Source organism: Gobio gobio (genome assembly GCF_949357685.1).
Source record: "Gobio gobio genome assembly, chromosome: 16".
Taxonomy (NCBI): Eukaryota; Metazoa; Chordata; class Actinopteri; order Cypriniformes; family Gobionidae; genus Gobio; species Gobio gobio.
In genome coordinates, this window is record NC_137109.1 from 32,750,767 (window position 1) to 32,877,053 (window position 126,287).

The following is a 126,287-nucleotide window of genomic DNA, read 5'->3' on the forward strand; positions in this document are numbered from 1 at the left end:
AGGCAACTATGTGTCTGTACCTGCACTTACGTTCCAGTTCTTTGTGTGCGTATCTGTTCTTTTTGTGTGTGGAAAAGATGCATGTCTACCCTTTCGTCTGATGTGCTTGTGTTTCGTTGGTCAAAGTGTATGTCTACCTTTCTTAGGATGTGCCAGAGCTTGTGTGTATCCGTGTATATATCCTATCCCTTGACATGCTTGAGTGTTGGTTTTTTTGTGTATTCGGGTGTGTGTGTGTGTGTGTGTGTGTGTGTGTCTGACACAGCCCAGCCTTTGATGAGCTGAGTGTGACGCCGGGATGGCTTCTCTGGCCGCAGGCGTGCGCTAGTGTGGGAGCGTGTGAACAATCAGACATGGAGTAAACTTCCATGACTCAGACACTTCCTGCTTTCTCAACTTATATTAAAAAGAAACATTGCAAATGTTTTGACTTGAAAATGAGGAATTCCACAGTGAGTACCATGAAATCACAGATGCATGGATGTGTGTGGAATTAACAAAGATAGTATCAGCGAAGAGGCTGTATACTGCAACTTTTCTCTATTGTTTTGCAGTGGGGAGAGAGTGACTAAGGACTGATGATGTAATGCCACACTTAAATAAAGCCTATAAGCTGTCCAGACTGAAAGAAGCTTTCATTTTGGATGCAGAAAATGCTTCCAAAATAACAGCCGTGATTCTGTTTTAATAATATTGTGATTGTTGATGCATGTTGATATGTAGAATGCACAAGTACTTACAAATATGTAGCATATTAATACTCACTAGAGTCTAAAAATAAATGTAATTCTGTCTCAAGCAATAGTCACAGATAAGACAACACTGAGGGTAGTGTTAAGCTAAATCATAAAAAAGGGAACACAAAAGATATGGAAATATAAGAATGAAAAAAAAAAAGTTTAATAACCAAATACCCATTGGCCGTTCTCTCATAAACAATTCAAAAGGAACTATAATCAGTTAGGAAGAGCACACCCTAAAACAGACCAGAGTTCTAAACAGGCCCAAAATATGCACTCTTCTCTATTGTGCTGTCAATTCTATGTTTGCCATGCATGCAAACTTTTGAAAAGCAGATGCGCACACACACAAAAGTTGACAAGTAATGTATAACAGTTGCAACCGGTGTTGAATTGTGAGTCTGCAGTGCCTAAAGAATTAAGGGAAAGGTAAGAAGAGAATGAATGACAGCATTGTGTAGCTGAGTGTTCACAGTAACAAGAAACTCCAGCTCTTTCAACCTCATCACATTTCACAAATATGACATCAACAATCACTTAAGCCTTAACACATCAAATGTGAAAAGGACAAGAGCATTAAGCCTCGATCAAGGCAATCATATCAGCACTGTTACTACTCACTTACTCACTATAGTGCTAAAATAGTGCACTATAGTGCTTCTATATGTCAACTGCATATTCAAAACATTAATTGTTATAAACAAAACACACTGCAGAACTTAAAGCGGCAGGCTCAGGTGAAGGATGTTCTGCAACCCTGGAAGTTGTATGTTAATGCAGAACCGCAGCCTAGTTTTAATTTTTCATAAGGGGAGGCATGTTTGAACCCGCAGGCGGCCTAATAAACCAGTCAAAGCAATCTGCTGCGATTCTTTTTCAAACATCCTCCTCATTACGTGCCACAGTTTGCGCTCCAAAGTCCTGCTAATCTCATTGGAAAGATGACGTGAGCTGATCCACATTAATGGATCTGCAGAAATGCAAGACGCACACAGGGCAGAGTTTAAGAGTGAGGAATTTTGCATCCGTCTTGATGAGCTCCAGTATAGAACTTATCAACTGACTCTTACTGCAGCAGGTGCGGTTTTCCCTTTTGAGATGACTTGACCTGCTGTGATTTCATTGCGAATTTTGCTGGGAAATCTACATAGATAAGAAATAATATAGCTTTCAGTTCCAGTCTGATGTTATAAAAGAATGTGAATGTAATGGTGTAACTAATTTAACTAGTATATTTAATAAGTTGGCAAAACTCAAAAAAGCTGAGGCAATCAGTTTTTTTAAGTTAGGAAATTTCAATTTTAAAGTAAGCAAAACTTGGGTAATCATACATTTTAATTGCTCTGAACTCAAAATATTTGAGTAAGCTATATGCAAACATTTAGCTTAAAAATATCATGTCATCTAAAATTTTTATTAGTGTGAACTTGACTAGCTTTAACCAAGCGGCAACCTCCCCCAGTTTATCTTGAAGCCAATACTGAAGTGATTTAAGCTGCAATTCATCGACTGGCCGCTAGAGACAGGCTCCAAAAGTGAGCAGAATCTCATTGAGCCCCATGTTAAAATCCCCAATTTAACAGCAGAAAAAAAACAAATTTTTACAGCCTGGTACAAATTGTGGTTTTGGTCTATATATCTAATTTTGCCCTTCATGACAACTGTGATGGGGTGAATTTTTTACATTATATAAAGCCATAAAGTGCATAACTAAGGGCGTGGCCACTTTGAGTGACAGGTGGATTGCTGTTTGTTTGCTGTCTGTTAGTCATCGGGTCACCTCAGCTTCACCCACGTCCCGCCTCTTTGGCCATTTTCTGTTATCCGGGAGTGGCCAGCTCGACCCTATACTTTACGCTTCAAAACTGCTCTTCAGAATCCTATGGGTGACGTCACGAACACTACGTCCATATTTCTTTTACACTTTTCACACTTTAACTAGCTAATTTAATAAATGCCAACTTGCTAATTGGTTACACAATGCTTTGATAGCTTTAGCATAGCATAGCACTTGCTAAATGAGGACAGCAATATAATACATTTAATATATATCTGTTCTCAAACTAAACTCATGCTCCACTCGTCACCATGATGGCAACCCTACAAAAAAAAACATAACAGAAACTCTAGTACAACAAAAAATTAAACACTGGTAAAAATGATGTGTTGGATTACTTTAAAATATATATGCACCATTTTTGCATCACACTTTTTAAGTAAACGCAACTTGGAATACTTTTACTTAAAATTAACAAGAAAACCTTTGTTATACTGTATGTACTTAAATATTTGAGTTCACTCAACATTCTTTACTTAAAAATATACACTCTAAAAAAAAAGGTTCTATATTGCACCAAAAATGGTTCTTGGCTCGTAATCATAGGGGAACCTTTTTTAGTGCTATATAGCACCAATTTTGGTGCTTCAGTGGTTCTTCAGCGGTTCTTCAGAGGTTCTTCAGTGGTTCTTCAGAGGTTCTTCACCGGTTCTTTGACTAAGGTGCTATATAGCACCTCTGAAGAACCGCTGAAGAACCACTGAAGCACCAAAATTGGTGCTATATAGCACTAAAAAAGGTTCCCCTATGATTACGAGCCTTTTTTTTTTAGAGTGTATGTGACATGCAAGTATGTGCAAGTTGTGTTAACATTGCAGATTCTATCGTGTTACATATATTTTTAAGTAAAGAATTTTGAGTGAACTCAAATATTTAAGTACATACAGTATAACAAAGGTTTTCTTGTTAATTTTAAGTAAAAGTATTCCAAGTGCATATATATTTTAAGTAAATCCAACACATCATTTTCACCAGTGTACTAAATCTCCCACTTAACGTTAATCTTGCAACAAAAAACAAAACAAAAACATAATATAACACTTAATTTAGCCATTTACGGCCCCTTTTGAGTGTAATGACAAAGCATGCTGAAATAGAAACCCCAGCCCAGTTTCGGTTAAATTTAAGTTAGTTAAAACTCAAAACAATGAAACAATTCCTTAAAATTAGTTTTGATGACTTATTTATTTAGTTTCTAAATACTCATAAAAGTTTGTTTGACTAATTTGTTTCATTTGAGTTGGCTCTACTCAAACCAGTTAATTATTTAGGGTTTGCTATGATAAAGAGCTTGGTTGCCTCTTCAAAACAATACTAGGCCTGTGTGTCAATAATGTTTTTAGCAGATTGGAAAATAATTGCTGTAATTTGTATATCAAATGTTTTGTAGGCCTACTCACTAAAATAAACTTTTAATGCCCTGCAGTATTCAAAACTTCACCCAACACACCTAACCAAATCCTAAAAGTGCCTGTAGCTCAATTGCAAACGTTTGTGTTATGCACCTTCACGTCCAACAGGGGACAGTACAACAAATCAAATTAAGAGTAGAGACCCATACATTGTCCCACACATACTTATTTATTATACAAGGACATTTTTAACAGATCTAATTCTCATTAACATTATAATACTCTGCATCCTAACTGCTCCCTGCTCCTCAGGATGTGTACACAATTAGTTCAAGCTGTCACAACTTGATGATTAGGAAACAAGAGTTGCTTTTTAAGAGCACTATATCAAAGGAAGATCACATGGTAATCACTGGTAATATGGTTATTATTTGTCAAATTAATTGATGGATCAACAGCAGCAAATAATGCAGATGAATAGTAATAAATAATATTACATTTTTTATTTTATTTTTTTAAAGTGGGTTTCAAAATGAAATGATTAACCTCCTGGGTACCACTGTCCATGTACGAGGACATTATATTTTAGTGAATTTCTCAGACACCATGTCACAGTTTTAATACACAGTCTAGATGTCCTGTAAAGAGCACATTCAGGGCTTTTCAGAGCATTTGTTATATCAAGGAAAATTATTTCTAATCAAAATATGACTTTCTGTTACAAAACAGGGCATTGATTTCATACATGTCCTTAAAGCATGTTTATCAGGCATTTTGGGAGACATACGGAAAGAAACTACAGATCAATATTCCTATGAAATATTAGATATTACTATGAAAATGTTGCCAATTACTCCCATTGTTATGCAAATTAGATTCAGTTTATAGATACATTGTATTGCATGCAAAACATGTATGGCCATTTTACCCACATATTGCATAATGTAAAATGGTATATCAATTAATTCCGTTATATATTTGATAAAATGGTTGAGAATCAACTTTAAACAAAGTTTGGTTAAAAAAAAAATTGTGAAACCTAAAAATTGGTTGGTGAATGAAAAGAAAAATCCCTTTTTTGTTTGCCTATACATGTCATTATGTATTTGTTCTTCTTACGAGGACATAGCATAACATATGAATAAAATATAATTTTTCTCAAAAAAATTAAATAAAATTGTTTCTAATGCTTTAAACAATGTAATGACATGAAAAATACAAACATTTTGGGAAGTTAAATAAAAAAAAAAAAATACAAGCAGATTCACCATAGAACGGTTGTTCGGGTTGTTGTTCTAGTATGTCTCCACTAGATGATGCAGTATTAAGTAGGAGGTAGAAGACCAAAAGTGAGACAAAACTTAAAAAACACGTTTAAGTTTAGCCAAACTAAAATGTAAATAACTATTTCCTAATTAAGTTTCAAATTCGTTGTGCTTCTCTATGATATAACATGACAAACATTTCAAATAAATGTATACAAATAAACATAATTCATTAATTTATGCAAAATGTGCAATGCCGTGAATATAAATCTTTAACTTCATATTACAGAACATGGATAGCTAATTTAAATGTTTCAGGTTCCAGACAGATGTCTTGTTAACCAGAGAATGTGTTTCATTATCTCCAGATTGCACAGTGCATCTCTTAAATGATTATGCTATAATTTAATATCTCAGCCATTACTGTAGTAAATGCATCGGTTAGATGGCAAATAACCATTTATCTTTAAATGACAACTTGATTAACACACAACACAGTAACAGCTTGGCTCATTATCAAACAAGGTCTTAATTTAACAACCTACAGGATCTGGCATGTTTGATCTGAGGATAACAAATGAGGATTGTACGCACACATCTGTAAAACTTTAAAGAAAAAAAGAAAACTATTTAAAAAGGCTACACAGTCATTATGCTATATGATTTGGGTCCATTGGACAGTACTAGAAAATGAACTGGGCAAATTTACATTAAACATATTGGCATGAGCGTTCAACTTTTATAATAGAAACCACTTTTTTTCTTTTTACATTGTTGATAGAACTGCAAAAGATCAAATGCAAGTGTAGTACTTTCACCAGACCAATGTGATGCATCAATTTAGAATAGTTGCTTTAACAATTAGACATCACAAATCATTTGGCCTATACCTTCATCCGCCACGAGAACAAAAACACATGTCAAAAGTAAATAGAGGCACATTTTGACAGACAAGTTGAAATCACAATAAAAATGACATTGGATAATACATCTGATATCTGTAATTGACTAACTTCCTCTCTCCGCTGTGACTCACATCCCTTCACTAGCCACACCCTCTGACATTAATTCACACGTAGTCTCCCTCCAAGTCTGTTTGTTGAACTTGTTAAACTCCTTCACCTGTAAAGAGCACATGATGTTCCTAGTGAACTTTTGAATCAATTGTGATCCCTAGAATCAATACAACGGTCCCCATAGTTGAAATAAGCTAGAAGATATTTGAGGGTGACTAAATAATCACAATTTAAATTTTTGGGTGACATACCCCTTTAAATTTGTAACTAATAACCTTACTAGTTTTGTAAGAGACACACCTGTGCACATTATAGGCCAAGCCCATATATCCAAGAACTCATTTAGTTAATTTCTGCGGATTTCTTCCACACCACAGCAGACAAAGAAATAATTTCTCCTCCATGGGCGTTGGCTATGATCTTTTACCTTTACTATTGCTCCTGTTCCCGTGCTTATCACAGTAACGCCACCAATAAATGAATAATAATTAAAAAACAATTGGCAAAGAAATCAAAGAATGAGCATCCGTCAACATCAAATATTGTTTTGTGATCAGGAACGACACTCAATATGGATTTGGAAATCAAACTGAATAGCAGGGCAGGACATGAAAGCAGAAAGTGGCAGTTCCTTATGCCACCAAAAATACATTACCGTTCAAAAGCTTGGGGTCAAAACTTTTTTTTCTTTTTTTTTTCTAAGAAATAAAACTTTATTCAGCAAGGATGCATTAAACTGACCAAATGTGACAGTAAATGCATTTATAATGTTACATAAAGCATAATATTTTTTTATAAAATATAAACAAAAATATTTAGCAGCATGCCTGTTCATCAGCTGTGGTGCTCAGGTCACATTTCTTGTCAGTATCAAATAGAGAGAAGGATCATACTGAAGACTGGAGTAAATTCAGCGCTACCATCGCCGGAAAAAAGTACATTTCAAAATACAGAAAACAGTAAAAACAGCAATATTGTGAAATATTATTACAAATTGAAATGACTGTGTTTCAGTTCACAAATAAGGCCTTGGAGAGCATAAGAGGCCTCTTTCAAAAACAAAAGTGCACAGTATTGTACATAATATAGTCTGAGAACCCTGCATGGGTTAAATGAAAACTTTGGCTGGCACAACTGAGTAGTTTGTACGCTTCTGAAACTATTCTTGCAATGGGGAAATGAGATATGTATAATTGTCATTGGTTTATGCTTTACACATTCTAAATGCATTGGGGGGAAAAGTAGGAAAACAAATAATGAAATTTTATACACACCTAATCATTCTTTATTATTACTATTTTCAACATGCAAGTCATCAAAACTATAAAACAGCACAATGGAATTATGGGGATTATGAAGTGACCAAAAATGATAAACAAATCAAATTCTTGTATACAAAATATAAATCTCATCAGGTGCCGATGTTTTTAAACTGTAAGAAGTTTCCATGAATGTTGAACACTATCTGGCCCAACCAACTAATTCAAGAAAAACTGCTTAAACATTTAAGAATGGTATTTTATTATGTAAGACAAATTTATATTTGTCAGCTAAGCTAATTCTTAAAAGCTATTTGATCTAAACGATGCGACAAATACATTTTGTCAAGTGTGCCCAAAGACTGGTAGGCTTTTAAAAGCATATTTAATTTCTTATAATCTGGGATAAATGTATCTTAAACTGTGAATAACTAAAGTGAGATGAATAGACATGTCATAGACCTAGATATTTTTTATATTTTTCCATTTTTTATTTTTAATATTTGTAGTACATTATAGTGATCTGTCTATCAGGGTAGCCTAAACATGTTTATTAAACAAAAATGAAAATTACAAAACTGTCAGAGAAAATCCAGGTCACCAGGTTGGATAAGAAATGATAGATTGGTTTTGTTTACATGAGAAATACATGTTAGGCTGACAAGAGTGACAGTTGATCTATTTTCACAAGAAGTGTAAACTACAGTCTGAATATCGATTGAAAAAGATGAAAAATGCCTCGTTTATGAATGTATGCCAAAGGTCACCGCAGTCTGAGATGACGACAGCTCAGGAGGATGCATCGGTTCTGCGGCATTAGGACCTTGCGCTCCTCTTCCTCAGAAGAGAGGAGGGCGTATGCCGGCACGGGCTGAGAGTTAAATAGGCTGACATTCGAGAACAACTCAACGAATGTGCTGGGGGTGGCAAGAGCGATGCGAGGGCAAGGCTGGAGCTGAGCCTGCGAGACATAGATAGGAAATCCGTCAAACTGAACTCAATTTGTCGCCAAAGAAAGGCTAACGTTCTTCAGTAAGCGTTTAAAGGACGAGAAACCATGTCGGTGCTGGCTTTGCAAGAATACGAATTCGAGAGGCAATTCAATGAAGATGAAGCCATTCGATGGATGCAAGAGAACTGGTACAGTAGCTGATGCATGATACATATGCTGGACCATAACAAATCACGCCTTCCCCGTTGTATCATCATTTAGACTGACTAGCATATTAAATATTTGAACCATGCATTAGGCATGATGCTCAAAAACGGGGGACTCTTGAAAGTCACTGGCAGGTAGGGCTACCATCCAGACCACGGGTTATGCACAGTGATATTTCCCCTAGAGACTCATTTTTGTTTCAGATATACAAAAATAATAATAATTCCCCTATAGCCTATTTGAAGCATCACTGCTCTAATCAGATTCAAAGCCTATTCAAGGTGATGCTCCGCATGTCCTTCGTGACAATTGGAACTTTCATCCTAGGATGCCTCGCGTGTTCAGATTCCACGCAAACATTTAGGCTATTCGAAAAACACGCGTAGATCGCCTTTTGTTTTCCCCCCCGTAAATAAAACCTAATGTGTGTTTCAAATCGGTCTGTTTCCTAGGCTACATTAAATAGCTTGCCCACAGTAACGATTCGTTAAAGAATTGTTCTTTAGATTCGGATCTTTCCAATAAATCGGTTCAACCAGTTCACAAAACGGTCTGGAAAATGCTAATGAATAGGACGGAATTGATCTAAAGGTTCTAATGCAACAACAAAACTATTTATTAATCCGCGAGTCGCTTCCTTCGAATAGTAATTGTAATGAGTCGAGAACTGATTTGAGTAAATTATTTGACTAGCCTAATGGAATGATATGGTAGGCTACTTTAAAGGCTTAAAATGTAACAAATAGGCTACAATAAAATGTGTTACCGAGTTGATTTTATGACAGTTACACACAACATATTTGATTTTAATTAACTCCAGCATTACAATAAACGTAATTAAGAAACGTAATACGAATATATATTCATGACTATATCCATATTGTAGGCTAACGTACAGTGAATGTAATGTGTAGCCTACTGTCAGGGACCACGTGGTTACAATCACGCCATGACGTAAGAATAGTTTTGAATCGGTTCTTTTAAATGAACTGTTCAAAAGAACCGATTCGCGGAAACGAGTCTGCCTTCCCATCACTAGCTCAAACTCAAAGGCAAGCTTAGTCCAAGCACACAATCTCTGTAGCAAAATGGGAACGCCATAATACAGGTAGGGCCTAATCATGTGGAATAATAGACATGCAAGTGGAGCGTTATTATTTGATTCCCAGCGCAGTACAATCTTGATTCTGTAGTGAATGGCAGAAATTATCGCTGTTTATTGCCCATTTGGCACGTTTCTCATGTTGGACACTGTGTCGCTTTTTAATAGTAGGCTATCTGACACATGGTAACGTCGACACGATTACTCGCTATGAATCAATGTTAGGCTTTTGTCATTCTGTAGCGCGTTTGGAGACGGAGAAGTGTGAGGCTGGTTAAGAATTCAATAGCAACCAATGGGATGTGGTGGTTGATGTCTGCTGACACAAATCTGACCAATCATGCTTCCGCGTCACTGTGTCGACTTCTCGGGGTTGCTTGCATCACATCTATCATCTTGTATGTATCCCTCCTGTTTTGAGGGCAACAACCAGGGGCGTCGCACCCGTGGGGGATGTGGGTGTTTTAACACCCACACTTTTCCAGGTGAGAGGGTTCAACACCCACACTTTTTCTGCAATTTTCCCGCAGTTTTGCACAAACGCTTTAGGGATGCCACAATTATCATTATAATATTAAACCGTTCGGTACGGCAATCACGGTTCAATAAGCGCTTGTGAATTGCGTGGTTTTCTTTCTTTTTTGCAGTGTGCCTGTGAGTCTACGCGCTGATATGAGCAAATATCCAATCACTAATACTATACACAGTGCTAGACACGCTTGCAGTGCTGGAGTCAGAGAGTTATACTCACGGAACACTAGAGTTATTCACAATCACGAAAGTTAATTATTTGCATGCGTTTTAAAGCCTTGCCGGTTATTCGCGTGCTATGCACCGTTTTAACACGCAGAGCGCGCGCAGACTAAAAGCCTGTCAAACACTTGATTACTGGACTAAGTAGTCTTACTGTGCTATGTGTCATACTGTCAAATACACACAAGGTTAACATAAACACAGTCGGTTATGTGTAAAGTGAAAGTACATTTGCGTGTGTCTGTATATTAGATGCACGTCTTAAATTGACAGGAGCACAGCCTATGGTGAACACGCTGTCCTTAAAGGGGCAGTTCACCTCTAAAATTCTGTCATTATTTACTCACACTAATATTGTTCCAAACCTGTATTAATTTCTTCTGTTGAACACCGACAGCTGATGGTAGCCATTGACTTAAATGTTAATAAAACTACAAAAGACATAGAAAAGCACTCTCTGCTCTTGACTGAAAACATTAATACAGTAGCTTTAATAAGAATCAATTTATTTTATATTGAAGTCTATGTAGTGTTTAATTTTTACATTTATTCATTAAATTTCATACTTAAATGCTGCTGTACAGCTTTGAGCTGCCAGTGTAAATCTTTATATATATTTATTTTATATTATACTATACACTAGGAATGTGTACAAGGTTTTTTTAAGTAAAGTTTTAAGTTTAAGTAAGGTTTTTCAAGTCTTTTAAGTAAAATAAAAAAATTGCATTTTATTTTTCTCAACATCTTTCTGTCCCCGTCGCCTAAGAATAGAATAGCAAAAAACTGATGTGACTAGCCATCAGAACCCAATTGAACACCGTGGTTAAAAAAAACCGAGGTATGCAGAATATATATATTATATATCTTGTATGTTATACCTTTTGTACCCTTCTGTCATTGTATTCATCGTTTTTATTGTTAACAAACAAACCACATCCATCCCCCACACTTTTGAAAAGCTTGCTACGCCTCTGGCAACAACGACTGTCTTTCAAATACGTTTTTAGGTTTACTGTGCTTAATAATTTTGTTTAGTTTATCACTTTCAGCCTGTCGGTTTCCTCTCTGTTCTGAAAAATGGAATGTGAAGGAAATGATGGGGAAGCGTGCTGTTTTAATGACTGCCTACAACCCTGTAATGCAGATTTAAAGGGATAGTTTACCCAAAGATTATAATTATTTAATCTAATACCTTTATCTAACTCTTTCCAACACTTATTTTCATCTATTGAAGACCAAAACTTATTTAGGCAGATTGACAACCTTAGTCACCATTCACTTTAATTGTATGGGGGAAAGATGCAGTGATGGTGAATGGTAAATGTCATTCTGCCTGACATCTCTGTTCCACATAATAAAATCATAAAGGTTAGGAACAACACGAGGGCGAGTAAATGAAGACAAATTTTAGATTTTGGAGTAAACAATGTTTAACAAAAAACAGACACATATACATAATGCGAAAGTCATTAATATCATTTCAACACAGGCTTGTAAAATCATGTTTCTCTCCAGGTATTTAGTTATGTCACAATACTTCCTTGTAGTCACATTAACTTTATGAGTAAGATAATGATAATGGTCCTTGCGGTTATTATCTAGTTTTTTTTGTTTTGTTTTTTTGTTACTGTTCCAACTGCGTTTTATTTGTGACCACAACTGTTTTTAACAATTATTTATCGTTTTTATTTGTGCTTCTTATCGATTTATCAGGGTTACTAAATGACCAGATCCTTGGCTCTAGAGACTAATATAAAATACATTCCTCCCTTTGTAATTCAATTACAAATGCTATATTACTATATTATACTATACTATATAATATACTATAATACTTTCTAGCAGCTCAGGGTTGGTGCCAGGGTGATGGGGTCAGTGGCAGAAATCGTAAATGCCTTGAAGTTTTACATAATTCAAATGGATCAATGATAAATGCTCAATGAAAGCCTATTTTCAGACTACCTCATCAGACAATAATTTATCAGGAAAATGTTACCGGGGCACAGCAAAAAGAAACAAGGTCAGGAGTTTGACTAGAAACTTTCAGTCCACTAGATAAGGGAAGGCAGATGCACTGCAACACAGGTGAATGAAGGCCATGTCCAAAATGAGCCAGATCTGGGCAGATGCAGGCACTGTTAAAGGGATATTTCACCCAACAAAAAAAAATTGTGTCATCATTTCCTCACCCTAATGTTGTTCCAAACCTGTATGAGTTTCTTTCTTCTGTTGAACTCAAAACAAGATATTTTAAAGAATGTTGGTAACCAGACAGTTGACGGCACCCATTGGACTTCCATAGCATTTTTTTCCTACTATAGTACTAGTCAATGGCTAGAGACTCATACAGGTTTAGAACAAATTGAGGGTGCATGGTTCGCATGAAAAATTGCTAATATGAAAGCGGTCATGTGGACCCGGGTACACACCAGGGTACCGGACTCTAGTTTGGTTGTACTCAAACTGTGCGCAACACGGACTCGGGTGCAAACTTATTCAGGAAGAAAAGTAATCTGCGCATGCATTTTAGCCGATGCCGATGTATTTAGTCCCATAAACATATGGAAGGGATGATAGTGTTGAATGATTTACCTTGGGTACAAGCAAAAGCGAACCTGCAGTGTAATTGGGCATAGCCAGTGCAATCAGGGCGGCAAATGAATAGCAATCCTCTGTCTCCTCTAAAGATTACGTTTTCTAGCAGCAGAAAGCCGCCTTCATGTAATTTACTCTGCTGTGCATAATAGCACCAAATTAATAAAAATCACAATATAGTGACCACGTTCTGTTTCCTATTTTGTGGGGTGCACGTTTGTGATGAACGCAAATGCACCAGGGTTCAATAGAATCAAGTTGAGTTTGAAACCAGACCAACAACCACAGCAAATGTGTGAAAGCTCCCTAAGTGATGACAACATTTTCATTTTTGGGTTAACCATCCCTTATTAAATACCATCCCGTTTAGTCCCAGTACCCTTATATAATTTGGCAAAGACAAAAGCAATTAGCTGTACTGATACTCAGCATTTTTAAGACTATAGATCAGCATTTTGTAATTGCCTCCTTTGCATTCGAGGGAAATGCATAGATACAGGGAGTAAACATTTACTTGAAAAGCATTTATCAGAACCCCTCCCGTTCGGATTTCAAAAGAAGCTGTGAGACACGTCTCTCCTTTAATAACCCCACGTTCCGCTCTGTGATGAATGACTGCTACACCACAGGATCCATTCGTACATCTTCCTGATGATCAGGGAAACAGAAATGTCAGCTCTGACAAACAAATCTTGCATTATTTATGTTAGGCGAGCACAGTTGCTTCAGCACAGACTTTCCTGAAGTTCCACAAAGAAAAGATCTTCAAGGATATGAATAGAGTGCTATAATACAGATTTGGGTATAATTATCACTTGAATGTTCAAAACATCCTGTGTTTTTTTAGGTAACAAAAGCTGTTAAACTTAGAGAGATTTTTCCATTAACAATACTAAAGGATACAGAAAACCTTCTTAAAAGAAACACCCAAAAAAAGCTAGATATTTTAAAAATGTTTAACATTTAAAATGAATCTCACTCCAACAGGTAATACTGCATTTCAACGGCCACGTCAGTGCACATAAATGAATTATGTAGCAGTAAAAGTGTGCATGTGTTTTACAGGTCATGTATGCGTTATGTAAAGCATGACTTTTTAGTTCATTAGTTCATTATGATTAGTTCATTATGATATGACAGTGCGGAGTCATACCTGCTAGACAGTCAGCCAAATTGGCATCCGTTCTTATATCATATGTTTTTTTAATATATAATATTATTTGTTTTTGATTGGCAAAACCATTCTCAGCTATAAATAAGACATATAAATAAGATGTGCAATGAGCCATGTTTTGTGTTGGTCTGGGTTGACCAGAGAGAATTAGCCTGAGGTTGTGAACATAGCCACAGGTCATCTCTAATCTGGGTGTATTTTTATCCTCTATCCTCACTACACTGCACTGCCTAAATGTTTCTTTAATGAGCTCGCATTGTAAGAGTCTATCTCTCAAAATAAAGCAGACATGAGGCACAGAAACGGTGTGGATGAATAAAAGTGGACTGAATTCCACACAGCCTGCCAGGCTTACATAATAGTGACAGATACTAGAGTGTTTCCTGGCCTAAACCAATGTCCCCTGCAATTAATGTTACTTAATGCAGTCTTATGAATACAGACAGTCACTTCACCGCACCACATAGTGAGATTCTCTGAACAATACCGTCACCGGCCTTGAGAGATTATCTTTATAAAGTAGATTTGCTTTTCCTGCATCCTTCAGTTGACATCTAAAAAGTCTTAAACCAAACTTAAAAAGCCCTTGCTCAACTCAATCAGAGCACACACATACACACACACACAAAATGCATTTCAATGTGACCTCTGAAAGAGCAGTCACCTTGTTTCTATTTTCTTTGCAAGTAGCCCCGAAGATGGGATTGCATTTGATGTTTAGAAAGGGTGGTGGAGAAAAACAAATACCTCTGGCTAAAGCCCTTTTCACCATGTCACAAATTATAACATCAACCGCTGGTTTGTTTAGATGTTATCGCACTCAGATATTAAATGCAAGCTGCAGTTCAGAGTGTTAGATAGAAAACTGAGTAGCATTTCAATATACATCTATATTTTGTAGCTTAACGTGGAATAAAAAAGGACTGCGTTTGCGTGTCCTCATGTCAAGGTTTTTCTCTGACAGAAAATATTACTCCGCCGTCCGGCACTTTTCCAACGTTGTGCTGCATTCGGTTAAAAATCACTGAATCTAGCAGAATAGATTCTGCTATCGTCATTAGTCTAAAACTGCTATTAGGCTGCAGATTCCGTTTATTTAGCGTCTCTAAAATGACTTGGGAAGCACTTCTAGCACAAGCAGCTTGGGCCAGATGTGATCCCTTGCAGGTAGCTTCACCATCAGTCTTTGTCCACTGCAGGTCTGATGCTCTCAGCTGGAAAAAACGAGAGCATAGACAAAAACACAGATGAAGCTTTTCAAGGAATTGATGGTCTTGCAATAAATAGACCTACTTACTGTGTGTTGATGACGCAGGACCTGAATCTGTTTTGCTGATATAAAATATTTGTTGTTTAGGATACTCACGTATGTCCTTTACAACCTTTTCTATATCATTTTCACTGCATTATACAGAAGCTGCTAGAGCTCTGCTTTTTCTTTTTTGACAGTAACAAGGCCTGATGGGAATAGTCTCTCGAACCTCCATTGGATGGCCAGTTTTACTGCAGCTGTATGGCATATAACACTCACTCATTCCTCTAGCAGGGTATTTGAAGTTCTCCCCAAAACATATCTCCTGATATGGTGCTAATAAAAAGGGAGTGATAAGGTTGTCATTCACTGCAGCACAGCTCAGTAACCCATCCAATCTTAAATGAATAACCTGGAAGTTACTTCATTTCTTTGCTGGCAAATATATTGAATAGGCCCTACTGGAAATATTTTGAGATTGTTTTGCTGGAGATATAGTATTAGCTACATTGTGATCGCAATGATGCAATGCTCCGTTTAAGTGACAAATAAATTCCCTAAAATTGTCATTAGACAAGTTTAACAGCTTTTAACAAACGGACAGATGTCTTAATACCATGCATTTAAGCAAAAAGAAGTCCCCATTTGACATAATAAAAATACATGTGCACTAGATTTCATAATGAATACTTTTATTGATCAAAAGTGTCTATAATATTCCCCCCAAAAAATATCTCAAATACTGAACTTTCTATTTATCAATGGAAATATTAAGCAGCACAACTGTTTTCAACATTGATAATAATAATAAGAAATGTTTCTTAAGCAGAAAATCAGTATATTGGAATGATTTTTGATGGATCATGGGACACTGAAGACTAGAGTAATTGTGCTGAAAATTCAAGTATACCAGCACAGCAATAAAGAACAATATACTAAAAAATAAAATAAAAACGAGTACAGTTATATTAACGGTTTATACATTTTTGATCAAACAAACGCAGCCTTGGTCAGACTTTAAAAAAAGATCCACAAATGTTTATAAGGGTAGTGTAGGTAAATATTGCAGTTATATGGATGTACACAAAATATATAAATATTCTTCCATAGTTCATTATGTCAAGAAGCTTTGCTTCTGCTATAATCGTTTATTGCAAGAAATCAGTTTTCTTAAATACAACATTCTTCTTAGTTGGCACAGAAGAAAATGTGTCTGTTAGAGCATCGGTTCCCAACAGGGGGGTCTCGGCCCACAAAGGGGCCTCAGCGAGCTCTGTGGGGGGTCGTGTCATATTTTGAAAAGTTGAGCAATGAGCATTAAATAAAAGTCCTTAACTTTTTCTGTTCAAAAATTACAAAATGTATATAATGAGCGAGTTCATCATGAATCCATTTTACAGTCCGTGTTTTTGTCTTATCCAGAACCACTATGGTACACCTATAAGTGTTTACATTGGGACTATTTTACACTGGTTCGGATCGCTGCCGCTGCGGAGTAGCCCAGTACCTGCGTGATTTGTCATAGACATACACAGAGAGAAGTAGTTCCGGCTACAATGTTCTTCTGAAAGACGCATTATTCTGATAATAAACGCAAGTTTATTATCGCTCGCAACAGCGCCAAAAGCCTCAAAAATAAAGCCTCACAAATAACATGCAAGTATTGAGGCCACAGACAGAAGTCATTTAGTAATAGCCTATATTTTTTTCTTTTTTTTTACCTACACACCAGTGTGAATACTGATATTTTTGTTATTGCATTTCAAATAGGGCCAATTTATAGGTTACTCCTAGGTTTACGTTTTCTTAATTTCAAAGGGCCTACTAAAGTTTTTGTTATTGTATTTTCAATATTATAGGCTATTATTTGTGCATAAACATATCTGGTTATAGTAAATATACCGTTTGTTTGAAAACCACACCAAAATTTTCATCCTTGCTGCAAGCTTACAAGAGCAATAATATCATTAAATGTGAAGGGGGGCCCCAAGATATTTTCTTGGGAAAAAGGGGGTCTCAGACAAAAAAAGGTTGGGAACCACTGTGTTAGAGTGAGCAATCATTGCACTGCAATAACCAGTGCAATTAACTAAATGGCAACCAGTAACAAGAGTTTAATCTTCCAATATCACTGATAAATTGGTCCTATAATATATGTGCATACTGCAGCCTCTCTTTGTACTCACACAAAGAACAAAGCAATGACAAGTCAAGGTTGGAGGGGGCTGTACATTGAATGGACTCACTGTTATAAGCAGAGTGAGGTCAGTGTTTCTCACATCCACTAGACAGAAAAATGGTGCTCAATGTGCCTTCACAACCTACAGCCAAGCCTACACTCTAAAAAATGCTGGGTTAAAAATAACCCAAGTTGAGTTGAAAATGGACTAACCCAGCAATTGGGTTGTTTTAACCCAGCATTTGAATTGTTTTAACCCAGCGGTTGGGTTAATTGTTTGCTTAAAACAACCCGATTGCTGGGTTAAAACAACCCAATTGCTGGATTTGTCAATTTTCAACTCAACATTTTTTAGAGTGTATAGACGTGTAATGAAAAAAAGAAGAGATTATGCTACTACTATACAAGACGCTTAGAACTACTAATATTGCATCATATTTTGATGTATTTGAATTTTGATGAATAGAGGAATTGTCTAAGGCTGTATCTAGTGAGTAATTAAGAACCTCTGGGGCTCCTTGCTCACCTATTCGACTGCAGTTTCTAGAAAGAGAGTCACACACACACACACACTAGATGATACTGGCTTGAAGAGACGTGCCCCAGTTTTGGCTCATAATGCCAGATGGATGCTGGACTGGCAAAGCTCCCATCTGGTTGACTTCTGCCATTAACTGAAAAAAAAAAATGCAAAATGCTGGCATTATTAAATGAAAGCTTATGTTTCAATGGGGATGTGAAAAGAAACACCAGTTCATTGTAATTAAAGGCCAGTTTTCAGGCCTGAATCTCACTCAGCATCGAATGAGCAGTAATACACGGATCAGACTACTTAGTACTTTACTTTAACAACAAAAAGAAATTAGAAGCAATAGAACAATAGATTTTTTTATTACCATGCAATTGTATCAATTTAATTTGTGAGCATGGTTTCAAAATGAGCACAGAACCGTGAAATTGCTCTCATGTTGGTATTGAAAGTTTGATATTGTGATGTTAGTACCCTTGAACATACTTTTATCATCATTATTTATGTTTTTAATAGTCATTCATTATATACAGGTTTCCTAATGTGTCACAGGAAACCAGAATGTTATTTTCTTTCAATTCCAATTACCTCTGCATTCAAAAGGCATGGATGGGGCGTCATGGAAGCTAATTTATTGCAAATCAGATTTAGGGGGATCAAAATATCCTCAAAAATATTTTAAATTAGACTGCAGCTTCCAGATAATGCAGTAGCACTGCCAGATAATATGAGATCCTAAAAGCAACACAAGCTGTCAAAATAAGCCCAATAAGCTGTCTGTGATAAAAAGCTCCAACAGTTTATTTCATTTTGGCAACAGATAAGTGAAGAATATAGGATTTAAGAAACAATGACATATTTATGTAATGGTTGATGCATTTGGACAAAGTTGCTGAGCCAAATGCATTACATCAGGATGTAATGTGACATTTTTTACAGAGTACACAATATAGACCAGTATGCAAATGTTTTAAGACTGGAATTGCAAGTAAAAAAGGCTCTGGCTGTGCTTTTTTAAAAGCTACATAACTGCATTATATATAGTCAGAATAGTCACAGGACCAGTTTGCAGGTGGCCGTTTAACTATATGCAAAGTCTACATATTTGACAATGCAATATGGGGCTTGTGTGTTACCATACAAAACGTGTCAAAATACAAATTGAAAGAAAATGCAGTGCTCGTGAATGAAATGTTTTTAATATGAGCCATTAAACACACTTTACAGTTCAAAAGTTTCAAACTAATTTGATGCATTAAAATTGATCAAAAGTTCCATTATAAAGGTCTACTTAAAATGCTACTTTATATTTATTGAAGTATTCTGAAAAAAAAGATCTGTTTAAATGGTAGTGTACATGCATATGGATATTTAGTTTGTATAAAAGCATCTGTTAAAATGCCCAGTTGCATAAAGGATTTATAGTTAGTTCTGGTATTATATCTGGTATTTCTAAAAGATTGTGAAAAGCATGTTGGACTATACTAATTTATCATCATCTCCCTCCTTACAGGAAGAAGTCCTTCCTCTTCTCTGCACTTTACGCTGCCTGCATACTTGGTGGGCGGCATGTAATGAAACAAAGGGAGAAGTTTGAGTTGAGGAAACCTTTAGTACTTTGGTCTTTAACACTTGCAGCCTTCAGGTAAATATGTCTAGAGGTAAACGGGTCATACGTTTTACATGCAAATGTTTGAGTGTGTCTATGTGAGGGTGTTATCCATTTGCCTACAACACCTGTTAATGCTAAGACATTTGCTTACCTTAACATATTGCTTTTATTATGATGGAAATATTACCGTAGTATGTAAATTAGAAATATGTAGGTCATTACTAACACAGACAGTTGAGTGATTTTTTTACGCTCACAGGCACTACGAAGATTTCACTGCACATTAAACCAGACGTCATAATGCAATGGCAGTGCCAAGATAAAAGTCAAGTTTGAGAACTCCTTCCCATGACATTTTCTCAGTTTTGCTAGTTGAATTAGATTTAAACCAGTCAAAATGGAAAGACACTTCACATTTATGTGGTGTGTACTTTCTGTTTTTGATTTTTTTAAATGATGTCGCTTTGCACGTTACAATACAGCACTGCAGTGAATACTGTGTATTCATAAATTGTTTCATGTTTTAGCAGATTAATGGTGTGCATTATAGGCAGAAAAACAAGCCACTTCCTCGTTCCAAGTTACTTCATAAAGACCTGCATATATGGTACATAAGAGGCCTGCATATATGATTTTGTATTGACATCTTAATGATATGGTAAATGGTACAATGATATAGTGTGGAGATCAGCACTGTAGTTACTTTAGAAAGGCGGTGACACAGGCTACCTCGCACTTCCAGGTTTTTCACATGATCCAGCCATTGGCAGCTATTATAAGAAACCTAAAACTGGAACCTGAGTGCCAAGTAACTGCTCAGCCATAAAGCATTGAATAAAGCATTGTTATTAGTAATGCTATGCCCTGAGTCCTAACAGTCAAATAAAAAAAAAAGTACTATACACTTGTCTTTGATTTTAAATGTCTCTTTTGTTTTGTTGCACCTCCTTCTTCAGTATATTTGGTGCCATCAGAACCGGAGGCTACATGATGAACATCTTGATGACCAAAGGCCTAAAACAGTCAGTGTGCGATCAGAGTTTCTACAACGGGCCAGTCAGCAAATTCTGGGCCTATGCTTTTGTCCTCAGCAAGGCACCTGAACTAGGTGAGATTATACACAAATAGGTCCCATTTCAGTTTTATGGGTTAAGATTAAAAGGTGCAGTAAGCGATTTTTGAGAAACGCTGTTGAAAATTGGAATCAACACCCAAACAAACAATTTGGTGAATATTTGCTATATGTCTGCTCTGTGTGTGAGGAAATATTGTGTTTGCACATAGTCCTGGCTGTGTAAATAGAAAAACTGTAGAAAGAGAGATGCCTGAAATATTACCACAGAGGAAAAGGTCAGAGGAGTATGATTGGAAGAAGAAGGGTTATGATCAGGCAGCCTACGTTAATATTTTTAAAAGCTTTCCAGTTCTGTTGAGATGTTAGAGAGCAGGAAGGCCTGAAGACGGACACCGAGGTTGCTTAATTTCTGCTCAATAAGTAACATTAGTTATGGTAATGCCAAAATATGCTGTTGTTGAATAACTGCTGATTCATCCATACTGTTATCGGAGTGGGGGTGGGGGGGGGGCAATAAAGGGGGGGGGGGCTTTTTCTTTTGGGTAGGGGTGTATTTGTGTCAAATTCAAATATAAACTGTTTCTCAGAACTCACAAGTGCCATTTGTTATGTTTGTTTGAATGCTAAAAAGTAGGGATGCACAATACATTGGTACCATATTAGTCAATATTAGATTTTTAAAAATATTTAATTGTTTCGATTACTATAGCAGTCATCACTCAACTAAAGTGTACATTTTTGTGTGATTTATTTTTTAGTTCATTAGACAAAATAGTATAAAAGTGTTTATCTGCTACATGACAATAATGATTGGCTTATCATAACGCCAGAATTTTAATATTAGTGCATGTCTTTTAAAAAGGTATAAAACTAGATACCACAAAGACATAAAACTGCTATCAAATTTTTTGGGGGAAATGGGGAAAAACGATAGATAGATAGATAGATAGATAGATAGATAGATAGATAGATAGATAGATAGATAGATAGATAGATAGATAGATAGATAGATAGATAGATAGATAGATAGATAGATAGATAGATAGATAGATAGATAGATAGATAGATAGATAGATAGATAGATAGATAGATAGATAGATAGATAGATAGATAGATAGATAGATAGATAGATAGATAGATAGATAGATAGATAGATAGATAGATAGATAGATAGATAGATAGATAGATAGATAGATAGATAGATAGATAGATAGATAGATAGATAGATAGATAGATAGATAGATAGATAGATAGATAGATAGATAGATAGATAGATAGATAGATAGATAGATAGATAGATAGATAGATAGATAGATAGATAGATAGATAGATAGATAGATAGATAGATAGATAGATAGATAGATAGATAGATAGATAGATAGACAGACAGACAGACAGACAGACAGACAGACAGACAGACAGACAGACAGACAGACAGACAGACAGACAGACAGACAGACAGACAGACAGACAGACAGACAGACAGACAGACAGACAGACAGACAGACAGACAGACAGACAGACAGACAGACAGACAGACAGACAGACAGACAGACAGACAGACAGACAGACAGACAGACAGACAGACAGACAGACAGACAGACAGACAGACAGACAGACAGACAGACAGACAGACAGACAGACAGACAGACAGACAGACAGACAGACAGACAGACAGACAGACAGACAGACAGACAGACAGACAGACAGACAGACAGACAGACAGACAGACAGACAGACAGACAGACAGACAGACAGACAGACAGACAGACAGACAGACAGACAGACAGACAGACAGACAGACAGACAGACAGACAGACAGACAGACAGACAGACAGACAGACAGACAGACAGACAGAGCATTTTTATGAATGCTTCATCTGTATAAAACAAAAAAACTAAAGACTATTTTTCAGGTTTTTCAATCCTCAACACTATTTAAAACAACTGTAATAATTAAAGATATAAAGTTAAATGGTTCTAGTTAAATACATTCTGCTTCGTCTATGTAGTCTGATCCAATGACAAAGCACTACTGAGAAGCCTAGTGTTCATCTGCATGAATATAATTGGTTGTGAAAGCATAACAGAATTTGTTAGCGTGGACCTTGCAGCATAACCCCAAGTCTAGAAATCTGGGATAGTGGTTCTATTTTCCGCCTGCATGGGCCTATTGTATTTGCCATGTCCTGGCGGTTAGTGGGCTACCAGGCCCATTGTAGAGACAAAAAGACAGCACTAAGACAACATGAGGACCTTAACATCCCTTCTAGGGCCAGGCCAACCGTGATGAGTCATGATGCCTTGTTAGTGATGTACAGCAGGAGACACACAAACATACATAGACTTTTGACCAACTGAAACCTGCACTTGCCCTCTGATATATATACCGTTTCCATTCCATATGTTCAAGAGAAGAAGAAAAAAATCTTCAGTTCCTGGGAATCTGCCGTAAAGTTTCAGTAATAAAATACTAAAAAGTTGCTGAAACCAGGAAAGCCTGTGACGCTGTTTTCCCAATTTACTTGGGCCTCAGAGCGAGGAAGTAAAACAAAAAAAAATGCTGTCATATTGTGTTTGGAGGCAAATGCCTAAATGTTTAGAAACCAAATAGTTTTGGTGACAGACTTTGACTCAGACATTTCAGAATGACTAAAACAATGTTTTACTGCTTAGTCTAGTTATCAAGTGGGGATAAATCCGTTTTTTGTTGCGCATCCAGGAATGTATTCAGTAAATGGTTGATAGTTTATGCAAAAAAAAATTTGTCAAATAAAAAAAATAATCTCTCTCAATAGAGCATAAAAGTTTCATATGAGCATTAAGATTTTATGTCCATCTCTGCATTTCCATCCAATGTTTGTTCTCATTAAAAATGTGGATGGAAACATAACCCATGTCACATTATTAGTTGAGCCAATGTCAGTTTGCACACACAGCAACTTTAATGACTTAAGTAGTGGTTCCCAAACTGGGGGGCGTGACCCCTGGGGGGATTGTATGGGTGTGTGTGTGTGTGTGTGTGTGTGTGTGGGGGGGGGGGGGGGGGGCATGGGGGGGGGGTCTAAAAAGGGGGACACGGGAAGGCTAAGGGGGGTCATTCCTTGTCAAATCAACCAAATTTCCGAAACGTCCCCCAGCTCAAATTTTTTATTTTGTTAATACTTTTTCTGAAGAAAGACAAACATAAATAGTGATGAAAGCAAAAATATAAAATGTCACAGATATATATTTACAGAGTAATCCACTAATTTGTAGAGGCGATGACAATTTTCACTTGAGAGCCAATTTTCAGGGGTGTAAAAATGATTTTATTTTTACACAGAGATTGGTATGTCTATTAGTAAAATCTGTTGACTTCACCTAACTTTGTTGTATTATATACCAAAGATGACAGTTCAAAAATGGCAAAAAAAAGCACTTCTGTGTTTTTTTGCCTCAAGTTTGCATGCCTGTAACTCAAGAAGAATTAAAGATAACTTCATATCCTTTTAGTTTAAGGTTCTTAAACGTTCATTTTTGTATCCCAGAGATATGGAGCTCATAATGTGGCTCCATTGTACACATTTTCAGTGGTTAAAACCCAAATGTGGGTCACTTTGCATACAGCTGATACTTTGTTTTGAAGAGGAAATCTGAAGAACAAATAATGTTGAAACTAGAAATGTATCTTGTGTTTTTCTATCAACACAATTGCACAGACTAAACCATAAATATGCCATAAATATTCCTTTTCCAAAGTTTGCATGCCTGTAACTTTAAAAGTATTGAAGATATCTTATTATCCGTCTAGATTCTCGTTCTTTCCTTTTGAAATCTTCATTTTCAAGGTCCTATAATGTTTAGTCCCATAGATATGGGGATCTCAAAGCAGCTCCATGTTCAAATTGTTTAATATTTTGGCTTTCATTGCTATTTATGCTCAAAATCACAAATTTGAGCCTTGGGCCTCTGGTTGAGTTGACACGGAATGACCCTAAGGGATAGTGTACAATCACCAGATAGTTATGCACAAGAAACCTCTTCAGGGTGATACAAGACTCCATTGTGAAATGATTGGCTACTTGCACATATGTAAATTATTAAACACAAAATATGAATTTAAATTTTTTTTACCTCAAGATGACTCGCTTGAGCAGTATGTTATCGATTGTTGTCATGGAATAAGACTTATCAAGCTGTTGCAGTGTAGCATGACAACCATCGTGTCTGATGAAGTCAGTTTTGAAGACAAGAAAACCAGTACAACGGTGGTTATGAAGAAAGACCAGTGTGTTGTGTGCCTCAAAATACGAACTTCTGACAGTTTGAAGCTGAAACAAGTTAAGACTTACTTAGAGACATCACATATTCATAACCAACACAAAAGAAGCCTGTTGAAGTTGATTAGTACTGTATTGATTACAATGTTTCAAATAAATCCTATAGGATTTTCCAAGTAAGGTCTTGTCTTCAAGTGTCTATGTTGGTGTATGCAGGTGAGGTGGGGGCAACTGACCTAATGTGTACGTAACACAAAAACGTGAAAAGTTTTAACGCTTCATTTTAACCAGTCTATAACAGTGGTGTTTTCACTGTTTGAACCGCTACATTAGCCAAAATAAAACTTGTTTTGTCTAATGAATGCATTGGTAAACTTTGCCCAGATTAGATATTCAAGATCTAGAACATGCAAGTTTAATTTAATACCTTAACCTCTACTTACTGTTATCAATACCACAAAAATAACAAGATAGCATATCTGAGACAGCCAATAGTTTCACAGTAACCAGCGTTTTTGTATTAACAAACAATAACTTTTTCTTTCTCCATTCTCCACCTTATCTCTCTCACAATCCATATCTGGCTCTTATACTTTCAGGAGACACACTATTCATTGTGTTACGCAAGCAAAAGCTGATCTTCCTGCACTGGTATCATCACATCACAGTGTTGCTCTACTCATGGTACTCCTACAAGGACATGGTGGCTGGCGGGGGCTGGTTCATGACCATGAACTATCTAGTGCATGCCGTCATGTATTCTTACTACGCTCTTCGGGCCGCCGGCTTCAAAATCTCTCGCAAGTTCGCCATGTTCATCACCCTGACACAGATCACCCAAATGGTGATGGGCTGCGTGGTCAACTACCTGGTGTATTCGTGGATGCAGCAAGGCCAAGAGTGCCCGTCCCATGTGCAGAACATTGTGTGGTCGTCCCTCATGTACCTCAGCTATTTTGTGCTCTTCTGCCAGTTCTTCTTTGAAGCCTACGTCACCAAGACCAAATCCAACGCAGCCAGGAAAAGCCAATAAATCAAGGAAATGATTTTGAAAAGTGAATCAAGGAGAGATGGGGGGGAGGGAGGGAAAGTGGACCAATGAATGGATAGTGGATGGATGAGTCTTTACAGTTGGGGCTTATGGATTTGCAGAAGAAAGAGGACCATGAAAGGCTACTATCAAAGCTTTTGCATACTGTACTACTAACGTATAGAGATAAATCTCCCCGCCAGTAGGGGTGCTCTATTGAGCCACACTGAGAAATCATTATGGTTATATCAGTTGAACAAAAAAACAAAAAAAAGTGTCTTTATGTGATGTTTATGTGCCCAATTCAATTCTCTGCATTTAAAACAAATGTATAGATTAAAAAGGGATGCAAATCAAATGAAAACTGAATTAAGGAGAAGTTGAAATGGACTGGGACATTTTGGGAAAAAAAAGAAAATTATATGGATAGAATCAATATTTGTGTGGTTATGTCTAAACATTAAATGTTATTGTTGCATTTTTATTTTGTATTGATTAGATACTAGAGTGTGTATGATAGTTTTGTATGAAAGCCATGTCAATGGATGACTGGTCAGTGTTGAGCTATAAAAAAAATGCCACAGTGTGTTCAGCATCGCAGCACCAAAATCCTCTCAGGTCTTAGAGTTTTCCATTTGATGTTCATATCATTTTAGAAAAATAAAGAAAATAAAATAAAAAAGACAAAATAGTCAAGGTAGTCAAATAGGCCTGAAATGTCAATGCCAATTGGATCGCACATACACAAGCAACCACAAAAAAGAAAACAAGGCAGAGAGAAGAACAAGACCAATGAAGGCCATTTTGAGAGGACATTTCAGCCAAACAATCATCAGAACACCTGAGGCCATTGTGGAGTGTGAATCATCTGACCTCTCTGAATCCGTGATTGTTCTGACCTCTGAAAGGCCTGGCCTTCCTCCCATGGCTTAAGGTCACAATTTTCATCTATTCCAAAGACCGACGGCATACAGAGTCCAAAAAAGCCCTGTCTAAAGGACCATGAAGTCAAGCATACTTACACAAAATGTCTATATTCACTGTAACAAACCTGAATAACTGAATTGTGTCTATTGTGCTCTTGTGCATTTGCACTGTATACATGTAAAGCATCTATAGACGATTTTAACAAAGAGCCATGAGTGCTGAAATAATAATGTGTCTGTTTTTTCATTCGGTTTCTCCTTGTTTACCTTGGTAGGACTGTGAGATATTCTTTCTGGTACATATTTTGCTGTCTCTGCATGAATGAAATGTCACTTTTGTGGTGAACAGGCTCGACGACATGCCAGATGGGAGCACTATTGCCTTAGCGACAATGACATAAGACACAAGTTCAGACTGTCCTGGTTTCTAAAGCCATACTAAGCAGCGTGTTGTTGTACTGACTGGAGTTGGGCGGTAAATATGTGAGAGAGTGACAGAAATTGTGCAAAAAGACATTTAAACCTTTTGGAAATAGTGTTAAAGGTACTATGAAATGCACAGATTTGACAAATTTACATCATATAATGCCATATTTGACTGGAAATATTTGGTACAATAAAATGCTGTCCAATAAGTGTTAAAATTATTTAAACTTGGTTATTAAAACAATCAAAATATTACCGCAATGCTGAAAACATTATATAAAACAAAGATTGTACTGCACTAAATTGAAATAATTGAAAAGATATCAGCTTAGATAGGAAGTTCTTCGAATATTGGCCCAGACAAGGCCCTGGAGTCATGAATGAACTACACAACATTATTTTGTCACTTTTCAAAAAAACATTTAAAGTGATGCAGGCAAAATTAGGATATTCTGGTAAACTAAGTGTGCAATTAACTTCAGATAACTTAGAATTAACTTCAGTTTTGGTTGTACAAATTGACTGAATCTGGACAAAATGGGTTTCATAAATTATTGTTCTTTTGTACACATGGTGTATGCTGTTTCATTTTTCATCCCTGCATGCTTGTTGCTTCTAAAACAAGAAAAACTGGTGAAAAAGAAAAACAAAATGTGGGTGACATGATGAAAGTTCAGCCCTTCAGGACTGTATCGTTCAGCCAATCACTGGCTACAGGAAACATTACAAAAATTTGTGAACAATTTGAAGTATTCAGCACCAGGAGGGGTGTGTGTGTGGGTGTGTGTGTGTGTGTGTGGGGGGGGTTCATTTCTTACAAATTCCAAATTACATGACACAAATAGTAGTTAGTATTCCATTACATTTAAGGTAATATAATCAGACTACTTTTTGATTACTTTTAGATTACTTTTGACCTAACTTGTTAATCACAATAGGATCATTTTGTACCATATTAATATAAAAATACAAAGAGAAATAAAAATATATTCCATTTATACATTAAATATTACATTATTACATATTTCAGGGTTTCCCATACTAGGGTTCATGATGGAACTACAGGGGGTTTGTAAGTTTAAAAGCTATTAAGTAATTAATTCATATAAAATTAAAATCATTACAAAAAAAAGGTAATAATATAAATATAAAAATATTTTAAAAGGATTTTATTTGTTTACCTTCATGTCAAGTGACCATTAACAGACATCGGAGAACCATGTTCTTAATATTGGACTTAATTTTATTAGTAACCTAACTTATTAACTTAAAATCTCTGGGGGTACTTCAAGTAAATATATTAGGTGAAAGAGGTACAGCTGACAAAAAAAGCTGGGGAATCCCTGCATTGCATGCAAATATTAAATTACATGAATTTGTACAATTGAATGTGTTTGGAAGACAAAAGGCTTCCAAAGATAGTAATACATAGTTAAATGACTCACAGAGTGATAATTAAAACAATAATTAATGTGTTTGTTAGTAGTTGTGCTGAGGACTTGCGGGAGCCGTGCTGAGGATGTGGATCAAGAGAAAGCTGTTGTTATACAGAGAAGAGTGCAAGTTTTTAGTGATATGTATATGAGTGTGCAAGGCGCCAGTTTACATTTATAACGGAGTTGAAAATAAAGTCCCACGAGGAGTTCCAGCATTTCGCCGACCCTGCCTTCTTCCTTTCTTAATAACACACATCTGAACCTCGTTACACTGGTGCCGAAACCCGGGAAAGGAAGAAGAAGCCGCCACCATCATGCAAACCCAGTCAGCCTCGCCGTTTGCGGAGATCATCCAATCGCTCGCGGGACTACACCAAGAACACCATCGGGCACTGGTCGAGATGAGGGAGGATCAGGAGCAACGCTTCCGTGCCCTCGTCAGTGCCCAACAAGAGGACTGCAAGCTGTTCCGGAGCTGTCTGGATCAGGGGGTTCGGACCGAGGGACCATCTGCTGATACAGCGGCGCCCACCCACGTGCCACTGATGAAGATGAGTGCTCATGACAATCCTGAAGCGTTCCTAGATCTTTTTGAGAGGACCGCGGAGACCTGTGGATGGCCATAGGAGCACAGGCCAATACATCTCATTCCTTTGCTGACAGGAGAGGCACAACTGGTGGCGCAACAGCTACCGGTCCAGAACCTCCTGGTCTATCAAGACCTGAAGAGAGCCATCCTCCAGTGGGTCGGCCTGTCTCCCGAGCAACATCGCCAGCGGTTCCGGTCGCTGGGTCTGGGGGAAAGTGGCCGACCCTTCTTGATGGCCCAACAGCTCCGGGACGCGTGCCGCAGATGGCTGGTGGTCAAGGGACGCGAGCAGTGGTACTGGAGCAGTTTGTAGCATGACTGCCCAAGAAGACTGCGCAGTGGGTCCAGTGCCACCACCCCACGTCGCTGGACTCGGCCATCCGACTGGTGGAGGATCAGATGGTGGCGTGCCCCGGGGTCGGCAAACCCCTCCGGCCACGTTCCACCGCGGCAATCTCTTGACCCTCTTCCTGCCACTAGGGCGGCGGGAAAGCCTGGGCCGGCTTGTTGGCGCTGCGGGCGACGAGCCACAAGCTGCCCTCGACGAGCCGGCCAGTACCAGATACCCGTAAGTATTAAGGGGGGGTACATATAAGGCTTTGGTGGATTCAGGTTGTAACCAGACTTCTATTCATCAAAGCCTGATTCAACCCAAGGCATTGGATAACGGCCGCTTGGTTACGGTGAGGTGTGTGCACGGGGATGTGGTGATGTACCCATTGGTACCGGTCGTGATTAAATTTTGGGGGATAAAACATAGTGTGGAGGTAGCAGTTAGTTCCCACCTCAGGCACCCGCTGATTTTAGGGACAAATTGGCCACCGTTCAAGGATTTGTTGGGATTATATTTCTACGGATGTCTCCTGGGAGAAAAGAAAGTATGGAGGGAGCGTGGTTGCGCAGCTAGGGGAAGCCGATCCAGGACCATCTGGGGCTGGGTCAGAGGAACGGAGCGCGGTATAGAGGCTAATCCTTTCCGAGCGTGATGATTTTCCTCTGGAACAGTCCCATGACGAGTCGCTCAAAAATGCCCTTTGAACAGGTCCGCACCATCGACGGATGGCTTCTCCAACCGGCACGACCGCTATCTTATCCTTATTTTGCAGTAATCAAAGACAGGTGTATCGAGTAACCCAGGATGCTCAGACAAAACAGGATACAACCCAGTTATTGATACCAAAGAGCCGTCGGGAAATGCTTTTCCAGGTGGCTCATTGTAAACCCATGGCCGGTCATTTGGGTCAAACCGGCACGTTGAATCATTTAATGGTTTGATTTTTCTGGCCGGGCATTCACGAGAATGTGCGCAGAGGGTGTGCTGCTTGTCGTGAATGTCAGCTGGTAAATCCACCGGCCGATCCAAAAGCGCCATTGCGCCCTGAATTGGTATGGACCTCATCGGGCCATTAGAACGATCCGCACGGGGGCATCGTTTTGCATTAGTCATAGTGGATTATGCAACACGATACCCCGAAGCAGTAGCCCTCCACAACATTTCGGCGAAAAGTGCGGTGGACGCGCTGTTTCGTTTAATCTCCCGGGTGGGAATCCCGAAAGAGATTCTCACCGACCAGGGCACGGCGTTTATGTCTTGCACCATAAGCGAACTTTACGAAATATTGGGAATTAAGTTGGTTCTTACCAGCGTTTACCACCCACAAACAGACGGTCTGGTAGAACGATTTAATCGCACGTTAAAGACAATGATTCGTAAATTGTCGTACACGAAGACACCAAGAATTGAGACAAGTGGCTGGAACCTCTGTTGGTCGCTGTAAGAGACGTCCCCCAAGCCTCCACGGGGTTTTCCCCCTTTGAGCTCCTGTATGGGCGGCAACCACGAGGGGTTCTTGACGTCATGCGGGAAGCTTGGGAGGACAGACCATCTGAAAGCAAAAATGAAATTCAGTAAGTCCTGGACCTGAGAGCAAAACTCCACACTTTGGGGCGGCTATCAATGGATAATTTGCTACAGGCTCAGGACACACAAAGCCGGTTGTACAACAGAGGAACCAGACTGCGAGAATTTACACCGGGAGAGAAAGTACTTGTATTGCTACCCACGTCTAGTTCAAAATTACTTGCCAAGTGGCAAGGACCGTTTGAGGTTACACGGCGAGTGGGGGATCTCAATTATAAGGTAGTTAGAACGGATAGGAACGGGGCACGTAAGATATACCACCTCAATCTCCTTAAAAAATGGAACGAGGCGGAGTCAGTGATGCTGGCCATGGTGCATCATCAGAGGATGATCTCGGGCCAGAACCGAGCATCAAATGCCAACCGATCGCCCTGGCCCCAGGGGGAGATCACCTCTCACCTGCCCAGTTCACTGACATTGCCAAGTTGCAAGCAGATTTTGCGGACGTGTTCTCGCCCCTACCCGGTCGAACGAATCTCATATGACACCACATTGAGACAGAGCCGGGCGTGGTAGTTCGCAGCCGGCCGTATAGATTACCTGAACATAAGAAAAAGGTAGTCCAGATGGAATTAGAGGCTATGCTAGACTTGGGTGTAATAGAGGAATCCCATAGTGACTGGGCGATCCTGATAGTTTTAGTACCTAAAACAGACGGCTCGGTTCGGTTCTGTGTGGATTACCGCAAGGTGAATGCTGTGTCGAAATTCGCCGCTTATCCAATGCCGCGGATTGAAGAGTTGCTTGATCGGCTAGGTGCGGCTCGCTTTTATTAGACTCTGGATTTAACGAAAGGATATTGGCAGATCCCCTTAACTCCATTATCCAAAGAAAAGACAGCTTTCACAACGCCGTTCGGATTGCACCAATTTGTCACGCTTCCTTTCGGATTGTTCGGGGCACCCGCCACCTTTCAGCAACTGATGGACCGTGTCCTTCGACCGCACACTGCATATGCCGCTGCATTCTTGGATGATATAATCATCTATAGTAATGATTGGCAGCGGCATATGCAGCATGTGCGGGCGGTACTGAACTCGCTGAGGGGGGCGGGGCTGACGGCCAAGCCAAAGAAGTGTGCGGTTGGGCGTGTGGAAGTCAAGTATCTGGGGTTCCACTTAGGGCATGGCAGGTACGCAAAGTACCCCAAATTTGTAAGAGAGCAACCATTGCAACCGGTCCGCGCCCAAAGACCAAAAAGGAGGTGAGGCAGTTCCTGGGGCTGGCGGGATATTATAGAAGGTTTCTACCTAAATATTCGGACCTCACCAGCCCGCTGACTGACCTCACTAAGAAGGAAGCCCCAGATACGGTCCAGTGGACGGAGTCATGCCAGCAGGCTTTCACCCGAGTAAAGGCTGCTCTCTGTGGCGGGCCGCTCTTACACTCTCCTGACTTCTCTCTGTCATTTCTTCTGCAGACTGATGCCTCAGACAGGGGGTTGGGTGCAGTCCTGTCCCAGAAGATAGAGGGCGAGGAGCGGCCGGTGCTGTACGTGAGTCGGAAGCTCTCGAAGAGAGAGATCAGGTACAGCACATTGAGAAGGAATGCTTGGCGATCTGGTGGGCCATCCTCACCCTCCGCTATTTTCTCTTGGGACAGTAATTAACCCTCTGTTCAGACCACGCCCCTTTGCAGTGGCTCCACCGCATGAAGGATAACAACACACGGATCACCCGTTGGTATGTCGCGTTACAGCCTTTTAAGTTCAAGGTGGTCCACAGGCTGGGGGCGCAGATGGCTGTGGCCGACTTTCTCTCCAGAAATGGATGGCTCCTCAGCCTGAGACGGGCGGTGGGGGTATGTGGCGAGGGGGGCGTGGTTTCGCAACCACGCCCCCTGTTGTTATACAGAGAAGAGTACAAGTTTTGAGTGATATGTATATGAGTGCGCAAGGCGCAGGTTACGTTTATAATTGAGTTGAAAATAAAGTCCCACGAGTTCCAGCATTTCCCCGACCCTGCCTTCTTCCTTTCCAAACACACATTCCTTTCTGAACCTCGTTACAGTAATTTACTAGATATACTAGACTGCAATGTTGAGAGAACACTTAAAATGATTTCTGAAACTCCAGTGATCAAGTGCTATGTGGCTCTCAGTTTTCAGTAGGTTCATGACTAGTGTGTGCAATTCCACAAACCCTGAAGACCTTGGACGTATATAAGGCTTTTTTTTTTAGAAAGGAAACTTAATAACTAAAAAAGTAGTAGGGAGAATCAATGAATTATGAATAATTTATTACCATTGTGAAAATAGCATGTAATAATGTAATCAATAAAAAAGTAACTATAGTCTGATTATGAGTTTTTTCAAATGTAATATTGTATTGTAGTACATTACAAGTACTTAATTTTAGGAATCCGATCACGTAATCCAGAGTACATGTAATCAGTTACTACCCAGCACTGGAAGTAAACCTGTTCCATCTAGACATAAGTATAAACTTCCTCAGACAATAATATCTTCTTTAAAATCCAGATCTAGTGTCACTTCCAACTGATTTATCTTCCCTTGTGACACCATATATATTTCATTCACGTCTTTGCATTACAGTTACGTGTAAAGCAATAAACTTGATTTGAGTCACTCACTGCCCTATATAGAATGGCACAAAAAGCCTTAGGTCAGATGTGTCATGCTTCGTCTAGCTCACAAAATATCAGTTATCATTTTGAAAGGTCAAAGACACCACAGACTGTGCAACATGTCAGTCAGCAATGGGACAGATTTTAAATACTACTTCAAGAAAAATCTGCATAATTATTAATAAGCAACTATAATGAATGAAAATACTAAGTAGAAAATGTTTGCGTAAATAAATGACTAGCAGGTCTCATATACAGTGTTGGGGAAAGTTACTTTTAAAGGTAATGTGTTATAATATTGCGTTACTCCCTAAAAAGCAACTAATTACGTTACTAAGTAATAGATGTTACTTTTTCTCGTCCTATTGTTGGCAAATCTACAGGCCCTTTCACACCAAAAACTAAATAAATAAGCCTCAGGCTGAAAGACATGCAAATTCACACCTGTACAGTTGAGAGCGCAGATCAAACAATCCTTTTAGTTGTGCTGCCATTCTGGATTGAAGAACAATAGGAGGCAGGGGAAGAAAGTTCACTCTTACTTCACACAACACCTCTGCCTCATACTCCTAAATTCTCTCAACATGGGGAAAGAAGAGGTATCGGTCTATAAGTGGGAAAACAAAGTAACTTGCATTAGTATTTGCAATGCATTACTTAGTTACTTAAAATGTAATCCGATTACGTAACTCAAATTACTTATAATGCATTACCCCCAACACTGCTCATATAAGTCTGAATAAATATATACACTGTGTATGTTCACAACTGAAGAATACTGAATAGTGTTCACTTTATACTGCAAATACAAATATTATACAAATATACGAAATACAAAAAAGATTTCCTTTGATTCCTCTCTCATTTTCTTTCAGTGTTTCCTTCCCTCACATTCTAATGTAAGGAAAGGAAATGGGGATGCACAAATAAGAAATGAGAAGCACCCCAAGAAAATTTTTAAAAGTATGCTAATTGTCACCATCATGATTAATGTAGTGAAATAAATTACAATTTCCAAAGGAAGTTTTTAACTTTCAGGTCAAATTCGTTTTTTTAAAAAAAGTCTTAACATTTGGCAGTCTGGTCAAATAAGGAGTAAAGAAAAAAAATCCCAGTTTTTTTTTTTGTTCAGCAGAAGAAAGAAATTCATTCAGGTTTGGAAGAACTTGAGGGTGAGTAGTAGGTGAGTAGGCTAAATGACGACAGCATTTTTATTTGAGAGTGAACTATCCCTTTAAAGTTAATAACCAATCAATATCTCAAATAAAAAAAAGACAAGTCCAGATGACAATTTTTATTTTTCAAGAAATGCAGTAGGCCTAATGGTTATAAAAAAAAGTCTGAAAAGAAAATGTTCCCCCTTAACGAACTTGTATAGCTACAGCATAAATGTGTTAAAATAACTGTTGAAATAAACATAAGTCTGAGAAGTTTGCCCCATGTTTATACTTCCTTTTTACAGTGCTAAAAGACTAATATGGTTATAGCCTATTAGGTCTATATACTTTGAATACATATTACAAGACTTATCAAAAGTAGGATTAGCAACGTTAAGGCCACTCAAAACACAACAGGCACATGTCCAAATAATGCTGCATCCATGAAGCACTATTTTCCAATTCCCACATTGTAATTTTTAACACAAACATCATCATCACCATAATAACTATTATAATAAACAACAAATTGCACAACGTAAAAACAAGCAACAAACAAAATAATCGTTTCTTGCTAACAGCAGCATAATGTCATAAAAACTTGTGCGTGTCTGTGTCAAAAACTTATTGTAAGTGCAGTGTGAGTCACTTCATTGAAGACAAGGAGAGGAAATAATAAGAGCAACAAAAAAACACCTGTTTCCTATCCTACCCGTTCCACGTGGTCCTCGATACTCCACACAGCACCTGCAAACACTATCACGCCACCTCTTAATGCTGTTTCACATCGCCCTCTACTGGACAGGTACACTAACGCAAGCCTTCTCTAGAGTCATTAGATGTAGGCCTATTTTAAAAGTGCTACCTAAAGGTGTATTTGTGTATTCTCTACATACAAATGATTGTGGATGCAAGCCTATAGCAGCAAGTAGCCTAAATGTTAATGGTGCATAGGTTACAGTTTGTATGAAATTTGAGATTGAAATTTTATATTTATTCATTGATTTAATATTAATATGTTTCCATTGTACACCAAGGTTATTTATTTCCATTTCCAAATCAGCAGCCTATAGGCGACGCTTTATTTTCTCATGTGGCAGACGTTTTGAGATGACGTGACGTCTGTGAACCCATTCGGGACACGTTGTACTAGTCCAGTGTCAATTTGGAACGAAAACGCGACCGAAGTCTAGTTGCAGGCACGCAGCCGACACATTAATTACCTCGAATGTCTTTTGTGAATATTTTATTTATATTGATTGCATTTTATGTTGCAACGGAACGGAGTAAAGGTACTGTTACATTGGCGAAATTTCAGTGAAATTACATGGGCAAAAAGGTCAATTCTCAATTGTCAACAGTGTAGCGACGGGATGGATGAAGCACAGCTCACACAGAAGTCACTTTCTGTCGGTCAATGCTCCGTTTCAACAAAATGCAATCAATATGAAAGGTGCAGCAGCTTCGTTTTCTGTCTGGGGTCTTTTTTCCTTGTTTTCCGTACATGGTCCAGGCACTTAAATAGGCTATTTTCATGTCTAGAAGAGGTCTTTTCATCCCGGTTCAAACTTTATAGGCCTGTTTCAGCATATAGGCTACTCTGCCAGCCGAAGATGCAGATCCCTGCAAACAAAGTAGGCTACAACATGTAGGGGAGAGCGGGGCACAACCTAACGCTTTTTGACTTTCTCAGTTTGTGTAAATCCACTTGGGGTTCAGAGTATGTATTTTTTCCCACATTAATTGCACACATGTCTAGTACAATTATGTGGTTTTGTTTCATTAATAAAGTGTATACTTTTTTCTTGATTTACCCCGAAAGAATGGAAGTGAAATGTGACAACATGCCCCATAGATGGGGTAGGCCTACATTGTAACATGTGGTGGGGCACAATGTAACATGATCAAATAACAGCTTAAAATGTTACCTGATATAATAAAAAAATATATACAAGACAAACTAAAATATTTTGTCAACAAAATACAATTATTAACTTTTTAAAATAAAATAATGGCATTTTTTAATCATTAAAAATATTAGCATTTTTGAGTTTCACTATACAAACACATCGCTAAATAGGCTACAGCTATACAGCATAGCTCAAAACATAATAATAATTCATAATTTCTGAATATTAACTCTGTCATTATTCACCCTTTTCTCATGGTTTCTCAAAAAAATCATAAAAGTATAGAATATAATGGCATATTTCTTATAGGGGCTCATTGTAACACAGTGTTACACATCTGCACAACTGGGATTTAAATCGCGGCTCGTGTCTTCTGCTGGTTAGATCAGCATTAACCCTTGTATGGTGTTTGGGTCTATTGGACCCGTTTTCATTTAATATCAAAATTAAAATTATACGATTATATATTTTTCAAACTGAGACTCATTGGCCTTTGCTCATTTTCTGTGAGGAATATATATCAGAACACATTTTCAATGACCACACACTGTACAACATTTTTCAACATTTATGAAGCCAAAATGTTACCGCATACCAGGAATGACCCAGTTGTGAAAAAAAAAAATAATAATTTTTGACATTCCAAACCTGTTCCAGTCACCATTCACTTTCATTGCATGGAACACAAGCAGGAAAACAAATTTTGCAAAACATGCATGAATCCTTTTTTATAGCTACTCGTCTCATTCAATTCAATGCAAAAATGTATGTAAAATAGTATTCTGTTGAGCTCCAAAAAGGTCTAAAAAAATATTTTTAAAAAATTATCTTATGAGTCCACAATTTATTTGTTATAAGTCTTATAAAGCCATATAATAGCTTTTCTGTATTAAAAAGATATCATTCATTACTAATCTTACCCTCAGACAGAGATCAAATGTCTTGTATTCAAAGTCAAAATGCGAATGATTAAGGCATAAGAAAGAATCTGGCATCACTGACGCCAAACCTGTCATATTATTTATCTGAGTAAAGTGAATGAGATTTGAGAGCATGGGGGAAGATTTTCAGAGAATAACAGATTAAATCTGTTTATCACACATGGCAATTGTACAACATGGCTCTCTCTCAGAGTCCTCAGTCTATCAGGGGACACAAGCAGTGCTGGGTAGAAACTGATTGCAAGTGTAATCTGGATTACGTTATCAGATTCCACAAATTAAGATTATTCGATTATTTTACAATATTCGTAATCAGACTACAGTAATTTTTTTTAATTACATGATTACATGTTATTCTTACAATGGCAGTAGATTACCATATTGGTCCGAATATAAGAGTTTTTTTCTTAGAAATACATCTGAAAAAAACAGGTCTGTCTTATATTCAGGGTCTAGACTTTTACGTCAATAATACACCCATGACAATAGGTGGCGCCAAATACGGGTAAAATAAGATGTTTGAACACAAAAGAGGATATTTTGAAGAATGTTTGTAACCAAGCAGATAGAGCAACCATTTACTAGTAGGGGGGAAAATACTATGGTAGCCAATGGTTGCTCTATCTGCTTTGTAACAAACATTCTTCAAAATATCTTCTTTTGTGTTCAGCAGAACAAAGAAACTCATACAGGTTTGGAACAACGTGAGGGTGAGTAAATGATGACAGAATTTTCATTTTTGGGTGAACTATCCCTTTAAAAACTCAAACAATCAAAGAAAAGCTTACCGTCTCATGACTGTCATGTTTGCGGTTAGGGGTTGTCGTGGGGTGTTGGGTTGGGGTCGTTATAATCAGGGTTGTCTTATATTCGTAACAATATGGGTACTTTATAATTCATTGATTTTTTTTTCTCAACTACTTTCTTATCTTTTAAATTTTCCTTTCTAAAAAAAGCCTACTTGTGGAATCACATCATAGACTGTAAAAAAAAGATGCACAACGCACCTTCACTCTTTTCCATGGAAGTAAGTGAAGCCGCCAGTGTCCAAATATGGCTCTGACGTCTCGAGTCTGCGCAGTAACAACTTGGAGCTTGAGTCTGCGCAGTAGTGAGCGTGAAGTGGAGCCGCGATATCAAACTGGTTTTACATTTTTATGATTTCATTACTTAATTTTAAACTCACAAAGCCCCTGCAGTTCCATCATGAACCCCAGCCTTGAAAACCTTGATGTAATATTTAATACACTTCATGTTGTTGATAACAAAGAATGGAATATATTTTCTTTGTTTTTATAGGCCTATTTCTATATCAATATGGTACAAGACTGTCCTATTCAAATGTGATAATCGAGTTAGGTCAAAAGTAATCAAAGAGTAAGATTATATTACCTTAAATGTGTAGCTAATGTATTGGATTATATTACTAACTGCAATTTTCGTCATGTCATTTGGAATGGATTACAATTTGTAAGTAATCTACCTAGCACCGCTGACGAACATCCTCGTCAATAGATTTGAGCCTTCACCACATGTGCCTGTGCCCAAATTCATGCATTATCCCTTTCGCTAAATCTACTCAAAGCCTAGCAAAGCAGCACAGCTCTGGGCAGGTCACAGGCCACAAGGGCTCTGCGCTGACCTGGAGGATCAACAACAAAGCCTTTGAGTGGGCATCTAATGCCTTATTTAGTCTCCTCATCTGTGCACCTTTTGCACAAACCAACTGCTTCCTGTCTGATGGGAGGGAAAAGGATGGGGGGGAAAAGAACGCTGAAAGCAAGGCACGGATCCGTTGTCACACACCAACACCTTCGTTCACACACTTTTTTTCTTTCCCTCTCTCTCTCTCTCTCTCTCTCTCTCTCTCTCTCTCTCTCTCTTCACTGTCTTTCTCTTTCACTCTCAGGTGGATTAACTCTCTCATCCTTTGATCCCCCCATTTTAATTCCCTACAGCTGAGAGAGGGAGTGTGGCCAGATTGTTTCAGATCTTGATTCCCATTTTGTCATTTGGAAAAAGTGGGAAAACTTGGCTCTTTCCAGCCAGGGCATACTGAAATTGCTAGGAGGCATAATTATAAGGAGGGATAATTCAAACCATATTCCATTGATGATAATTACATTCAAACTTAAAAAAAAAAATAAAAAAAACAGAGAAAGAAATCACATTTGATTAGGGGAAAACATACGATCTCACACATTAAGTTGATTAATTAATTTATAAAACATTTTGTAGTGTCTGTTTTTTAAACAATGAGTGGTTCTCCTGTTCAAGATAATGAACAAACAAAGTCAACTACATATTACATTTATTTATAAAATCCAAATACCAAATTGAGTTTAAATTTAATTTTCTATGATTTGATCTGCAAAAGTTCTGTCAACTATGTCACAAACCGAATAACCCCCAGCAAATAAAAATGCTTTATCACAAAAGCATGGGACCAGCATCATATGATGTCATCATAGCCCCCCAAAATCAATATACTATCAGTTATGGTTTTTGATATTTTAATGATCCCAGTTTAAATATATATTTAAATTTGAGTTTAATCTGGTAAAAAAAAATAATAACGTGGTTGGCCAGACATAGCTTGCCATTGAAATTGTGGGTCAAAATGGTTCAATTGTTACCTGTCGATATAATGATGAAATATACTGTATAAACTGAATCTAGTAATAACAGTTAATTGAGAAAGCATACTTTTACATTTTTTGTTGATGTGAAATGTGCCCCCAATTATAGAATGAACCAAATGCTCTCCTTTGGCTGAAAAACTGACTTTACAAAGTCACAAATATGACCCAAAATGGCCTTTGGTGTGTTGAGACCATTGACAATTTAAGATGGCAAAATGCTGAGAGTTTAAAGAAAACAAGTCCACTCATTTTGGAGTCTCTTGGCTTTTTGGGAGATGTATTATCAGAGAAATTGACGTAGGTTCAATTTCATCTCTATTACAAGCTCCATTCCCCCCAGTTTGGAGTGCAACCTGGGCTCTAGTGTTCATCATATCAGAGAGCAATATATAGATAAGTGGACCCTCTCGGAAAATCAATAGATATGTGGGCAAGTGATGGCAAGAAAAAGAGATTAAAGGAGAGAGCGTGTGTGCTAAGTGTGTGGGTTGATCTTCCCTCCAAACAAAAGGCTAGCTAACAGATAGTTGACCTTAGTCAAGAGGTCAGTTGTTGCTGATAGTCATTTTCTCCTATAGGGAGACACAGCCTAACGCTTTTTGACTTTCAGTTTGTGTAAATCCAATTGGGGTTAGCGTATTTATTTTTTCCCACATTATTTCCCACATGTCTAGTACAATTTTGTGGTTTTGTTTCATTAATACAGTGTATACTTTTTTCTTGATTTACCCCGAAAGAATGGAAGTGAAATGTGACAACATGCCCCACAGGTGGGGTACATTGTAACATGTGAGGGGCACAATGTAACATGACCAAATGACAGCTTCAAATGTTCTGATATAATCAAAAAAAAATCCAAGACAAACTAAAATATTTTGTCAATAAAATACAATTATTAACTTTTTAAAATAAAATAATAGCATTTTTTTAATAATTAAAAATATACATGTTTGAATTTAACAACAAACACATTGCTTAATACAGCTATACAGCATAGTTAAAAACAAAATAATAATGAATAATTTCTGAACATTGACTTTATTCACCTCTTTCTCATGGTTTCTCAAAAGAATTCATAAAAGTATAGAATATAATAGCATAGTTATAATAGGGGCAGAATGTAACACAGTGTTACAACGCACCCCACCTGCACAACTGGGATTTAAACCTAGGCTAATTTAAACCCGGCTCGTGTCTTCTGCTGGCAAAATTCACATCTAACATCTGATGACATCTAAAATATGAAGAGATTCTTCACTGTGAGTTTGTGGTTCTAATAATCTGTATTTATACTATTCTTTCTATTGAAAGAAAGCAAGAAAATAACGTTAATGAAATAATAATGTGTTCAAACTCATCTCATGACCATTTGTTTCTTTCATAGACCTTTATTGCCTGCACACAAAAAAAAACTGCATTGATCCATTACACCATTAAAGAAGCTGCAGCCAATAGAAGAAATCACAAGTAGGCCAACAATAGATGTTAACAAAGATTTTCAACTGAAGATTAAGCACTGCAACAGACCAAACGAAGCACTAACAAATTATCTTTAAATATTTATTTACATTTAAAGCTGATTGTTTTTTTTTTTTTACTGTCATTCAGGAAACACGAGCAGAACGAATTTGTGTGTAAATCGTTCTTAAAGCCATTCTGACGTAAATTTTCGGATTCACGAAAATGTTCGTATTTTCAAAATGTTAGTTGGTATGAAAGAAATGCTCACGTTTAAATTGTGCGTAAAACATTTGAACGTTCTGTGCTCTAATTTAGGCAAACTGATGACATTGCATTTTGATGCAGCTGTGTAGCCTTCCATACTATTTAATGAGCTGATTTGCCTGGTCTTTTTTCTTCTTTTTTCAACTTACCCAGCCGTCCAATCACAGCGGAGGAGGGGCGGGACAAATACTACACCGACCAATCATCCTACTTGTACAACGACTGTATAACAATGAGGACTATTGCTGGTGGTTAGGCTACTACTGCATTTTTATATTCAGTAATAGTCTTCAAAATTAGATACTATTAACACAATACTGCTATGGATATTCTGTATCAGCATCTAAAGTATCTTAGCATCCAAAGTATCTTAGCTGGAAAAACGCTGAGCTTGAAAAGCGATTTCAAGTGTCTCCAGCTGCCCATTTTCAGAAGAGCACCTGACATTTTTTAGCTGGCTAAAAATGCTTTGGTGGACACACAATAATTTTAGATTGCTATGGCCAATTGGTCTCTTTAGCATTTATGCAATATACTGGAGCCAAACCAGAAAGAAGTCCAGAAGATTCCACAGCGTTCCTGGATGGCTAGACGATCAGAGTATCTCCAAAACTGCAGTTCTTGTGGGGTGTTCCCAGTCAGCAGTGGTCAGTATCTATCAAAAGTGGTCCAAGGAAGGAACAGTGGGGAACCGGTGACAGGGTCATGGGTGGCCAAGGCTCATTGATACACGTAGGGAGTGAAGGCTGGCCTGTGGTCCGATCAAACAGACGAGCGACTTTAGCTCAAATTGTTCAAGAAGTTAATGCTGGTTCAGATAGAAAAGTGTCAGAATTCACAGTGCATCGCAGTTTGTTGCGTATAGGGCTGCATAGCTGCGGACCAGACAGGTTGCTCATGCTGACCCCTGTCCACCGCTGAAAGCGCAACAGTGGCACGTGAGCATCAGAACTGGACCACGGAGCAATGGAAGAAGGTGACCTGGTCTGGTGAATCACGTTTTCTTTTACATCACATGCATGGCCGAATGCATCGCTTACCTGGGGAAGACTTGGCTCACAATGCTCTATGGAAAGAAAGCAAGCCGGCGGAGGCAGTGTGATGCTTTGGGCAATGTTCTGCTGGGAAACCTTGGGTCCTGTCATCCTTGTGGATGTTACTTTGACATGTACTACTACCTACCTAAGCATTGTTGCAGACCATGTACACCCATTCATGGAAACGGTATTCCTTGGTGGCTGTGGTCTCTTTCAGCAGTATAATGCGCCCTGCCACAAAGCAAAAATGGTTCAGGAATGGTTTGAAGAGCACAACAATGAGTTTGAGGTGTTGACTTGGCTTCCAAATTCCCCAGATCTCAATCCAATCGAGCATCTGTGGGATGTGCTGGACAAACAAGTACAATCCATTGAGGCCCCACCTCGCAATTTACAGAACTTAAAGGATCTGCTGCTAACATATTGGTGCCAGATACCACAGCTTACCTTCAGGGGTGTAGTGGAGTCCATGCCTCGACAGGTCAGGGCAGGTCTGTTTTGGCAGCAAACGGGGGAACAACACAATATTAGGAAGGTAGTCATAATGCTATGCCTGATCTGTGTATATCCAATATAACATCAATAACAATAAAAATGAAGATGAAAAAAATGGAGTGAGCACAAAAGGCATCAGGTCGGATGTTGTACTGTCTAATTTATTACATTGTCCTTCAATGTCTTTGTTCTAGCCTTTCGGGTAGGTTAAAACCTTATAATCCCAGCATATACAACTTGCTGCCAGAATATTGCTTCATGACTTGTGAGACATTTGACTGAGGCAGAGAGGTTTCTGTCACTTTCCTGTTCTTGAATAATTTATGCATGATTCATTCACTAATCTGAGACTTTAATTCGCTTAAATATCATGTTTTGAAATCTGTTTTTGATACCAAACATTATCTGTTTAATAATGTTTTGACACCCGAATCTTTTTTACCTGATACTTTCTTTTTTATTTATTTATTGTGGGTTCATCATAAATGAGTTGTATATAGTCTCTCTGTGAAACCAATACTGATGTTAGCAGGCCCAGATATGCCCCTGAAATATTATTCTATAACACCTGAAGCAAAGCAGGCCAAGTACATGTTATTTTCTGCTCACAAAGCAGGATGTGTATCTTGTTTCCCTCTTCAGCAGCTCAAACCAACTGTGCTCCATTATTAAAACAATGACAGTTTTAATATACAGTTTTAACTATAATATAAAGAAAGTTCAATCTAAGATGCTACTCAATATGCTCTGCATCGCATCGCTACATTAATATTTACAGAGCTAGTATGCATTACAACATATCACTTGAAAAAAGGGTTTTGGATTCTATGTCTAATTAGGCTTACAACAACCAGCAACCTTCAAAATCACACAGACTCTATTTAGTTGACCTCTTTAGTCTATCAACACATCCTATAGCTCTTATATATTGCATAAAACCATTTGAGGGATGTGCACTGTTTTTACAGAACCCTGCATCTTCTTACTTAAAAAAAGTTACCAGTGACCTTTTCTGTCAGGACCACTATCGTGAAAGATGATTAACAAATATCGTACAGTTTGGATTAGTGGTATGGTTCTGTTCTGGGCAAGAACTCCCTGCCCATCCATACAACCTATTGAAACAGAACCAACATAAATGTATTGCAGATTTCATTAATGTTCTTAATGACAATAATTTAATGTGACAACATAAATCAAGATAAACGACAATGTGATTTGAAGAGGAGTATCAGAAGTTCTGATTGTGGAGACTGGAGATTGTAGTGTAATTAGCTCTTGAGCAACGCGATAAATCTGCTGAAAGTACTGAATGGATGTGAATCAGCTGAGAGTCCGCTGATGTAAGCATGACTGGAGTATTTTTATCTGACCAGGAGTGATTTGTATGAAACCTGTTGGGAAACCTGTTCAAACAGCTTCATTTTGAGTGCACTCCCACATTTGGCTGTACTGTAACACTGAATGATAGTGACTTTGAACATTGAACATATTGACATTAGCGGTTAATGGGTCAGCCTCCAATGATGAATTTGTGTGGTGAATCACTGAGGTGCCGCCTGAGGGTCTTCTAAGGAGATGAGATTATCGGTGGTCTTCTCTGTAACCAGCAATTTGTGCACATCGCATGATACAGAACAGTTGGCAATATCCAGACCACAGTTGTCTCTCTGTAGCTTTTCAGTCTCTTTTGAAGCAAAAACGTCTCCTAGAAGAAAAAAAAAAAGAACACAATATACAAGAAATCAAAGAAAGCAGAATTTATATATATATAATTCTCATTATGAAAAATATTTTTCTCCAATGCATGCTGGCCTTGGCACCCCTAGAAATTCTTATGAGTAAACTATCTCTATAGTATATTCCCATTCATATTAAAGTTTTTTTCTATCACACCAGGGTAACTAGGAGCCATGAATTCATTTTCCACAGGAGTATAAATATTCCCTTAATCCTTCCCTTAGGCCAAATTCCCTTAATCATTCATCACAATGAGTAAAACCAAAGAATATAGTTCCGATGTGCAGCAAAAGATTGTTGAGCTTCACAAAATAGAAAGTTGCTTTAAGAAAATAGCCAAAGCTTTGAAAATCCCAATTTCCACCATCAGGGCAATACATAAGCAGTTCCAATCAACTAAAGGGACCCAATTTTACCGATTTAAGTGCATGGACTGAAGCACATGACACAGGTGCACTTAGGGCGTGTCCGAATCCACTTTTGCTAGTTGAACGAAGAAAAAAAAAAGGGTCTGCGACCCCAGTGCATGGTCTAAAAGGGTTGTCCCTAATCTCTTAAAGGGTTAGTTCACCCAAAAATGAAAATAATGTCATTTATTACTCACCCTCATGCCGTTCCTCATACACTGATGACATCCGTTCATCTTCGGAACACAAATGAAGATATTTTTGTTGAAATCCGAAGGCTCAGTGAGGCCTGCATAGGCTTCAATGCAATTTATACTCTCAAGATCAATTAATGTACTAAAAACATATTTAAATCAGTCCATGTGAATACAGTGGTTCAATATTAATATTATAAAGCGACGAGAATATTTTTCGCTTCGGAGCAGAAACGAATCAGCGAGTCGATTCAGCGGTTCGGAGCACCAAAGTCATGTGATTTCAGCAGTTTGACACGCGATCCAAATCATGATTCGACTCGCTGATTCGTTTCCGTCCGAAGCCTCATGAAGCAGTGTTTTGAAATCAGTTATCACTATATAAGTCGTTATTTAGTTTTTTTGGCGCACAAAAAATGATTCTCGTCGCTTTATACAACCCCAAATCAGAAAAAGTTGGGACAGTGTGGAAAACGCAAAAAAAAAATACTAATCTAATTTTAAATCTAAATTTACTTTGACTTGTATTTCATTGCAGACAATATGAACACAAAATATTTCATGTTTTGTCTGGTCAACTTCATGTCATTTGTAAATATGCATCCTTTCCTGTCATTCAGACCTGCAACACATTTAAAAAAAAGTTGGGACAGTAAAGCATTTACCACTTTGTAATGTTGCCATTCCTTTTCACAACACTTAAAAGACGTTTAGGGCATGCAGACACCAAGTGATGAAGTGTTTCAGGTGTAATTTTGTCCCATTCTTCCTGCAAACAAGTCTTAAGGTAGGCAACAGTACGGGGTCTTCGTTGTTGCATTTTGCGCTTCAAAATGCCCCACACATTCTCTATTGGAGACAGGTCGGGACTGCAGGCAGGTCAGTCAAGTACCCGTACCCTCTTCCTCCGCAGTCAGGACTTTGTAATGTGTGCAGAATGTGGTTTTGCATTGTCTTGTTGAAATATGCATGGACGTCCCTGGAAAAGATGTCTTCTTGAAGGCAGCATATTATGCTCCAAAATCTCTATGTACTTTTCAGCATTAATGGTGCCTTCACAGAAGTGCAAGTTACCTTTGCCAAGGGCACTGACACAACCCCATACCATGACAGACCCTGGCTTTTGGACTTGTTGCTGGTAACAGTCTGGATGATCCTTTTCTTCTTTGGTCCGGAGCACACGGCGTCCATTCCTCCCAAAAAATACCTCAAATACTGATTCATCTGACCACAGTACACGTTTCCACTGTATGATGGTCCATCCCAGATGCCCCCGAGCCCAGAGAAGTCGACAGCGCTTCTGGACACTGTTAACATAGGGCTTCCTTTTGGCACAGTACAGTTTTAACTGCCATTTGTGGATGTAACTACATATTGTGGTACTTGACAAAGGTTTGCCAAAGTAGTCCTGAGCCCATGTGGTGATATCGCTTATAGATGAATGACGATTCTTGATGCAGTGCCGCCTGAGGGATCGGAGATCACGGTTGTTCAGCTTAGGCTTGCGCCCTTGTCCTTTACGCACTGAAATTCCTCCAGATTCCTTGAATCTTTTAATTATGTTATGCACTGTTGAATGTGAAATATCCAAATCTCTTCGAATCTTTTAATTATGTTTATGCACTGTTGAATGTGAAAAAGCCAAATCTCTTCCTATCTTTCTTTGAGGAACATTGTTTTTAAACATTTCAATAATTTTCTCACGTATTTGTTGGCAAACTGGCGATCCTCGGCCCATCTTTGCTCCTAAAGGATTAGACCTTTCTTGGATGCTGCTTTTGTACCAAATCATAATTACAGTCACCTGTTGACATCACCTGTTTTAAATCACATCATTATTTAACCATTTTACCTCATTACTAGCCCTAAATTGCTCCTGTACCAACTTTTTTTTAAATGTGTTGCAGGTCTGAATGACAGGAAAGGATGCATATTTACAAATGACATGAAGTTGACCAGACAAAACATGAAATATTTTGTGTTCATATTGTCTGCAATGAAATACAAGTCAAAGTAAATTTAGAAATCACTTCTTTTTCTTTTTTTTTGCGTTTTCCATACTGTCCCAACTTTTTCTGATTTGGGGTTGTAATATTAATATTGAACCACTGTACTCACATGGACTGCTTTAAATATGTTTTTAGTACATTAATGGATCCTGAGAGCGTAAATTACATTGATCCCTATGCAGGCCTCACTGAGCCTTCGGATTTCAACAAAAATATCTTCATTTGTGTTCCGAAGATGAATGGAGATCTTACGGGTGTGGAACGGCATGAGGGTGAGTAATACCTGACATTATTTTCATTTTTGGGTGAACTAACCCTTTAATGAGTCATTGGTGTGTTTTGGGCATAACGTGCAATAAACCAATAAAAGTCTCATCTCCCATTCCCTCTAAAAGCCAGTTGCGCTTACACCATGGCGCATTCGCCATTTACATGGCGGAATATAGACACCCTCAACCTGACAAGTCAGTTTAAATACATGTGTGTATTGCCACATTTGGTTAAATAAGTAGCCAATTTCATTCGTCATAGGTAATTCTGATACATGCAATGACTATTCATTATGACATGTAGGCATTTTTATCTTTATACATTGTAATCCTTTTATTTGTAATTTTTGGCATGTTTGTGTGCTGCTGCGCTTCCCTGTGTGAGTAATAAGCGGAGTGTACGCGTGTTGTGCACCCGCCTAGAGGCGCATATTACTATTGCGCCCTTTAAACAACACAAAAAATACTGCATTATTGACTTTAGACCAGGTTTTTGTTGGTCAATGGCGCAGTCTATTTCAGTTGCCTCAAAATAGCAACGCGCCAACAATGCGCCTGAACACACCTCGTTTTCAGACCAGCCCGCCCATGGGTGCAAAATTAGGCGTAAATGCATTTGCAATTTAAACAACATAGCGCAGGATGTGAAAATGATAACTGCAATGGGTTGAAACTAACAACAAAAAAAAAAGTGTTGCGCCCAAGATGTTACAAATCTGCCTTGGGTAAAGAGAACATGTGTTTGTATTGTCCTAATGCACGGTAAGGAGGAGAGTTTGAGAGGCCAAAGACTCTCCAAGGATCACAGCTGGAGAATTACAGAGATTAGTTGAGTCTTGGGGTCAGAAAGACTAAAAACATAATCAAACAGCACCTACATCACCACAAGTTTCTTGGTATCATGGATTCAAGCAAATACCAACAGAACAAAAAAAACCTGACGCTTCTGCTAGAAATCTTATAATGGGCCGTGGTTGGATCTACCATCAGGACAATAATCTGAAACAAACATCAAAATCAACACAAAAATGTGTCACTGAGCAAAAAATGAAGCTTCCGCCATGGCCATCCCAGTTCCCTGACCTGAACCCTATAGAAAATGAGTGGGATGAACTGAAGAGAAGAAGAACCAACATGGAGCTGGGAATCTGAAGGATCTGGAGAGATTGTGTATGAAGGAATGGTCTCAGATCTCATGTCAGGTGTTCTCATCAGGCATTATAGAAGAAGACAGAGAGCTGTTATCATGGGAAAGGGACGTTGCAATAATTGGGTGTCAATAATTGTGGCCAATGTGAACAAGAGAAAAACATTTATTTCATAATGAGATTTTTCCCCCACTTGTTTTATTGAAAGGTTAGAATTTTGTGAATTTTTCTGAATGAAAGATCATTGATAAACAATGCAGATTTATTTTCACAGCCGCCTTTGCTAGTGGCCAATGGAGGGCATAAATAAATTATTTATTTTTGTCATTCACCCCCATCACTATCCGGACTTCTAAAGATTGTTTTAATACAACTGAAACAAAAATTGGCTGTAATTTATGGGAGAAGATAAGAAAGGAGATTCTTACTTGCGTCTGAAGAGCAAGAGGGGCATATTGTTGTTCTGGGACAACCTACAACATGAAGGACCTTTTCATCACTGCAGGGAGAGGTGTCCAAAACCACATAGACCTATAAACACACAATGTGTAAATCTACAATATTTGTCCAATAAAAGCAATTAAGTCAATCAGAGAAAAATCAAAAACTGATATTAGGAACAAATAACTTACCTGTGGAGTGTCTGTTGTCATCTCAGTGAAACTGTCCTCACTCATGCTTATGTCACCCACATCATCCTCTGAGGGACATGTTCCAAAATGTCTTTTAGACCTGATAAACAGCAAATCATTGACATTGAATCTACAGGACTTCATATCTAAAGCAGACAATGACATTTGAATACATTTCTTTTGTTTGCTTGTTTCTGAGAGGCTAAATGTCAAATTCATTGAACTGGCATTGGAATGTATTATAGTCAACACATAACCCTCATATCCATGTAAATAGTAATCTGAGGTGTTTTGATTTTTCCGTTCATGGATTGGCACCCTGCTTACTGACACAGAGGGCAAAACCAATCTCTGGATCCTGTTGAGTGAGAATGAAATATGGAGACCTGCAGTGAGATGTGAAGGTATAATAAGTAGCATTATTACAAACATGTGTATTTGATATGTGTGTCTCACCCCTGCACCTGGGGCAATAATGGGCTTTGGGATAAACCAAACCAGTGTCGTGTCTGTTTGTATGTATGCGAGAGAGAGGGTGTGTAAAGTTGATATAGAAAAAAAAAATGGAATGAAAACACGAGTAACCAAGTGAAAAACGCAATTTTAGACAGAAAAATTGCCACCCATGTAGTTTTAAATAAGGTTATAGATCACTGGGTCCATTTTGGGGCATAGGAATGACCCATTTTGATGTGTAATTGCTGTAGTACAAGCTAAACCAAGCATGTAATTGAAAGCGTGCAACTGCTGCATTGAGGAGCAGGGGCCAGAGGAACCCAACATAAGTATGCTGCTTTAGAAAACACCACACCACGGCTCAATGTCACTAAACCCCCTAAACACAGGCATAGAGAATTAGATACTTATCCAGGGTGAGGAAAATATCACCCAGCTGTTTTGTGTGTGTGTGTGTTTAAAGTCTCCTGACACATGCTCAAGGGGATGAAAACATCCTTAAACGTTTCATTGGTTTTAGCTCCAGCCTCCTCTCCTAATAAACAATTTAATGCCACTTTTACACGCTGTTCACCCGGTAAAGCAGGGAAATTAACCCATACCAGCAGCAATCGAACCATTACAGGTTTATGATGAAATGGTAAAAGGCTGTTTTTGAGCTCTTTTTTATCACAGTCTTGTCCCTTGAATCCACTACAAATCAGAGGCATTACAATTTGAAATGTGGCAAATGCTTTGGTTTTGTTCCTTTTTCAATTTTATACTTTTTGTTTTTCTTGACTTTTATTGACTAGCACAATATGGCAGGGTTGTGCAAATTCAGAATTGAAGAACTAGCCCCTTTAATTTTAACTGGATTGGCAACAACCATTTAAATTTGAATTCATTTGAATTGATATGACATGATGAAGAATTTAATAAATTGTGATTCAAATAAATATAACACAGATGATGTATTCTGGGAAAGATTATTGTTCTTCTTAAATAATATATATATATATATATATATATATATATATATATATATATATATATATATATATATATATATATATATATATATATATATATATATATATATATATATATATATATATATATATATATATATATATATATATATATATATATATATTTGCCTGTCTATCTATCCATCTATCCATATTAAAAAACACCAACATTGAAATTATTTCTTGACAATCTTTCCTTTTTTTAAAAATGATTCTACTTCAAAAGTTGTATTAATTACATTTATATGAATTAATTTGTTATAATTCAAGTTGCAATTCTGCATTCTTTGTGCAACCTCAAATCAAGTTCCATTGAAATTCAGGAATTAGAAACAAGTTAGAAAGTTAGAATTTAACATTTTAATTAAATTCTTGAGGTGTCCACCACACAACTTTAGTCATGTAGTGAACACACACACACACACACACACACACACACACACACACAATTTATTTAATATATTATAATACACTCTAAAAAAAAAAAGGTTCTATATGGCACCAAAAATGGTTCTTGGCTCATAATCATAGGGGAACCTTTTTTAGTGCTATATAGCACCAATTTTGGTGCTTTAGTGGTTCTTCATCAGTTCTTCAGAGGTTCTTCACCGGTTCTTTGACTAAGGTGCAATATAGCACCTCTGAAGAACCGCTGAAGAACCACTGAAGCACCAAAATTGGTGCTATATAGCACTAAAAAAGGTTCCCCTATGATTACGAGCCAAGAACCATTTTTGGTGCCATATAGAACCTTTTTTTTTAGAGTGTATATAAGTATAATAATTTATATTATTTATTCTTTCAAAATTCATTGCCTCCATTAATTGAGAATAAGTGTGCTATTAACATGCATCTCTGAACGCCTGCTAGCCCTGCCTATCATTCTCACCCGTAGCAGTAAGTGATGCAGGCAACGATGGACAGAAGGGTGATGAAGAGCACAATACACATTGCTATAGCCATATTCCTCCTCTTCTCTTCTTCAGCCTGCTGCAGCTCCCACCATTCAAGATCACTGAACTGACAGCGCTCCCCCATGTATCCTAACACACAGCTGCAGCACAAACACACACAGAGAGAGAGAGAGAGAGAGAGAGAGAGAGAGAGAGAGAGAGAGAGAGAGAGAGAGAGAGAGAGAGAGCGCATCAGTAAAATTAATCAAAATAAATTTTTTCAGTCAGTGGACATAGAGAATAGACAATAAGAATAAATTGGTCAATGGAATACACTTAACCGGTGTCCTTTTTGTCAAGGACAAACATGCAATAAAAAAGCCAAATCATTTTTAGCACAAGACTGCCATCTACTGCTTATTAACTAAAGCCACATTTTAAAAATCATCTTAGCTTTTAATCTTAAAGGAAACTGTGGAATATTCAAAAACAGATAATGAGAATCTAAATAAAGCGGGTTAAGGTTTCTGCATGACAAGAGCTACAGTATATAAGCAAACACTTGCTTGCAGGCATAAGACTCCATCTCAGGGAAATAGAAGCACACTCCGTCATACAGACAGTACGAATCATGAGTGGAAGGGCAGCTCTGCACAACGTTATTGTGTTGCCATGGTGATGTGACATCAAGTGGACTACCCGTACTCGGCCAAGAGGAGGCGCCCTTAAACTCCTCTGCAATGAAACAGAGCATGAAAATGAGGTCACTATTATGTTGCATCATAGTCAATGAATTACTCATTTGTACAAACTCAGATTAGCAGGTCCTATCAAATAACTGCTCATGGTATCAAGCCATAGCGGCACATAATACATAAACCATGTAGACAACTCAAACAAAAGCTACAATACATGAAGTTGAGAAGGTGATGTTTCAGTTTAAACATTCAAAAGATGAATCTCACCCTGACAGCTGAATCCAGTGCCTGCGAACCCAGATCGGCATCTACACTGATATTTTCCGACTGCATTCGAACACTCTGCGTTTACATCACAGTCGTGCATATCTAATCTGCACTCATCTATATCTGTAAAATACACATGCACACACATAAAGAACACTGTATTTGGGAAAAATATGTAATGCACACACACACACAAACACACACACACACACACACACATACACTGAACAAAATTATAAACAAAGCACTTTTTGTTTTACCCCCATTTTTCATGAGCTGAACTCAAAGATCTAAGACTTTTTCTATGTACACAAAAGGCCTATTTCTCTCAAATATTGTTCACAAATCTGTCTAAATCTGTGTTAGTGAGCACTTCTCCTTTGCCGAGATAACCCATCCACCTCACAGGTGTGGCATATCAAGATGCTGATTAGACAGCATGATTATTGCACAGGTGTGCCTTAGGCTGGCCACAATGCAGTTTTACTGTATTGGGGCGGGGTCCGGGTCAGGGGGGTCCAATAAAAAAAGTCAATATCTGGTGCGACCACCATTTGCCTCACGCAGTGCAACACATCTCCTTCACATAGAGTTGATCAGATTGTTGATTGTGGCCTGTGGAATGTTGCGCCACTCCTCTTCAGTGGCTGTGCGAAGTTGCTGGATATTGGCAGGAACTGGAACACGCTGTCGTATATGCCGATCCAGAGCCTCTCAAACGTGCTCAATGGGTGACATGTCCGGTGACGGTGAGTATGCTGGCCATGCAAGAACTGGGATGTTTTCAGCTTCCAGGAATTGTGTACAGATCCTTGCAACATGGGGCCGTGCATTATCATGCTGCAACATGAAGTGATGGTCGTGGATGAATGGCACAACAATGGGCCTCAGGATCTCGTCACAATATCTCTGTGCATTCAAACTGCCATCAATAAAATGCACCTGTGTATATGTGTACTATGTGTGTAATGCTTAAAGGTGCACTATGTAACTTATTGTCAGGCAGAAATCATGTTCATGGATGTGATTATTAACGTTACTGTAGTATGAAGCAGAGCAGGACTGAGTGTTGTGGAGCTGAGCAAGGCCGCTGGAGCGATTTGTTAATGAGAAGAGCGGCGGGACTTTTATTATGACACAGTATCCGGCGGGACTTTTATAATGACACAGTTGCACTTCCGGTCATTAGAATGAGGTAACGCAGCTCTGTTTATCATATTAGATACATCTGAGTGTGTTGAAAATGGTATTATGACGTTACTCTGTGCGTACGCTCGGCAGCTGCTATGACACTTGTTGCACACTGCAGTGAGAGTAAAGCGCTTCTGCAGAATAAAACTGGAAACCGAGGGTAACGCAGATATGATGCCATCGACAGGCGACTCCCTCACACGTCCCGGTTCCTTGGTTAAAATGGCAATTTCTCACGATTTACAAATAGTTGGAAACATTTGGGATATTGTAAGTACTAAACTGAACAAAATGTATAACACTGGCCAAGTAGTTTTTTGGATATTTTACTAAAAAAATTGTACATAGTGCACCTTTAAGGAGGTGGCACATGTCACAATAACATCCACATGGATGGCAGGACCCAAGGTTTCCCAGCAGAACAGCCAAAATCATCACACTGCCTCTGCCGGCTTGCATTCTTCCCATAGAGTTTACACATCCATTATACTTCTTTATATATTTATATATATATATTTTATGTTAACCACTTATTTTTAAGTCTACAGTTTATCTCACTTATCATATCCACTTATTTTATATTTTTATATTTTTATTTTTATATTTTTATTTTTATCTTATTTCCTATTTTTATCCTTTACTTGATTTATTTATAATTCTACTTATGTTAATACTTTTTATTCTAATTTTATTCTATTTCTATTTCAATTTCCCCTTGTGTTTCTTGTAACTGTTATTTGCACTGTCCATGGAGCGGACCTGTTTACATTTCACTGCCAGTTGTATATTGTGTATATAACTGTGTATGTGACAAATAAAACTCTTGAATCTTGAATCTAGAGCATCCTGGTGCCAAGTGTTCCCCAGGTAAGCGACGTACATGCACCCGGCCATCCACGTGATGTAAAAGAAAATGTGATTCATCACAGACCAGGCCACCTTCTTCCATTGCTCCGTGGTCCAGTTCTGATGCTCACATGCCCACTGTTGGCGCTTTCGGAGGTGGACAGGAGTCAGCATGGCACCCTGGCTGGTCTGCGGCTATGCAGCCCCATACGCAACAAAATGGATGCACTGTGTATTCTGACACCTTTCTATCAGAACCAGCATTAACTTCTTGAACAATTTGAGCTACAGTAGCTCGTCTCTTTGGTCGGACCACACAGGCCAGCCTTCGCTCCCCATGTGCATCAATGAGCCTTGGCCCTGTCACCGGTTCACCACTGTTTCTTCCTTGGACCACTTTTGATAGATACTGACCACTGCAGACCGGGAACAACCCACAAGAACTGCAGCTTTGGAGATGCTCTGACCCAGTCGTCTAGCCATCACAATTTGGCCCTTGCCAAACTCACTCAAATCCGTACACTTGCCCATTTTTCCTGCTTCTAAGACATCAACTTTGAGGACAAAATGATCACTTGCTGCCTAATATATCCCACCCACTAACAGAGATAATTAATTACTGTTATTCACTTCATCTTTCATAGTTATGCCTGATCGGTGTATGTGCTTTATGTATATGAAAGAAGTCTCTTATGCTCACCAAGGCTGCATTTATTTAATCAAAAATACAGTAAAAAAACAGTAAAATAATGTCACCATTTAAAAAACTTTTTCTATTTTAATATATTTGAAAAGGTTATTTATTTCTGTGATCGACAAGCTGAATTTTAAGCATCAATTCTCTATAGTCTTTAGTGTCACATGATCCTTCAGAAATCATCGATTATGCTGATTTGGTGCTAAATAAATATTTCTTATTATACTTTTTTTTTTTTTGCTGCTTAATATTGTTGTGGAAATGTTTTTTTTTCATGATTCTTTGATGAATAGAAAGTTCAAAAGAACAATATTTATTTGCAATGCAAATCTTTAACAAATGTCTTTCACCCTTTATACAGCAGTTCAGTAAACAAGTTGATATGAGTGTGTGACCATCTCCACTTGCATTGGCAGGAATATCCACCTGCTGTGTTCATACACTCAGCCTCATAAACACTACAATCTGCCAGGCCTACTTTGCATTCATCAATGTCTACGCAAACACACACAAACATATTGTCAATACTGTATGTGCTCATCTTAACAAACCTAAATTTACATAAAGACTGATCAATACATCCAATAACAGGTGCATACCGCACCCACATAAACATCAATATCCCTACACTCAAATTCAGTTTCACACATACATCACAAACCTGCTGCTTCAGTCTATACGAAATCAAAATCATCTGACATGTAGTGCAAACACACACAGACTTACACTTACCCACACACATTTTCCCATCCCCGGTGAAACCTCTCACACACTGGCACATGGCTCGGCCCTCCTGCAGCACACACTGAGCGTTCACATCACATCTGAGAGAGTAGCAGTCATCCTGGTCTAAAAGAAATTAACATCATTCTCAAGTTCATTTATGGAATACTTGATTTCTATTAGTCAATCACAGTATTCTGCGACAAAAAAAAAAAGTATAATAAAAATGAGAAATAAATATCTTGTGTCTATGATGTATTAAATTGTTGTGAATATGGTTCTACCTGAAATCATTTTCTCTGTGTAAAGCATGGCCAGTGGTGTGCTCTCATCATTCAGGGTTTTATTTCTCAGATGATCACTTGATTCATCTTCATCTGATTCTATGTGGTAAAATACAGCTCTTTTTTATGCAAACAGTTACTTTTCAAATATTTTTTTTTTTTATTATTTGTATTTTAACTTAATTCTCATTACACTGACCAGTGAATGATGGCCGGCAGTCTTTTCCATCATCTGAAAGAACATGCTTTGAGTGACATGAGCAATGAGCCAATCCCAGTCTGCTCTCACACACATGGGCACATCCTCCGTTTTCATGAAGACAAACATCTGCTCCTAGGAGAAAGAAACACGCATCTGTTGAGTCATTCTAGTTGTCCTACTATACCGAATAAAAATATCGAAAATATTTAAAAGATGTAAATCATATTAGTTCACTTTATGTTATCACAATAAATAACTTCAGTGGAATTTTAAATAATATCACTACATTGGTTTGAGCGGATGTTGCCATTTTTTTGTCTGTCAAACTGCCAATTTCTCATTAAAAGAGTTAGATAAATATTCTATCAAAATGTTTCTTTATTTTTTTTTTGTTGAAATAATCAAGTTATTATTAATAAAGTTTACGGGCCTGAGCTTGACCAGAGCATATTTACAATTTTCACATATTTGGCATACCCTTTTCTAGAAATACACCACTGTTCAAAAGTTTGGGGTCAGTAATAAGAAAAAATAAATGCAGCGAAGAGGCATTAAATTGATCAAAAGTGACAGTAAATACATTTACATACATTCAAAGTAGTGCTTTCTATTCAGAATCCTGGAAAAAAAATATGATTTCCACAAAAGCACCAAATCAGCATATTAGAATGATTTCTGAAGTATCATGTGACACTGAAGACTATGATGCTGAAAATCACAGGAATAAATTACATTTTATCAAAAAGACAACAGTTAACAGTTAAGACAACAAACTTTAATAATATCTATTCCACAATATTACTGTATCAAATAAATGCAGCCTTGGTGAGAACAAGAGACTTATTTCGTCTTAATGACCCCAAACTTTTGAAAGAGAGTGTACTTTCATTGTTAATGGAGTTAATGGATAAAAGGAAGGATCCAGTCCAATCTGTTTCCCTCATTAGTTACACACTAGCTAGTAACAACCTCCATTTCCTTATGCCCTTATACATGTTATAAAAAAACAATGGTTAAACTAGGGCTGCACAATTAATCAAATTTGTAATCGTGATTACAATTATGGATGCCATAATTATGTAATCGTTCAAAGGTGCAATTACAAAAAGGAAAGTCCACTTACATTATTCTGTGTGCTTAAAGCTACACTGTGTAACTTTTTTAGTTTATTCTTAGCTAAAAACACTTAGTTCTTTCAAAAATATATGTGCTCATTAATGTATATTTACTTCTTTCAAGTAATAAAGTATTCTCGTAAGTTTATAATATGCCATTGAAAATACATACGGGTAAGGGGTTCGAATGCAGGTTGCCATGTTGCCCCTCCATCTTGAAAGTACATTAGCCAAAGAGGGACATACCCGTAAATTCAATCTTCGCCTTTTCGCGTTTTAACACTCGATGGCACCGTGTCGAATGTGGACGAGGTCGAACTGGAAGCCATGTTAATCTTGGACTAAATCGGCCACCGTAGGAGTTAAAACGAAATCGGAATTGAGAGGAACAGAAACTAATATTCACTTGATGGTCATATACCGTTTCACCGCTAGATGGGGGAAAATATCACACAGTGAAGCTTTAAGATGTGTTTTTTTCTTAAGGGTTATTTCCAACCCGATCTCACGGCAATTCCTACATATTTTACGAGGTGGCTAATTCGTACGAATTTGTACGACCTCACTCGTACGAATGTGTACAATTTTTGCTAATTCGTACGTATTTGACGAGTTGACAAATTCGTATGAATTCTTACGAATGACCTACCTCAAACCCCGCCCCTAAACCTACCCGTCACTGGGGTTTAGACAAAACGTACAAATTCGTACGAGTGAGGTTGTACAAATTCGTACGAATTAGCCACCTCGTAAAATATGTACGAATTGGTCGTGAGATAGCGTTGATTTTTTCCCATTATTTTAATTTTAGTCTTAGTATAACATTATAATACCATGCATGCAATACCATATTTTTAGCTTGTTTATTTTGATATAACAATATGGCATGCGTCGCTTCAAACAATGGCATAAAGCTATTGGAAACATTCAGTCATAATCGTAATTTCATGTACAATTTCAAGGGAATAATCGACAATTATGATTTTTATCATAATCGTGCAGCTCTAGGTTAAACCCAAAGTAGATATGCTAATAATAGGACACAGCATTAGTACCCGGTTTGGCAAGAGGGTGGACAACAACCAAAGAAGCTGGTTGGATAGAGTCATTATGGACATGTTCAAGGTTTCTTCCAGTTCTCATGTCCAGTCGATAAAGCAGGTGATCCTCCCAGTCACTGATCCAGAGCACATTCTCAAATACTGCAACGTCAAATGGGCGACCTTAGCCAAAGCAAAAATAAAACAGAAAACATATTACACACAGAAAAACATGTTGTCTATAGTGTTTTTTCCTCATAAACCAGCATAAAATCTGATTTGCAACAGCAGTATGTGATCACTTCCATGTATACAGTCAGGGCTTGACATTAACTAGTTTGCCCACCAGCCACTGTGGCCAGTGGTTTACTAGTTATATTGCGGCCACAATATTGACATTGATTCCATGGGGGAAAACTGCCATATAGATATTTTTTATATTATCTCATAAATTGGCAGGTATATTAGGCTGCTGTCACTTTAAGACCTGACACACGGATCCATTATACTGTTACACATGAGTTTTCTTTTACAGCGGTTTACGTTCACTTCAAACATAACTGAATGTGTTTATGTGAATGCTCGCCAAGACCTGCATTTGAAATTATTATGTGTGTATTTGAAGTGCAATAAGCAGTGAAGAATAATTCAATTTAGAACTGAGAGGCGGCTTTATGCAGGCACTTTGGGTGTGAGTGGGAATGAGTAAAATTATGCGCAATACATGCAATCCCACACCGAAATTCAAGCCCTGTAACAGCAACAATATTCATCCGGAGCAAATTAAATGACTAAGTGAAGGGGGGCGGGTTTGTGTGTCAACTCGCTGTCGGAGAGATGAAAAATTCAACCCGCCAAAGTGGCTAGTAGGAGTGACTGCGTTACACACCACTGCTAAAATCTACCCGCATTTGGTGGGTTGGTGTGTGTTAGTTTGTGTACTGAAGGTGTGTGTGTATGTGTTATTGGCAGAGGAGCCTCACCTACTTGGTTTTCACTTAGTATATGGCGATTAGAACCATCCAGCTTGGCCGACTCAATCACACCTCTGCTGAGGTCACACCAGTACAGACGCTGGGAGCCGTGATCCACAGCTAGTCCACTGGGAGACACCAGACCAGTGTTGACCACAACTTCACGCATGTCTCTGTTAAGACCTGACCGCTCCACTGCAGGACGACTACCCATGTCTGTCCAATACACCTTCCTTTAGACACACAGACCAGAAGTTCATGTATAATTACGAGTCAAGATCCATTTTAATTCATGCCACAAATATATAAGAAAAATGCTGCTTGGAATAACATGAGGATGAGGTTGATTAAATAAAATGTATTTTTTTTGCTGAACCCTCCCTTGAAAAAAAAAGATAATGGCTATGGCCACAATTTAAGTTTACAGGATATAGGCAAATTGCATAGAAGAAACATGCGGTTTCAAAGGTCTTACTGCGCCTGAGGATGTAGGGCAATGCCTCTGGGTTTCTGGATGTCTTTATCTATAAAAATCTCTCTGTCAAGGCCAGTTAAACTGCTGCGGGAAATAGAGGATAATCTGAAAAGCAGAATGTTAAAGTCGGTTGAGCAAATAAGAAAGTTTTTAAGGAAGTCTGTCTGTATTCGTCTGCAACCTACTCTCTATCAGTCCAGTATAGCTTGCGATGGACCCAGTCTACAGCCAGACCCTCGGGTGAGTCAAGCCCAGTGGAGAACAGCATCTCTCTGAAGCCTCCATCCAGTGAAGCTCTCTCAATACGCTTCAGGCCTTTATCTGCAAAATACACCTAAACAAACAAACAAACCCAAGTGACTACTTCCATGAGACATTATCATTATTTGGTTACAATTTCAATGATTTCAAGGAATTTTTTTGTTGCATGTTTTGTCCTCCACTCTTTGTAAGCTTGGGGCAGATACATTTTGAATGGGACAGAAGAAGGCCCGGAATATACAGTTGCAATCAAACTTATTCAACCCCCCAGAGACTGTAATAATTTACAAATGTAGGTTTTTCTAAAGATACAGAGTTTGAAAAAAAATTGCATCTATAATAGTTTAGTGGCAAATTAAAAGTGATAATGTCAATATATATTTTTTTGTAATACAGCTATGGCATAATTATTCAACCCCTATTCCACTCAGCTATTTTTAAGTCACTTATTTGTTTGGTATGGTACAAAATGATATTAAAACACAGTTAAGCCTTTGGAAACTGAATATAACAAAACTGAATTAGCTTGTGCTGTTACACATACATACATTTAGCTCATGCATGTGCTAAAGTTGAGTAGCAAATACGGCCAAGTCAAAAGAGTTCTCACAAAAGAGAACAAATCTTTTATTACATTAGAAAGTGTATGGCTACAAGAAGACATCCAAAACACTAAAAGTTCCTAGAGACTCAACTGGCAGCCTTATTCATAAGTTTAAAATGTGTTGTACCAGAAAACCATTGATGGTTTTGTGAGGGAAGCACAATATCATTCAGGGGAATAAAATAAGAGCAACTGAGAAAAACCCTCAATTTACTGCCAAAGACTTGCAGGATGACCTGATGAAAGGAGGCAAACACATTTCAGTGCAGGGTTGAAGAAGAACACTAGACGATCATGGCTTTCAAGTTGGGACATCTTGCCAAATGCCACTCTTGACAAAGAAGAACTAAAAAAGGCCGATTTGAATATGCTAAAATTAATTTGGATAGATCTGTGGAGTTCTGGAAGAATGTTTTATGGAGTGATATGACCAGACTGGAACTTTTTGGATCCATGGATCAGTTGTATGTCTGGGGCAAAAAAGCCAAGCTTCAGAGCAGAAGAACACCATCTCCAATCTTGTAATGGGGTGCTTGCCGTTGCAGTAAGTGAAAATATTGACTGTATGAAGGACATCATGAATTATCTGAAGTATCAAGCCATTTTGGCAAATATGGCGATGCCTAAAGTGCAGAGACTGAAGCTTGATGATCAACAGACTTTCCTGAAGGACCCAAAGTATACATCCAAATCTACTGAAGCTTGGTTCAGGGATCAGTCGTTGAATGTTCTTGAATGGACTGTACTGTCTTCAGATCTAAATCTCATTTAAAATATTTGGTGGAATTTGATGAAAGCAGTGGCAACGTGACAACCAACAATTATCAGTGATCTGGAAGCTTTTTCAAGCGAGGAATGGGCCGATATTGCAGTAGAGAGGTGACAGAAGCTTCTAAGCACTTGGAGATATAGAGAATAACAGATTCTGCACCAAGTTTGACTTTTGGGGATTTAATAATTTTGAACACGAATGTTTAGAGCCAATTCGATTTATCTAATTTCTCATCAACTTTACGTTCTCAGAATCACTCAAATGTGTCTTAATAAACTTTCTATAACAGTTTACTGATGCCTTTGTTGAATTGTTTTCATAAAATGTAGTGCAGGTCAAGGGGGTTGAATAATGTCGATTGCATCTATGTACTGTGTCAAATGTGTACATGAATGAAATTAAAAAGTTGATCCTCTTGCGCTTATATTCTGTGGCCACTAGATGACGGTAAAATACATTCTGTTTCCTTACATCATATGGCATTACATCTTATGTCCACTAGATGGCAGTTGTAAACATCATAACTGCAGTGGCCTATTCAGCCTGAGCAATCCATAAACTCTCACACCGTCTTTTGATTGTGTTTCACACTTGATTGTGTTTGTGGGATCTTTTACCCTTTTCTGTACTGGATCATAATCCACAGCAATGATAGTGCCTCTCGGTTCTTCCAGCAGTTTTCTGCTCCGTTTGCCATTTGTGTTCATCTTTCTTATATCTACTATATTGGCAAACAACAGGTACGATGGAGGTCCTGCTTGAAAAAAAAAAAAGTAAAGAGATTCCAGAAGATTCCAGAGATGTTCTAGGTCACTGGAAACTAATGCACTTAAATACTGATTAACTATATGCTTAACTCAATAATTCTAGGAGACAAAATGTGGGAGACAGACAGGCACCCTGGCAGAATGTAGAATATAAAGAAAGTTTGTAGGACTTGCCTTCGGCAGCACAGTGTTTACCATCAGGCTTTAGCTGGTATCCAGGCTGGCACTCACACACCCACCTGCCTGGAAATAAAGTCACACACAACTGACTGCAACCCCCCCGATCCGCAGACAAACAGCCTGAAACATACAGAAAATGATGGGGAAAAAAAGTCATATTTGCACACAAAATGTGGGTTTCAATATTTTTTGAGAAAAAAAAAATACACACCTGTGCATGAACGCCCATCAGAATTTAGCACAGATCCCTCTGGACACACACACACATCTCCTTCTGCTGTGTGTACACATGCATGATCACAAGCTGTACCACTCTCCCCACATGGTTTAGTCTCTGTTGACACATAGGGACAAAAGTAAGAGTCTATACAATATATCGTCAAATTTGTATGTTTGTGTGTGTGTGTGTGTGTGTGTGTGTGTGTGTGTGTGTGTGTGTGTGTGTGTGTGTGTGTGTGTGTGTGTGTGTGTGTGTGTGTGTGTGTGTGTGTGTGTGTGTGTGTGTGTGTGTGTGTGTGTGTGTGTGTGTGTGTGTGTGTGTGTGTGTGTGTGTGTGTGTGTGTGTGTGTGTGTGTGTGTGTGTGTGTATACAGTCAGACCAAAATTATTCAGGCACTTTGAACTGGCCATGTTTTGCTTAAGTGTTTTTTCTTTAATTGCTAATGCGACCTTTTACACCACAGAATGAACAAAATTAAGCATTGCTTCATTGGTATTATCTAATTGTGTACTTAAATGAACAGCTGACAGCTGATTGGTTTTAATCCATTACATTTCTACCTTTCTAAGTTATCTGACATTATCAAGATGCATTTTGAGTTCTTGTTATATTTTATTACCATTTTCTAAACTATAGCAAATAAACTGTGATGTGAGAAAATGTTCTGGTGTCTGAATAATTTTTGGTTTGACTGTATATATATATATATATATATATATATATATATATATATATATATATATATATATATATATATATATATATATATATATATATATATATATGTGTGTGTGTGTGTGTACACATTACATAACATTTAATTACCCTATTTTTCAAAACCAAAATGAATACATATTTACATATAAAAAGTTATATTTAATATTTTAGCCATTTTATATATTTTAAAAATACAAACAAAAATGCATTAAATGTTGCCCCCTTAATTATATGTAGTAATATTTTGGAACGTGAAGGTTTATTATAATAATATATTTACATTTGAATAAGGGAATTCTCACATGCCCAGATTTAGTTTATTGTATATTTTTCTCGTCAATGCCAATTAGGAGTGAAATCGATCCCAAACCGAAACATTACTTGAATGGATACTGGTTATCTGTCTCCCTGGTTTTGATTAGTTAAGAGAAATGTAATAAATAACACAGTAGATAAAAAAAGCCAATTTCAAAATACTATTATTATTTTACACATAAATCATTAGGATCTCTGGGACCCCCAAACATAAAAACAATAAGGTCAATATCAACTGTTAGGGTTTAAAATAGTACTGATTAATCGTTTGACAGCCTTTACATAACCTGCCATTTCAATGTAATGGTCACTTCACATATTCTTCTCAAACCAAGCATTAATTGGATGGCGTGGTCACTTCAGGAAATGGAATGACCTGTTCTTAGCTGAGCAGCCTGCTGCTGGATGACAAGGTAATGCAAACAAGTCTAAAGCTAATGGCCTCAATCTTTTCCTTCTCTCTCCAAAAGCCCTGTCCTCAGATGATCAATTCTCACCCCAATGTTTCCATGAACACCTCTCAGTCTGAACCAACAGACCTTGTGGCTCTGTGTCTATCAGTCCTTATTTGAACAACTAACAATCCCAAGTCCTGAAATCAATTAAGTATCAAGAAAGATTTGTTTTATTCAGGTTAACAATAGATACATATAAAAACAATGCCTCCAGTCCAGTTACATTAAATAATGACAGCAGTTAAAACAGATTTAAATACAGAGAGCTACAGAATAAGAAGCCATTTATTTTTATTCGAAAATGGGAATAATACTATCACCAGTTCCAATGATAGATTTTGAGGAAGTCGTATGGTGGGAAAAAAGCTTCTTAACGGGACACTCTCTCCAATCCAGTTATGATGTCAGGACCATAATCCCACCCACAAAAGTTAAAGTGAGAAAGGGGTCCATTGCTCAGAGTGAGTGAAAGCATGTGATACTCTGAGACAGTTAACAAGAAGATTGTGACAATTTCACTCTCAAACTATGCTTGAAATCATGAAATCAAAATAGACCATTTCTTTTTTTTTTTGAAATACTGCAGTATTTAATAAATGATTTATCCGTGCACATGTGCCCTTGCAATCTTTAACCAAAATAACTCTCCCTCCCTCTTGCAGCGACATCTTGGGCCCTATTTTAACAATCTGAGTGCATGGTCTGAAGCACATGCCGCAGGTGCACTTAGGGCCAGAGGTGTCAAAAGTATTCGCATTCATTACTCAGGTAGAAGTATAGATACTGGGGTTTAAAAAGACTTCTGTAGAAGTTGAAGTATCAACTCAAGCTTTTTACTCAAGTAAAAGTGTAAAAGTAACTGGTTTCAAAACTACTTAAAGTATAAAAGTAAAAGTAATGTAAGGGGAAAAATGCCATTAAAGGGGTAGTTCACCCAAAAATGAAAATTCTGTCATAATTTACTCAAATTGTTCCAAACCTGTATGAGTTTCTTTGTTCTGAAGATTGAAGAATTTTTGTAACCAAGCAGATTAAATGCAACCATTGACTGCCATAGTATTTTCCCCTACTATGGCAGTCAATGGTTGCTCTATCTGCTTGGTTACAAACATTCTTCAAAATATCTTCAGAACAAAAACTCATACAGGTTTGGAACAACTTGAGGGTGAGTAAATGATGACAGAATTTTCATTTTTGGGTGAAGTATCCCTTTAAGGACAAAAGATTAGGCCGCGCCACAGTGCATACCCCACCTCCTCAAAAAAACATTTTTCTGAAGGCCATAATGACTATAATGTTATATTAAAAAGTTAATGTTGAACATTTTTAGATGCACTTGACTACGCGTTTCAGCCGCATATATTCCCATTGAAAATGAACGCATTTTAGGACAATGCAAATACATTAAAGAACCATATTGTGTACTACTGAGCATTAACGTGTTTCATGGAGTGGAAGATTTGATGACTAGTTGCCTATAAATATTGTAAAGGTGCAAAAAGTCAAAATTCAGAGGCATGTTATCAATAACCATTTTTTGAATGTGTGATCAGTGTGGCCAGATTGGGTCAACAATTTCCAGCCCAAAAACCTCACCAAATGTACATTTATATTTAAAAAAAAATGGTTATTGATACCTCTTACAATACTTATAGGCAACTAGTCACTCGAAGAAAAAAACCCAAAACTTTAACTGCCAAAATAATGTGATATTATTTTATTGCCATACCAATCAATGTTGATAAGTAAGTTACCATTTTATCTCCTTAAAGCATAACATTGATGATTAAAAAAAAAAAAAAAATCCCAGTAAACGGTTCAAATATGACTATATGTCCAGGTAGAAACTGTCAAAACAGCAATCCCTTAGAAAAACACAAGATTTTCAATGTCAACAGTAAGAAGCCAATTTACGTGCAAAAAGTGCCCAATATAGAGATTGGAAAAAGCAATGTAATAAACAGGCATTTCACACGTTAATGCACACACCACTGCCAAAATGCGTAATTCATTGATAATGTACAATAATCCGTCAACAAATAAATAACAACAATGCGCTTACCCTTGTGTTGCACTTTGCTTTGACAAAACTACAGTACGTCTTTTGTGAAGTACATGGCACATGCACTTAGTACAGTCAACACGGATTAATCGTTTATTTAAAGCTCTTTCAGCAGCTGTCGGGGTTGCTAGTTGCAGATGTCCTGAGTGTGTATATGATGATGGACAGGAGTAACGGTTATATTTAAAGAGTCTTCGAGTCACAGGTGTAATTCACGTTTGAGAGTTGAGTCACTCTCCCACTCTTTACTGTAGATACAACTTACTGTGTATTTATGCCACTGGCATAGCGATCACTGGAATATACAGCTAAAGTTATCGCGCTAAAAACCGGCTAAAGTCAGGAATGAGGCTGAGCAAGTCTGCCTGCTGATCGCTGATAGGTTGAAAGTGCGTGCTCTCGTCGACGAGAACCCGCCCTATCTGGCTGCATGGTGTGTGATTTGTGCAGGTGCAGGCGTGATTGATCGCTTACAACCCAATAGGGTGTCGGAATGGTTTGTGTTTATCCTTCTCATCCAACCACAATCATATTCACTCTGTCCGGATGGCGCGATTTATCTGGAGAGTTGTTTTTTTTTAATGACAAGCCGGAATGAAAACATGCCGAAATGGAATAGGAGTAACGAGGCTATTTTTAAAATGTAAGGAGTAGAAAGTACAGATAATTGCTTGAAAATGTAAGGAGTAGAAGTAAAAAGTAGGCTGAAAAATAATTACTCCAGTAAAGTATAGATACTCAACATTTCTACTTAAGTAAGGTAACGAAGTATTTGTACTTCGTTACTTGACACCTCTGCTTAGGGCGTGTCCGAATCCGCTTTTGCTAGTTTAACGACGGAGGCGAATGGTCCAAAAGGGTTGTACCTTGCGAGTCATGGGTGTGTTTTGGGCGTAACATGCAATAAACCAATCAGAGTCTCATCTCCCATTCACTTTAAAAGCCAGTTGCGCTTGCACCATGGCAGATTCGCTATTTGCATTGCGGAATTTGCGGGTGGAAAGATTGAACAGAGAGGAATCCTTCTATTTTTAATATTTGGCATGTTTGTGTGCTGCTGCGCATCCCTGTGTGTGTAATAATCAGAGTGTACGCTCGTTGTGCATTTAGAATGTATTCAACAAAGGCCTATTATATTTTAAATGATCAAAAGATCAAATCTACACTGCAAAAAATGCTCTTCTTATTTAGTATTTTTTCTTGTTTCCAGTCCAAATATCTAAAAATTCTTCAACTAAAATTCATTTACTAGATAAGTACAATTTTCTGGGGGAAAAAATCTAAATAAAGTGAGTTTTTGCTTAAACAAGCTAAATTATCTGCCAAAACAAGAAACAAGATTTCAATCAGAAATGTTTTTGAAGAAGTCTCATGCTAAAAAAAACAGTAATATTATGATACTGAACCCAATTCAGTATTCAGTAAATACAAATAACTGAATAATTGATAATGATGAATGTTATAAGTAAAATATTTGGGATTTAAAACAACATAATGCAATGCAATTGTGATTTCAAATAGTATAGGCTGAATTCAGGTTGATTGGGACACTTTTTTGTCTACGTCAATTTTTGTAAACGATCAGATACACACAATACTCAAATATAATTTTCGAGTTTCAGTTCATTTATGAGACATGCCTGCAATGCATGATCACCAGCGCTAAGGCTATTGTCTGTTATATTGGCTTCTTAGAAGCAAATATATTAAAAACATTGATTAAAATTAAGATACAATTTATACAAAACAAAATTCCAGAACAATTTCTGACAAACTTTGATATTAAATAATAAAAAAATAACATTATAATACTTTAAACATCAATATGAAGCAAAATACGTTTTAATGGCTACTGAAAACAAAACGTTTGACTGGTACTATATTTATAGCATCTGAGCAGACATTTGCGAATAAAAGCTTTATTGATGTGACACTAGGCTCTTTTACAATAAACACGTTATAATCTGTCCAAAACAGGCCAAATAAATCTTGTCTAAACAGTCTTGCGTCTATGACATTTTATGTCGCAGCAGGATTCATATTTAAATGGTCTTTTTGCGTTTAATATTCACAGATGCTAACAGAATAAACTTAGCCTACCACAATCCATTGCCCTGAACAAAATATGAACAGCTTTTCATGAGGAGAATTATTCCAGGATTATTCCTCAACGCGTCTCAAAACGATGTAACTGAATATTTGTTTTCGATTTGGTTCACATTATTTAAAACCTGGCATTTTAACGTTTCTTTAGACATATGTCTCATGTTTGTGTGATAAGTTTTCACTAAGCTACAGGTCGTTTTCTGAAGAGAATCAGATTAGACATGATTGAGAGAGAGGCTGCAGATCACGCATCATGTTTGTTTTCTTTATTTTGCAAAAAGCACAACATTTTGTTTTTATTGTGACTGTACACAAAAAAATAGAAACTTAACAGATTATGATGATGTATAACACTTGCCTGAATGATAAAAAACAACACAGTTATTTGAGTCTCTTTGGCACTGATAAGAAAAAAGACAGCGACCGCAGACTCAAGGGGGTACGTAGCAATGGATGTGAAAATGAAAACTGCGCTGGGCTGAAACTAGCAAAAAACACTTGCTCCGCACCTGGCGTCGCATTGCTCCGGGTTTATGATAAGGCCCTTCATCTCTGATGACGTGTTTACTGGAACGAGGGTGGGACAACCTGTCACTCACATGACATCTCAGCAATAGCAAACCGCAACCATCCAATGATAATCGATTACCGATAGACAAAATCAAGTCCCACCATATCTTTTTTTCTTGTATTGCAACTTCTATTTCATGACAACTTTAAAATAATATTTTTTTTGCATAAATTTATGTTTTTCAAGTGTATTTATTATTCTAAATTAATTTCTAATTTATCGTAAATAAAATCTATTTCAGAATTTATTTTATAATTCTATAAAAATCTGTATTGATTTATTGGCATTTCCTCATCACTAATCATTGCGAATATTCGGACAGCCAGAAAACCTGACAACAAACTTGATTGCATGTGCTTATGAGCGTCCGCAGATGCGAGAACTGTACTGAGCGTTAATCTCGCTGTTGCTTTGCTCCTGACCTGCTTAGCCAGGCAAAGCTGCTGACTAAATGTGTTCCTTATTACTGATGTCACTGCGTTGTCCGGCTCTGCCTCAATGCAAAATTAGAGCATAAACAATGGAGTCAAGAGATGCTCTCTGTCTCTTTCTAGCCCTTTTTCTATCATAATTCTCTCTCTCCCTGACCCACGATGACTTCCAGCTCATTGACATGTGTGCTACTAATGTTAGTGTTTCATAATCCATCCCCCATTCTCCAGCCCTACCTTGGCAGGTCTTCAAATCAGGCAGTAACAGGTAACCCTTAGGGCAGGTGCAGAAGTAAGAGCCCGGAACGTTCTCACATCCCAGTGAGCAGCCGTGATTCCACAGGGAGCATTCATTAATATCTAATCGAGAAGGAGTGAGATTGTTTTTTTTCCAGACAAATACATTTTGAACAAAATAATAAAACAGCTGTGCATTTCTACATTAATGCTATCATGTATCTTAGATGTTACTGTGTGTCACAAAGTTAACGGAGACTGTACCTTCACAGTAGTTGCCTTGTTTACTGAGGGAAAAACCATCCCTGCAGCGGCACAGACCAGTGTCAGTGTGACTGGAACACACTTTCACACACTCTCCTGTGTGTCGATTGCAGCCTACAAAAGAACAAACAGCATCTATTTCCATTCACAGACATTTATGTGATGTTTAGGATAATAATAAGAACATTTAATTACCCTATTTGATACAATTTGATTATAAGTAGTATGGTGGAATAATTGGAACAATTAAGTAATTGTTATAACTTCATTTTGAATGTAAATAGGCAAATTAAATGCCATTAACTCTTACACATACTCTTACTTCAGACAGAGCGCAGCATCTCCAGATCAAAACAGAAAAAAGTGCGATAGCATATGTAAGCAGATGCATATGTAAAATAATGCGATCATCAAACATTAAACAGCATATAAATCCAAACTGCATAACGTTACCAAATGAAATGTCGACCCAGGAAGTGGTATAGGACTGTGAATCTTTGGGGGTGTTGATGGACTCAATCTACTTCATCTACACTATATTGCCAAAGGTATTGGTAAACTCCTCCAAATCATTGAATTCAGGTGTTCCAAACACTTCACTAATGGCCACATGTGTATAAAATCAAACACCTAGGCATGCAGACGCTTCTACAAACATTTGTAAAAGAATGGGTCGCTCTCAGGAGCTCAGTGAATTCAAGCGTGGTACCGTGATAGGTTGCCACCTGTCCATTCGTGAAATTTCTTCACTACTAAATATTCCACAGTCAACTGTTAGTGGTATTATAACAAAGTAGAAGCAAGTTGGAACAACAGCGATCATCACAGAGTGGGGTCAGCGCATGCTGAGGCGCATACTTTCTGCAGTCGATAGCTACAGACCTGACTTGACTTGACTCCAAACTTCATGTGACCTTCAGAATAGCTCAAGAACAGTGTGTAGAGAGCTTCATGGAATGGGTTTCCATGGCCGAGCAGCTGCATCCAAGCCTTACATCACCAAGTGCAATGCAAAGCGACGGATGCAGTTGTGTAAAGCACGGAACCACTGAGCAGTGGAGACGTTTTCTCTGAAGTGACGAATTACGCTTCTCTGTCTGGCAATCCAATGGACGAGTCTGGGTTTGGCAGTTGCCAGGAGAACGGTACTTGCCTGACTGCATTGTGTCAAGTGTAAAGTTTGGTGGAGGGGGAATTATGGTGTGTGGTTGTTTTTCAGGGGTTGGGCTTGGCCCATTAGTTCCAGTGAAAGGAACTCTTAATGCTTTAGCATACCAAGACATTTTGGACAATTTCATGCTCCCAACTTTGTGGAAACAGTTTGGGGATGGTCCCTTCCTGTTCCAACATATGACTGCGCACCAGTGCACAAAGCAAGGTCCATAAAGACATGGATGAGCGAGTTTGGTGTGGAGGAACTTGACTGGCCTGCGCAGAGTCCTGACCTCAACCCGATAGAATATGTTTTGGATCAATTAGAGCGGAGACTGCGAGCCAGGCCTTCTCGTCCAACATCAGTGCCTGACCTCACAAATGCGCTTCTAGAAGAACGGTCAAAAATTCCCATAAACACACTCCTAAACCTTGTGGAAAGCCTTCCTAGAAGAGTTGAAGCTGTTATAGCTGCAAAGGGTGGGCCAACAGGATATTAAACCCTTAGGATTAAGAATGGGATGTCATTAAAGTTCATGTGCATGTAAAGGCAGGTGTCCCAAAACTTTTGACAAAATAGTGTATGTTTTGATCATTGTTCTGAATCCGATCTAGAGTCAGAGTTTCTTTTGACAGATTGCATGTTCAGATATTCATACAACAAAATATTCTGGGTGTCATGAAAGTTTTGTGAAAATTATCAAAAATGCTGGCAGTGGCTAAACACTGAAGGGGAAAGAGTTAACATTTTGTGTGTAATCATTTAACTGTAATTAAAATAAAAAAAAAATAATCACAGTTTTTAATATAAATGTAAATTAGGGAGGCACAATATATCACTATCACTTATCGGCTAATTATATTTTAATATTTTAATTCACTTATCAGTGAATATTGGATATTTAATTAAACATGATCCTTACATATGATATAATTTTACATTTAGATTAAGACTGCTTTCATTTAACACTCACTTAAAGTAATTATCACATGGATGACTGAAATACTTCATTTTTATTGGTCAATAGCCACAGTATGATTATAGATAGAAGGGTGGAATAATTGGAAAAATCTAATAAATACTATTTTGAATGCAAATACTCCAGCATATTTTATTAAAGCAATTAATCATTGAATCTTTTATTACTAACCTGGAGTGAATGGAGTTGGAGTTTCCACCACTGGCTGATTGATGGGATGTACCACTTTGACATCAGCAAGGAGGTGCGACATCTTTTTGGAATTGACATTCTCCCTTCGGCCCCCTGTGTACTTGTTTACTCTTGTTATTCTTTTTGACTTAATGTCTGTTAGGTACACATAATCCAGAAAAATCGTCATCCTCAGAGCCTGTGGTCTAGAGTAGAGCAGGGAGGACATCTTTACTGTAAAAATACTTCTTGTTTTATAGTATCTATAAGTGTAGCTGCTATGTGAAAAATGTAAGTTTTTTATATAAAAAGGGAGGCACAATATATAGCTATCACTTATCGGCTGAATGCATCTTTTTAATTTATCGTATCACTTAAAGCTGCAGTCCTTTTGCTTAAAAATGATCCAAAATCAACCAAGTACATAACCAGCCAGTGTTCGAAACTATCTCCTTACCTTAGCTCGATTCACAATCGGTAAGCTTGTAATAATGTGTTATAATTTGACTGGTACTGGTGGCTTCCGCGGGAAATTTGTGCATGTCTTTGCTTCATTATGTCACGTCTGTATACATAAAGGAGTCCAGCTCGTAGGCTATATCGCATGTGAGGATGCTGCAGGTGTCAGATCATTTATAGCCTTTTCTCACAGCAGTTGAAATATTAAACTTATCATTTTGATGACGGAATGTAATCCAGAAAGGTCCAAACGACAGTCATCAGTGACAACTGGAGATTCACAAAAGTGGCAGAAATTTTACTTACTTTTTCAGATTACATTTTGCGCGGAAACTTATTATTTTGGTCATACTTCCAAGACGTAGAATCTGTGATTCCGAAGTACAGTATCCAAACTGGTGCGGTGAATGAATAACAGCCACACATACTCCTCAAAACATTACATTCATCCATGCTGAGGAGCCGTGCCGCTTAAAATTAACCAGTTTTACCCTGCAATTAAATCTAACAGATGCTAACATTGTGTTCAATGATGTTCAACACATATACCTCTGTTAAAATCTCAGAAAATTTGGTTTAGGGTTTCATGACCCTTTAAAGGGTTAGTTCACCCAAAAATGAAAATTCTGTCATTAATTACTCACCCTCATGTCGTTCGACACCCGTAAGACCTCCGTTCATATTCGGAACACAAATGAAGATATTTTTGTTGAAAGCTGATGGCTGAGAAAGGCTTCAGACAGGCCTCCATTGGCATTCAGTACACTTGTACTCCCAAGACCCATAAAAGGCACTTAAAACGTCGTTACAAAGTCCATCTCACCACAGTGAATCTACAATAATTTTACGATGCGACGATAATAGTTTTTGTGCGCAAAAAAAAATCTAAATAACAACTTTATCCAACTTGTTATTGTCTTCCGTGTGTGCCTCCACGATGCATGCGCGAGAATATGACGTAGCGCCAGCGTTCGGGAATCCTGCACACTTAAGCCCCATTTTGAGAACTACGCCCGAGACCTAAAGCACGATCAATGTAGAATTCAACAGCTTAGATACGCGCGTCTTCCTCTGCTTGTAAACAAATCGCTTCTGGGTCATGTGTCCGAACGCCGGATCTGCATCATCTTCTCGCGCATGCGTCGTGGAGGCACACACGGAAGACAAGAACAAGTTGGATAAAGGTGTTATTTTGATTTTTTTTTGCGCACAAAAACTATTGTCGTCGCATCGTAAAATTATTGTAGAGCCACTGTGGTGAGATGGACTTTGTAACAACGTTTTAAGTGCCTTTTATGGGTCTTGGGAGTACAAGTGTACTGAATGCCAATGGAGGCCTATCTGAAGCCTTTCTCAGCCATCAGCTTTCAACAAAAATATCTTCATTTGTGTTCCGAATATGAACGGAGGTCTTACGGGTGTCGAACGACATGAGGGTGAGTAATTAATGACAGAATTTTCATTTTTGGGTGAACTAACCCTTTAAAGATGATAATTCCGCAAATAACTGCAATTTCAGGTTTCAAACAGAGACGGCAACAAAGAGGCAAAACTTACGGACTGCAGCTTTAATATTCAACAGTTTTATTGATTTGACTGCGCTGACACTATTGGATGAGAACTAAACTGAGCTGGACGATGACATCACTGTTTTCTGCAGAGCTGATAGCTAATTTAATTGAATGAATTGATGATCTTTACAACAGAACTGAATCAACACTGAAATGACTTCAGCTGAACATTGACACTATTTTCTTTTTAATGCGGCTTTACAGCCGAAATGAACTCTTCACATAATTTAATCATTTTCCTGTTATCACTGTAAAGCTGCTTTGAAACAATCTGTATTGTATAAACTTGAAATATCTCTGTAATAAGGCAAGATAATTTACTACAGCCAGTCTATATTGCAAAATATTCCCTGAAGGGTGATAATGACCAGCTGACATTTCTACCTACTATTATCCTTTTCATAAAGGATACATCTCAATTTTACCTGAAGGGCTGATTAAAGACGTTGATAATGTTGCCATCATAGTTGCAGGAGCCCATTGCAGTGTGCCCTCCTTGGCCTTGCTGAACCCAGAACAGTCTCCTGTCCCGGTGGTCTAAAGCCAGAACCTTCAGTCTGTCTGCAACTTTCAGCACTGTTGCCAGCTTCCCACCTGTCATGTCTGAACGCTGGATACTGGAAGTCACCCCATCTGACAGCCAGAATATATATCTGGAAAAAAAGTTGTACATATAAGTGTAGCATTTTTATACATTATAGATCATCTCACATCTATTTAACCTTCGACTTATTCTGCAAAACTGTTAATGACACTGTTAATGACACATTTAGATTAATTCAGTTTATGTCCCTGTGAAACAATGGCATCAAACTTTGAATTACAGTTTTTAATACATAAATATAAATTAGGGAGGCACAAAATATAGCTAACATATAACTTATCAGCTGTATATATTTATGTATTGTATCAGTGGACATTGGATATTTAATTGAACATGCTCATTACATATTACATTTAGATTTAGCCTTCACACTCACATAAAGTTAATATTTAAGAAAACGAATTACTTAATACTTTTAAAGGATCAGTTCACTTTAATATTAAAATTACCCCATGATTACACACCCTCAAGCCATCCTAGGTTATGACCTTCTTCTTTCTGATGAACACAATCATACCCTGATGCTTCCAAACTTTAGAATGGCAGTGAACGGTGCTCACAAGTTTGAAGCTCAAAAAAGTGCATAAATCCATTATAAAAGTAATCCATACGGCTCCGATGGGTTAATAAAGGTCTTCTGAAGCGAATCAATGGGGTTTTGTAAGAAAAATATCCATATTTAAAACTTTCTAAAATAAAATACATAACTTCCGCCAGAACGCCTTCCAACTTTTGCAGAAACACTAGCGCCTCTCACAGTTCAAAACGCTTACGCTACATCCTAGTCATATGTTGCGCCTGGTACGCTTTTTTCGTAAGTTGAATATGGAAGACGGCCTTCTACAAAACTTGATCGATTCGCTTCAGAAAGCCCTATATTAAACCCCCAGAGCTGGATGGGTGCACTTTGTTGAGCTTCAAACTCAATGGACCTCGTCACTGCCATTATAAAGCGTGGAAGCATCAGGATATTTATTAATATAACTCTGATTGTGTTCATCAGAAAGAAGAAAGTACATCTAAGATGGCTTGAGGGTGAGTAAATCATGGGGTAATTTTCATTTTAAAGTGAACTAATACTTTAAATATATTCTTTAACAAATCTCAAAATGAATATCTTTTTTTCAAACTGTACATTATAATGTTGTGATGCAGATAGATTTTATCATTTAATTAATTTAGCCAAAACAGTATAGCATTTATTAATATAAGCCCTTTTCAGTTACTGGCCATGACATGAAAATAATTATCGACATTTATTTTACATCCCTAATATAAATATTACATATTATATATAAAATAAATATTATATAAACAGTGTTTATAAGTTTTAATATATAAATTAAATGATCCATTCTGCATTAATGAAAATACTGAAATAATTTTCCAATATGAATATCTAATAATGTTGATTTAATTGTATTGAAACCAAAATGGTTGCTTTTTTAACACTTGATTATCTCTTCAGACTAGTCCTTTGACTGAAAAGTGAGGCCAGTGTGCATCTGTAGAATGCTGTTGGAGACACCCTGTTAAAACTGCACCTATGTGCCAGCCATGTTCGAAAGAATGTGAACGTCTGAAAGCTCCAGCATTTATAGCTAGCACGCAAACTAGGATTTGAGCAACACAGTCCTGAGAAGAACTGTGAAAATGACAAAGTCTTTAGTCACCCTCATTCTCCACCGAGAGTCAATAAGCACACTACTGAGAGAACAGAGTAAGAAAATGTCAAACATGTTGTTGTGGGTTACAGGTCTGACCTATTGCTCCACAAGCATGTCTCAATATGCTAACAACTTTATTTCCATTGAAGTTTATTCCCTTTCATGTACGCCTATTTATTAATGATTATTTTTTTTGCAAATACAAAAAAAAATTGTAATATTTGTTTAAAAATAAAAACATTAAAATGTAATGCTTTTAATCACTATTATTGTGCATTTAAATTTTCAGGAGATATCCACAATAAGTAAATTATTATTCCAATTCTTGCATTTTTCCTTTCCACGAATGACTATAGTTTTATAATTATTTTTACCTGTCATTTGGATCAACAACAACACATTTGGGCTGAGATAGGTCTCTCAAGACAGTCTTTTCATTCCTCCCATCTGTGTCCATTCTGTGTATCGTTCCTTTATCTGCATTGCTCCAGAGGACTGAGTTTTCAATCCAGTTCACAGTCAGACCAGTGATTCTTTTCACTGATGAGAGAAGTTTCTAAAAGAACAGGCTCCAAACAATCACTGATGACATTCAAAATTAAAATACTATATTCATCATATTTAGACTGTATATGTAAAAAAAAATCAAAAATTAAATAAATTAAACTGACAATTATGGGTCTTCAGTTGTACCTTTCTGCCTGTTCCATCTAGTCCTGCCCTGTTTATTTGTCCTGCATGTGTGTCGGCCCAAAACATTGTCCCCTCACTTAAATGGAAGTCCAACAAGATAGACCTTCCCACCCTAGATACGATCCTTCTCTGGTCCCCACCATCAAGGTTCATCTTCTGGATGCCATTTCCAAGGCCAAGTAATAGATAAGGCTCAGGATCTTTGAAGACACAAATACAAGCTCTGACAAACCTAATCAAAATGATACAAACTGAATGCATCATTTCTAATCAGATCCTTATTTGAAGTTAACAACCATTTTAACTAGTTTATGTGCACATCTTATACGAATATTTCGAGTTTTGTGGTTTATATTGTGTAAGTTTCCCAATATCATCAATGGCTAACTCACATTATCACTGTCTCTCTGAAATACTTCTGCTAGTCAGCTGTGGGACACTATTACCTAAAACTGTCTATTAATGCATATTATCTGTCGTTCTTCTTACTACTTTGAGTAAAGATAAAGGATGGAGCAGTTAATGCTCGTCTAACGTATGTGCTGTTATTGATACAGTTCCCACACGTGCACTGCAATAAATTAGAAATATACATATGGGTTTGTTTATGGACATACACTTGTTAAATGCTGATTTTGAAGAATTATAGCTGCAACATCTAATGTACCTCAAAATGAGTCGTGTATCACTGAGAAACAATTCGTCCTTGAGATGGAGGTTCGGGTTGAATGACTAGTTCTTCCAATGTTTCATCATTGGACTCGCACTCAGATTGATATGTTAAAATCAACGTCAACGTTACTGTCTTTACAGTGTGTACAATCGCTGAGAACCGAGGAAGCCTCCGGAGCTGAGGTTCAGTTATGGTAATGGGTATTTCGCTTCCGAACAAACGCACGGTAGACCAATCACAACAGACTGTGCCATCTGACCAATCAGAGCAGAGTAGGTTTGCAGAAATTAGGGATTTAGGCCCCGATCAGACAGAACGCATTTTTCAGTTTTGAAAATGCGAGGCAAACCGCACTGTTTTTTAATTTAGAAAATAGCAGTGCGATGCGGTTTTTTTTTATGTTTCTAGGCAACCCCTGAATCAGTTGTGCTGTCAGTCTAATCAAGATAACCGTCACCCCAATGGAAAGCCCGCCTTTCCATTCATTCGATTGGACAATACGGAAAAAACGTGATGATGTCGGGCGCTTTTCTGCTCAGAGTTGATTTTTTGTGCATTTTAACACATATTTAACAAGTGAAACAAGTTAATTTTAACACATTTAATGCATATTTCACGTGTATTTAGCATGTTAAATACACGTGAAATACGCATTAAATACGTGTTGTTTACGCGTGACAAATCAGCGCGTATTTTACGTGTATTTGACGCATATTTAACGGACGTTAAATACATGTAAAATACGTGTGAAATACACATTAAAAATCAGTTTGAACGGGTCAGTGTCATTGGCTGCTGAAGACTTGGGTCTAACCATTTCTGTGAGGTTAGGGGGTTGTACCGTTCATAGGCCACCATTTAACATGCTATAGATCAGCTTATTTCACCCCCAGAAATGGTAAGACCCAAGTCTTCAGCAACCAATGACACTGTGTTAAAATTCACGTGTTTTTGGCCCTCTTGGCTTTCCATATCCCGGGGCGCATAAGAAGCGTGCATAACACTCACTGCCAACAGAAATCTATTCAAAAAATTTGCCTCTCACTGTAAAAAAATGCGTTCTGTCTGAATAATAAAGTTACAATATCAAATTATAGTTTGGCTAATAAGAAATAATTTGGCCATAAAGGTAAAACATGATTTACAAAATGTAATTTTGGGGGCGGGATAAGAGGTTGAGGTCAAGGTGATTGGTTAGTAAACATTGGTCCAGAAACAATAAAGGTTGTAGACTTGTGGTGCTTCTCATTTCTTATTTGTGCATCCTTGTTTCCTTTCCTCGTGTCTTAGCTCCAACCCGTATAGGCAGCGCTAATCAGTGTTGGGGAAAGTTACTTTTAAAAGTAATGTATTACAATATTGCGTTACTCCCTTAAAAAGTAACTAATTGTGTTACTTAGTTACTTTTAAGAAAAGTAGTGTGTTACGTTACTTTTGCTTTACTTTTTCTCACCTGTCTGGGCATGTTTTCTTTTTCTTTTTATAACAAAAAAGGTTTTCTTTTTGGGCAGATGTAAAGACTCTTTCACACCAAAATGAAAATAATAAGCCTCAGGCTGAAGGAAAATGCAAATTTACGCATGTGCAGTAGAGGACGCCGCTCATACAAACCTTTCAGCTGTGCTGCCATTCTCGAAAAATAGATTGCAGGAGAAGAAAGTTTAACACTTACTTCACCAATAAAAACAAAAAAAATCTAAAGTCATTTTTGCCTATGGTTTAACTGAATCATTGAAGGTCAGCAGTAAATTGGTCAATAAAGTGAGATTAAATGCATACAAATGTTTGCTTTATTTAACATTTAATTATTGGAGGTTTGCATAGTATTCTGATTTTGCATTTGACTGATTTTAATCATTTTGGGGAATACTGAATCTTTTTTTGTGCAAGTGAGATTAGTAAATGCATGCTCACATTTAGTCGAGAACTACAATAACCATCATGTTCACACACGACGTCTCTGCACTTACGATTTCTCTCAACATGAGGAAAAAAGAGTTGTCAGTCAATAAAAGGGAAAACAAAGTAACTTGCGTTACTTATTTGAAAAAGTAACTCAGCTTTTTTGTTGTAAATTTTAAAAGTAATGCTTTACTAGTAACTTAAAAAAGTAATATGATTACGTAACTCAAGTTACTTGTAATGCGTTACCCACAACACTGGTGCTAATATACACTGTAAAAAATAAAAACAGAAAAAGTACTGGTCATTTTTTGCCAGGACACTTGTAATGTGTATTTCAAAATACAGGTAAAAAACCAATACGCAAAATTCCTTCATATTTTACTGTACATTGTGCCCTATTTTTACTGACTTTTTTACAGTGTATATAGCAGCTAATAAACTAATATTATAAACTAATAAAAACGAACTCATATATAAAATATATATATTTTACATATGTGACCCTGGACCACAAAACAAGTCAAAAGTCGCATGGGTATATTTGTGGCCAACGATACATTGTATGGGTTAGGTTTCTTTTAAGCCAAAAATCATTAGGATATTAAGTAAATATCATGTTCCATGAAGATATTTTGTAAATTTCCTAACGTAAATATATCTAAAATGTATTATTATTAGTAATATGCATGGCTAAGGACTTCATTTGGACAACTTTAAAGGCGATTTTCTCAATATTTAGATTTTATTTTGAAAAAATATTTAGATTCCGGATTTTCAAATTTGAATCTCATCCAAATATTCAGTATTTAGCTTTCAGATGATACATCTCAATTTCTAAAACAAAATTACCCTTATGACTGGTTTTGTGGTCCAGAGTCACTTATGTTAACCTAAAATGTTCTGCAATAAAAAGGTAGAGTCATGAACATAGTTTAATTGTTTAAATAATATATTTCAGCAGAAATTTAATTCTTATCAAAGTACCACTTTGAAGGATTAAATATCAAGTTCATAAATTCATAATCTGATTTAAAACAGTGGTATGTAAAGATTAAAAAAAAGTTTTCTTATTTTCTATTAAAATATATTGAATAAGGAAGGTGCAAGATATAAGCTCAGAGTTGTGAGGAAGAACACGTTATGCTGATTTTATTGTATGTTAGTGGCTGTATTCACTAAATTAAATTAAATAGCTATAACATGAAACCTCCCTGAAACCTTATGGTGTGACCCTAAAATGAAGCTGTTTGATAAATGAGGCTTGTCGGCTAACAAATACATTCTTTCTTGGGTCATAAAATTGCTAATTATTTTCTCTTTATTCCCTACCCATATTAGCACCTATAATGCCATTCAGAATGTAAACTAGCTTTGTGACAGGTCTTTTCATGCTTTAATGGGGAGAGGTTCACACATTTATCTCACAGATGCCAGCAGAAATCAAGCAACTGTAACCTAGCAACACACCATGGTGGAGGCCTTCGAAGTTGTTTGAGTGGATTACACAAACCCACAGCCATGTTGCTAGGATATGAGATAAATAATGGAAAAAAGGTGGAATATGGTTTTGGTTACATTCAATAGCCACTAATTTAACATTTAGATGAGTATATTAAAGCAAATATATTCTGATGTTCTAGTTAAGCACATCAAGCAATAACTTACTTGAGCTTTTTTAAAGGGAGTTTTTATTTATATCGAGGATGCATGATTTAATCGTAATTTAAAAGTCTTACAGTAAATACAGGAAATATTATGATTCATGAAGGGAGGGTAAAGTTATTTTCTCACTGCAGCAAAAATCTGGGCAATGTGTCCAAAACCACTTATGATTTAGTGTTTCCTAAAATGATTTTTTTTTTCCAATAAGATTTTATCTCTTCATAGCATGTAATGGCCATTCAATGGCCTAATAGTTAAGTTCACCCCAAAAAATTACAAGTCACATTTACTCATCCTCATGTCATTCAATCATGTGTGACTTTCTTTCTTTTGTGGAACAAAAGAGTGTTTATGGAGCTTTTTTTCTCTCTCCAAACAATGAAAATAGCTTGTGACTACAATTAAAGTGCCATAAAAAGTCTGTAGCTTTATTTCAATCTTCTGAGACTATTTGATAGTTTTGTATAAAAAAGTGATTTCCCCTCTGAGGTAGCTTTCAAATCTCTTTTGAGCTTGTGTGCATTCACACGAAAAGCTGCACAAATAAAAAATATAGTGCATTGCAGATAATATGAAATAAAACACTTTTCTTAACACACTTCAGTATACTTTTAAAAAGTACATTTTGTAATACATTTGTAGTTGAAGAACATTTTTAAATGATTGTAGGCCTATTATAATACATTGTTGTCATACTTTAAAGAAGTACCCATATTTTGATGTGAACATACTAAAGGACATACTATTAATTTTAACTGTGTTAATTGTAGTTTATCATAAACGCATACCTATGTATTTGGCAGTACAGTTTAACCATAACTGCGTTCAACTAATTTTATTTTATTGTAAATAACATGCAATTAAGTCTCCGGAAACATTGCATTCAGTTTGCACCTTAATATATTATTTTTTAAGTAATTAGTAATAAGAACTAATTTTAAAAGTACCAGTATGCTAAAGTGTCTTTTTCACAAGGGTCCCTATAATGCATAACTAGTTTCATAATACACACTTCAACAGCACTTACCCACACAGCTGAAGTTCCCAACAGCCCAGGGTCGTCCACCCCAGCATAATGCTCCCTCAGCAGGGCCTGAAGCTCTGGCAGGGCTCATACTCACCGTCCAGAACCACAAGAGAAAGGTGGCCGCTAATGTCCCCCAGAACATAATCCTATCTCAGTTTCTACAGGGCTCTCCTCTTAGGTATTTCCTCGATCACTGCGCCACACCATGCAGCCGTAACCCCCCCACATCTTACACACATAGCCAACCAGCTTCAACTAAATGGACGAAAAGACTCCAAAAAGTGCATCTATATCCCAGAGGTGTCTTTTGTGCACAGAGCCGAGTCCTGTAGGATGGCCAGGTTTGTGTCAGGCACACACATACACAGAGCCTCAATCTCTCCAGTCCTCCTGCTCTCTAGCTGTTTTGGAAGCAAAGTATGAAATTCCTGACAGTCCCATGGTAAATTTGACACATGGTGATACCAGCAAGGGCTCAGAAGAGGGTTTTCCCTGATGTAAGAGTCTGAGCCTGAACTCAAGCAACACAAAAACTGCCCTTCTATAACTTAAAAAGAATAATACAAGTCACCCTGAGTTCACCTCCTGGCCTTCCTCAGTCCAAGCATGTGATTTAGTAGGAGTGGACACACCTTTTTGTGCTGCTCATGAGTAATGGGATGCTCCCTCCCTCCCTCACACATACACACACAAACCATTAAACTATGTGTTGTTGTGTCTGCATAGTCTCTGTCTGGCCCCCACAGTGAAGAATCACAGGGTTTGGCGATGGGGGTGGAGCTTGTAAATGCCGGTGCACGCAATCTTATTATACGAATAACTATCATATTGTTACAGGAATTAGAGGCATTGCTCTGGGAAAAATGCGGCAGGTACAAGGACAACAGCTGCTCTGTTGTTCTACTTAAGCAGGACAGGAAATGCAGCACAATGTCCGCTCTGATACACTCACAGGACGTCACGTCGGACATAATTCACTAACTAATTGAACTGACATTTCAACTTGATAGAGATTAGTGCGGAAAAAAACTAATCAATAATTGATATTCTGATCACTTAACTAGAGATGATCAATATTAATGAATTTACGTAACAATCAGTGATGCCAGTAACACGTTACTCTAATCTGACTACTTTTTTCCAGTAACGAGTTATCTAACCGTTACTATTTCCAAACCAGTAATCAGATTAAAGTAAATTATCCAAGTCACTGTGAGTTACTATTTTAGTCATTCCTTATTAAAAATATTTATTTTTGCTTTCTTCTTGCGTCTTGGGGAGAGTATTTATGTTAAGGGAAGTCTTTATTACATTTTTTATATAAACATGTTTTTTTTTTCAGGAAATATTTGTTCATTTCAACTTAAAATGTCAGGAGATACATTGTTGAAGTTACTGTTAAAAATGCACATCCAATAAAGCAAGTGTTGGAAAAAACGGTTGTCATTTCTATGTTGAGGCGGCAGGGGTGTTGTCGGCAACTGCTGAATGTAACTAATAAAGTAACTTGTAATCTAATTTAGTTACTTTTAAAATCAAGTAATCTGTAAAGTAACTAAGTTCTTTCTTAAAGGAGTAATCGGTAATCAGATAACTTTTTCAAAGTAACTGAGGCAACACTGGTAACAATTAATTTACATAGGCCTACCCTTTCTTTGTTCCCTTATTCACATCAAGGCTGTGTTTATTTGATAAAAAATAAACAATAATATTGTGTAAAATAACTTTTCTATTTTAAAATGTAATTTGTTCCTGTGATGGCAAAGCTGAGTTTTCAGCATCATTATGCTATACTCTTCAGTGTCACAGGATCCTTCCGAAATCTTCCTTAAAGGTCCCATGGCGTGAAATTTTCATTTTATGAGGTTTTTCAACATTAATATGAGTTCCCCTAGCCTGAATATTGTCCCCAAGTGGCTAGAAATTTTGTTTGGTGTAAACCGAGTTCTGGCTGTCTTTCTCTGCCTTTGAGAAAATGACAGCCCAGACAAGCTGATCTTGAATTTTCCTGTTATGACGTCATAACAGGAACAGTTACCTCCCTTTCCTCTGCCCAGAGAATTTGGCTCGCCCATGCAAGCATTATATTTGTCCTCGAGAAATCATGGCTTGTGAACGAGTGAATGCTGGCAGTTTTTTTTCAGTTCCTTCTGATCTGTGATCAGTGATTTCTGATGTGTAGCTAATTATTCAAGTTCACACAGAACTGTATTATTCGTGCACACGCTGCGGCTTCTCTCTCTTCCGACAGAACAGTGTTTTCTATCTTGTGAGTCAGTGTTTTTGTACATGCTCATCGCGTTTATCTGTTCTAAAATGTGCATACAGTCGAGAGTTTCTGCTCAACATCAGCAGAGTCACATCTTTAGAGATAAACCTCACGCACGCCGAAGCTCGGGCTGCACTGACCGGGCGGCCTTCAACATCACCGACCTCCAGTACTGCATCTGGCCCACAGCGGAGGCACCAAACGCGGCACGAGATTAAGCAGAAGGGGGGTAAGCGTGAGGGTATCCAGGCTAGCCAGCCTAGACCCACAATAAACTGGATTACATTCGATTACTGCACTGTTGTGTCTTTGTTTGCGCTGTGTACTCAATGTGCATCACTGACGCTTTTCATATGATAGGAAAATATCTAAAAAATAATGCTATAATCAACACTTACTTGTAACTCATTCATCTCGACAGCTGTAATGGTACATTTGTGTTACAAAGTTGGTAGAATAATGATGAAGACGGACTTGGCATGACTGGGACTCGTGTTTATTCAGAACTTTCAGATACAAACACAATAAACATGCGCTGACAGCTCTCTCACAACTCAGTAGTTACTATAAATAACTTTGTTAGCAATCTCTCCGTCTCTGGACCGTGATGTCCGGTTCGCTAACGAATCTTTCTTTTGAACCGGTTCTTTTTAGTGAACCGGTCGAACCAGTTCACCAAATCGGACTGAATCGTTCTAAACGGTTCTTCACGTCTCAAGTCAGCGCTGATCCATAATTTACTAAAGTTACTAACTTTCTGACATGAGTGACAGCCCCTCCGACTAGAAATAAACGAATAACCTGAAGTATATGCTAGTAACTACAACAGTTCACTGAACTGAGATGTGCTGAGAACTGATGAGAAGTGAACTCCGGTCCATCCGTCTCTCTGGCAGCAGGCTCGTGCCTGTTCGTAGACCTCGTTAAACCACGCCCCCTCCGCTACAAGATCTGATACTCATTTCAAATGCAAAGATGTCAGCCAATCACAACAGTGGGCGTTTTTACTGAAGTCTCGCAGCAGACACGCCCCTTGAAACAGGGCATTCAGTCACAGGGCAAACATCAGTATAGAAAAAATGCCTTTTATTTCTAAATGATGACATTTTATGATGTAAAAATCATACTAACCATATAAGTACACCTCAGGAAACATTATAAAATAATAGGAAAATGCCATGCCATGGGACCTTTAAGGAACATATCTTATTATAATTGTTAAAAATCTCCCCTACTGTGACACCTTTTCAGGATTTTTTTCATGCATAGAATTTCAAATAGACTTTTTTTGTAACAACGTAAATATATTTAATGCCATTTTTGATTAATTTAATGAATCCTTGCTGGCTATTGTTACTGATCCTAATTTTTTGAATGGTAGTGCACATGACAGTCGTGTAGACTGGGAATGTGGCATTCACTAAATTGTGCAAATAATTAATAAAATGAAAAAAAATGGATATATAAATTATTTACACAGAAATGCGTCAATATGGGAATATAGACCTCCAATTCAAAATAAAACCACACATGAAAACACTTTGAGGGGTCTTTTATAATGTTATATGTAAACATGCCCTAGATGATCTTTGATCATTGTTCTGTTTGAATTATTGTATCGTCTTGCTGTTTTTTGCTGTTCTTGCCTGACAAATTTACCATATTCAACATGACCATATTGAAAATGAGACAGGCACACATACAGATATACAACACATGCTTACACAAACAGTGCAAATAAATATCCTATTAAAAACTTTTAAAGACAGAGAGGAAGAAACGTATAAAGAGACAAAAAATTGAGAGGACAGAAACATTAAATGCACCTGTTGCATTTAGAGGAATGCATGATATAATCATTTAAACTCACACACGTCGGCTTGACTTTATATATGACCCTTGTAACAAAGAAAGTGTCTATTTCTGCTTGATTTGAACCTTATCTGACATACTTGAGATACTAGCCATTTTAAATGTAAAACTGAAAAAAAAGAGATGCTGTTAACCCATTGTAAATTTGGCATATTTGACTTTTCTTTGCCATTCACCAACTGCATGCACATAATATCTTCAATGGTTTCTAATAAGCAATTAAACGTACATTTTAGGCAGTAAAAATGTTTAATAATATTTATCATGAATCTATATAACACTATTTCATCATATGTTGGCATACACAATAATACACAACACTGCATTCCATAAAATTAAATACAGAATTGTGTGTGATTGGGTAAAGAATATGGCTTTTAAAAAAGAGAAACGAGACAGAAAATGCAATGTGGAGTCATAATAAGTCTTGTAAGGCAATGAGTTTGACAGCACATCAAGAGCTAATCTTTTAAAAACCGATGTTGCCACAGCTTGCGTGTGGAAAGGATAACACACAAAGCTGATATGCCGTACATTAGCACAGGTACTCGGATCTAGAGCTGTCACTCTTGTACGTCATCTGAGAGTCAATGCTTGAACGCGAGCACAGGAGCATCCTCTCTGACTCCTGTGTCTGCCTTCGTGCCCACAAATCATTCGTCTGTCCGTTCAGAGTCCTTTGTTTCATGGTGAGCGTCTCGAACTTTACATACGTCTCTTTTGAAAGGTCATCGTCTGGTCCGCTGTTCCTGCTGCTGTTTCCTTTACAGTAAAGACACAAGATCTTGTAAAGCAGCACCACAATGAGAGGCACCGCAACGGCGCATGCGATCCCGCTGGCGATCATCAGGACTTTGTTCTGCCCATCGTCTCCACCGTTATCCAGAGTACTGAAATCCACACATTGCTCTTTCCCAGACACCGAACCCTTAGTAACCAAACACACCGTGTAGATCTGGTTAGGCATCAGATACTCCAAGAGCAGCTTTCCTTGACCAACTTCCGCATCGACCGACTCCTTATCGTCTTTCGCATCATATGGAAAGTAGACCACTGTTAGAGGCGCATCGCTTGGCAAACCGTCAGCGGTCCATAATAAGACTGCAGTGTCACTTGTCTCCTCCACTACCTCAATGTCTTTGATTTCTGAAGCTTTCTTTTTGAACTTGTCACTCATCATTAAACCTTTGCCGCCCTTGCTTTGCTGGACCTTAGCTGGTTTGTCTCCAGCAGGTGGGGACCTCTGAACTCCTTCGCCTGGTACCAGACTCTTCCTGGTTGGCAGCGGTGGCATTGAGGTCATGGCAGCTCTGGTTGTGAGCACGGGGCTTAAGGAAGTATACAATGGCGTCCTGGTCCCTGCAAAAGAAGTCACGGATTGACCATCGGGCAGCTTGGTTATGTTTATCGGTGGGGACTGTGTCATGTCCTGCGCCCCATCCACAGACAGGGTGATGGATGCCTCGGCATTCCCTGCGACATTCTTGGCCTTGCAGAGGTAATCGCCTGCATCCTTATGCACGATACTGTGCAAACTGAGGACGGACCAATGAACCCCCTCACCTGGAGATTGCTGCACAACTACGGAGACATGAAATGGTCAGTAACAACCTGATCAATAAGTTCATAAGAAAAAGGTGAAAGGTATATATTGCTATAACAAAATAGGTTTACATTAGGGATGAACCAATATTGCTATCCAGCCTTTATGAAAGTAATATGTTAAATATAGAGATGTAAATCTGATGAAATGCATACACTACAAAGTCGGGTCAGTAAGATTTTTTAATGCTTTTGAAAGAATCTTATGTTCAACAAGGCTGTATTTATTTGCATTATTAAGGATGAACTAATATTAAAATTCTGCCAGCAATTAATTTTATGTTATGGCCTATAAATATTGATGCAGAATGAATTAGTCTATATATTAAAGTAAAAAATAATGTTTCATATTTATATTATATATAATATCTAATGTTTATATTAGGGATGTACTGCTATATAACATTTTGGCCTATATGCCGATAATTATTTTCATGTTGGCCAGTCATTAAAATGGACTCATATAAAAAAATAAAAATAAAATAAAATCCATCATTTTAAATGATACTAATTGTGTGATGTAATAGGCATCACACAATTATAATCTACATTATGAAAACTGCTAAAGATTACATTTAACAGTGTCATTAAATTTGTGTTTTTAAAGATAAACTTTAAGTTAAATGTAAAAAAACTGAAAATGAGCATGAATAATTTAATATCCAATATCGATAACACAATAAAATATCTGATATCATGCGGTCCTAGTTTACAAGCACTTTAAAAGTTACATTTCAGACTAACACAATAATTTGTCTTTTTAAAATTTTATGTAAACACATTAGTTTGACTGTAATTTGACTTTGTTCAGCATGTATACATTACAATTGTAATTGGTCTACAATTGGTACACAGTCAAAGACAGACGTTAAAGTGTATTTAATCCCTCAAATATTTCAGTTACGTTTGATGTCATTTTTACTTGGACAGACAGGTGAAGACTGTCACTCAACTACACAAAAAATGCTATGGTTCAATTATAACCGCACACAATAACATTGTGAGACCTCATACCCTTGTTGTGGACTGCGGATCCATCAGCTCTGGTCCAGTGAAGGGTGGGGGTAGGGAAACCAGTGGCGTCACACCGCAGAAGCACATTGCTGCCTAGTGATGAAGTGATCTTAGTGGCGGAAGTCATAACTGATGGCTTGAGGCACTGATCCAGTTCAGCCCGCTGGAACAGAACACCAGCCAAGTTCTCTGGTCCACTGCATGTTAGAAACTGATCCATCAATACCACAGGTATGCTGCTCATCTTAGACAACTCAATGAGCTTGGAAATTCGACAGTCGCAGTACCAGGGATTGTCCTGCAGACCTGCAAATATTGAAATATTAGCTTAGAATATTTGTTTAAGAAAGCAATATGTTCAATAGAGGGATGTAGATCTCAATGGCGATGTATTAAATATGATGAAAAACATACACTAGTTTGGGGTCAGAATAAAGTCGCTTATGCTCACCAAGTCTGCATTTACTTGATCTATAATACAGTTTTGAAAAACAATTTTGTGAGATCTATCTATCTATCTATCTATCTATCTATCTATCTATCTATCTATCTATCTATCTATCTATCTATCTATCTATCTATCTATCTATCTATCTATCTATCTATCTATCTATCTATCTATCTATCTATCTATCTATCTATCTATCTATCTATCTATCTATCTATCTATCCATCCATCCATCTATCCATCCATCCATCCATCCATCCATCTAGGTTTGATTCCCATGGAAATGCATGAACTGATAAACTACTATACTAAAACACCAGTTTACAGCCATCTAATATGAAAGTTGTAAATCTTGCTGTAAATTCTAAAGCCAGGATGTCTTGTCTAACCCGCACGCATAAATCAGGTGTTGGACATTAACACTACAGTCCACCCATAATTCTGTCTATGGCAGGATGAAGATCAGTTGACTGTAAACAAGGAATTAGACAGTCCACTGATGCAACTCAACAGCTGGATGGTGGTAACCGCTAATATCCTGATGATACAGGGTAATGCCCAGTCACATTGTGCTTTTGAGCTCATCTTTACACTTGTATAGCACCTGGTGAAAGTACCGAATATGCAGTTGCAGTATCACACAAGCAAAAATGCTGTTGTACTGAGTTGTGCCTTAAAGGGTTAGTTCACCCAAAAATGAAAATTCTGTCAATAATTACTTACCCTCATGTCGTTCGACATCCGTAAGACCTTTGTTCATCTTCGGAACACAAATTAAGATATTTTTGTTGAAATCCAATGGCTCAAAAAGGCCTCCCATAGGCAACCACTAACTAACTAATGAACTAACCAGTCATGCTGTGATTTTGCTTTTGTACAGTTCAATAAAAAAATTATATTAATTAGCTTACAGTTTAAACACAATACTGCCAATTAAGAAAATTATATCTCCAAGCTATATCTCAATGACTCACTCATTAAAGGAACACTCAACTTTTTTTGAAAATAGGCTCATTTTACAAGTCCCCTAGAGTTAAATATTTGAGTTTTTTTCTCGTTTTTGAATCCATTCAGCCGATTTTTGTATCTGGCGGTAGCACTTTTAGCATACATCATTGATTCTGATCAGTCCATTAGCATCTCATTCAAAAAATGACCAAAGACACTTTCAATATTTTTCCTATTTAAAACTTGACTCTTCTACAGTTACATCGTGTGCTAAGACCAACTGAAAATGAAAAGTTGCGATTTTCTACACCTTTATGGCTAGGAACTACTTTCTCATTCCTGCGTAATCGTCGCGGATCTTCACAGCCGTACCATGGCTGCAGCGGCGCAATGATTCGTTGGTATTCTGTGAAACATGGTGGTAGTATACACCTTCGACTTACTATCACAGCCCTTTACAACACACAGAACCATGGCTAATCACACAGGTAAATCCACAACACAATTTGTCGGCTGCAAGCCTGAAACTTTCTCTGCAACTACACAAACTTTGTGCCGGTCACATTTTGAAAGTTACCTAGCTGGGGGCTACTTTCAGGCGCTGCGTAATATTATTGCGCTGCTGCAGCCATGGTACGGCCGCGAAGATCCATGACTATTACACAGCCCTAGTAGAAATGTGATATTATTTTTGAATTTGGTGCCTTCTAGACTGAGAAAAGACAGAACATTTATTTTTTGTCTCATGTGGATGAAAGACAACAACTCCCAGAATGCACTTGCTTCGCTGCCCTACAAGGCCACTCCCAAAGCCACGGCTATTGGTTATCACTTGCCCACCGCGGCACCGCCCCACCGTTGTTTTGATATTCATAGTAATAAAATCATTTCGTACAGTTAGAGAACAGACACTACAATTAAAAACTGAACGTGTCTTTTCAATAACGTGTGACTGAGCCGAACGAAAGTCACGGCACAGATGCAGCAGGAGTCAGATTTCATTCATCACGAGACCGAAGAGCTGAGCTGGGGTGCGTTTCCCAAAACCATAGTTGCTAACTAAGTTAGCAACTTTGATGGTTGCAATGCAATTTCCCATTGCCAACGACCTAAGTTGCTAACAGGTTAGCAACTATGGTTTTGGGAAACGCACCCCAGAGCGGAGGTAAGCGCGGCTGTCATTCTCGGCGCGTGTCCAGTCTGGCGCATTATCAGATCACATATTGAAGGTAAACTTTCATAGGAATTCATTGAAAAGTTGAAACACTCACTTTGCCCCGCACCGCTCCGTTATGAATGCCCGAGCCGAGCGGCAGCGGCCGTGCGCATTTACATTCTGTGAGTGAGATCCCACCCCTATGGGTGGATTGAAAACATGCGGAACTAGCTCCTGTAGTCTCTTAGCCTCTGGCCAAAAATCCTCAGATGACGCAAAATGACGATATTTGCGTCATCTGAGGATTTTTTCCAGAAATAAAATGCATAATTCTCTCGTCTCAGGGGGACATGAGGGGGGAAAGTACCATCATTTGAATATACTACCGGGTTTCTACTGATACAAAGCTTAATGCTAAATCACTGAAGTTACCTTTCAACTCATAAGGACAGTCACTTCCTGAATGTTATGCCAATAGTTGGCGATAATGTAACTAACAATGTAATTTTCTGTAGTTTACAATTGTCCTGTCCCAAATGGCACCCTAAACACTCACAAGTCTTCCTACGAGTCTGCACTCTCATGATATAATGCCGGGAAGAAGTCTGCTGCGAAGCTCGCTTCAGTGCGGACTCAGCAAAAGTGTGCATCGAGGGCGCATATCGACCACGAAGGAGGCGCTCGCGAACACCCTTCTGATTCCTAAAATGACAATTGGGACATCCTACGGTCTCATGGATTTAATGGACATTGTAAGTCCACAAGACTGAAAGTGTGCCATGTGGGACTGGGCCAATGTAAACTACAGAAATAAAATCACTGAAATATCCTCTCCTTCAAGATGGCTGAAAATGTTACATTGATCCAAGTAGATCAGCCAACCGTGATCAGTGTTGTTGTAGCCTAAATCTCTATATGAAAACTTTGACAAAACTTTCACCATCATATAACATTCTATAATTTCACCAAGTGCCATACAAGAGTACTCTTACTTTTTTTTATCCAGTAGGTCAAACAACTACTGGAAAATAAATTATTAACTTTCTTTTCGGATAGAATCTTGTCTTTTAATGTCACTGAGCAAATACATGAATCATCCTCTTCTCAGATGAGCTCTTCAAAGAAACTTAAATCTTAGAGCCTCAGACACAGTTGGAAGTCCCATTAGAAGATTAGCGTGTACTTAACTTTGGAGAGCCCATGAAGAGACAGGATAGATTTACAGTAGATATTTAAAGATCACTCCGAATTCGACATTTCATTGTACAATTAAATTATATTTATATTTATTTGTGTTATAGCCTGAATGTATATTAAATGCAATTAGTTGAACTTAATACTAAGTAAAGTTGAAATTTAGTACATTTCAAATATTAACGTTAAATGTAATTTATAAATAAATACACTTTTTAAACATATAGGCCCGGTTTCACAGACAGGGCTTAGCTAAAGCCAGGATTAGGTCTTAGTTCAATTAGGACATTTAAGTAACATTTATAAACATGCTTTAGAAAAAAGCATTACTGGTGTGCATCTTGAGACAAAACAATGGCATTGTCATATTTTAAGATATATCAGTGCAAGTTGCTTTCAGTTAAAACAGCTCAAACATGCATTTTTGTCTCGGACTAGCTTATCCTTGTCTGTGAAACCGGGGGATAGAAACATAGTCCTAAAAAAATTACTCTTTAAGTACACTTATTGTAAGTGTCCTTTTATTCAATTACTATTATATTATTATAAAATTATTAGTAATTTTACTCCTTAACTACTGAGTGTGTTTTGCTGACTTTATGTCAACAAAGTAATTAAGGTAATTTAGAATGGGGGAAAAACTGTCAATGCAAAATCAAATTAAATAGTGCATGTTCAACATCATTTAGCATATTTAAGGTGTCATCATAATTTTTACCTACCAAGAACAATCTTTTGCGAAGCATTGGCACTAGGCAGGATGCCTGAAAATGGAGGCCAGATGTCCACCAGGTCAGAGGGTAGGGTAGTTAGCTTGTTACTAGAAATATCTAGGTAGGTAATGTTAACCAGGTAAGGTGCTGCCTCCACAGGAACACTAGTCAAGCGGTTGTTGTGCAGGTCCAAGGTCCTCAGGCTGGGCATCTCTCTCAGAGACTCCCAGGGAAAGGTAGCGATCATGTTCCCATCCAGCCGTAGCTCATGAAGAACTTTCAGATTGTAGAAACTGCCAGGATCGACAGAGGTGATTGAATTGTAGGTTATCCACAGGTAGCGCAACTCTGACAGGTAGTAGAAGGCCTCGGTGGGCACTCGACGCACAGCTGTCTTCTCCACCCGCAGCTTCACCGTGTCCACTGGGACGTTGACTGGAATATCTGACATGTCAGGGTCATTGCATAGAACAGACCTGTGGCACATTTTTAGAGCAGAGATGAATCATTCCGACCAATATGAGCCTATGTGTGGTGATGTTCATTGTGGGTTTTATTGTATGTGAGGAATATAGTCTCTTAAAGAACACAAAGTAAAATTCAAAGAATTATTTTACATGCATAATTTATGTTTACACTGGTCTGATTCTGTTATACCGTTTACAAAACATTTTGATTATTCAAAATGGTTTCCAGTATTTTGTGTTCACACTCTCAGGCTAAGCTCTTAAGATAAACACAAGCTAATACACCACGTGATAGTTAAAAATCTTTTTTTATTATTATTATTATTATTATTATTATTATTTAAGTGGATAATGTTAGGATGTTTGAAATCCAATATTTTTTTTAAACATGTGATTGTGAATAATTACTATAATAATATAAATCTATACATTTTACAATATTAAACATTTTACTATACATTAGACTGAAATTAAATGACACATTTAAATCCTTCAAAATCCAAAACTTGCAAAATATTATTAGAACAATGTACAAATTAAACATTTAATTTAGCAAATGCTTCAATAGCCTACATTAGGAAATAAACTGATTTCCCTTCAGTGCCAATCTGTCAACACAAGACTAACTGCCAAGAATGTATTTATTTCTTATGTAGGCCTATGTCTGTCTACTTTACTCTTTATTCAAGAATTTATACGATGGATCTAAATTATGCCCTTTGCAATGTTATAAATATCTTACACAAAAAGTTGAAATGTATTCAATTATTTTATGAACTTGTTAAAGTGAAATAGTGTCCTTACCTGCTGCCAGTGCCATCGCTGCGTGCGTGGTACACACAGGTGCACAGGGAAGGACAGAAAGGTTGTGCCACACTCCAGCAGCCCAGCAGAACCTGGACCACCAGCAGACGATACATCCTTCAGTCAGATGAACAAGCACGGAAACACGCACTCACACACATCAGATCCCACTCGACCATCAGCCAACAAAAAGCCCTTTATCCGTACTCGAGGAGAATGAATAAAAGCAAGAAAAGTGCATTTCCGCATGCATCCTATTTAGCATGCTAACAGGTGAGAGGTGCGCGCGCCGAGATTAGAAAGAGGATTTCTCAAGGCTGAGTAGGTCACTAAAGTTGAATAGTGTGGGGTAGGAAGTGTGTAGGAGTTTATTAGTGTGTGTGTGTGTGTGTGTGTGTGTGTGTGTGTGTGTTCGAGGAGGAGGATAAGCCCTGAAGGCACACGATAATCGGCTAACGACAAGGTTCCCTCATCATCATCATCATCACGTGACCGCTCGCTCCCAGATAGTTTTCCATCCTGCACCTCCTATCTCTGTGAGGCTGATTTTGGCTTCCGTTACCTCCCTCGCCTCGCGTGCATTGAGGGTAGATGACACCTGTGTGTAAGCTGAAGTACAGGTCATGATTTACTAAGAGTAGACCAGGTGGCAGACAGGCCAAACTGTTCTGTCTGAGTTCAGAGATATATGACAGCGGCAGGGCTGCCAACTTTTGAGAATTGGGGGATCTTTTTTTAATGAAAAACTCAATGTTGGAATTGGAAACTATACAGGCAACCCTGTCAGCATGGTAGCCTACGTTATTATTAAAGGTTAATTAACAAATGATTTGTACAAGTGCATACGGCAGTTTTTATAATAGGCTAAATAGCTACTTTTAATGGAGTGAAAATATAATATGTATGCTTAAATGGATTTTCTGATACATGTGACGTAGCCTATTGTTTTTATATTGTTTAACAAGCTGTAGGCTATCCGCAAAATAAATTATCTTTATGAAATTATCCGTGTCCTCTTTTTTTATTTGGTAAACCATCCAAATACAAATATAAAAAATTTTTTTCGAACACCTACATACAACAATGAAATACAACAATGGATGACAGGATAAATACAAATAAAGGAAGACTTTTTGGGAAAGGAAGAAATTGTGAATCAAGTTACCTAACACTCAACAGATTATCATAGGCCTACAATCTCACAAATGTAACACTTTTTGGTCGTAAATTCTTTTTAGAGTCATAATTAGGCTAAATGGTTGAAGTCACAAAGAAAGTTATTTCATTTGGGTACTGTTAAGGAAAATTTACATTTATGAATAAAATATTTTGCCAATAAAAAATAAACATTTCATGACTCACGTGACCTCAGAAAATATTTAGTGAATAACATATAGGCCTACTGACTATCTAACAATACATGAAAAAAAAGTTAGCCTAGTTTATCACCTGATTTAGGGAATAAACAGATGTCCCTTTGTCAAAATTATTCCCACGGGTAGCCTATGTTTATACATAAATTTACACCGCTTGAGAATGAATAGAAAATATGCATAATTAATCATGAAATATGTCAATCCTTTTGTTATGTTGTTGCCACATCTGATTTCCATGCATTTACCTTAATCTCAATCATTTCTGTTTTTTCCATCAGTAAATTATGTTTAAAAACTTTTTATATTTTTTCTTTTCTTTCTTTTTTTAGTTTTAGTGAAACTTTTTTTTTCAATTTGAATAGGTTGAGATTTGTAAATATGTTTACATGTATATTATTTTTATGTTAATGAATATAGATGTATAGTCCACTGTAAAAAATGTATTTATTAAACATAACTTATGACATATAGTCAACTGCTGTGGAAGCATATGGTTAATTATAAGGCCTTTATGAAGACGAGAGAATTGTCCTTTTGTAGCCTGCCACCATGTGGTTTAAATGAAAATAACAGACCTGTAGAAACACTACCATTCCAAAGTTCAGTGTGTGATTAAGCAAATATTAAGCAACACAACGGTTTTCAACATTGATGATAATAATAATGCTTCATTACAATGATTTCTGAAAGATAAAGATTTTTTTCTGAAAAAAAAAAAATCTGTTTATAAAAACACATCACAAACTTTGAAGATATATTGTCATATGTTGTCATATCACATGCAGTATTGTAATGTGAAACTACATGCAAACCAAATGCAAATACTTTAAAAAGTACAATTGTTCCCTCAAAGTGCTTTATTTTTTTTTCATTTTACCACCCATTTAGTCAGATTATTTTACTAAGTAAAACCAATTAATTTAGATTTGACCACAAGATAAACTGAGGAAATATGTAGAGTGTATGTGAATTCAAACATGACAGATTGTTAAGAACAACAACAACCGTAGAGTATTTATTAACAAGTACACCAGTGTAGTTTATTTATGCAAGCAGTTTGTCCCTACAGATCAGAAAAGCCACTGTCAAGCGGTTGGCACATTTATGTACAAAACAAATGAAGGGTACAGCTTTCTACTATAAGCATTCTTTAGTGAGAGTACAAAAAGACTAGTATACGAGGACAGAGAGAGAGAGAGAGAGAGAGAGAGAGAGAGAGAGAGAGAGAGAGAGAGAGAGAGAGAGAGAGAGAGAGAGAGAGAGAGAGAGAGAGAGAGAGAGAGAGAGAGAGAGAGAGAGAGAGAGAGAGAGAGAGAGAGAGAGAGAGAGAGAGAGAGAACGCATTAAGTTAGGGGCTCAACAAGCAATAGTAATAGAAAGGTGAGAGGAGGACTCTGAGGGAGTTAGAGAGATCACCACAAAGTAAACAGGCACAAATCAAACACTAAACCATCGAAGAGTAGGAGTTTCAGCGCATGTATTCAGCATAGGATTCAAATTACTGCACATTATGAGAAAGGGGATGACCCAGCAAGACAGTCGCATATAACAAACTCATAAAAAGATGAAATGAAAACTGTTTTTCTTGTTTTTTTTTCTTAGATTTTTTTTTCTTTTCATTATTATTATTATCATCATTATTATTATTTTTTTGATCCAGTAAAAACGATTACCATTGAATGCATGACCATGCCACAAATAACACTTAGGTTCACAGTCTTTACCTAACATTACAGGGGTCTGACTGGCAGCCGGCACCCCGATGCACTTACACCAAGAAAGAGCTCACAAAATGGTCAAATAAGTGCACGAAACTAGCTTTTAGAAACACTGACAGAACATGATTTGCCAGGCATTCAAATAATAAGACATCTCCATTGTCCAATATAATGACTTGTTAGCAAGACAACGAGTAACTGTCATCAAGATAATAGTATAAGGTCTTTAAATGTTTGTTTTCATCGTCATGTTCCCCTTTGTAAAGAAAAAAAACCCCCACTGAAACAAAGTGATCTGTCACAAAACATTACTGTGTTCACTTCACCTGTCTTTTTTCTTATGCTTTCAGAAGAACACCCACCCTATCATGTCATGGAATGCGTTTTTCAGTCTAATACGAATTCACCTGAAGTTTAAGTGCTAAGTACAGTACATACATTTACACATTGACTTTGTACAAAAGCTGAAAATGAAAAGCGTCAAATAAAAACCCTGACGGCTTTACTGTGTCTATCTATTTGTGTAGGAAAATCAAAAAAGAGGGGGTCATAACGCTGTAGGCTTGTGCATGTGTCGCTTGCTTCCAGTAAAGGGAGAGTTGCATTGTTGCCCAAGAGGGGGTCGCTGACACTACGGAAAGATTTCAATGCTTAATGTCCACTTGAAAGTGGTCAGAAAGTTCCTCTCCCTCTCAGAGAAGTTACAACGCCACCTACTGGCACGATGCGGTCTGAAAACCTGACTAGCACAGCAAGCAAATAATAACCATTTTGTTATTTTGTAATCATCTTGATAAGCTATGCAATGACATCTGTAGAAAAATAATAAATAAACACTTTATGGTACATCTGTTATATCTTAATTTAGTTTTTTTGTCTTTTCTGTCTCAGTTTTTTGAGTTTTCTTTTACCAAAATAATGCAGAATGATCTGCTGGTATTGGGCTTCATACCTTCTGATGATTAAAAAAAGGAGAGAAAGAGAGGGAGAGAGAGAGAAAGAAAGAGAGAGGAGAATTGTTTATTTTTTTACCAATTTTTTTTCATGATTTAAGTCTTTGATAATGAGACCTTAAGAGACAGACACACATGAAAAATGTGCTTTTCCCCCCAATAACCGACCCTCTACATAAGAATGATTCATGTATCGATGCTAAAATATATATAAAAAAAGAAATATTTTCAAAAATTGTAATATGTGGTGGAAAAAAGAACCAGCACAATCTCTTAAAAATGAAATACAATAATGTGAAAAAACTACAACACTACTGCTAGCACTAATAATAATAACAATAATAATAACAATAATAATGTTTGTGCGAGAGGTAATGGGTTGGCCATGGGGTTGGTCATACGACACACCACCTGGACTGCACCAGTGCCAAAACTCCCTTCAACAGGAAGTGAAAGCACTGAGGGTCCTCTCGCCCTCACTGCTGCTTCCTGTCTTATGTGTAGGCATTGAGCCGTTCCTTGGAGCGTGTAGAGTGGATGTCATGCAGCTCCTGCTCCTCCTTGGACTTGCAGTCCTCATATTTCTGCATTTTACATGCATCCTTCACATAGGCCCAGTTGGCAGACAGCACCATCAGGTAGTGGATCTGAAACAACACCATATAATATTAAATAACGTCAACGCAGAGTCAACTAAATCTTTGTTTTTTATTATTCGAATACAATTGTTCTTATAAAACATCCTTAAACTTATAAATCTTATCCAATTATTATAAAAAAATATATATATATTAATATTATTCAGACACATTTAAAAAAAAAAAATGTACACACATGGCCAGATTGAATTTAACCGTTAAAGGGTTAATTTACCCAAAAATGAAAATTAGCCCATGATTTACTCACCCTCAAGTCATCCTAGGTGTATATGACATTATTCTTTCAGACGAATAAAATCGGAGTTATATTACAAAAGTCCAGGCTAATCCAAGCATTATAATAGCAGTAATAGTTGCTCTGTTTTTGAAGTCCATAAAAAATGCATCCTTCCATCAAATAACGTGCTCCACGCGGCTCTGGGGTGTTAATAAAGGCCTTCTGAAGCGAATCGACGCGTTTGTGTAAGACAAATATCCATATTTAAAACTTTATCAAGTAAACTTTCGGCCGACCGCCTTCCCTGTTCAATTTATGGAAAAAGTGTTGAAAGTTCCCCTGCCGATCGAAAGACTAACTCGACCAGGTAGGCTCGTCATGACGTCAGGTACAAATCTTGAGTTTCATTTTCAACTTTCAACACTTTTCCACGGAAGGCGATCGGCTGGAACTTTACTTGATAAAGTTTTAAATATGGATATTTTTCTTACACAAACGCATTGATTCGCTTCAGAAGGCCTTTATTAACACCCCGGAGCCGCGTGGAGCACGTTATTCGACAGACAGGTGCATTTTTTATGGACTTCAAAAACAGAGCAATTATTATTGCAATTATAATGCTTGGATTAGCCAGAACATTTTTAATATAACTCCGATTGTATTCGTCTGAAAGAAGAATGTCATATACACCTAGGAGGATGACTTGAGGGTGAGTAAATCATGGGCTAATTTTCATTTTTGGGTGAACTATCCCTTTAAATAGGCAAGAGTGGAAAATGATCAGCAAAAATGTACTTAATGTCACTTTTTTTATATCATCTGGACTTAAGTAAAACATATCCAAAGGAATTTTTAAAATATTTGATATAGTTCGCATTTTATGAGTTGTATCTCCCAGGATATGTTGCCTTTTTTATTTTGATGGCAAAAATATGTAATATGCAACATATACTGCATGTATGAAATGTCTAAGTGTCCTAAAATTGAGACCTTGTAGTTTTACACTGCTGTGTCCAGTATTCATATAATGTAATTTATGATACAACATATCATTTCCTAAGTAATCCTGAAGACTTTGGTTAGATTTTTATGGTGTGTTTGATCAGTGTTGGACTTTGCAGGATGGTAGCCTGAGGAGAGAAACCCTGCACAAAAATATCCAAGTAAAAATGTAGTTAACTAAGCGCAATAATATCAGTTATGTGAATATTGAAATTTGCACAAAAAAATTTAACTCAAAAAGATTGAGAAGGGCGACTGTGTACACGGGGCCCAGAGGCCTATAAGGATCTTCCCTAAGGGCCCCGGTCCTGGAATGAGATTACTACTGGCTCCCCCACCCCCCACCTGTCATAATGCAATAACCTGTACAGGGGGACCAGTTTACCTTATGTGGTTAATCCTTTTTTTCTTAACCTAATCTGGCAAAGTATCTCAAGGGATACAGACCTTTTAAAATGCGGTAAATAACAGTATGAGCAACATTATAACATAATTTGCTTTGACTGTTCACAATTAATATTTATAGTTTATTTACAGTTGTTTTGCAATTTTTTGCAGAAGAAAAGTAAGATTAATATACAGTGCATCCGGAAAGTCAGATGTCAGATTTTTGAAGGCAGCATAAATGTATCCTTTGCTACCTTTGATATCCCACAATCCTATGCGTTCCATTCTAAGACAAATGAGCTAAAAAAAATTTTTTTAAAAAAGGTGTCCGAAAGTTGCATTTGATGGTCAGTTTGTGTGTAAATGACCAACATTTTCCACTTCTGATGTCATTTCTAGCGAGAAATTACTAATGTAGTAATTAAATATTTGTTTAGTTCTCACCAAAGCTCTCTCTATTTTGCCGTAGATCATTAAACTGTTACACTGTCTTAGAAGTCTTTCATGAGGTGCCTTCATGCACAAACGCTGCCTTACAAGTCATTGTCTGATAAGGCAGCGAGGCAACAAGTCAGCTGTCTAGGTTTTCGGACGCAGCCCAGGTCATAACATGCACGCTCTACTGACTAGTAAACCTTATTTAGAGCAGCATCATGACAGGTATGAAAGCAAGGCTGTGAGGGATAGGCTTACCGTATTTTCAATGGCATCTGCTGTGAAAAGCTGCTTAAATATCCTGCATAATTTTCCACAGCTCATATTGTCTGGGGCAATTGTCTACTGAAATGTCTCAGAAAGATATTTTTGCAGTGTTTTAGCAGAACAATCCAAAACACATTAAATAACTTCACAGCCTCATTTCATTCCTGTTAAAAAAATGGCGTTGTAATTAAGGTCTATTGATCTAGTGCGCTAGTGTCGCAGCTGTGGTCGCACTATGTATTCGACAGATTGAAACTTAAATGTCCACTGTGTGTTTTTTAAATGTTTTTTAAAGAAGTCTCATGCTTAGCAAGGCTGTTAATAGTCTCATTTGTGTATTTGGAATAAGATCTTAGCAGACTGTGATGACGCATGTTTGTCACTCTAAAATTAGCAGTGACACCAGCAGGAGGCAGCATTGTAAAGCAGCCAGACTCCTCTCATATGAGTGCTGGCATTGTGCCTTGGATAGGAGGAAATTCTACAGTCTACACTTCAATAGCCTATGTACAAAAATACCTTGACGAAGGCCCTTAGTTCTTATTATGACAACTAGCAAAGGTTTTACATGTGTCTAAGATATCAAAGGAAGTGTGTGGGGTGAAAGCAGTCTTGATTTTAAATTATATATATATATATATATATATATATATATATATATATATATATATATATATATATATATATATATATATATATATATATATATATATATATATATATATATAGGTTAAGAGTGAACTGTTGTCCTGCATGAGAGCATCCACTATACACTACTTACTTCAGTGCACCATTATGAAAATCAGATTCACATTATGCATGCTCATTTGAATAGGGCCACACCCTGAATTTCTCTTCTTTACGAGAAAAAGCTTGGTTAGTATTACCCTTCCCAGTGACGCATTGTGTTTAACAATGAGTTAAATTTGCTCTTTCCACAGCAGGGGACAGAAAATCTCTTTCTATAATTTGCTACATCATCCCAGACTAACAACCACATTCTCTTTTTCAGAAAATGGTTCCTCGCAAATTACTGAGTGCTGCTTGCTACAAGCTCTAGGGCCTTTCTTCTCCCAGTTTCCATGACAACAGAACGACATACCCAGCGTCTCTCCGTGTATGTGTGAGAGACGAAGAGAGAGAGACAGAGAGAGGGGGGGGGGGGGGGGGGTGTAGGCACAAAGATGTTAAATAACAAAGAAAAGCCAATAAGAGAGAGCTGACAATGCCCCCATTGCACCCCCTACTCCCCAGGATGCACTAGGAAAATAGTGACAGTAATTCATGACTTTATCCCATTTCAGTTTAGATCCGCATAAAGGTGCTGAAGCAGGTGATGTCATTGATTCAGCTCTCATCATCACACAAATAAACACACTGTTGCCAGTTTAAAAGGAGGAAATTAAACTTTTTCTTTTTTTTTGTCAGCTTTAGGACTTCAATCACCATGATATCAAATATTATGTTGAAAGGGAAACATTCTTTGCATTGCATTCATTTAAAAAGGCCAGAATAAAACTAATTAATTTATGACCTGCTATGAATAAGCAAGCAATTGAATAGTCTTTGAAACAGATTTTGAAATATAAATGAATTTCTAAAAAAAATGGTGCAAGTTACATATTATACTAAACAGAGTGTTTTGGTTGGTTTTTAGGATGCATCCTTTAAAAAGCCATTAAAATAATCATGATTGATTCACAGAGTGATATACTTTAAACTTTACATCTAGGTAGTTCATTTAATGTGCAAGGAACATTGAAAGATTTACCTGAACTTAAGCGGTTAACTTAATTTTGTATTTTTGTTAAATCCATTTTTTTTTTCATAACAAAATTAGTTTAAAGCTACACTGTGTGATATTTTCCCCCATCTAGTGGGGAAAAGGTATATGACCATCCAGTGAATTTTAGTTTCTGTTCCTCTCAATTCCGATTTTGTTTTAACTCCTACGGTGGCCGATTTAGTTCAAGATTAACATGGCTTCCAGTTCGACCTCGTCCACATTCGACACGGTGCCATCGAGTGTTAAAACGCGAAAGGCGAAGCTTAAATTTACGGGTATGTCCCTCTTTGGCTAATGTACTTTCAAGATGGAGGGGCAACATGGCGACCCGCATTCGAACCCCTCAGCCGTATGTATTTTCAGTGGCATATTATAAACTTAGAGAATACTTTATTACTTGAAAGAAGTAAATATATATTAATGAGCACATATATTTTTGAAAGAACTAAGTGTTTTTAGCTAAGAATAAACTAAAAAAGTTACACAGTGTAGCTTTAAGACATTAGTTTCGGTAATAAAAGGGTTCGTTCACACAAAAATGAAAATGCTGTCATTAATTACTCACCCTCATGTCATGCCAAACCCATATTAAGATATTTCAGATATTATTATAGAACTCGGAAGTGCTGCACTTTTTACACTACATCAACAGCGAGACTGTCACAGACGGGAAAAAAATGTTGAATAAAGTTGTTATTTTTGTTTGTTTTTTGCGCAAATAAAGTATTCTCGCCGCTTCATAACATTAAGGTTGAACCACTGTAGACACATGGACTATTTTATTTAACAATGTTTTTACTGCCTTTCTGGGCCTTGAAAGTGGTGATTAAATTGCGGTCAATGGAGGGGTCAGAGAGCTCAGAGATATCTTCATTTGTGTTTTCCGAAGATGAACGAAGGTCTTACAGGTTTGGAACGACATGAGGGTGAGTAATTAATGAAAGATGTTTCATTTTTGGGTGAACTAACCCTTGAAGTCATATGTAAAACCTCTTACACAACATGACTTTTGTTCAGATTTTTGCCCTGATTTGTAGTCTATATGAGTCGACAATAGTTGGAGAAAGTCGGTGCCAGTCTGCAGATTTTGGGCAGTCGGAAAAACCGCATATTAGTGTATGATGAGCACAGACTCATCATTTTTAGCTTCAGGCTATTATTTCATCCAGTTGGAGGATGTCAAAACATTTGTGATATTTTGAACACATTATATAGTGTACGACACGTTGCTACTGAAACGTCCTCTATCTACCAGTGTTGCAATAAAATACAATACAAAAAAAATAACAATACAATAGTAAACTAACAGAACGCGCATAAAAAATTTGCCTCAATATATATCTTATCAGCACAGATAAAACAACTGACTGCGCCACTGAATGCCACCTGTAATTTCTAGAGTCCATACTGACCGCGTCTACCAACCCAAGAATACATAGCCTCTACAACAACTACTGTGGTCATCTCCTGTTTGTTTCACAACAAGTTTTTCTCTGCAAGTTTGTTGTGTTCGGAACGATTTGAAAGTCTGGTAGTGTATAATCCTCAGTCGTTTAGTGTATGATGCCCAGTATTTCTCTGTAACCATTTCCGAAGACGCGTATAATGTCTAGTGTTGTCATGCAGTGTTTTCCAGGTGCAGTGTATGGACTAAGTATAATTGTAGGTATTTGTCAAAACTCACCATGGCAATAACTGCAGCTCCAGCCCCAGCCAGCGCACACACAAACAGATGGAAAGTCATATCCAGCTTTCAGAATAAAATATTGAGAGAGAAATGAGTCTTGGATTGTTTTTCATTGAGGAAATGATTTATACAACTATTTGAAAACATTGGACTTTTGTGAATCTAGTGAAACAGTCTATACTTTATACAGATGTTTCCTTACCTCATTCGATTCACACATTTTGTAGAACTTATCTGATCCTGTTGTGTGCTCTGATCCTACACATAGAGAGGTATCTTCCCCAAGGGGCACAACACCTAAAATAAATCATTTTTGTCATTCCTCAAGAGCAATCTGTGTTTTTAGGGTATAGGAATGGATGTTACACTTTTTAATTTGGATAACCAATAAACAACAAAAAATGATCACTGAAACTTAACCACACCTAAACATTTGACAGTGAAACCCACAGATTGTGAAACATACCAAACTGGCGCGGATCAAGACATAAACGTACTCCCTGCAGAGCGGTCGTGTTTTGGCAAATGGTCCAGATGTTGAAATACATGAAGACAGGCAAAGAGGTGAACGCTGTCACTCCCAGCCAAGCCAACATGAAGATGTACGTCAGCATGATGAACTGAAGGAAAAGAAGGATTAAGACTAATGTCCAAATACCCAATCAAGCACTAAATTAAAGGGAATTAAATAAAAGGCACAATTATAAGCAGCAAGAATGTCATATCATTTTAGAAAACTAAAACATAAATGGTAAAATACTACAAGTATCATAGAAAAGTCTCTATTAAAGGGAAATTAAACGAAATCTCGAACACCATATCTTGTTTCACTTGGCAATAGAGGAGAATAAAACTCCCAGAGTTCACTATGTTATCTTTTATAGCCTATAAACGGATGCCATCTTTATGTGCGGCAGTTATTCTTAGTGGCTTTGTCGTTGCCCTTTTCTGTATTACATGGCATGAAGTTCTCCCAATGAGTTCTCACCCATGCACTGACACAGCGTCCACAGGTGGTGATCTTGAAGTCTCCATACAAGTCCTTGATGGCCCCACTGGTGAAGAAGCCTTCCACCATCAGAAGAATGCCATACACAAAGAACGCTGAGGCAATGCCATAGATCACATACTTGATAATGTCAATGCTGTGGGAAACAGGAAATAAAGTCAATCATTATATATCCATGCATGGTAGAAAAAAATACTTTTCGAAAAAAAAAAATGTTTTATGCTCTGCAAAAATACATTTCCAGTGTAGTATTTTCCATTAGGCTAAATAAAATAAAAAGTTTAAATTAGATTAAAAACATTTGTTGTAAGCATTAACCTCAATAATTTTAGTTAGATTTAGGAAAGAACAGGATAAGTCAAGCTGTATCTAAGGAACAAACAAAAGTAGTCACATGACCACAAATTAAGATTATTACTCAATCCATATTGGACTCAAGCACAAGGAGAGTTGTAGGCAAACCAGAGCACACTTTTTTTTTGGTCATGCCAAGTGAATTCAACCTGTTACTTAAGTAATCAATCTAGCATCTCAATTAAAATAGATCATTTGGACATTATTACATGTTAATATAAGTCAGTGTAAACTACAAAACATGGTCATAAACTTAGTATAGCATAGTTGTGGATCTAAGCAAATGTGTGAATTACTTTGGTCAAAATGGAGGTTTGTCAGTCATGTTAAGTCAAAGGCTTGATTTACCCCTAAAATGTAATATGTAACTGTGTATTTAAGTTATATTTTTTTCATATTCTATAAGAACAATATGACAAGGCAATACATAAAAGACAAGAGATTGTCCACTACACACATACACTTAAACACATATGCACCCGTGCCCAAACACACACAAACACGCTTGTTGTGTCATTGTTCGCTGTAATTAGTATTACAATATTAAAGTAATAAATGCTTAATTAACAAATGTTAAGTTTAAGCCACACACAAGCATGCAGCACATATACACAAAAGATAATTTACACATAAATCCTTTCTGTACAGGAAGATGGATAAATGGATAAACACTTAAAAGTATGATTTTTTGCCTTTGTTAAATGGATGGCATTTATAAAGTTCAAAATTATCTAAAAATGATTTATTTTTTTGTGCCATTTTAATATCAGTACTTAACAGCGTCACTATTTCCATACCACTGCAAACCTAGCCTATTATATGTTAAAAAGTTATTAAGCAAATATTGAAGTAAACAAAGATACAAAGGAGCAAATTAAAAAGAAAATTACGAGCAAAAGTACAAATAAACACAATAGAACAGACACACATTTTTTCTTGTAGATTTAGCTTAGTATTCAAGTAAAAATATTAGTTTTATTAGGTTGATAACTGTCTCTTTAAGACCTAAAGCACATATCTAATTTATACATCAGTTTTCTTTGCCAACTACCTTCACTTAAAGGGATAGTTCACCCAAAAATTAAAATTACCCCATGATTTACTCACCCTCGAGCCATGACATTCTTCTTTCAGAAATCATGGGATAATTTTCATTTTTGGGTGAACTATCCCTTTAAGACATAACCAACTGTATTAAAGTGAATACTTGCCAAGATGGACATTTTGACACAAACAGTAAGTGTGTGTATTTGAACGTTCAAACCCAATAATCCACGTAAGCCTCAGATCGCACGTTGTCGGAGAGGCAGATTTCTGTGCACACGCTTTGTGTGCCAAATACAGTTATCAATTATCTTGCACAGTTTATTGCACTTTAAAAGAACTATCAAGCACGCTATTTATTTTCTCATTTATTTGTTTATCAATCTAACGTGTCAGTACGGTCACTTTAAGCAGTCCTGTGCTGCATGGAATCATTTTTTTTTTTTAAATGTATTAAAATGATTAAAGCATTTATTAAATAGAAAATATTTTGTACCGTTATAATTTATAAATGTCTTTACTGTCACTTTTCACCAGTTTAATGCATCCTTGATGAATAGAACTATACATTTCTCTCTTTTTTTAATCTTACCACAAATGTTTGAATTATATAATTTTTTACACAAAAATAGTAAACAGCAAAGAAATATTGATAATAATAATAATAATAAAAGTAAATGTTTCTTGAGCAGTAAATCAGCCTATTAGAATCAATTCTAAAGGATCATGTGACACTGAAGACTGGAGTAATGATGCTGAAAATTCAGCTTTGATCACAGGAATAAATTACATTTGTTAATGTATTTAAAATAGAAACCAATTATTTTAAACTGTAATCATATTGCACAATATAAATCTTTTACTGTATTTTTTATTAAATAAATGCAGGCTCTGTAAGCATAAGATACTTGTTTCAAAAACATTAAAAATTTTAATGTTTTCAAACTTTTGACAGGTAGTGTAATTTCAAAAAAAAAAAAAAAAACTAGTATTCATATTTTATTATGCAAGTTTGCTTTTCAAATAAGACATTTTTTCTGTTGTAAAGCATTTAAACATTTTAAAAATATAGATTTTTAAATAATAATATTTTATATTTTATAATTGACAAACAAACTAACATTATTTTAAGTATTATTTTTCTGCATACCAGCATTACTATTTTACTACCAAATTATTATCCCTTTTTTGCAGTGTGGTACTTATGTATGTGAAAATCTACAGTGAGAGATGGCTGGTTTAAAAGTGCTGCTCTCACTTACATTGTAAACACATCCAGGCCATCTCCAGGTCCCCTGGTCACCTCAAAGTAGTTCTGGAGGATGGTGACCGTTCCAGAAAGAGCTTCGTGTCCACATCCACAGAAGAGCGCCACTCCAGCATACAGCAGGATGGTGGCAATCAGGGATGGATAGGGGATGCCTCCTAGACATTTCAGACAACACTCCATACATCCTGAGAAACGAAAGAAAAAAAGAGATCATGTTATTCATCTTGAAAGGTACGATTGGGGAGAACAAGATCCTCAAAGATGTTTTGTGTCTGTGTTTGATTCCATTGTTTCATTAACGGTTTCATTTCAGCAGTACCTATTGCCATTCCATTACTTTCTTGCCTTTTAAGAAAGTAGTTTTCTTGCACAGATCCACAATCTTCAACTGTGCTCTTCTTACTGTCTAGCCTCTGCCTGACAAGACTAACAAGTACCCAGATGGTTGGAAGTAAATCCTCAATCCATTCAGTCGGAGGGTCCAGAGTGAGGTCCAGTTCATTCTCTCTCTCTGTGTGTGTGTGTGTATTTGTTACTCTCCAATGATGTGCAAAATTGTCCCTGCAGCAGACTATTTTAAATTCTCCCCTTGGCATCATATATCAGAGTGAATCATAACAGTATGATTCATGAATAACAAAATGGAAGGGAGGATGAGAGGATGGACTTTGGCACTTAGTCATTCTGATTGAGTTTTTCCAAACGGTTCCCTTTGTGTGTTTTGATGTCAAGTTGATGACATTTCATTGTTTTTTTAAGTGTGTGATAGTTTCTAGGGAGTTTTTAATTCACATACTTAATACACACTTATTTGTTAAAATAATTCACTGTACGGAAATATTTAATTTCACAGTAAAAAAAGACAGCTGTTTCCAGAAATGTACAGTAAAAACACAGTAACAATCTTTCTGCCATTATGAGATGACGTGGTATTTGATTTTTTTTTTTACTAAAAGCATAAAAAAGCTGGGTGTATTGTTAAATCAAATATACATTTCCAACATCAATGATATGATAACTTGTATATTATTACTATATTATATATTACAATATATTTATATTATTACTATATTTTACAGTACACTGACATCATGTGACATGCATTGTCTTTTCATAAAATATAATAGCATTTATCACATACAGTTTTTTATTGCAGCATTTCTACATAGTTTTTCAAAACTGAATTTTCTACAGTGTAGGTATTTGTACTTCAGAATAAACTGGGATTTAGCTCGCATATGTTCCAAACTCAGTGTTTGCTTGCCAGTCCTTATTACAACCATGCTTTGGTTGAGGCCATTGCTCCCATTTCAGGCCTTGAATGTGAATTATTGAATACTGTCAAATATGGTAATAGTGTTGTAATGAACCTCAGACCTGGCTTTACAGTGGCTTCAGCAAGGGATCAACCTGTTGCCATAGAAACTGCTGTGGATCCCAAGGAGTGAAAATATAGACAGGATCTGATTTTTTGTTTAAAAGATTTATCCTTATGCAAGTCTTAAAAGGCACAATATGTAATTTTCGCCTCTAGGGGATGCTTATTCAAAACAAAGGCGTAGATTTGATGATGCCTTGATTTCGCGGAAACATGGAAGTTGTTGTCTTCACCTCTACAGCCAGTGGAAAAGAATTTGACGGGACTCGGGCAGAAATCATATTCATGGATGAGCTAATATTTATTAACGCTACTGTAGTATGAAGTAGGGTGGGGCTGAAAGCTGTTGGAGCGGAACGAGGCCGCTGGAGCGATTGCTAATGAGAGACAAGCGCAACACACGGCTTGAGAGAAGTGGAGCTTTTATTATGCCACAGAAGACAGCTTCCGCTTCTTCCGGTCATGTGTATGTGGGGTAACGTATTATCGTATTAGATACATTCGAGCTACTCGTTGTGCGCTCGCTCGGCAGCTACTATGAGACACTTGATGCACACTGCAATAAGCTAGTTCGATATTAGTCATGGTAAAACATGGTACTCGCAGTAAATCAAGAAAACAAGATTTAAACAATAAGACTAACTGTGTTGCGCTATATAAAGTCTCGGTTACGTATGGTAACCCTCCTTCACTGAAGGAGGGAACGGAGACATACGTCAAACGTGACCGACTGAAAGGGAACAATGATTATTTTTCTGTTGATGTATGTATCCAAACAGTTGCTCACCTGTCTCATAAAACACATAATAAATTAAAAAGCGTCTTTGGTGTTTCCATGGTTTTTTACAAAAAAGCCAGGAAATTGAGGGTAACGCGGGTATGGTGACATTGATAGGCGACACATGGACACGGTCCGTGTCCTGGCTAAAATTGCTTATTCCTCTGGATTTAAACATTCTTGGAAACATTTGGGAAAAGGTAAGCACACAAGTCAACTAAATATATAACATTGTTCTAGTGGTTTTTAATCCCAAAATTGTACATATTGTGCCTTTAAGCCTAGTCCCAGACTAAAATGCATGTTTGAGCTGTTTTAACTGAAAGCAACTACTTAAAATATGTCAGTGCCATTGTTTTGTCTCAAGATGCACACCAGTAATGTTCTTTTTTCAAAGGCATGTTTATAAAAGCCACTTAAATGTCCTTATTGAACTAAGGCCTAATCCAGGCCTTGTCTGTGAAACTTTAATAGATCTACAGATCTTTGCTATGTTCTGTAAAAAAACAAATGAATTTGTGGTCTTAAAAATGTTGCAAGCATAAACATTTAAAAAATTGCTTTTAATAATAATATATTTTATTATTAACAGACTAACACACTCCCTGAGTACTAATACACTATTTTAAGTATTACATATTTTCCCATTATTCTAAATAATACATGTTCACATAACCGTATTAGCATGTACACAATACTACCTGTTATGAGACTCTTTGTACTGTTGAAACCACTGCATGTCTCCAGGGGTACCTTTGTACCTCACTTAATACAGATGATTTGACAGATGCCATATCTAATTTGGTTCTTCAAACATATTTGCAGATTTGATTAAAGGCAAGCTCACACTACAATGCTATGAGATTGCATGAATCGCCATGGTGCTCACTACACAATATGTTTTCTTGTCGTCTGTCAACTTCTTGTCTTAGCAGCTCTCATACTACACAGCACAATGCCGATCATGTGCACAAACTACATTATCTTTGGCAAAGCGGCAACTCTAGACCAACAACGAAAAAAACGTCTTCTCACATTAATTTACACAAGACTTTAGAGAAGTCATAATGTGCAGAAAAAAAGATGAGACCAAAAAAAAAAAAAAAGAAATAAAAAGACTAGCTGTCCATGTCTATTCAGCAAAAACGGATGGTAAATAAAATATATCCTAATGTTAAGTATAGGGCAAACAAAGACCACTTATTTACATTTTAAAAATATATTTCTTGTTAGTTTATCAGTATAAAACCATTTTGATCAAATTGTCGCCTTGCATTCATGTACATTAAAGTGTGTACATTACGATTTGGCGCAATCCGCAGACCTTGTAAATCTGTCTGTGACAGCAAAATCCAGCCAAAAGTCATGTAATATAAACCTGCATTAAAGTATCTGGATTAAGTTGTCTGAGATTACTGCATGTTCTTGTGTTCATCGGAAAGGGCAGATAGATTGATACTTGAAACCATGGCTGCATCCGAAAACTTAAAAATGCTGGAGGACGCATTCCAATGAAAGCACATCAGGCACGTCCGAATCCATGTTAGCTTCACTTCCTGTCTCCTGAGATGCCTTCATCTGATCGATTTTTTAAGGCAGCATAGATGTATCCTTCGCTGCCATTGATATCCCACAATCCTGTGCATTTAATTTGGTGACTGTTGAGCTAGAAAAAGAACGATGGCATCTGAAAGTTGTGTTTTTGACCAACGTTTTCCACTTCTGATGTCATTTCTAAGCGAGAAATTACTACTGTAGTAATAACATATTTGTTTAGCCCTCACCAAAGATCGCTTTATTTTGCTGTAGATTATTAAACTGTTTGGTGGCAAGACAGCAACGTAATGACATCATATTTAAAAAAATCACACACCTGACGAAAAACTTGACGAATTTCTAGACCTAAAAGTTACGACATAAAGGTTATAATAGATAAATGAAACGTGTAATGGTTGTTACATGATTCCCAATTATTTCACGATTTATTTGTACAGGGTTTGCAATTTTATTACATTGTTGTAATTAGCAATTCATTTAATTTTACCTGTGAAGCAGATTTGTTATGTGACAGCATTAAGTAAAGTTTCTTAAGGATCAAGAAAATTGTTCAAATGGCACAGCAGACAGCATTTTTTTACTATCTGCGTCAAGTCACTCCCATAATAGCTGTCAGTCACCATTCATAATTAATGCACAGCAAACTATCTATACATCACGTGCATGTGTAAGACTCCAATAAAACTATTAGGTAATTATTCCCTCACAAATAAGTCTCAACACAAAGGGTAAAACTAGCTGTGTCAATATTATTATAGACTAAACAATATATTATATTTTCAAACTCATTTTTAAATGAGGGTACTCTTGTAAGAAATTAGCAATGGCTGGGAAAGACTTTTAAGTATCACCTCCGCATTAAAAGAGTCAATCTAATCCTCCCGAGCAGGTTTGAGCTTACAGACCTGTTGCTATGACAGCAACTCCGGGATGAGCATCGAAGAACCTAACAATCCTGGATCATGTCCAATCATCAACAGTAAAATCTATATAACTGAGTAATCCACGTACGAAGAATGGGCCCCAGGTTGGCTGAGAGTAATCACATGTTCTGAAGCCAACACAAATTGTATTACATTACAATGCAGCCTTATATCACCCAGGGGTGTTAGACGAAACAGCATTAAAAATGCATGCAGATTGCACACTTGGTTAATAACAGATCTGATAAGCGATTAGTCTTTTGTTGCACGTTCTTTGAGAATCCTGTGAGAACGTTTCCCCTCTGAACATGTCTGGCTATATCAGGGTGAGCACTGGTTTGCAGTGACCCCACAGACTAGTGCGACTCTCCATTATGAAAGCAACCAAAATGCAGCCCAAGATACTAAACTGAACCATAAAATCAGTGCAAACATGCTTGAATATTAATGGAGACTGTGACGTCACATTGGAACAGGCCCCGCCCACAACTGGCGACAGAATCTGCCCTATTAGCTTAGCTCCTCCCCTGAGTGAGTTTCACTCCTTGCCAGAGCATTTAAAGGGTTAGTTCACCCAAAAATTTAATTCTGTCATTAATTGTCCTGTTTAACACCGTGAAGCTGCTTAGAAACGATCTGCATTGTAAAAAGAAAAAGCGCTATATAAATAAAGTTGACTTGACTTGACAACAGACTCCAGTGGTTTAACCTAAAAATTATGAAGTGACACGGATGCTTTGTTTTGCGCTTTGTTGAACTAACCCGTTAACAGCAGCATTCAAGTAAGACATTTATTTTTATTAAAACTACTAAAGTTATTCAATCAAGCACAGTTTTCTGCTTCTTTTGTTGTTTGCATATTTAACAGTTGGTACTGTATATTATGCTGCTTTCACTTTAATACACAGATCTAATCTGTTTACGTTCACAGATATAACTGCCTGTGCTTTTGTGAATTTTATGTTTTTGACATAACCTTGTGTGTTAAGCAGAGTTTAACCTCTTAACTGTCACCCCCCTTTTTGAGAATACACATGAAAATGCACTATCCAAGCTTAAAGGGCTGTAATTCAAGAATGCTTTGGAAAATAGACCAAAGTTTGGTCTCGTTTTAAAGACGACGTTCTGCAGATTATTGCTGAAGTGAAAGCAATTCAAAATATGAAAGTATGAAATAGTTATGGAAGTTTAAATTTACTGTAAATGAAAAATACTGTACTAAATATTTTTTATTTCATATAAAATATATATTTTACAAAAAAGCATTTACTCTAAAATTACTATAAAATCAAAGCCATATGTCTAACCAATTTGTGTTCCAAATTTGAAGTTGATATCACAAAAATTGAAGTCCCCATGAGATTTTGTTTAGGGTGCTGTACCAAAAATAGCCACCGGGTGTCATTCAAATTCCATTTATTGTTGTTTTGATGCATTTTCCTGTAAATTTCTGTCCAAATATTACTTCCATCACAAAACAGTCACCAAATATGTACCCTTGAGACTCAGACCTTTCCGACAATATGCGTTTTGTCAAGATTGGAAAAGATTTTGAATATAAAGTAGTTAAAATAATTGTTGTAATATGAAACATGACAGCGCCCACTAGGGGAGGAGCCCACTAGAATAATTTAGAGTAACGTTTCGATGGCAACACAATGTCCGATTTCAAAACGGTTTTCACAGGATGAATTTTGAGTTTGTAAGCTTTCAAATGATACCTAATTTGTGATAATTATATAATATATGATATGAAAAAAAGGCGATCAAAAAAAGAGCACCAGGCGCCCCACCTGTGGGACGGTGACAGTTCTAAGCGCTGTCTGACATCCAGCTTTCTAGCACAACCCGCCCACAGGGGAAAGATCTCACTCACAGAATGTAAATACGCACGGCCGCTCGGATCGGCATTAATAACGGAGCAGTGCGGAGCAAAGTGAGTGTTCAACTTTTCAATGAATTCAGATGAAAGTTTAGCTTCCATATGCGATCTGAAAATGAGCCAGACTGGACACGCGCTGAGAATGAATGCCGTGCTAACCTCAGCTCTGCCCAGTTCTTACTTCGCTCTCGTGATGAATGAAATATGACTCCTGCTGCGTTTTTCCCGTGACTTTCGTTCGGCTCACTAACACCCTTATTGAAATGACACGTTGAGTTTTTAATTGTAGTGTTTATTCTCTAACTGAACAAAATTATTGTATTATTATGAAGATTTAAAAAAAACGGCGGTGGGGGCGGTGTAGGGAGTGGCCTCGTAGGGCAGCGAAGCAAGTGGATTCTGGGAGTTGTTGTTTTTCATCCACAGAAGCTCATTTCCATTTAAAGATATATGTACGAAAACAGCATGCTTTTCCTTCCACTCAAAAATACATTTACAACATCATATAATAAATGATCTATGGGGTATTTTGAGCTGAAACTTCCCAGACACATTCTGGGAACACCTGATACTTTTATGACATAAAAGGGGGCAAAATAGGTCCCCTTTAAAATAAACAGTTTGAGGAGCCAGTCTTAAATTGTATTAATTCATGAAAAATACATAGATAGATACCTAGTCTACTACAGAATTAATGAATTCAGCAGTGTTGTTATTGGTAACCAAATCTAAAATTATTTGAAATATTTTTTGTAATTAAAAAAATATTAGATAAAAACTAAAACTTAACAAAATGAGAAATGTAACTACCTGAAATCAAATAAGTATTGAAATGACTAAATCTAAAACTGAAAAGCAAAATACAAAAAATGTAACTAAAATGTAATATTAATCTTAACGCATAATATATGAATAAATACTATGATAATATATAAATAATACTAAAATAACACTGGCATTTGGATATTGTTTTCAGATGTTAAACCAAAAACGATGCACACAAAAGACAGGCCTAACGCGAAGAACATAAACAAAAGCACTATCCTGGAGGGTCCTCTAATAATAAAGAAATTGCCGCTCCCACCCCCCCGGCCCCCACACCTCCCCCCATGTCCCTCGATCACCCCACCCAACCCCAACGCCCATCTGTCAGTCTGACAGCCACAGTGCCACTCCCGCCTCGCCCCACCCCCAACCTCCAATTAATCCCTGGAATTGTGGGGTCACTGCGAACCAGTGCTCACCCTGATATCCAGACATGTTCAGAGGGGAAACGTTCTCACAGGGCACTCAAAGACCGTGCAACAAAGGGCTGTAGTCGCTAACGCTAATCCGCACCACATAGGGGAGAGAGAAAGGGAGAGTGAACGGATAAGAGATTGCGACAGATGAAAGAAAACAGGCAGATGGAGAGGAAAACAGATGCAAGTTTTGGTTATGTCGTTTTTCTTTGCTGTTTATTTTTACCTTTTTACACCCAGTCAATTATTCTCCATTCATAATCAGCTCAATCGGACCCTCTTCGGCCTTTGTTTTAATAATATTGAAAAGGATTTGAATAATTTGTCAATTTAAAGTGATTAGCATTTCATTACCCTGAATGCTATTTTTCTGTTCAGATAAAAAGAATTCCAATTCAATTGAACTCAATCACATCAAGTGGCTACATGAGGGACTCGGTGTGTCTCTATCACGGGCCCCTCCCTGAAAGCGAGCGGGTTTTCATCACCGCACGTCTATGCGACTTCTCTGCGCATGTTTAATCAACCAGCAGGGTTGCCATGGCGATGGAGGTGCAGGCCCTGAGAATGGGCCGGGCCTTTGCGAGCACCATGACCCACTTACAGCGCCGTGTGTCAACACATTCAGAGGCAAACGGACTGAATGGGAGACACATTCACAAGGATTACAGGGGGGAAAACACAGTCCAGCGCCAAACGCAGTAGGAATGGCGAAGACAACACTACTTCCTCCAACCTAGCTGATGATGGGGCAGCTAGAAGGTTTTCATACCTCCCGCATCTTCCTCGATACCTTCCCTTCCATTTAGACTCCTTTGTATGTAGCTCATTTGTATCTGGATTTGAAATACGCCAAATGGGTAGAAAACAGTATTCTTTTAAAATATTAAACAATTTGAAGAACCTGCATGACACTCTCTGTTCTCATGGTCATTTGACCTGTTGGAAACAATGGGGAGAACAATGGTGCACTGAATTCACTTTCTATTAATAGCTATGATTCAATTTTGAGGACAATTAGTGAAACTTCAGTGTCCCTGAGAGGTTTGACCAGAGTGTGGGAACAATAGGAGTGTCCAGATTAGAGGGTTGCCTCTGGATCAAACAAGGGTGTGTTTTTGGGAAGAAAAAAAAAACAGGAAGGAAACAAGATTGCCAGATAACGTGCATCCCGCAGAGGTATAGAATCGAATCACGTTTTAATTTCCATTGCAACATCACAGTTTAAAACAATGTGGTGCTTTGCACATCCACCACACCTTAGAGAAAAAGAGAAGTATGTTTACACAACAGGATTAAAATGATGCCATAATTCAAACAGAATAGATGCATGGATGAAATATAAATGCACTCAATGACAATCATAACTCCATTTGGACATTAATTAATCAGGAGTTTGTTCCATGCTACTAAAGATAGTACATGATGTGCACAAATATCTCTTATAGGTGAGTGTTTACATACATGCGGTAACAAAAAACAGGTGACTGCTCATTACATCTGACTGCAAGAATTTGAAATTGCCCATTTTTGTCAGTTTCTGACGTCAGAACGTAAACACATGCGCAGAAGACATGGGTGCATTGACTTGGCAGGCAAAACACCTGTGAGGTAATGAGCAAAAATCTGTGTGTGCCAGCTAAACCACTTATTATCTTCATTTGATAGAAAATAGTCTGAAGCATTTACATGGCTACACATGATATGCGTGTAAATGCCCTCACACTGTATCATTTTGTGAGATTCTATAACACTGACTTTATGAACACCTCCTATCATCATTTTATCAGAGGATGATGTTACAGTCAGTTGGGACTGCTAAGAGCCAACAGACATCAACAGTGGCGATGACAGAAATTTGGAGGTAAAAGTCATAAATAAAAGACGAGGAGTGGGATAGTATCGGTCTGTGTTAACGGCCTAATGTCCTCTAATCCAATAATCATGAGAGGTAATGAAATGTCCATTCTCCCATGAGGCCGCTTAGTTCCCCACTTCATCTATTGTGCATCTGTAGGGTCAGTGCGCTGGTCAATGCACGTCTGTGAATAAACTACAGCTGATTATTGGACTTTATCTGAGTTAAAAACTATAGTGGTTTGCAGTTACTGTAGCAAATTATATTTCCTTTTATTTCTAAATTGTAAGGTATCCCCCAAAAAAGTATACCTAAATGTAAAGTTTCAAATCAAATCCATAAACGTAAATGACAGTGTTGAACACCTCTAATGTTTTAATAATAATAATAACACCAGTAATAATATTTATGGACTAATAAACCAAAGTAAATTCATCTGTCCCAGTGAAGTTCTCAGTCTTGCTTTTTTGGGATTCCCAGATTCCAACAGATCCGGAATCCTCCAATAATAATCCAATTTGGAATTCTCACACAGTACATATGAAAAGATATTAAAAGAAAACCAGGACAAATGAGACATACATAACATTCTAGATTATGAGGAAGTTCATCTGGTGCACTTTATGGACAATAAGCATTTTCTATATAAACAAAACAAACAAACATCTAGCTATTAAATGCAAACCAACTTAAAAATACAGAAAAGAGAAACAAAATAGATCCGTGTTAACAGGCTTTATGCATTTGGGATTCTCAGATTAAATGATTAGATCCAGCCAATCATGCATGGCATCTTCATATTCTAAATACAAAGACAAAACACACTGGCAGGTCGAGCAAAAATCAATGACCCTCCCATATTTCATGTGCTAAATATCACACAAGCTCACAGACAGTCTAAGCACAGCAGACCTGACATGGCTGCTATCATCACACTGCTTTAGAAGGGAGGAGGGAGAAAAAAAAGAATTGCTGAGATATAAAGAGCCGTCATAGATGAAGCGAGAAGAGGGAAATAGTTCAGAAGGCTGGTATTTTTATTCCATTTCTTTTAGCTTCTCGCCATGCAATAATGTGCAAATATTTTCTCTATAGACAATGATTTCTTCCCCGCGCTCAAAATCCAGCCCCTGCAAATGGTGGTATTTAAATAGCAAGCTCCCTCTCACACAAAGCAAACAAATGCTCCTGCACACAAATGAAGGAGCAAGCCAAGGGAATGAAATGAAAGAGGGGGAAACAATGGCTGAATTTGGACGACTATTTAAATGTCCACTGCATCTAGAAGACGGATCTCCTGTCTGTCTCAGCCTCCTTCAGACAGACTGACAGAAATGCGCGGCAAACAAAGACAGACCCATCAGATGGTCCACACACACACACACACACACACACGCTCACGCAGGATCCAGCCCCTGCACACACCCCTCTACACAATCACTGTCATTTAAAAATATTTATCAATCTGTTTTTTTTTTTTTAAAGGATCATATTTGCTCAGCCACGTTATTTAGAATCATTTAAAATACTAAAAATGCATGAAATGCATCACAGTGCATGAAATGCATCATCGGTGAATTCATTAAAAAAATTCTAATTACAAATATGGCAGAAAACACTTCTTCCAGCACACAAAAATACAATAACCTATTCAGATCGACTGATTTTCATACCCTCGTTTTATAATCCACAAGATCAGAGACAATGAAAAGCAGCGAGGGATTAGGCACAAAGGTAAACAACACAATCGGAAAGAAGGATGGGAAAACAATGGAGATAAAAGGCATTCCTTTACCCTTCTGGGTCTGTCCCTCATCCATGTCCTCCTCCATGTTGCCTTGTCCTTTGATTTCAGGGGTCTCTACAGCGGTGACCAGTGTTGCGCCTGTGGGTTTAAAGTCCGCTCCTTAGACGCCTTCCCTTGCCTGCTTACCACAATAGAGGATGAAGCTGGCTCTCAGTGCACAAGTCTCTCCCTCTCTCTCCCTCAGACTCTCTCTCCCTCCTCCCTCTCCTCACTCTCCCGCTCCTGCTACTACCCTGTTCCTCACAGAGGAGAGCTGCTGTCAACAACGATTTTTTTCAGTTGACTTCTCTTGTGTGAGGACTGAGGAGGTTCAGTGTGGCATCTCAGCGCAGGCTTGTGCAAACCAGAGTGTTAAGACATTCAGACCTCTTTATACTATATATTTATATGAGGTAACACGAGCTCAAGTGTGGGTAACAAACACAACAAATTGACAACCACCCAAAACATTGATAATCTCTGCTGTATTAAACTCGAGATAAAAACAATGAATACCAAATTCATATTCTGTCTGACCATTCCAATAGTTACTATATTCAGTATACACACAGTATATAGTAAATCTATAGTACATCGAGATGTCATCATTATACTTCAAGGATACATGAAATATAATGATGACATCTTGAGTCGATTTTTTTTCAGCTTCGCTGCTTCTGTGCGCAACATGGATGAAATATAAATGCTTGTGATGAATATAACATCATATGGCATGCACGCTCACGTGATTCTTTATATGTGCATGTGTGATGAAACATATTCACTGTGTCAGTCCAGGGTGTGACAAAAACATACAAGGCATAAAATGGCAGTCATTTTTGTCAAATTTTACGCACTTAATCAGCCACATTTGTTATAGAACATGCAATTTATATGTGTCATTAAAATGTCATTAAAATGTGTATTTCTTCATTTATAAAACCAGAAATATATGGGTTAATTTGCTATTAATCTGCTGTGGTGGTTACGTGACAATAAGTATTCTAAGACAGCCAATGCATTGTTATAATGCTCATTTCCACTATGTAATCGTCAACTTATAAAATATTAATCACTAGAAAATGTATTGCCAAAAATAGAACCCATTTTTTTATGGATGCTTATCTGCGATCTAGATAAATGACTCTATTTGTGTTGCAATGAGTACTTGAGTTTTTACTGGCCCCATTACTTTAAATACTTTAAATCTGCTGACACTTTGAAAGATATCAACATGTCCTGGCCAAAATGATGACAGATTTACTTTCTACAGGCAGTTTTAAAGTTCTTGAATTGTGAAGGCCAAATGTCTTATTTAGAATCTAAGAATAGCATTTAGTATGCCACTGGGGTGCACTGAAATTGTCTTAGGGGCCGCATTCTGTGTGAACAGCCCCTAACTCGACCACCCCTCCCCCCCAACCCCACAAATGCATGTCTTCTGACAATAACAATTTGTCTGATGTGTTGATACTGCTATGCCATGTTTAACATTCTTGCCCTGAGTGCCCACATATATAGTGATCTATTTCAAGAATAGCATCACTGCACAGGCACAAAACACCAAATGTAGACTATAGCATTTGACACGTAATATAATAGGATACAAGGCTTTCTGTGCTCTATCATCACACAGGGCATTTAAGACCCTGTTCCTGGAGAAACATCAACAATACACGTTTTCAAACTCTTTCTAATCAAACACATCTAACTCAACTCATCAACTCAGTGGATATAACATGGATGGATCAGATAAGGAAGATATGCAAAATGTTGTCTTTGGGCAATTATTGTTGAAAAGCTTTTGAAAATCTTTCTCGTCAGTTCTAAAATCTACTTTAACTGAATAATTGTATATGTTCAGAGGATTTTTACAACGTAATAGTAATATGCAATTGCTAATTAGATATCATCAAATATATACACAGATATTGTGTTGGTTCCCCTTTTGCTGCCAAAACAGCCCTATCGCCTGTCAAGGCATGGACTCCACTAAACCCCTGAAGGTGTGCTGTGGTATCTGACACAAAGATGTTAGCAGCAGATCCTTTAAGTCCTGTTAGTTTCGAGGTGGGTCCTTCATGGATCGGACTTGTTTGTTCAGCACATCCCACAGATGCTCGATTGAGATCTGGGGAATCTGGAGGCCAGGTCAACATCTCAAACTCGTTGTGCTCCTCACACCATTCTAGAACCATTTTTGCTTTGTGGCAGGGCGCATTATCCAGCTGAAAGAAGTCACAGCCACCAGGGAATACCGTTTTCATGAAAGGGTGTACATGGTCTGCAACAATGCCTAGGTAGATGGTACATGTCAAAGTAACATCCACATGGATGGCAGGATCTAAGGTTTCCCAGCAGAACATTGCCCAAAGCATCACACTGTGTTTTCTGACACCTTTCTATCAGAACCAGCATGAACTTCTTAAGCAATTTTAGCTACAGTAGCTTGTCTGTTTGATCGGACCACATGGGCTAGCCTTTGCACCCCACGTGCATCAATGAGCCTTGGCTGCCATGACCCTGTCGCTGGTTCACTGATCCTTCCTTGGACCACTTTTAATAGATACTAACCACTGCAGACCGGGAACACCCCACAAGAACTGCAGTTATTGAAATGTCGTCTAGCCATCACAATTTGTCAAACTTGCTCAAATACTTATGCTTGCCCATTTTTCCTGCTTCTAACACATCAACTTTGAGGACAAAATGTTCACTTGCTGCTTACCCACTAACAGGTGCCGTGATGAAGAGATAATCAGTGTTATTCACTTCACCTTCATAATGTTATGCCTGATCAGTGTATATTTTATATCTATTATATATACACTACCATTCAAAAGTTTTAGATCTGTAAGATTTTTTAATGTTTTTAAAAGAAGTCTCTTCTGCTCACCAAGGCTGTATTTGTATGATCCAAAATACAGCAAAACAGTAATATTGTGAAATGTTTTTACAACTGTTTTCTATTTGAATATATTTTAAAATGTAATTTAATCCTGTGAAGGCAAAGCTGAATTTTCAGCATCATTACTCCAGTCTTCAGTGTCACATGATCCTTCAGAAATCATTCTAATGCTGATTTTGTGCTCAACAAACATTTATTATTATCAATGTAAAAAAAAAAAAAAACTGTTGTGTATATTTTTTTACAGGATTCTTTGATGAATAGAAAGTTTAAAAAAAACAGCATTTATTTGAAATAGACAGATTTTGTAACATTATAAATGTCTTTACTGTCACATTTGATCAATTTAATGCATCCTGAATAAAAGTAAATTTCTTTAATTCCTTTAAAAAAAATTCTTACTGACTCCAAACTTTTGAACGGTAATGTATAACATTATAATAATACATTATATACATCTGCTCTCATTATAGAATATTATCAAATTACATATAAATCATTATTATTTAATAAATTCTAGAATTTAATGCTAGCAAATTACATTTATTTATATAATTTTATCAGGAATTAACAAAAGAGAAAATTATTTCCAATATGATTGCCACATGCCATTGAGTCTATGCAGGCAAAAATACAGCCACACCCTGGTCCCTGATGATGCTGCTTTTCTGGGAAAGTGGTGGGAGAGAGACGTTGGCTCTTGGAGCCAAGTGTGTGTGTTGTTCGTATGTGCATGTGTTAATGTGTGATGCATAGGCAATGAGTATGGGGTGGGTTTTGGAGGGAAAAACAAAAGTTAATGAGCGATACTTTAACACCCAATCCCCTTCTGGCTAATCACGTTCCTGTCTGGATTAAATACATGAATCCGAACCCCCCTCTTCTAACTCTCAAATACATACATCCTCCCTATTTCGCGCTGCGGGCCCAGATGAAAAAACACACAACAGATGGCTTAGATGGCCTCTACAAGGGCATCTAGCCGTCTACATGCAGTTAGTTGGCACCGGAAAGCATCACACAAAATGTGTTCCAGTGTGCGTTTATTCTGAAATGCTTGCAGTGAGCGTTTCCATCTCCTGCTCGATTGTAGCTCTAGCCGACTTGTTACCATAGAAACCCACTTTAGATATCGCCTGTCCAAGAGGCAGCACGTACACATGCATGTATGCACAGAGCACACAATGTGCAGAGAGCACAGAACAACATGCTTTATATGTAAGTTAATGCAAAATAAACCTTGACAGGGCTCTGCTTTGCTTCCCATCAGGGTCTAGTATATATAGTATCAACCTGAAGGGGTTTATTGTATGATGACGCCCTGATGACTATACACAAATTACCAAAAGAAAATCATACAAATGAAATAAAGACATACTGTATAGGTCAAATGATTATATTATCTTACTTGCAGATTAGCTTTAAGCTTTCGCTAAGACAATTGTCCATTAAAGCAGAAAAAAACAGTGCAACAATATTAATAATCCACAAAGATATAGTACCATTCAATAGTTTGGGGTCATTAAGTTTTTTTTTTTAAAGAAATAA

General features: G+C 37.4%; 4 protein-coding genes across 4 annotated transcripts; 1 reads left to right on the forward strand and 3 right to left on the reverse strand.

Annotated features, from left to right (window-relative positions):
• Positions 1-8,342: 8,342 nt before the first annotated feature.
• elovl6 (ELOVL fatty acid elongase 6) lies at positions 8,343-27,747 on the forward strand. The gene is made up of 4 exons (XM_079839658.1): positions 8,343-8,609; positions 19,726-19,857; positions 20,781-20,932; positions 25,761-27,747. Exons 1-4 carry the CDS (start codon positions 8,527-8,529, stop codon positions 26,192-26,194), a joined length of 801 nt encoding a protein of 266 aa, XP_079695784.1. The 5' UTR covers positions 8,343-8,526; the 3' UTR covers positions 26,195-27,747.
• Positions 27,748-44,421: 16,674 nt separating this feature from the next.
• Positions 44,422-84,387, reverse strand: egf (epidermal growth factor). Its single transcript, XM_079838421.1, has 23 exons — positions 83,778-84,387; positions 78,511-78,710; positions 78,192-78,373; positions 75,972-76,199; positions 73,517-73,722; positions 71,214-71,327; positions 70,950-71,072; positions 64,047-64,169; positions 63,830-63,955; positions 63,506-63,642; positions 61,437-61,585; positions 61,252-61,356; positions 60,786-61,009; positions 59,818-59,985; positions 57,645-57,779; positions 57,446-57,544; positions 57,171-57,287; positions 53,705-53,827; positions 53,306-53,474; positions 52,736-52,900; positions 50,381-50,480; positions 50,177-50,279; positions 44,422-45,689 (listed from the first exon to the last, which is right to left on the reverse strand). The coding sequence occupies exons 1-23, from the start codon at positions 83,917-83,919 to the stop codon at positions 45,526-45,528; spliced, it is 3,402 nt and encodes a 1,133-aa protein (XP_079694547.1). The 5' UTR covers positions 83,920-84,387; the 3' UTR covers positions 44,422-45,525.
• A 2,135-nt stretch (positions 84,388-86,522) lies between these two features.
• lrit3a (info leucine-rich repeat, immunoglobulin-like and transmembrane domains 3a) lies at positions 86,523-96,847 on the reverse strand. The gene is made up of 4 exons (XM_079838689.1): positions 96,265-96,847; positions 95,003-95,469; positions 90,535-90,840; positions 86,523-89,499 (listed from the first exon to the last, which is right to left on the reverse strand). The coding sequence occupies exons 1-4, from the start codon at positions 96,378-96,380 to the stop codon at positions 88,454-88,456; spliced, it is 1,935 nt and encodes a 644-aa protein (XP_079694815.1). The 5' UTR covers positions 96,381-96,847; the 3' UTR covers positions 86,523-88,453.
• Positions 96,848-98,630: 1,783 nt separating this feature from the next.
• On the reverse strand, positions 98,631-122,082 carry gpm6aa (glycoprotein M6Aa). The gene is made up of 7 exons (XM_079838413.1): positions 121,841-122,082; positions 110,421-110,613; positions 107,740-107,896; positions 107,218-107,371; positions 106,954-107,048; positions 106,749-106,814; positions 98,631-100,958 (listed from the first exon to the last, which is right to left on the reverse strand). The coding sequence occupies exons 1-7, from the start codon at positions 121,875-121,877 to the stop codon at positions 100,806-100,808; spliced, it is 855 nt and encodes a 284-aa protein (XP_079694539.1). The 5' UTR covers positions 121,878-122,082; the 3' UTR covers positions 98,631-100,805.
• Between the last annotated feature and the right edge of the window lie 4,205 nt (positions 122,083-126,287).

Excerpts from the sequence above, each read along its gene's own strand:
- elovl6 (XM_079839658.1), top strand. The coding sequence starts at position 8,527 with ATGTCGGTGCTGGCTTTGCAAGAATACGAATTCGAGAGGCAATTCAAT. Across the intron at positions 8,610-19,725 it reads CGATGGATGCAAGAGAACTG|GAAGAAGTCCTTCCTCTTCT; the intron begins GTACAGTAGCTG and ends CCCTCCTTACAG. Across the intron at positions 19,858-20,780 it reads TTAACACTTGCAGCCTTCAG|TATATTTGGTGCCATCAGAA; the intron begins GTAAATATGTCT and ends CTCCTTCTTCAG.
- egf (XM_079838421.1), bottom strand. The coding sequence starts at position 83,919 with ATGTTCTGGGGGACATTAGCGGCCACCTTTCTCTTGTGGTTCTGGACG. Across the intron at positions 57,288-57,445 it reads CACAGAGAAAATGATTTCAG|ACCAGGATGACTGCTACTCT; the intron begins GTAGAACCATAT and ends AATTTCTTTTAG. Across the intron at positions 53,475-53,704 it reads CACTGGATTCAGCTGTCAGG|AGGAGTTTAAGGGCGCCTCC; the intron begins GTGAGATTCATC and ends GTTTCATTGCAG.
- lrit3a (XM_079838689.1), bottom strand. The coding sequence starts at position 96,380 with ATGTATCGTCTGCTGGTGGTCCAGGTTCTGCTGGGCTGCTGGAGTGTG. Across the intron at positions 95,470-96,264 it reads AGCGATGGCACTGGCAGCAG|GTCTGTTCTATGCAATGACC; the intron begins GTAAGGACACTA and ends AATGTGCCACAG. Across the intron at positions 90,841-95,002 it reads TTCGCAAAAGATTGTTCTTG|GTCTGCAGGACAATCCCTGG; the intron begins GTAGGTAAAAAT and ends CAATATTTGCAG.
- gpm6aa (XM_079838413.1), bottom strand. The coding sequence starts at position 121,877 with ATGGAGGAGGACATGGATGAGGGACAGACCCAGAAGG. Across the intron at positions 107,897-110,420 it reads GGCCTGGATGTGTTTACAAT|CATTGACATTATCAAGTATG; the intron begins GTAAGTGAGAGC and ends TGTTTCCCACAG. Across the intron at positions 100,959-106,748 it reads GAGCTGCAGTTATTGCCATG|ATCCACTACCTGATGGTGCT; the intron begins GTGAGTTTTGAC and ends GTGTTGTTTCAG.